Raw genomic sequence first — 144,179 nt, forward strand, 5'->3', positions numbered from 1 at the left:
TATCTTGAACTGTTCATAATGATTAAATTTATCGTGAACTGTTCATAATGATTATTCGTCGCAAACCCCCAGTCGGCTGCCTGTGAAGGTCGCGTTTATCTACGTTTCTTTTCCGCACTTTGATAATTGTTAATGACTATGTGGATGTCTCGGATATCATGATGTAATCGACTATTACTATATTTTATATTATTATTCGAACACCATGTGATGATGTCCGATTATGTAACTGTTGTGTACGTGAATTACTGATCCTGGCACGTACATGGTTCGTATTCGGTTTGCCTTCTAAAACCGGGTGTGACATAAGTGGTATCAAAGTCGTGCTGACTATAGGACCGCTAACCTAGAGTAGAATGGTCGTTCTAAGGACTATAGACCTCTATTATCACATTGACTTTGGTATCCCTTCAAAAGTTGGTCATATCGACCAAATCTATGTTCTATTATATATATTATACCTTGCTGAAAATTTTGTTTATTTCTACTTCCTAATTCTTTATGGTCTACTTGCTGGTCATACTAGTTCTATTCTCACTCTTATGCTTACGGTGTCTTTTGTAGATGGCTCGTTTTAGACACACTGCACGGAAGTCAGTCATTCCTTTCTTGCCTTCTCGTCTCGCGGAGCGTCCGCTTCATCGTCCGGTGAATAGTCAGTCTAGTCATTTGGAGAGGCTGCACCACCGCCTGCACGAGGAGCAGGAGCGTCGACGACAGGAGTTGGAGCAGCAAGGCTCTTCTTCCTCGCCTCAGCAGGAGGTAAAGTCTGTGAGGAGCTGCTCCCCTGTGCCCTGGCTGGAGGCGCCCCCTACACCACCATTGGGCGTCTCGGCCACTGGAGTAGCTGTTGGAGGAGACCCCGACGACGGAGGTGACGACAGTAGTTAGAGCCACAACACCGACCTTTCGGAGGAGCAGGAGCCGGTGGGATGGGTTGCTCGACCCATCACTCGTGATGCCGCTCGCGGGTGTCACTTCCACGATGCGCTCGACACCTTGATGTGCCAGGCACTTGACCGGCGTATCTGGTCTATCGAGTATCGCTGTGTTGTCTTCCAGCACAGTCGCGGGGTTTACCCGGACCGCTAGGAGGCGACTTGTTTAGTGCGCCGTCCAGAGAACAGTCTCCAGGGTGTGGAGGTTTGCTCAGAGCATTACTATATCTTTGAGCGGGACTCAGCTTAGGCGGCCATGCAAGATGTCGCACGGTGTGCGCTTTCGCATTACTGCTTAGTGCTCGGTGGGGTGGTCGATGGTCTCAACATGAGGTATTACCCCCGCCGTCTATCTAGCAGCACAAGAGACGTGGTTGTCTCACTTGTTGGTGAGGACAATCCTAGGTTGAGCAGCACAGTCAACCTAGCCGTCGTGCTAAACACGGAGCTGGACCATGACTTAGATGAGCTGAGTAGGGCTCGTGCTGAGATCGCCTAGTTGTGGGCTGAGCGCGTGGAGCACTGTCACCTAGAGGATGGCTCCCCCGCCCCCGTCGGGACTCAGCGCCCGTACCGCTCACCTCAGCGTGGATACCATGCTTATGGTAACCCCGACTGTAGGACCAGGATAAATTTAGAACCATATATCGTCATCGTCAGATCTTGTAATTAATGTTTAAAATAGAAGTCCTAGTTTTAGCCTTAGTCTTACTCTCAGTTAGTTTTAGTTAGACAGGGTAGTTTGCTTATCATGTGTTTTTATGTTTGCCATGATGGACTATGGTGGATTTGGATCTTTGTAATGACCGTTGCCAGAGTGTGGGTACCCCCTGCACTTTGGTTTACATGTTAATGTTAATAAGATTAGTTATCTAGTTGGGAAGCCCTTTTATTCTACTTACCTCTTTATCTGGAAAGTTGTGCTTGCCTGTGTTGGGAGTCAGTGAAGATGCTTATCGGCTCGATGTTGTGGAAGAATTCCATACTCTTTTCTTATGCTGCAAGTTTTGCAAGATCAGCTCCGATGTGTGATTGCATTCTGTAGATGTCAGACAAAAGGCGTAGAGGAGGAAGGCATGCTCAGCAGGAGCAGCCAACACCGCAAGATGAGGCACCTTAGCAGCTACTGCCACCACCGCCCAGATTATGATAGAGCAGATGTTCTTGATGCAGACTCAGACAGTCCAAGCTATTGGTCAGACTCTGGCCGCTATGCAGCAGCAGCAGCCCCCACCTCAGCCTCAGATGCCTAGAGACAAGCATGCTGAATTCATGAGAGGTCATCCTCCAGTGTTCGCTCACTCTGCTGACCCCATGGATGCTGAAGATTGATTGCGTACCGTGAAGCGGGAGTTGCACACCGCTCAATGTGATGACAGAGAGAAAGTTATGTATGGTCCCCATTTGTTGAGGGGAGCATCTCAGTCTTGGTGGGAGTCCTACCTCGCCACCCACGCCAACCCCGACACCATCACTTGGGAGGAATTCAGAGATAACTTCCGTCAGTACCATTTTTTAGCAGGTCTGATGATAGTGAAGAAAGAGGAATTTTGGCGCTCAAGCAAGGGCCCATGTCAGTCAGTGAGTATCGAGACAGGTTTCTGCAGCTGTCCCGCTATGCTCCTGAAGATGTCAGCACAGATGCCAAGAGGCAGTATTGTTTCTTGAGAGGCTTAGTCAATCCCCTGCACTATCAGCTGATGAATCATACCTTCCCCACATTTCAGCACCTGATCAACAGAGCAATCATGACAGAGAAGAAGCGCAAGGAGATGGAGGATCACAAGTGCAAGATCGGTGGGCCTCAGCCTAGAGGCGGCAATCACCCCCGTTTCTCGGGCAACCTGCCTCTGCAGTTCAAGCAGAATCAGCGCCCGCCTCAGAAGCAGTTTCAGAAGTAGTACCCCCAGCACCAGCAGCAGAATCGCCAGAACAATCAGTCAGGAGGAAGTCAGTTCCAGAGGCAGAATCAGCACACACCTCGCCTCCCCGCCCCAGCAACCAACCAGAGCAGTCAAGTAGCCCCAGTGCAAGGCGGAGGCAGAGCATGTTTCCATTGTGAAGAGCAAGGCCATTGGGTGATGCATTGTCCAAAGAAGGTAGCCCAGCAGCAGTCAGACCCTAGTGCCCCAACGAAGTAGAATGTGTCTCAGCCAGGAGCAGGCAACCTCGTCCAGACACGCTACAACCATGGGAGACTGAACCATTTGGAGGCTGAAGCAGTTCAGGAAACACCAGACATGATAGTAGGTATGTTTTCAGTCGATTCCCATATTGCAAAAAGTATTATTTGATACTGGAGCAACACATTCATTTATTACTGCATCATGGGTAGAAGCGCATAATCTTCTAATAACTACCATGTCAACACCCATTCAAATTGATTCAGTCGGTGATAAAGTTCGAGCCGATAGTGTTTGCTTGAATGTAAGTGTGGAAATAAGGGGGATAGAGTTTCCCGCTAACCTCATAGTGATGGGTACTCAGGGAATAGATGTCATCCTAGGGATGAATTGGGTAGATAACTACCAAGCAGTTATCAGCTGTGATAAGAGGACAATTGAGTTAGTGTCCCCACTAGGAGAAGAAGTGGTGGCTGAGTTAGTCTCACCTGAGCCAAGGAAAATATGTTGTCATAGATGGCTATTTATAGCAAGGAGGCAGATCCACTCGAGACTATGAAGGTTGTTCAGAGTTTCCGGATGTGTTCCCGAAAGATTTACCAGGTATGCCACCTGAGCGGAAAGTTGAGTCTGCCATAGAGCTTCTTCCTGGCACCGCCCCCATTTCTAAAAGAGCCTACAGGGTATCTGGACCCAAGTTGGTGGAACTCAAGGAGCAAATAGATGAGATGTCAGAGAAAGGTTACATCAGACCAAGCACCTCACCTTGGGCCTCCCCTGTCCTATTCGTGGAGAAGAAAGATGGCACTAGGAGGATGTGCATCGATTATTGAGCTCTGAATGAGGTCATAATCAAGAACGAGTACCCCTTGCCCAGAATAGAATATCTGTTCGAAAAGCTGAGAGGAGCCAGCGTGTTTTCAAAAATAGATCTGAGTTCATGTTATCACCAGCTCAGGATTCGACCTTCAGACATTCCGAAGACGACATTCATTACCAAGTATGGGCTATATGAGTTCATTGTTATGTCTTTTGGCCTAACAAATGCACCAGCCTTATTCATGAATCTGATGAACACTGTATTCATGGATTATCTCGACAAGTTTGTGGTGGTATTTATTGACAACATTCTTAAATATTCTCAAAGCGAGGAGGAGCATGTGGATCATTTGAAGATGGTGTTGCAGAGATTGCGAGAGCACCAGTTGTATGCAAAGTTGAGTAAGTGCGAGTTCTGGATCGATGAAGTCATGTTCTTGGGTCACATAATAAACAAAGATGGATTGGCTGTGGATCCGAAGAAAGTGGTAGACACCCTGAACTGGAAAGCACCAACAGATGCTCGAGGAATCAAGAGCTTCATTGGAATGGCCGGATATTATTGAAGATTCATTGAAGGATTTTTGAAGATTGCGAAACCGATGACAGCTTTGCTAGCCAACAAAGTTGAGTTCAAGTGGACCCAGAAGTGCCAAGAGGCCTTTGAAGCGCTGAAAGAGAAGTTGACTATAGCGCCTGTCTTAGTCTTGCCTGATGTGCACAAGCCCTTCTCGGTGTATTGTGACGCTTGCTACACTGGCTTGGGATGTGTGTTGATCTAAGAGGGAAGAGTTGTGGCTTACTCATCCCGGCAGCTGAAGGTTTATGAGAAGAATTATCCAATCCATGACCTAGAGTTGGCAGTAGTGGTTCATGCACTGAAGACATGGAGGCATTATCTGTACGGGCAGAAATGTGATGTCTACACGGACCACAAGAGTTTGAAGTACATATTCACCAAGTCGGAGCTGAATATGAGACAAAGAAGATGGTTACAATTGATCAAAGACTATGAATTGGAAATTCATTACCATCCAGGCAAAGCGAATGTGGTAGCAGATGCTTTAAGCAGGAAAAGTCAAGTCAATATGATGGTCGCTCATCCGATGCCTTATGAGTTGGCCAAAGAATTTGACAGGTTGAGTCTCGGATTTCTAAATAACATGTGAGGAGTAACAGTTGAGTTAGAACCCACCTTAGAGCGGGAAATCAAGGAAGCACAGAAGAATGATGAGAAGATCAATGAAATCCGGCAACTGATTCTAGAAGGAAGAGGTAAAGACTTTCGAGAGGATGCATAAGGTGTGGTAGGGTTCAAGGATCGTTTGTGTGTTCTCAATGTCCAGTCCATTAGGGAGTTGATCCTCAAGGAAGCTCATGAGACAACTTATTCCATACACCCTGGAAGTGAGAAGATGTATCAGGATCTGAAGAAGAATTTCTGGTGGTACGGAATGGAAAGGGAGATCGCAGAGCATGTGGCCATATGTGATAGTTATCAGAGGATCAAGGCAGAGCATCAGAAGCCAGCTGGATTATTGCAGCCGTTGCGAATTCCTCAGTGGAAATGGGATGAAATCAGGATGGACTTCATAGTCAGATTGCCTCACACTCGAGCCAGCAACGATTCCATTTGGGTAGTGGTGGACCTCTTAACCAAGTCAGCCCAATTTATACCTGTCAAGACTAGCTACAATAGTGCAATATTGGCGGAGCTATACATGTCCCAAATCGTTTGTCTCCATGGTGTGCCAAAGAAGATAGTGTCAGACAGAGGAACATAGTTCACCTCTCATTTCTAGCAGCAGTAGCATGAAGACTTGGGTACACATCTGAATTTCAGTTCAGCATATCATCCACAGACAGACGGTCAGACTGAAAGAACTAATCAAATCCTCGAAGATATGTTGAGAGCCTGTGCGTTGCAAGACCAGTCCGGATGGGACAATAGGTTACCTTATGCCGAATTCTCCTATAACAACAGTTACCAGGCCAGCTTGAAGATGTCACCATTTTAGGCACTTTATGGAAGGAGTTGTAGAACTCCGTTGCAATGGGATCAGCCTGGAGAAAAGCAGGTGTTCGGGCCAGACATTTTGCTTGAAGCTGAAGAGAACATCAAGATGGTTCGGGAGAATCTAAAGATAGCGCAGTCAAGGAAGCAAAGTTATGCAGACACAAGAATGAGAGAGCTGAGTTTTGAAGTCGGAGATTTTGTCTACATGAAGGTGTTGCCTATCAGGGGAGTCAAAAGATTCGGAGTCAAGGGCAAGCTAGCACCCCGGTATGTTGGTCCGTATCAGATTCTCGCAAGGCATGGAGAAGTGGCCTATCAGCTCAGTCTGCTAGAAGATTTGTCAGCGGTGCACTATGTCTTTCATGTGTCTCAGTTGAAGAAGTGTCTGCGTGTGCCAGAAGAGCAGCTGCCAGTGGAAGGTCTGGAAGTCCAAGAAGACTTGACCTACATAGAGAAGCCAACACAGATTCTTGAGACTGTAGACAGGGTCACCCGGAGGAAAACTATCAAAATGTGCAAAGTCAGATGGGGTCACCACTCTGAGGAAGAAGCAACCTTGGAGCGTGAAGATGATCTGATGGCCAAGTATCCCGAACTCTTTGCTGGCCAACCTTGAATCTCGAGGGCGAGATTCTTTTAAGGGGGATAGGTTTGTAACACCCTGAATTTGGGGGTATAATTTTTTCTTCTTTGATACTCACCAAATTCAGGCGTTACTCTCTTTTCTCTTCCCGTTCCGCTCCTTCTTCCCAGTTTCAAAGCAGTATACCGACTGGCGCCCGTCTCGCGTGTAAACAAAAACCTAAGTTGACATGGGTGTTGCATCATGTCGAAGCATTTTTCTTTTGTCTGATGTTGTGTTAACCGCGCATCCGTCTCGCTTCGTTTCAGATTTCGATTCACAATTGGATTCCGATCAGTGGTCGTGTGTGTTCTGGGCTTCCGTCCCGGCTCGCGACCCAGCCCAGCCCGACCCTTGTCGCGCGCCCCTAGCGCCCCACCCCCCATGCGCGCCCCTCCCTCTCTATCTCATTTTGTTTCCCGTCCAACAACCTCCTCCCAACTCTCTCCCACCGCTCTCCCACCTCTCTTCCACCTCCTTTGCCCTAGGTGTGATCCAGTGGGCGGTTGCCGCGATCATCAAAGCCCCAAGGTGAGCCCCCACCTCCCTCTCTTTTCCCCTCCTCTCCCTTCTCTCTTCCCATTTGCGCCCCGGCGCCCTGGCCACCGCGCCCCTGGTCGCGCCCTAGCCACGCCCCCGGCCGCGCCCTGGCCGCCATGCCTCGGTCGTGCCTCGGCCACGCCCTAGCTGTGCCTCGGTCGCGCCCTGGCCGCATGCCTCGGCCTCGTCTTGGCCACGCGCCCTGGCCTCGTGCCCTAGCCGCGCGCGTAGCCCTAGTATATAATGTTTAAAATTCAGTTTGATTAGTTGTAGTTTTAATTTAATTTAGTGTGCTGCGTCGCATTTCATTTTAGATTATTTAGCGTGTTGCGTCGCGTGACGATTTATTTTATTTTCAGATTATTTAATAGGTCGTGTCGCGTGCTTCGTCGCGCGACGATTTATTTAGTTCGAGCGGTGTATGCGGTTGTGCGCTTCATCGTGCGACGTTTTGCGTCACCCTCATCTTTAAATTCAAGTGTTTCATTACGCGCTTCGCCACGCGACGATCCGTTCAATTTCAAGTTTAGTCTAAGTGTTGTGTCCCGCACTTCACTGCGTGACGACTCGTTTTATTTTCGGTTTAGTCGCGTGTGCCGTCGTGTGTTTCGCCGCACGACAATTCTTTTAAATTTATCGTGAACTATTCATAATGATTAAACGCGTAGCGTAACCTTATTTTATGTATAGCGTGATTGTCAAATTAATATAGTTGTGTTTGGACAAGTACTTTAATTCATAACTGCTTAACATATTTGCCTTTCGATCGTAGCCTCGACCGTTGTTTTCTCTTTTTCGCTTAGTCGTAGGTGCGAGCCCTGCACCGAGCGTCTGCTTATTTGTTATATTCTACTGCATGGTGTACTGTTCTTTTTATATTAAATTTGTGGAATGTATGTTTGAACTCATATAGATAACAGTCAGTTGGCGGAGTCCGGAGGAGTTGCAGGTGAAGACCCTGAGCAGCAGCTGGTTGGTGAAGGCAAGTGTCCCTTGACCCATCTATGTCCTACTCATTTTATAATTCACTCCCCGAATTTACACAATTTATACCTAAGGATTGACTAGCTTTTGTTTATCTTGTCCTTATTTACCTATTTGTGTTGGGTTATTTTGGTTTAGCTTTATGCTAGTGCTTCACATTAATCAATGAACATGATGAGATTTGTCGGCGTTTCGAGACCGGGGGGTCCCCGAGCCGACGAGTGAATGCGCTGCGTGCCCCAGCCCAGATGGGTCGAGCGCGTGGGCGAGCGCGAAGGGGGGAGAGGCGAGGCGGCCGGAGACGGGCGTGAGAGAGGTGGAGATCCCGCGGCCTTCGTGTTCGTCCCGCGCCCAGGTCGGGTGCGCTTGCAGTAGGGGGGTTACAAGCGTCCACGCGGGTGAGGGGAGCGAGCGGCCCCAAGAGAGCGCCTGTCTCGTCCTCGTCCCCGCGCGGCCAACCCTCTCTGAGAAGGCCCTGGTCCTTCCTTTTATAGTCGTAAGGAGAGGATCCAGGTGTACAATGGGGGGTGTAGCAGAGTGCTACGTGTCTAGCGGTGGAAGAGCTAGCGCCCTAGGTACATGCCAATGTGGCAGCCGGAGAGGTCTTGGCACCTTGCTGGCGTGATGTCGTGGCTGTCGGAGGAGCGACGGAGCCTGGCGGAGGGACAGCTGTTGGAGCGGTCGAGTCCTTGCTGACGTTGCCCTGCTTTCGTAAGAGAGCTGAGAGCCGCCATCGTCACAGAGCTTGTGGGGCGCCATCATTGCCCATCTGGCGGAGCTGGCCAGATGGGACGCCGGTCTTGTTCTTCGTGACCCGAGTCGGCTCGGGGTAGGATGATGATGGCGCTTCCTGTTGACGTGGCGGGCCTGCGCCCTAGGTCGGGCGACGTGGGGGCTCCTCCGAAGCCGAGGTCGAGTCTGTCTTCTGTTGCCGAGGCCGAGTCCGAGCCCTGGGGTCGGGCGAGGCGGAGATCGTTCGGCCGAGGCCTGGGCGGAGTCTGAGCCCTAGGGTCGGGCGAGGCGGAGTTTGTCGTCTTCCGGGGCTGAGCCCGAGTCCGGGCCCTGGGGTCGGGCGGAGCGGAGTTCGCCGTCTTCCGGGTCTTAGCCCGAGTCCGAGCCCTGGGGTCGGGCGGAGCGGAGTTCGCCGTCTTCCGGGTCTTAGCCCGAGTCCGAGCCCTGGGGTCGGGCGGAGCGGAGTTCGCCGTCTTCCGGGTCTTAGCCCGAGTCCGAGCCCTGGGGTCGGGCGGAGCGGAGTTCGCCGTCTTCCGGGTCTTAGCCCGAGTCCGAGCCCTGGGGTCGGGCGGAGCGGAGTTCGCCGTCTTCCGGGTCTTAGCCCGAGTCCGAGCCCTGGGGTCGGGCGGAGCGGAGTTCGCCGCGGTGCCTTTGGCAAGGCTTGACTGCCTGTCAGACTTACTCTGTCGAGTGGCACTGCAGTCGGAGTGGCGCAGGCGGCGCTGCCCTTCTGTCAGACCGGTCAGTGGAGCGGCGGAGTGACGACGGTCACTTCGGCTCTGCCGGGGGGCGCTCGTCAGGATAGAGGTGTCAGGCCGCCTTTGCGTTAAATGCTCCTGCAACTTGGTCAGTCAGTGTGGCGATTTAGTCAGGGTTGCTTCTAAGCGAAGCCAAGGCCTCGGGCGAGCCGGAGGTGTGTCCGCCGTTAAAAGGGGGGCCTCGGGCGAGACGGAAGTCTCTCGAGGTCGGCTGCCCTTGGCCGAGGCTAGGCTCGGGTGAAGCGTGATCGAGTCACTCGTGTGGACTGATCCCTGACTTAATCGTACCCATCAGGCCTTTGCAGCTTTGTGCTGATGGGGGTTACCAGCTGAGAATTAGGCGTCTTGGGGGTACCCCTAATTATGGTCCCCGACAGTAGCCCCCGAGCCTCGAAGGGAGTGTTAGCACTCGCTTGGAGGCTTTCGTCGCACTTTTTTGCAAGGGGACCAGCCTTTCTCGGTTGCATTTTGTTCCGGTGGGTGCGCGCGAGCGCACCCGCCGGGTGTAGCCCCCGAGGCCTCGGAGGAGTGGTTACACTCCTTCGAGGTCTTAATGCCTCACGCAATGCTTCGGCTGGTCTGGTTGTTCCCTCATGCGAACTGGCCGTAGCCCGGGTGCACTGTCGGGGCCCAAGCTCTCGGGCTGGTATGTTGACGCTGTCAACGGTTTGGCCGGAGCCGGGTTTGCGAGAGCAGCCCCCGAGCCTCCGCACAGGGCAAGAGGACGATCAGGGACAGACTCGGCTTTTTTACATATGCCCCTACGTCGCCTTTCCGCAAGGAGGAGGGGGGGGAGAGCGCCATGTTACCCTCGATGGGCACCGAACATGGTGTCTCCGGTGAGCTGCAAGCGGGTAATCCGAGTGGACGTCCGTGCCCCGTTCGTTGGGGGTCGGCTAGGGGCCCAGAGGCACGCCCAAAACTACCTGCGGGTGATTTGCCGGACCCGGTCCCCTGGCGACGGGGTCCGAGGGCTCGATGCCTCCCTCCGATGGGATTCCGTTACAAGATCGTTCCCGCTGGTCTCGGAAATGTCCTAGGGTACCTCGGGAGCGCAGCCCGAGCCTCGGTTATGTATCGAACGTACCCCTGGTCATCCCTCGCTCGGCGTCTGAGGCGACTGTGAACCCTTCGGGGGCCAGCCTTCGAACCCCTGATCAGTAATGGGCGCGGAGCCCGAGTAGCCTGAGGCGGCCATGGTGCCCTTCGGGGGGCTGGCCTTCGAACCCCTGACCAGTAGTGGGTGTCGGGCCCACGCGATCTGAGGCGACTGTTGAACCCCTCGGAGGGCCAGCCTTCGAACCTCTGATAAGTAGGGGGGGCTCGAAGCCCGGTTCCTTCACAGAGAAGGATCCTTTTCGGGGTATCCCCCTTTCCCGGTCCCTGTTGCAAGAGATAGAGAAAGAGGAAAAAAGGAAAAGGATACGAAATCGAACGACGTGGCGTACCTTTTTTGACTCGGTTATTATGGTGAAGATGAAGCGCCGTCCGCTTCTCCTGCCAGAGGCGCCGCGGAGTTAATGCGACGGGGCGAGTGGTTGGCGGGGCGGCCGTTGCGCGTGCGCGAGTCGTTCGAGGAACGGCTGTTTCGCCTCGCGTTTTTTGAATCCCGCGTCCGGTCCGGGCGGTGCGCTGGAAACGGTTTCGCCCTGGCCTTCATATACTCGAGAGGGGGTTCGGTGACGGTTCTTTGCTCTGCTTCCTTCCTTTCCCTTTAGGTTTTCGCAACCCGGGAAACTTTAGTCGGAGAAGAGAAAAACCGCCCTCCCTGCCCCCCGCGCCGCCATCTCTTCCATTTTGGTGATGGCGGATCGAGTGACCATAATCCCCCCGCGCGATCCGTGGCCTTTCTCCACGGTGACGGCGAGCGATCTGGAGGAGCTGGTCGGCGAGGGTTTGCTCCGCCCCCTCACCGATAAGCAGCGGCCAGAGTGGATTCCTCCCGTGGGCGGAGCCGCTCCGTCCCCACCGCCGGGGTACGTCGTGAACTTCGTCTCCTTCCATGAGCGGGGATTCGGTGTGCCGACGGGCCGCTTTATGCGGGCCATCCTGTTCCACTACGGGGTGGAGTTGCACAACCTCTCCCCCAACTCCATCTCGCAGGCCGCTATCTTCGTAGCGGTATGCGAAGGGTACTTGGGGATCGCCCCCATTGGGATTTGTGGACTCATCTCTTCCTCGCCGAGCCTTTCGCCTTGTCGACGGGGGAGAAGAGGATCCGTGCAGCGGTGCGGGCCGGCGGCTGCACTCTTTTGCTGAGGCAGTCGCGGGCGTTACAGTACATTCCTGCCATTCTTGCGTCCTCGAACAAGGGGTGGCAGCGCCGGTGGTTCTACCTCCGGAATGACGGTGAGTTGCTCCCACCGTTCTCCCAGCGAGTAGTTACTGCTGCCACCGACGCCTGGCGCCACGGGACCCCGCACGAGAGGCAGAAGAATCTCGAACCCCTTCTCCAGGCCCTGAAGGAGTTGCGGGAGGGGGGACTTACCGCTGCGGGAGTGATCGCTGCCATCCACCGTCGGAGGGTGCTTCCATTGGCGGAGCGGCGGCTGCCACTCTGGGAGATGACCCCGGAGGCTGACTGGGAGGGCTCGCGAATGTCCCCTGATCCTCTCCCCTTCAACGCCCTCCAATGGCGGGTGTCGGCTGCGATGGGGAAGCCGGACCCCCACGCATACTCCCAGCTTCGGATGCGCCCCGACCAGGGGTGTGTAACTTTGGTGAGTGTTCGCTCCTTCCTTCTTCGTACATCGGGTCGCTCCGGGTCCTTATGATCGGGTTTCTTTCTCCCCTCCTTTTAGGATGTGGGGTGGCACAAGCCCTCCCAGCCACAGGTCCCGGAGGACGCGGTGGACCGTGCAGCGCGGCGGGTCGCCGCGGAGGAGAAGAAGAAAAAGAAGGACGCGGAGAAGGCCCGGGCCCGCGAGCGGAGGCGGGCTCGGGACGCCTTGGAGAAGCGCCGTCGCCAGCAGGAGAGGGAAGGACTCCCGAGGGAGCCGTCGCCGGAGACGCCCGACGACGATGATGAGGAGGAGGACGACATGGCCGCCCGTCTCGGCCTCGGCCCCGGCTCGGGGTGTGGCCAGGAGTCGTCGAGCCAGCCCCCGCGCGGGCCGACACCATCAGTCCCCGGAGTTGGGGCGTCGGGGTCCCAGTCCGAGGCACGGGGGCGACCCGAGGCGTCGCCTGTTCCCTCGGCCGGAGGAGCTGAGGTGGCTCCGGAGGGCCAGGTCAGGGCGTCCGCTCCCCAGGGGCCGCCGCTCGTACCGGTGGCGCATGGGGGTGACCCTCAGGTCACCGCGACCGCGCCCGGGAAATCTACTCCCCGGGCGTCCACGGCGAGGGTGGCGCCGAAGATGCCGGTGAAGCGGACCTCGGCGGCCGTCTTGGGAGCCGGGATCCAAGAGACCTCCCCCCAGGCGCGGTGGATAATGGCCCGAAGTGGGTGAGTATCTCGGGATGTCTTCGTCTTGGCTTCCCATTCATATGTCTCGGCCGTGATCTTTCTTTCCTCCTCTTTTTTTTATCCAGCAAGCGAAGTCATGGCCAGACCGACCTGGCACCCCGGAAGGCCCTCAAGACGGCGCCGGACTGTGTGGCCAGCGCCGCCCCGGGCCTTGTCATTCAGCCGACCCTTTCGCGGGGTACTTCACCGCAGGGGGCTCGGGCGTCGCCGGTCTCTGAGGAGCGGGCTCCCGAGGCCGGCTCTTCTGCCGAGGCGGCCATCGTGGTTGAGGAGGCGGCTGACGCCAACGTGGCCTTGAGCCCGCCTGTCGTGCCGGCCATGCCGGCGCCCGCCACCGCCGAGGTTGCCGCCGTCCCTGTCGGAGAGCGACCAGTTGCCGCCGGCGTCGGGATGGCTGATGCGTCGGCACCCAAGGCCTCAGATGAGGTGGGCGCGGACGCGCGGTCCGTCTAGCCGGGTGACAGCCTCATCGCTGTGCGGCGAAGCCCCGAGACCCGGCGCCCGTTGCTCCAATTCCGGACCCGCGAGGCCTCGGACCCTGTCTTTGTCCTCGACGATGAGCAGGAGGACCAGTCCTGGGATGAGCTCCGCGAGTGTGCGGAGGCAACGGTGGGGTCGCTCTGGTCGTCGCTGGAGGTTTTCTGCAGAGACGTCCCCAAAATCCTCCAGGTAGCGGTTTCAGGCATACCTTTTTCCTTCTGTGAGCGAGACACTCGTTGTGACGCCCTGTTTCCTTTCCCCAGGATCTGACGGACCGGAGCGCCTCCAAGTCGTTGTTCATCCGCCGCGAGGTCGATGTCTGGGGCTCGCTGCGATCCCTGAGGTCCTCGCTCGCCGGGGCTACCGCGCGCCTTTCTCAGCAGGATGCCAAGGTAGCGGACCTCCAGCTGCTCTGCGCCGACCTGAGAGCCGAGGCGGCAGCAGCGCGTGCGGAGGCGCAACGGCAGCGATCGGAGCTCGTCCAGGTCATCGAGGAGCGGGACCAATCTCGGGGCCGGGCTGCCGAGGCCGAAAGCCGAGCTGAGACCCTCGCGGCCGACCTAGCCACAGCCCAGGTCGCGGCCTCGGAGCATCATGTCCGAGCCGGAGGTACGTCTTGGTCCTCCCTGGTTCTTGTTCTTGTCCGTTTCCTTTGCTTGTGCTTGAGGTGTTTCTCTTGGTTGCTCACAGAGCTCGAGTCCGCCCTTGACGAGTCCGCCAAGGCGCTCGCCGAGGCGCTTGCCGGAGCTGCCGAGCAGAGGGAAGCTGACCTCGCGGCCATGTCCGAGGCCGTCTCGGACTTTTATCGTACCCTCGGCTCCGGCGACGTCCCTTCAGGAAGCTCCCCTCAAAGCCGCCTTCGAGCCTTGGGTGATCACGCGCGCGGCAGAGTCCGCGAGGCGCTACACCACGGCGTCAGGCGGGCCTTCGCCGTGCTCGCTTCCCACTACGTCGTGGACCTGGAGAGGGTTAGTGAGGGGTACTGTCTTCCTGACGAAGACGATGCTGCCGTGGCAGAGGTCCAGCGGCTTGACGCGGTCGCCGCGGGTCCGAGCGCGGTGCTGGCGACCACCTTTAAAGCGGAGATCCTTCCCCCTCCGCCGTCACCGGAGGCCGAGATGGACCTCACCGACGGTGGGGACGGAGCTGAGGGCGCGGCTCCTTCCCAAGGCGGCGCCTAATTCTTGTTTGAACAATTTCTTGTTGGATGCGTGTCTCACCGCGGCCGCTGAGGCCTGAACACTTTGTCTTTCTTGCATGAAGTCGTACTCTCTTTTCCTTCCATCTGCGTGTTCGTCCTAGCTTGTCGATAATAGGGCGGCTTCCCGAGTTGGGTCATTCTTCGTGGCAGGTGATGAGTGAGGTATCCCTAACCCGGAGGCACAGGAGTCCCTCGGCTCAGTCGGCCTTGCCATTTACATGTACCCGTGTTCGCTCCTCGAAACCCTGCTTCTGACATAGCCAGGAGAACGCAAGAGGCCCCTTTTTTGATTGGAAATTTTCGACGCGGAGAAGTATGCCCAATCTCGACGCAGAGGGGTTCCCACTTTTTAGCCCCCGAGGGAGGGTCGGGCTCTGCCGAGGCGAGGCCGGCCCTTCCTTGATGACCGAGGCGTAGAGGCTGCCTGACGGATCAGACTCAGGTCCGAGTATCTAGCGAGTGCTCGGCGACATCCCTCGGTATGCCAGGCATGTCCGAGGGACTCCACGCAAAGACATCGGCGTTTGCGTGGAGAAGGTCGACGAGCACTGCTTCCTATTTGGGGTCGAGCCCGGACCCAATCCGGATCTGCTCGGAGGTGTCGCCACTGGGGTCGAGAGGGACGGCCTTGACCGTCTCCGCTGGCTCGAAGTTGCCGGCGTGACGCTTCACGTCTGGCACCTCCTTGGAGAGGTTCTCCAGGTCGGCGATGAGGGCCTCGGACTCGGCGAGGGCCTCGGCGTACTCCACGCACTCCACGTCGCATTCGAACGCGTGTTTGTACGTGGGGCCGACGGTGATGACCCCGTTGGGGCCCGGCATCTTGAGCTTCAAGTAGGTGTAGTTGGGGACGGCCATGAACTTCGCGTAGCATGGCCTCCCCAGTACAGCGTGGTAGGTTCCTCGGAACCTGACCACCTCGAACGTCAGGGTCTCCCTTCGGAAGTTGGAGGGCGTTCCGAAGCAGACGGGGAGGTCGAGTCGTCCGAGGGGCTGGACGCGCTTCCCAGGTACGATCCCGTGGAAGGGCGCAGCACCTGCCCGGACGGAGGACAGATCGACGCGCAGGAGCTTGAGGGTCTCGGCGTAGATGATGTTGAGGCAGCTGCCCCCATCCATCAGGACCTTGGTGAGCCTGACGTCGCCGATGACGGGGTCGACGACGAGCGGGTATTTCCCCGGGCTCGGCACGTGGTCGGGGTGGTCGGCCTGGTCGAAGGTGATGGGCTTGTCGGACCAGTCTAGGTAGACTGGCGCCGCCACCTTCACCGAACAGACCTCCCGGCGCTCTTGCTTGCGATGCCGAGCCGAGGCGTTTGCCGCATGCCCACCGTAGATCATGAAGCAGTCGCGGACCTCGGGGAACTCTCCTGCTTGGTGATCTTCGTTCTTGTCGTCGTCGCGGGCCCTGCCACCCTCGGCGGGTGGCCCGGCCCTGTGGAAGTGACGCCGAAGCATGACGCACTCCTCAAGGGTGTGCTTGACGGGCCCCTGATGGTAGGGGCACGGCTCCTTGAGCATCTTGTCGAAGAGGTTAGCGCCTCCGGGGGGCTTCCGAGGGTTCTTGTACTCGACGGCGGCGACAAGGTCCGCATCAGCGGCGTCGCGTTTCGATTGCGACTTCTTCTTGCCTTTCTTCTTGGCGCCGCGCGGAGTAGACGCCTCGGGAGCCTCTTCCGACGGGCGGCCCTGGGGCTGCTTGTCCTTTCGGAAGATAGCCTCAACCGCCTCCTGGCCAGAGGCGAACTTGGTGGCGATGTCCATCAGCTCGCTCGCCCTAGTGGGGGTCTTGCGACCCAGCTTGCTCACCAGGTCGCGGAAAGTGGTGCCGGCGAGGAACGCGCCGATGACATCCGAGTCGGTGATGTTGGGCAGCTCGGTGCGCTGCTTCGAGAATCGCCGGATGTAGTCCCGGAGCGACTCTCCCGGCTGTTGCCGGCAGCTCCGGAGGTCCCAGGAATTCCCGGGGCGCACGTACGTGCCCTGGAAATTGGCGGCGAAGGCCTGGACCAAGTCGTCCCAGTTGGAGATCTGCCCCGGAGGCAGGTGCTCCAACCAGGCACGAGCAGTGTCGGAGAGGAACAGGGGGAGGTTGCGGATGATGAGGTTGTCGTCGTCCGTCCCTCCCAGTTGGCAGGCCAGGCGGTAGTCCGTGAGCCACAGTTCCGGCCTCGTTTCCCCCGAGTACTTCGTGATAGTAGTCGGGGGTCGGAACCGGGTCGGGAACGGCGCCCGTCGGATGGCCCGACTGAAGGCCTGCGGACCGGGTGGTTCGGGCGAGGGACTCCGATCCTCCCCGCTGTCGTAGCGTCCCCCACGCCTGGGGTGGTAGCCTCGGCGCACCCTTTCGTCGAGGTGGGCCCGACGGTCGCGTCGATGGTGTTCGTTGCCGAGGTGGCCCGGGGCCACGGGCGCGGTGTTGCGCGTGCGCCCGGTGTAGACCGAGGCTTCCCGCATGAACCGGGAAGTCGCGACATGAGGTTCCGAGGGGTATCCCTGCCTTCGGGAGGCAGTGCTCTCGGCCCGTCGGGCCGCAGCGCCTTCCAGGAGATTCTTGAGCTCTCCCTGGATTCGCCGACCCTCGGTGGTTGATGGCTCCGGCATCGCGCGGAGGAGCATCGCTGCGGCTGCCAGGTTCTGACCAACCCCGCTGGATGCGGGCGGTGGCCTGATCCTGACATCGTTGGCGACGCGGTGCTGGAGACCCTGGGGCAGGTGACGTATTTCTCCGGCCGGGGGCTGGCCCGCCCATACCTGCCCGACGTCCCGGCGGATCATCTCAAGCGCTCCTGTTCCCTCGTCGAGCCTGGCCTGCGCCCCGCGGACTTGCTCGAGCTGTAGGTCGTGACCCCCCGCCAGAACGGGGACCACAGCTAGCTCCCGCGGGATGTCGGCGCGAGGCACGGGCCTAGGAAAATCACCGTCCTTCAGCATGCCAAGATGGTTGCCTTAGGAGGGATCCCCCAGCTCAACGTGGAAACATTCGCGGCTTGGGCCGCAACCCTCGTCGTCGAGGCTGCGGCTTCCGTCGGAACAGTCGGAGAGGCAGTAGTCACATGCGGTCATGAAGTCCCGCATGGCACTGGGGTCGCCAAGTCCAGAGAAATCCCAACAGATGCTGGGATCGTCATCTTCCTCGGACCCGGAGGGCCCGTAGGTCGAGACGTCCGTCAACCGGTCCCAAGGCGACCGCATACGAAACCCTAGTGGGGTTGCACTCGCCTCAATGAGGGCGCCCGCCAAAGCGAGGTCGCTTGGCGGGTTGAGGCCGAGTCGAAATGACGTAAGATGGGAGTTAGTCGGTACCTTTTGGTCGACGCGGGGCGACGTAGTCACATCGGGGACTGGTTGCACCGTCATCTCAGGTACGAGGGCGACGTCCTGCAAGCTCCTCGCGAGTGCGCCGGCGTTGTCCACTTGCTCGGGATCAGCGTGTCGCGGGGGGACGGCGCCTGCCTTCGTCTCGAACGCGAGGTCGACGCCCGACGCGCCTTCCGTCGGGGCGCTGGGGACGTCGATTCGCTCGACAGCCGATGAAGCGCGGCCTCCCGCTTGGCCTTGGTTGCCCCGCCTCCTCCTCCGTTGGCGGGGGAGAGGACGGGGCGAGCTCGAATGTTGTTCTTCCACCGCACGGGGAAGACGTCACCGATTCTGCCGCCGGCGGGCGGGTTGTCGGCCGCCATTGTCGTTGTCGCGCGGCGGTGGAAGGAGTATCATGTCGTAGCTGCCGTCGAAGGACATGAACTCGAGACTCCCGAAACGGAGCACCGTCCCGGGCCGGAGAGGTTGCTGAAGACTGCCCATCTGGAGCTTGACAGGAAGCTGTTCGTCAGCACGCAGCAGGCCCCTACCTGGCGCGCCAACTGTCGGCGTTTCGAGACCGGGGGGTCCCCGAGCCGACGAGTGAATGCGCTGCGTGCCCCAGCCCAGATGGGTCGAGCGCGTGGGCGAGCGCGAAGGGGGGAGAGGCGAGGCGGCCGGAGACGGGCGTGAGAGAGGTGGAGATCCCGCGGCCTTCGTGTTCGTCCCGCGCCCAGGTCGGGTGCGCTTGCAGTAGGGGGGTTACAAGCGTCCACGCGGGTGAGGGAAGCGAGCGGCCCCAAGAGAGCGCCTGTCTCGTCCTCGTCCCCGCGCGGCCAACCCTCTCTGAGAAGGCCCTGGTCCTTCCTTTTATAGTCGTAAGGAGAGGATCCAGGTGTACAATGGGGGTGTAGCAGAGTGCTACGTGTCTAGCGGTGGAAGAGCTAGCGCCCTAGGTACATGCCAATGTGGCAGCCGGAGAGGTCTTGGCACCTTGCTGGCGTGATGTCGTGGCTGTCGGAGGAGCGACGGAGCCTGGCGGAGGGACAGCTGTTGGAGCGGTCGAGTCCTTGCTGACGTTGCCCTGCTTTCGTAAGAGAGCTGAGAGCCGCCATCGTCACAGAGCTTGTGGGGCGCCATCATTGCCCATCTGGCGGAGCTGGCCAGATGGGACGCCGGTCTTGTTCTTCGTGACCCGAGTCGGCTCGGGGTAGGATGATGATGGCGCTTCCTGTTGACGTGGCGGGCCTGCGCCCTAGGTCGGGCGACGTGGGGGCTCCTCCGAAGCCGAGGTCGAGTCTGTCTTCTGTTGCCGAGGCCGAGTCCGAGCCCTGGGGTCGGGCGAGGCGGAGATCGTTCGACCGAGGCCTGGGCGGAGTCCGAGCCCTGGGGTCGGGCGAGGCGGAGTTCGTCGTCTTTCGGGGCTGAGCTCGAGTCCGGGCCCTGGGGTCGGGCGGAGCGGAGTTCGCCGTCTTCCGGGTCTTAGCCCGAGTCCGAGCCCTGGGGTCGGGCGGAGCGGAGTTCGCCGTCTTCCGGGTCTTAGCCCGAGTCCGAGCCCTGGGGTCGGGCGGAGCGGAGTTCGCCGTCTTCCGGGTCTTAGCCCGAGTCCGAGCCCTGGGGTCGGGCGGAGCGGAGTTCGCCGTCTTCCAGGTCTTAGCCCGAGTCCGAGCCCTGGGGTCGGGCGGAGCGGAGTTCGCCGTCTTCCGGGTCTTAGCCCGAGTCCGAGCCCTGGGGTCGGGCGGAGCGGAGTTCGCCGCGGTGCCTTTGGCAAGGCTTGACTGCCTGTCAGACTTACTCTGTCGAGTGGCACTGCAGTCGGAGTGGCGCAGGCGGCGCTGCCCTTCTGTCAGACCGGTCAGTGGAGCGGCGGAGTGACGACGGTCACTTCGGCTCTGCCGGGGGGCGCTCGTCAGGATAGAGGTGTCAGGCCACCTTTGCGTTAAATGCTCCTGCAACTTGGTCAGTCGGTGTGGCGATTTAGTCAGGGTTGCTTCTAAGCGAAGCCAAGGCCTCGGGCGAGCCGGAGGTGTGTCCGCCGTTAAAAGGGGGGCCTCGGGCGAGACGGAAGTCTCTCGAGGTCGGCTGCCCTTGGCCGAGGCTAGGCTCGGGTGAAGCGTGATCGAGTCACTCGTGTGGACTGATCCCTGACTTAATCATACCCATCAGGCCTTTGCAGCTTTGTGCTGATGGGGGTTACCAGCTGAGAATTAGGCGTCTTGGGGGTACCCCTAATTATGGTCCCCGACAAGATTATTTATTATACGCTGTTTTCCCTTTTGATTATGATGATGATACTGTGACATTTAAGGGGACTCGAGCGGTTTCTCGAGTGCCTCTCTGTAAGGACTGGTTCGTTGCATGACCGCTCGGGAAAACAGTGCAACCATGAGGGTGGTATGGGACGCCCTTAACTGAATAATTAGAGGAACTGTGATGTAGTTCGCTTCGCCGTCGTGCCGTCAATGGGGCTCGGTGTATGCGGCTCGCTCTGCCGAGGGTGGATTGCCCCTTGGGAGGAGTGTGGTATATTTAGGAAACCTAACAGGCGGCTACAACCTCAGGGAATCTTTGTAAAGGCTACATAGTGAAACCCTGCCTATTCACCTTGGTAGTGTTTAAGGGTTTGATCGGCCCGAGGCAAAAAGGGAATCACGGCTTGTGGGTAAAGTGCGCAACCTCTGCAGAGTGTTATGAAATTGATATATCAGTCGTGCTCGCAGGTATGAGCGACCAAGGGAGCTCCATTGATTAGAGATACTTTTCATCAGAGATGTTTGGTTTACAGGTGGTGACGAGGATGATGGTATTGATTATGCTTATGGTAATGTTTCTGGTATTCTTTCCGTTTGGAAAGGGTACTTTTGGGTTAACAACTTGGGTTAATGCTAAAACCTTGCTCTCTACTAGTAATAATAACCTGACCAACTAAAAGCAACCGCTTGACTTAACCCCACATAAAGCTAGTCTACTATAGCCAAACGGGACAATTGTTGAGTATGTTGATGTGTACTCACCCTTGCTTTACACACCAAACCCCCCCCCCCCAGACTGTCCACGTTGCGACCACTGCTCAGGAGAAGATGAAGTCGTGGAGAAGGACTTCCAGGAGTTCCAAGAGTACGATGAGTTCTAGGCATGGGTTAGCGGCAAACCCCCAGTCGGCTGCCTGTGAAGGCCGCGTTTATCCATGTTTCTTTTCTGCACTTTGATAATTGTTAATGACTATGTGGATGTCTTGAACATCATGATGTAATCGACTATTACTATCTTTTATGTTATTATTTGAGTAATGTGTGACGATGTCCAGTTATGTAACTGTTGTGTACGTGAATTACTGATCCTGGCACATACATGGTTCGCATTCGGTTTGCCTTCTAAAACCGGGTGTGACAAGCTTATAAAGGGAGAACACATATTAGGACTAACAAATGTTCATTTTGAGAAAGACAGGATTTTTAGCGCATGTCAAGCAGGGAAGCAAGTTGGAGCTCATCATCCACACAAGAACATCATGACGACCGAAAGGTCGATGGAACTACTACACATGGATCTATTCGGCCAGATCGCTTATATAAGCATCGACAGGAGTAAGTATTGTCTTGTTATTGTGGATGATTATTCTCGCTTCACTTGGGTATTCTTTTTGCAAGAAAAATCACAAACCCAAGAGACCTTGAAGAGATTCCTAAGACGGGCTCAAAATGAGTTCGGGTTAACAATCAAAAAGATTAGAAGCGACAATGGAACAGAGTTCAAGAACTCTCAAATTGAAGGATTTCTTGAGGAGGAAGGCATCAAGCATGAGGTATGTTCTCCCTACACACCTCAACAAAATGGTGTAGTGGAGAGGAAGAATATAACTCTATTGGACATGTCATGGACCATGCTTGATGAGTACAAGACACCGGGTCGGTTTTGGGCAGAGGCGATTAACACCGCCTACTACTCCATCAACCGACTTTATCTTCACCGAATCCTCAAGAAAACATCGTATGAACTCCTCACCAGTAAAAAGCCCAATGTTTTTATTTTAGAGTTTTTGGGAGCAAATGTTTTATTCTTATTAAGAGAGGTAGAAACTCTAAATTTGCTCTCAAAGCAGTAGAAGGCTTTTTACTTGGTTATGACTCAAACACAAGGGCATGAGGTATGGCAATGCAAGAGGAGCTTAACAACTTCACGAGGAATGAGGTATGGCATTTAGTTCCACGTGCTAACCAAAATGTTGTAGGTACCAAGTGGGTATTCCGCAACAAACAAGATGAGCATGGTGTGGTGAGTAGGAACAAAGGCTGACTTGTTGCCAATGGTTATTCACAAGTCGAAGGTTTGGATTTTGATGAAACCTATGCACCCGTAGCTAGGCTTGAGTCAATTTGTATATTACTTGCCTATGCTACTTATCATGGCTTTAAGCTATATCAAATGGACGTAAAGAGTGCCTTCCTAAATGGCCCTATCAAGTAAGAGGTGTATGTTGAGCAACCTCCCGTCTTTGAAGATAGTGAGTATCCTTCACATGTGTATAAGCCGATTATGCCGTATGTAAAATTGATAGGAAGAGCACATCATGGACTTGTCAGTTTCTGGGAAGATCCCTGGTGTCTTGGGCTTCAAAGAAACAAAACTCAGTAGCTCTTTCCACCGCCGGAGCCGAGTACATTGCTGCAGCACACTATCGTGCACAATTACTTTGGATGAGGCAAACCCTCAGGGACTATGGCTACAAGTTGAGCAAATTCCCTCTCCTATGTGATAATGAGAGTGCAATCTGCATGGCTGATAATCCCGTTGAACACAGCCGCACTAAACACATAGACATCCGGTATCACTTTTTGAGAGACGCCAACAAAAGAGGGATATCAAAATTGCTTATATTAGCACCCACTACCAATTAGCCGATATCTTTACTAAGCTTCTAGATGAAAATACTTTTAGCAAACTTAGGAATGAGCTAAACATCTTAGATTCTCGGAACTTTGATTGAAACACTTCACACATTGACAATGTAAATACCTTGATCATGTCTCTTTCATTTGGTACAAATACATATTTCTTATTCTTCTTGTGCCAAAGATAAGACTAATGTGCTTTCAAGTGTACTTCTATGATTAGTCTTAGATTGAAAGAGAAATGGAGGATTTTGCAAAGGCAAGGCTTCCACTCCAACTCTGTCGGTATTATTTATCCTTTGCCTTACTCATAAACTTCCAATTGGTACAAACCTTCACTCATATTTCTTCTACCAAAGAGGGAGAAAATAGGCCCCAATGGGGGAGAGTTAAAGGGCTCTCAAGATTCTTCGTTTCTGGCGATAAATGCCAAAGGGGGAGAATTTATTGGCCCAAAGCAAAAGGACCGTACCACCATTTAAACTTTAAAACTATTTCACAAAAATAAAGAAATTATTTCAACTGGTATCTATTTCACAAAAGGGAATAAAGCATTTCAATTGCAAAAACCCTCTTGATAGCTAAGGGGAGAATTTCTTCAGGGTTTTTTTTATATAGTCAAAGGAAAAGCTTTTGAAACAGGGGGAGAATTTTCAAAATCTTGAAAGTGCTTTTAGGAAATCATTTTCTTATACCTTTAGCTATTTGCAATATTTGAAAGAACTTTTCCAAAAGATTTGCAAAAACAAGCAGGTGGTGCAAATATGGTCCAAAATGCTAAATAGAAGAAAGCAATCACATTTAATTAAGACATATGTAGAAAGTTTCAATTGGTTTAAATCTAAGTAACCTATGCACATCTGTCATAATCATAAACTATTTACATTTTTACACTTTATATTTGCTTTGGTTTGTGTTGGCATCAATCACCAAAATGGGGGAGATTGAAAGGGAAATGGGCTTAAAACATTTCCTATAATCGATTTTGGTGTTTGATGTCCATCACAAACCACGTGGACTAACTAGTTTGTCTAGTTGTCATTTATCTCAGGTGCATAAGGTTGAACATAAACCAAGAAAGAAATTAAGTTGGGGACTCAACCAAGTTTGGAGCAAAGACTAGCAATGGTGCTGCCAGTGGCGCACGAGACACTATCTGGTGTGCATCGGACATTGTCCGGTGCCCAGGCCGAGCACTTCCCGAACTGGCCACTATCGGGTTTCTCAGGGAGCCATTCACCGGACTGTCCGGTGTGCACCGGACCGGACATGTCCGGTGAGCCAACAGAGCAACGGTCATATGCGCCAACGGTCGACTGTGATGTCAGATCAACGGTGCATAGTACATAAGTCAGAAGTCAGGCTGAGAAGTCAGAACGCACCGGACTGTCCGGTGCAGCAAGAGGACAAAAGATTTCAACAGTCAATAGCTCCAAACCCCAACGATGTGCTGACATGGCAGGCACCGGACAGTGAACAGTACCCTGTCTGGTGCACCACTGGACTTTTCGGTGTGCCATCGATAGCCAACGGCTAGGAAGTGGTTGGAGGCTATAAATACCCCCAACCACCTCCATATAAGCCATCCAAGTTTTCTGAACTTCACATTCATTGCTAGAGCAAAAGGCTACACTCCAAGACACAATCAATAGGACAAATCCTCTCCAAGCCCCCAAATCAACTCAATTGCTTAGTGACTTGAGAGAGGGTGTTTTGTGTTCTTTTGTTGCTGTTGTTGCTTGGATTGCTTTCTCCTTCTCATTCTTATTCTTCTAAGTGCTTTGTAAAGCTAGCAAGAGACACTTAAGTGTGTGGTGATCCTTGCGGGGTCTTAGTGACCCAAGTGATTAAGGAGAAGGCTCGACCGGTCCGTGTGACCGATTAAGAGAGGGAAAGGGTTGGAATAGACCCGGCCTTTGTGACCTCCTCAATAGGGACTAGGTTCTTTGGAACCCAACCTCGGTAAACAATTGTCGTGTTCATTTGTGTTGATCTCCATTTGATTTGTTTATCCCCCCTCCTCTCTCTAAAAGTTCCCTTGCACATATTGATTTGAGTTGGCTCCCAAAGTTATCCGCATTGATTGAGCAACTCTCAGCAAGGAGAACTATATTCCACACTCCAGATTATTTCTAACACTAACCCCGAGCATAGTGCGTGTTTAAAGTTTGTAAATTTCAGGTTTCGCCTATTCACCCCCCTCTAGGCGACTTTCACCCATTTTCTCCGCGCTTGCGGCGATGGCGACAGGCGACGCTATGTCTTCATCATGGGCGCAGGTGGATAAGGAACCAGGGTTCGCGGGCCCGTATATATGCACGCTGGGTAGGGCTTTGGGGGTAGAATTGGTCATGGGGTCAAAGCCAGAATCCCCGATGGCTTCGGCATTGGGTGGTTACAATGGACTCAAGGAGAGGACAAACCCGATATTCAGGACCCACCTGCCAGTGATAGTAACGAAATACTTGAGTGTGTGGTAGAGGATATGCGGTGGGGCCCGCAAGTCGGTCAGCCAGCGCGTGAAAATAAAAAGAAATGAAGGGGTGAGTGTGGGTCGGCTGGAGGCTAGTTGGGCCAGCAAAATAAAGAGGGAGTTTGGGCTGAAAAGGAGAAGTCCTACCCAGCCGCAAAATTTCCCTTTTCTTTTGTTATTTTCTATTTGTTCTATTTGTTCTTGTTTTCTATTTTCTTTTTTAAGCCAATTTTGAACCTCTATGCCAAATTTAGATTTAGCAATTCAAATGCAACAAAGAAATAATTCCAGCATGAGATGCAAAAATCATATTTGTCTATTTACTTATTTTAATGTAATATGTCAAAAATAGAACACTTATTCAACTAAATTCTAATACTTTTATTCCTCAAATGATAAAAGGACGAACTAAATTCCTTAATGCCTTATTTAGGGTTTATAGCAAGCGCGAACTCACTACAAATGGTGAATCACAAGGATCCAAGCAAAGGAGCTGAGATACAGGGGGTTATATTGGTTCAGGCCAGAGCCCTAGTCCAGTGTAGTGCTGATCATGGGATTGTAGTAGAATGTGTTACAACTGTGTGCTTGCGCGACTGCTCCACTTTTTTTGAGGTATCGAAGAGTCGACACTCTCCCTAGTCCTCGTTGGAGCACCCGCGCAAGGGTATCGCTCTCCTTGGTCCTCACAAGAACCAAGTGCTCACTATGAGATGATCTTTGCCTCTCCGGCGCGGTGGATCCCTCACGACCGTGTATAATCTCCGAGTCGGGTCACCAACAAATCCTCTAGGGTGATCACCGAACTCCAATCGCCATCGAGCCGTCTAGGTGATGCCGATCACCAAGAGTAACAAGCCATAGATCTTCACTTGTCCAAGAGAAGCCTAATGCATGTGGTGTGTGCTCTCATGCGCACTAATGAGGTCCTAACATGGGATTATGATTTTGCTAATCACCCCACTATGCTTTGTGTCAATGCTCTAGCAATGAATACAAGTGTCTTGGGGCAGAAAGACCTTATTATGGCTGGTGGAGGGTATAAATACCCTCACCAACCAAAACTAGCAGTTACTTTAGGCTGTTGCACATGGGCGCACCAGATAGTCTGGCATGCCAACTGTGCACTTCCAACGGCTAGTTCTGATAGCTAGCCATTGCTATGACGTCGCACCAGACAGTGAACAGTAACTGTCTGGTTTGCACCGGACAGTCCGATGCCCAGCCAAAATTCAAGCCTGGGAATTGTGCGCTCTCGGGTTCCTGCAGGTGACAGAGGCTACTCTCGGGCTCTCTCGGGCCCGCTGCCAGAGGGAGCACTGGAGAGTACGGTGCACATCGGACAATCCGGTACCCCTAGGTCAGCAACCCCAAGTTATTTCCTTAGTTTTTTCTAAACCGTTTTCAGTTCTAACTTGTGAGTGAGTTATAGAGTGACACCTAGCACTAGTTGTGAGTGTGAACAAGCACCAACACTACACTAGATTTCTCTTGGTCAAACTACTCATCCACATCCCATCTTTATAGTACGGCTAAAAGAAAAATAGAAGTCCTAACTCTATACCAAGTGTCCACAACTCCTTTGACACTTAAGATATGAAGTCATTCATCTTTTGGTTCGCCTTTTCAGCAGTCAGTTCAAGTTCTCATCAGAGGGATTGTTTTCACCATTGTAGCGCAACTCCCTACAATGTGACCTAACTTAACATTTGCTCCGCAAAACACAGGTTAGTCAAATGTAATCTTACATCATCATTAATCACTAAAACCAACCAGGGGCCTAGATGCTTTCAATCTCCCCCATTTTGGTGATTGATGACAACCCTACAAGATTGCGAGAGTATTTTGTTTGTTTTTTATCAACACTAGAAGATGGCTAGTGATACTCAATAAGTTGATAAAGAAAAGTCATGTAAGAGTATGGGAAGTGTAAGCGCATACATAACATAAGAATCTTGTTCACAAAAGTGTGAGTGAAAACCCATGAACAAGAACTGCATGTCTGGTGAAAAAAATAAGTGAAAACATAAACAAACACAGTCATCAAAAGATCCTAAGAGCATGTCATTGAGTTTGTGAGGCAAAAAGCATAAAAAAGTGAAGAGTCATAACAGAGAGTATCATGCATATTTTACATCAAAAGGTCATAAATCTCTCAACTAACTCTCCCTAGCTCTCACAACTCTCATCTCTCCCCTTTGGCGGCAATCACCAAAAGGGTTACCCTAACCTAGAGACCAAAAGGAGGAGGTGCAGGCGCATCAAGTCGAGGGCAAGGAGCCAGAGCAAACACAGGCAGGGGGTCGGAGTCAGTCTTGGATCCAGGATCTACGGTAGAGGTTGGAGATGGTGCTAACTCAGACACTGGCTGCAGTGCCTGAGCTGCTGACATTGGAGCCGGAACAGTGACAGCCATGAAAGGAGTAGCAACTGCAGACACTAGGGGCACTAGTGGCTGAGCATTGATAGCTCTGACAATCTGAGTTGAGAAGTCAAGTGTAACTGGCCAAAGCGGAGAGATAGTTGGACCAAAAGATTAGAGCTGGGGTCCGAACTGGATCGCTGGCACTACTAAGGCCTAAAGAGTTGGAGGTGGAGCAGATTGCACTGGAGGAACGGGAACACTGGTATGCTGAAAGGATATGAGTCATAAAGGCCCGGTGCTCCGTCCTATCTGCCAAAAGTTGTTGTTGAAGAGTGTCCTGACGATCCTGAAAGGTCTGAAACATGGAGAGCATCCATTCGGACATCTGCTCCCGAATAGCTGCCTGTCGAGCTTGCTAAGCTGCCAGGTGAGCCTGCTGCTAGGTAAGAGACTGAAGAATGGTTGTCAGGGCTAGATCAATCGCTGGAGGAGAAACACTGGAACCACCGGCCTCATGCTCATGGGAACAAGGTGGCATAGGAGATGGTGGGGGCGGTGGTGGTATCCTGAGATCCTCAACATCTGAATCAAAAGAAGTATCGACAATGGTACCTTGATCCTCGAACTAGCGAATTGCCTCATCCTCATCTCTGAGCTCAGGTGCCAAAGGATCCACTGTAGCAGAAGCTGGAGCTATGTCCTCAGAAGCCGGGCGGTAGGATCTAAATGAAAGTCTAGTGGTGTCGAGAACAGACTGAACTGAGGAGGTCGGATCAGTTGCACAAAGATATGACAGAGGTAGTGTGCATAGAGCAGCTGATGCCGACCTCGAAGTCCATCCAACGTTGTGTCCTCAATCCCACAGATCATGAAGTCGATGACGTCGAACACAGAGTGGGAAACCAAAGCGTCGAGGAGCCAACGTTGAATATGAGTGGTAGCCTCTCTATAGCCCATCCTCGGTAGAAGTGTGCACCTCATCCAGGGTGATCACCGAACTCCAATCGCCACCGAGCCGTCTAGGTGATGCTGATCACCAAGAGTATCAAGCCATATACCTTCACTTGACCAAGAGAAGCCTAATGCATGTGGTGTGTGATCTAGGTGGCTCTCATGTGTACTAATGAGTAGGACTGGGCAAAAAACCGAGACCGAATAGACTGATATTTCGGGTCTCGGGTTTTATTTCGAGTATGAGTTATAGAAAACCAAAATAAATAGAGAAAATCAGTGTTTTGCTTCAGGTACCGAAAGGCCCGAGCTGAACTTAGCCACAGCCGTCCCATACAGCCAAGGCCCAAATGGCAAAACTTTCCAATGCCGAGTTAAGGTTCCATGTAGACTTCTAGTCTCGAAACCTTGTAGTTGTAGGCACCAGGCAGTCCAGCTCTCTAGGGTCGGCGGCCGCCACATGCCATTGTCCAGTGCCCAGCCGTTCTGCGCCTCTATGGTGTGCCGGTGCTAGGTGCAGGCACTCTGCCACTTGCCGTCGTCAGTCGGTCAGCCCCACCACGCCTGTCGGAGTCTGCGACTTGGCATCTCAGCCTGCAAGTCGGCGCAGGCACGCAGCTGGCCAGCCGCGGACCGCACAGCGGCGAGGTGTGCCGCCGACGGCAACCGGCAAGCCTCCGACTCCAACAAGCAAAAAGCGAAACACAGAAGAAGCAAGCGATGGTTGTGCACTTGTGCTTGCAATTTTGCCTATATTTGAGTCTCAACATAGTTGGCTCTCACGGTCTCACCTGGACATCTCGACCTGCATGGCTGTGCGATACTGCGATGGGCCACTGGATGACTGGATGTGCTAGTCTACTGGACGGACAGGACAATGGGCTGGAGGAGGGTGGATGCATGTCGCCTGTATTGCTGTTGAAGTGTTGATGCTTGACATTTTTAGGTAAGATCGAAAACCGATAGTGAGTTTTGGTTAACTGAAATTTCGGTTTTGAAGTAACATGGCCCTTGTGTCCTGTGGATGACATGGCCTTGTACTTCGTTGTTGACTTGAACCTGCAGGTTTACCGCTGAGAGCCGAGGCCGAGGTCGAGGGGTCGGCTTCACGCCCAAGCCCCCCACAGGAGGGTCTCCCATACCGTAATGGTTGACACAGGGTGTGGTATGGGGTAAAGCTGCTTAGAGGCACGTCAACCTCCCTTTGCCCGATGATGTTGAATGTCCTTTACTACAGATATCGAGGCTGGAGCCAAGCTCAGGTGAGGCAGAAGTCTTCCCGAGGTGATGGTTGAATCCTTCCTAACGCACGCCAAAGTCAGCAGAGTGGCCTGCTGCGAGATTCGTTGTGGGGCTGGTATCCGAGGCCGAGCTCAAGCGAGACGGAAAACAGCGTCCGAGGTTGAGCCCAGCGTCGGGTGAGGCAGAGTTTCACACCCGAGGGACGCTTTGCCCTTTCGTCGTGTTAGATGTCATGTCATGGGATGGCAAGCGGCATGAGCGCACAGTGGTGTGTGCATAATCATGTTGTTGGCTTGGACAAGACCACTATCTTGTTGTCGCTGTGTACCTACAGCACTGTGCGGAGTAGGTGTGCGCATTGAATGCGAGTGTCCCCTATTGGTCTTCAGGCGCGTTTTGTCCTCATCGCCTGAGACGTGCTCAGGCGAGGCGGATTTGGTGGTCCTCATTCGAGGCAACCTCGGGCAAGGCGGAGATGGGGGACTTGAGTCGTGAGAGGCTCAGGCGAGGCGAAGACTCGCTCGAGGATGCGACTCCTTTGGGATTTAAGGACACTCCGAGAGGGGGTCTCGGTTGGGACGGTGTTTATGTGGGGGAGACACCTGACATGGACCACGAGCGAGGCGGAAAAGGGGGGCCCTGATTTCCTGCTCTTAGGAGACATGGCTAGGCTAAGAATCTTCCTAAGCGTGTTTTAAGGGTATAATCTGGGTACCCCAAATTATCACACCCGACAGTAGCCCCCGAGCCTTCTAAGGAAGTGTTTTGATGCTTGCTTCGAGGCTCTACCACTTTTAGCGTGGGTGTGCTAATCCTTTAAGCAGTAGAAGGTTATCTTCCGATGGGTGCGCGCGAGCGCACCCGTCGGGTGTAGCCCGCGAGGCCCCGAAGGAGTGGTTGACTCCTTCGGGAGCTTGATTCTATATTGTTGTTGGTGTGTTGGGTGTTATTTGACCTTAGGTCATCCCATCGATACCTCTAGTGAATTTTCCATAGTGTGGTTTGCAAGGACAGCCCCTGAGCCTTTGTGCGGGGCGAAAGGATGATCGAGGGGTACCTTGACTTTTTGATTTATACGCCTCTTCGTCGCCTCTTTGTGAGGAGGAAGAGTAGGAATGAACCATGCCACCCTCGATGGGCAACGAGCATGGTGTTTCCATTGAGCTTTTTTCGGGTAATCTGAGCGAGGGTCCGAGCTACGTTTGATAGGGGTCGGCTAGCGGTCTGGAGACACGCCCCAAAAAGTATCCACGGGGGATTCGCCTGGTCCCAAACCCATTTGATGGGGTCCAAGGGCTCGATGCCTCCCTACGATGGGACACCGTCACAAATCACTCCCAGGGGTCTCGGATATGTCTTAGGGTACCTCAGGTCGCAACCCGAGCCGTGGCCATGTACGGGCATGCTCATAGTCATCCCAAACTCTATGATCTGGGTTAGTTATGAAGCCCTTCCGAGGAGCCAACCTTTGAACCCCTGATTAGTAATGGGCTTTGAGCCCTAGCGTCCTAAGGCGGTCTTTCTGAACCCTGTCGAGGGCCTGACCTTCGAACCTCTGAACAATATTCTGCTTTGCCTTTTTTCTTCTCGAGGGAGGACGCTCGAGGTAAAAGACGCTCTCTTCCCATTATCTGCGAGGAGATGAAGAAAGGGAAAGAGAAGCAGAGGGAGGAGGGCGCACCTTTCGAGGTATAATGTGAAACGACGCTCGTTGTCTGGCGTTTTCACCCGGAGGGGGCACAGTCATTTAATGCGATGGGATGTCCCGGCCTGCCAGCCGACCGTTTGCGGTGCATGTGCGCATGGGATTCGAAGCGACTGTTGACTAGCCTGTCTTGACTTGGAATGGCACGACCTACGCCTTGGTGACTCCGCCCGTCCCTATAAATTTGCCCGTGAGGGACACTTCGGATTTTTACCTTGTCGTTTTTGCTTTTCTGCCTTAGACGTCGTCCGCCTCCTCTGCGCAAAGAGCTCCTCGCCCCCTTCTTGCTTTTTTCAGCAGACCCAATGGCTGAGATGCCAAACGTTCTCCCTCCTCGTGACCCATGGCCCATCTCCTCCATCACCGACGAGGATCTGGAGGCGCTGGTGGACGACGGGCTGCTTCTGAAAGTCGCCTAGAGGGGGTGAATAGGCAAAATCTGAAAATTATAAACTTTGAACACGCACTACACTTGGGATTAGGGTTAGAAATAAATTCAGAGTGCGAAAGATTGTTCCTCGTGCTATGATTTGCTCAATCAATGCGAATAACTTTGGGAGCAAACTCAAAACAATGTGAGCAAGTGGACTTTTAGAGAGAGAGAGAGAGAGGAGAGGGGATAAACAAATCGAGTAGAAATCAACACAAATGAACGCGGTGATTTGTTTACCAAGGTTCGGTTCCAAAGAACCTAGTCCCTGTTGAGGAGGCCACAAAGGCCGGGTCTATTCCAACCCTTTCCCTCTCTCAATCGGTCACTTAGACCGGTTGAGTGCTTCTCCATAATCACCCGGGTCACTAAGACCCCATAAGGATCACCACACAAATAGGTGTCTCTTGCTAGCTTTACAAAGCTCTTAGAAAAATTAGAGTGAGAATAAGAGAGCAATCCAAGCAATAAGAGCAACAAAAGAAACACAAATGATCCTCTCTAAAGTCACTAAGCACTTGAGTTGATTTTGAAACTTGGAGAGGATTTGATCCTTTGATTGTGTCTTGGAGTGTATGTCTTTGCTCTAGTATTGAATGTGAAAGTCGCCTAGAGGGGGGTGAATAGGGCGAAACTGAAATTTACAAAGTTAATCACAACTACAAGCCAGGTTAGCGTTAGAAATATAATCGAGTCCGCGAGAGAGGGTGCAAAACAAATCGCAAGCGGATAAAGAGTGTGACACGCGGATTTGTTTTACCGAAGTTCGGTTCTTGCAAACCTACTCCCCGTTGAGGTGGTCACAAAGACCGGGTCTCTTTCAACCCTTTCCCTCTCTCAAACGGTCCCTCGGACCGAGTGAGCTTCTTCTTCTCAAACACTTGGAACACAAAGTTCCCGCAAGGACCACCACACAATTGGTGTCTCTTGCCTCAATTACAAGTGAGTTTGATCTCAAGAAAGATTGAGAAAGAAAAGAAGCAATCCAAGCGCAAGAGCTCAAAAGAACACAACAAATCTCTCTCACTAGTCACTAAAGCTTTGTGTGGAATTTGGGAGAGGATTTGATCTCTTGAGTGTGTCTAGAATTGAATGCCTAGCTCTTGTAAGTGGTTGGAAGTGTGAAAACTTGGATGTCTTGAATGTGGGGTGGTTGGGGGTATTTATAACCCCAACCACCAAACTAGCCGTTTGGTGGGGCTGTCTGTCGCATGGTGCACCGGACAGTCCAGTGCACACCGGACAGTGTCCGGTGCGCCAGCCACGTCACCAGGCCGTTGGGTTCCGGTGGCACACCCGACATGCACTGTAGAGTGTCCGGTGCGCCACTTCGCGCGTGCCTGACTTCTGCGTGCTCTGGCGCGCATTTAATGCTTCTACAGGTGACCGTTGGCGCGAAGTAGTCGTTGCTCCGCTGGCTCACCGGACAGTCCGGTGTACACCGGACATGTCCGGTGAATTATAGCGGAGCAAATTCCCGAAGCTAGCGAGTTCCAGAGTCGCTCTTTCCTGGGGCACCGAACAGTCCGGTGAATTATAGTGGAGCGCCTCTGGATTTTCCCGAAGGTGAAGAGTTCAGCGTGAAGTCCCCTCGTGCACCGGACACTGTCCGGTGGCACACCGGACAGTCCGGTGCGCCAGACCAGGGCACATTTCGGTTATCCCTTGCTCTCTTTGATGAACCCAATTCTTGGTCTTTTTATTGGCTAAGTGTGAACCTTTGGCACCTGTATAACTTATACACTAGAGCAAACTAGTTAGTCCAATTATTTGTGTTGGGTAATTCAACCACCAAAATCAATTAGGAAAATAGGTGTAAGCCTAATTCCCTTTCAATCTCCCCCTTTTTGGTGATTGATGCCAACACAAACCAAAGCAAGTATAGAAATGCATAGTTGAACTAGTTTGCATAATGTAAGTGCAAAGGTTGCTTGGAATTGAGCCAATATAAGTACTTATAAGATATGCATGGATTGTTTCTTCAATTTTTGATATTTTGGACCACGCTTGCACCACATGTTTTGTTTTTGCAAATTCTTTTGTAAATCCTTTTCAAAGTCCTTTCGCAAATAGTCAAAGGTAAATGAATAAGATTTTGCGAAGCATTTTCAAGATTTGAAATTTTCTCCCCCTGTTTCAAATGCTTTTCCTTTGACTAAACAAAACTCCCCCTAAATGAAATTCTCCTCTTAGTGTTCAAGAGGGTTTTAAGATATCAATTTTGAAAATTCTACTATTTCCCCCTTTTGAACTCAACAGATACCAATGTGAAATTTCCAATTGAAAATCATTTTTAAAATTAGGTGGTGGTGCGGTCCTTTTGCTTTGGGCTCATGCTCTCTCCCCCTTTGGCATAAATCGCCAAAAACGGAATCATTAGAGCCCTTTTACTTTTCTCCCCTTTGGCAAATAAAACATATGAGTGAAGATTATACCAAAGTAGGAGAGATGCTCTCTCCCCCAAAGATGGAGAGTTGCGCGGAGCGACGGCGAAGGATGAGTTACGGAGTGGAAGCCTTTGTCTTCGCCGAAGACTCCAATTTCCTTTCAATACACTTATGACTTGGTTTGAAATAGACTTGAAAACACATTAGTCATAGTATATGAAAGAGACATGATCAAAGGTATATAAAAGAGCTATGTGTGCAAATCAACAAAAGAAATTCCTAGAATCAAGGATATTTAGCTCATGCCTAAGTTTGTTAAAGGTTTGTTCATCAAGAGGCTTGGTAAAGATATCGGCTAATTGATCTTTAGTGTTAATATATGAAATCTCGATATCTCCCTTTTGTTGGTGATCCCTTAAAAAGTGATACCGAATGGCTATGTGCTTAGTGCGGCTATGCTCAACGGGATTATCCGCCATGCGGATTGCACTCTCATTATCACATAGAAGAGGAACTTTGGTTAATTTGTAACCATAGTCCCTAAGGGTTTGCCTCATCCAAAGTAGTTGCGCACAACAATGGCCTGCGGCAATATACTCGGCTTCGGCGGTAGAAAGAGCTACGGAATTTTGCTTCTTTGAAGCCCAAGACACCAAGGATCTTCCCAAGAACTGGCAAGTCCCCGATGTGCTCTTTCTATTGATTTTACACCCTGCCCAATCGGCATCCGAATAACCAATCAAATCAAAAGTGGATCCCCTAGGATACCAAAGCCCAAACTTAGGAGTATAAACTAAATATCTCAAGATTCGTTTTACGGCCGTAAGGTGAGCTTCCTTAGGGCCGGCTTGGAATCTTGCACACATGCATACAGAAAGCATAATATCCGGTCGAGATGCACATAAATAGAGTAAAGATCCAATCATCGACCAGTATACCTTTTGATCGACGGATTTACCTTCCGTGTCGAGGTCGAGATGCCCATTGGTTCCCATGGGTGTCTTGATGGGTTTGGCATCCTTCATCCCAAACTTGCTTAGAATATCTTGAGTATACTTTGTTTGGCTTAGAAAGGTGCCCTCTTGGAGTTGCTTCACTTGAAATCCTTAGAAATACTTCAACTCCCCCATCATAGACATCTCGAATTTTTGTGTCATGATCCTACTAAATTCTTCACATGTAGACTCGTTAGTAGATCCAAATATAATATCATCAACATAAATTTGGCATACAAACAAGTCATTTTCAAGAGTTTTAGTGAATAAAGTAGGATCGGCCTTTCCGACTTTGAATCCATTAGTGATAAGGAAATCCCTAAGGCATTCATACCATACTCGTGGGGCTTGCTTAAGCCCATAAAGCGCCTTAGAGAGTTTATAAACATGGTTAGGGTACTCACTATCTTCAAAGCCGGGAGGTTGCTCAACATAGACCTCTTCCTTGATCGGTCCATTTAGGAAGGCACTTTTCACATCCATTTGGTAAAGCTTGAAGCCATGGTAAGTAGCATAGGCCAATAATATACGAATTGACTCAAGCCTAGCTACGGGTGCATAGGTTTCACCGAAATCCAAACCTTCGACTTGGGAGTATCCTTTGGCCACAAGTCGTGCTTTGTTCCTTGTCACCACACCATGCTCATCTTGCTTGTTGCGGAAAACCCATTTGGTTCCTACAACATTTTGGTTAGGATGTGGAACTAAATGCCATACCTGATTCCTAGTGAAGTTGTTGAGCTCCTCTTGCATCGCCACCACCCAATCCGAATCTTGTAGTGCTTCCTCTACCCTGTGTGGCTCAATAGAGGAAACAAAAGAGTAATGTTCACAAAAATGAGCAACACTAGATCTAGTAGTTACCCCCTTTTGGATGTCGCCGAGGATGGTGTCGACGGGGTGATCTCGTTGGATTGCTTGGTGGACTCTTGGGTGTGGCGGTCTTTGTTCTTCATCCTCCTTGTCTTGCTCATTTGCATCTCCCCCTTGATCATTGCCGTCATCTTGAGGTGGCTCATCTCTTTGATCTTCCCCTTCATCAATTTGAGCTTCGTCCTCATGTTGAGTTGGTGGAGATGCTTGCGTGGAGGAGGATGGTTGATCTTGTGCATTTGGAGGCTCTTCGGATTCCTTAGGACACACATCCCCAATGGACATGTTCTTTAGCGCGATGCACGGAGCCTCTTCATCACCTATCTCATCAAGATCAACTTGCTCTCCTTGAGAGCCGTTAGTCTCATCAAACACAACGTCACAAGAAACTTCAACTTGTCCGGAGGACTTGTTAAAGACTCTATATGCCCTTGTGTTTGAATCATATCCTAGTAAAAAGCCTTCTACAGTCTTAGGAGCAAATTTAGATTTTCTACCTCTCTTAACAAGTATAAAGCATTTGCTACCAAAGACTCTAAAATATGAAATATTGGGCTTTTTACCGGTTAGGAGTTCGTATGATGTCTTCTTGAGGATTCGGTGTAGATATAACCGGTTGATGGCGTAGCAGGCGGTGTTGACCGCCTCGGCCCAAAACCGATCCGATGTCTTGTACTCATCAAGCATGGTTCTTGCCATGTCCAATAGAGTTCTATTCTTCCTCTCCACTACACCATTTTGTTGTGGCGTGTAGGGAGAAGAGAACTCATGCTTGATGCCCTCCTCCTCAAGGAAGCCTTCAATTTGAGAGTTTTTGAACTCCGTCCCGTTGTCGCTTCTAATTTTCTTGATCCTTAAGCCGAACTCATTTTGAGCCCGTCTCAAGAATCCCTTTAAGGTCTCTTGGGTATGGGATTTTTCCTACAAAAAGAATACCCAAGTGAAGCGAGAATAATCATCCACAATAACTAGACAGTACTTACTCCCGCCGATGCTTATGTAAGCGATCGGGCCGAATAGATCCATGTGTAGGAGCTCCAGTGGCCTGTCGGTCGTCATGATGTTCTTGTGTGGATGGTGAGCACCAACTTGCTTTCCTGCTTGGCATGCGCTACAAATCATGTCTTTCTCAAAATGAACATTTGTTAGTCCTAAAATGTGCTCTCCCTTTAGAAGCTTGTGAAGATTCTTCATTCCAACATGTGCTAGTCGGCGGTGCCAGAGCCAGCCCATGTTAGTCTTAGCAATTAAGCAAGTGTCGAGTTCAGCTCTATCAAAATCTACCAAGTATAGCTGACCCTCTAACACTCCCTTAAATGCTATTGAATCATCACTTCTTCTAAAGACAGTGACACCTACATCAGTGAATAGACAGTTGTAGCCCATTTGACATAATTGAGATACAGAAAGAAAATTGTAATCTAATGAATCTACAAGAAAAACATTGGAAATAGAATGGTCAGGTGATATAGCAATTTTACCCAATCCTTTGACCAAACCTTGATTTCCATCCCCGAATGTGATAGCTCGTTGGGGATCTTGGTTTTTCTCATAGGAGGAGAACATCTTCTTCTCCCCTGTCATGTGGTTTGTGCACCCGCTGTCGATGATCCAACTTGAGCCCCCAGATGCATAAACCTACAAAACATGTTTAGTTCTTGACTTTAGGTACCCAAATGGTTTTGGGTCTTTTGGTATTAGATACAAGAACTTTGGGTACCCAAACACAAGTCTTTGACCCCTTGTGCTTGCCCCCAACATATTTGGCAACTACCTTGCTGGATTTGTTAGTTAGAACATAGGATGCATCAAAAGCTTTAAATGAAATGTTATGATCATTTGATGCACTAGGAGTTTTCTTCTTAGGCAACTTAGCACGAGTTGGTTTCCTAGAGCTAGATGTCTCACCCTTATACATAAAAGCATGATTAGGGCCAGAGTGAGACTTCCTAGAGTGAATTCTCCTAATTTTGCTCTCGGGATAACCGACAGGGTACAAAATGTAACCCTCGTTATCCTGAGGCATGGGAGCCTTGCCCTTAACAAAGTTAGACAATTTCTTAGGAGGGGCATTAAGTTTGACATTGCCTCCCTGTTGGAAGCCAATGCCATCCTTAATGCCAGGGCGTCTCCCTCTATAGAGCATGCTTCTAGCAAATTTAAATTTTTCGTTTTCTAAGTCATGCTCGGCAATTTTAGCATCTAATTTTGCTATATGATCATTTTGTTGTTTAATTAAAGCCATGTGATCATGTATAGCATTGATATCAACATCTCTACATCTAGTGCAAATAGTAGTGTGCTCAACGGTAGATGTAGATGGTTTGCAAGATTTTAGTTCAACAATCTTAGAACGCAATATATCATTTTTATCTCTAAGATCGGAAATAGTAGCATTGCAAATATCAAAATCTTTATCCCTAGCAACTAATTTCTCATTTTCAATTCTAAGGCTAGCAAGAGAAATGTTCAATTCTTCAATCTTAGCAAGCAAATCATCATTATCATTTCTAAGATTGGGAATTGAAACATTACAAGCAATAGAATCAACCTTAGCTAACAAATTAGCATTCTCATTTCTAAGGTTGTCTATAGTCTCATGGCAAGTGCTTAGTTCACTGGATAATTTTTCACATTTTTCAACTTCTAGTGAATAAGCATTTTTAACTTTAACATGCTTTTTGTTTTCCTTAATGAGGAAGTCCTCTTGGGAGTCCAAGAGATCATCCTTCTCATGGATAGCACTAATCAATTCATTTAATTTCTCTTTTTGTTGCATGTTTAAGTTGGCAAAAAGAGTACACAAATTATCTTCCTCATCACTAGCATTATCATCGCTAGAAGACTCATATCTAGTGGAGGATTTGGATTTAACCTTCTTCTTTTTGCCGTCCTTTGCCATGAGGCACTTGTGGCCGACGTTGGGGAAGAGAAGTCCCTTGGTGACGGCGATGTTGGCGGCGTCCTCGTCGTCGGAGGGGTCGCTAGAGCTTTCGTCGGAGTCCCACTCGCGACAAACATGGGCATCGTCGCCCTTCTTCTTGTAGTACCTCTTATTCTCCTTTCTTCTCCCCTTCTTGTCGTCGCCCCTGTCACTGTCACTAGAAATAAGACATTTTGCTATAAAGTGACCGGTCTTACCACATTTGTAGCAAACCTTCTTGGAGCGGGGCTTGTAATCTTTCCCCCTCCTTTGCTTGAGGATTTGGCGGAAGCTCTTGATGACGAGCGCCATTTCCTCGTTGTCGAGCTTGGAGGCGTCGATGGGTGTTCTACTCGTTGTAGACTCCTCCTTCTTCTCCTCCGTCGCCTTGAATGCGACGGTTGTGCTTCGGACGTGGAGGGGCTGTCAAGCTCGTTGATCTTCCGTGAGCCCTTGATCATAAATTCAAAGCTCACAAAATTCCCGATTACTTCCTCGGGAGTCATTAGTGTATATCTTGGATTGCCACGAATTAATTGTACTTGAGTAGGGTTAAGGAAAATAAGTGATCTTAAAATAACCTTAACCACCTCGTGGTCATCTCACTTTTTGCTCCCGAGGTTGCGCACTTGATTCCCCTTGGCGAAGACGGAAGCGGCCGAGCTCCCCTCGATCGTTTCCCGCTTGGTGATCTTGGTTAGTTCATCACCCTCGTGCGCGGTCTTGAGCACGTCCGAAACTTCCTTGGCGCTCTTTAGTCCTTGCACCTTGTTGTACTCCTCCCTACTTAGAGAAGCGAGGAGTATGGTTGTGGCTTGGGAGTTGAAGTGCTCGATTTGGGCCACCTCGTCCTCATCATAATCCTCATCCCCTATGGATGGTACCTGTGCTCCAAACTCAACAACATTCCATATACTTTTGTGGAGTGAGGTTAGATGAAATTTCATTAAATCACTCCACCTAGCATAATCTTCACCGTCAAAGGTTGGCGGTTTGCCTAATGGAACGGAAAGTAATGGAGTATGTCTAGAAGTACGAGGATAGTGTAAGGGGATCTTACTAAACTTCTTGCGCTCATGGCGCTTAGAAGTTATGGAGGGCGCGTCGGAGCCGGAGGTAGATGGCGATGAGGTGTCGGTCTCGTAGTAGACCACCTTCCTCATTTTCTTTTTCTTGTCGCCACTCCGATGCGACTTGTGGGAGGAGGCCTTCTTCTCCTTCCCTTTCTTTTTGTTGCGGGACTCTTCCGATGAAGCCTTCCCGTGGCTTGTAGCGGGCTTGTCGCAGGTCTCTATCTCCTTCTTGGCGTGTTCTCCCGACATCACTTCGAGCGGTTAGGCTCTAATGAAGCACCGGGCTCCGATACCAATTGAAAGTCGCCTAGAGGGGGGGTGAATAGGGCAAAACTGAAATTTACAAAGTTAATCACAACTACAAGCCGGGTTAGCGTTAGAAATAGAATCGAGTCCGCGAGAGAGGGTGCAAAACAAATCGCAAGTGAATAAAGAGTGTGACACGCGGATTTGTTTTACCGAGGTTCGGTTCTCGCAAACCTACTCCCCGTTGAGGTGGTCACAAAGACCGGGTCTCTTTCAACCCTTTCCCTCTCTCAAACGGTCCCTCGGACCGAGTGAGCTTCTTCTTCTCAAACACTTGGAACACAAAGTTCCCGCAAGGACCACCACACAATTGGTGTCTCTTGCCTCAATTACAAGTGAGTTTGATCTCAAGAAAGATTGAGAAAGAAAAGAAGCAATCCAAGCGCAAGAGCTCAAAAGAACACAACAAATCTCTCTCACTAGTCACTAAAGCTTTGTGTGGAATTTGGGAGAGGATTTGATCTCTTGAGTGTGTCTAGAATTGAATGCCTAGCTCTTGTAAGTGGTTGGAAGTGTGAAAACTTGGATGTCTTGAATGTGGGGTGGTTGGGGGTATTTATAACCCCAACCACCAAACTAGCCGTTTGGTGGAGTTGTCTGTCGCATGGTGCACCGGACAGTCCGGTGCACACCGGACAGTGTCCGGTGCGCCAGCCATGTCACCAGGTCGTTGGGTTCCGACCGTTGGAGCTCTGACTTCTGGGCCCGCCTGGATGTCCGGTGGCACACCGGACATGCACTGTAGAGTGTCCGGTGCGCCACTTCGCGCGTGCCTGACTTCTGCGCGCTCTGGCGCGCATTTAATGCTTCTGCAGGTGACCGTTGGCGCGAAGTAGCCGTTGCTCCGCTGGCTCACCAGACAGTCCGGTGTACACTGGACATGTCCGGTGAATTATAGCGGAGCAAATTCCCGAAGCTGGCGAGTTCCAGAGTCGCTCTTTCCTGGGGCACCGGACATTGTCCGGTGTACACCGGACAGTCCGGTGAATTATAGCGGAGCGCCTCTGGATTTTCCCGAAGGTGAAGAGTTCAGCGTGAAGTCCCCTGGTGCACCGGACACTGTCCGGTGCGCCAGACCAGGGTACACTTCGTTATCCCTTGCTCTCTTTGATGAACCCAATTCTTGGTCTTTTTATTGGCTAAGTGTGAACCTTTGGCACCTGTATAACTTATACACTAGAGCAAACTAGTTAGTCCAATTATTTGTGTTGGGTAATTCAACCACCAAAATCAATTAGGAAAATAGGTGTAAGCCTAATTCCCTTTCAGAATGTGAAGGTCTAAAAACTTGGATGGCTTGAATGGTGGTGGTTGTGGGTATTTATAGCCCCAACCACTATTCCAGCCGTTGTTGTTGATGCACACAACGGACTGTCCGGTGGTACACCGGACATGGCACTGTTCATTGTCCGGTGCGTACCATGTCAGCCGACCGTTGGGGTTTGGAGCGGTTGACTGTTGAAGTCCTTTGTCCTCTTGCGGCACTGAACAGTCTGGTGCGTTCTGACTTTACAGTTCTAACTTCTGACTTCTGCACTGTTCACTGTTCCTCTCGTTGGCTCACCGGATATTCCGGTGGCACACCGGACAGTCCGGCGATTTTTAGTGGAGTGGCTCTGAGAAAACTCGAGAGCGACCAGTTCGCGAGGTGCCTCGGTCTGGGCACCGGACAGTGTCCGGAGCACACCGAACAATCTCTGGTGCGCCACTGGTTGCACCAATACTTGTTTTTGCTCCAAACTTTGTAGAGTTCCCCAACTCACTTTCTTTGTTGGTTTATGTTGAACTTTATGCACCTGAGATATGACAGCTAGGAAAACTAGTTAGTCCACGTGGTTTGTGATGGACGTCAAACACCAAAATCGATAATAGGAAATGTATAAGCCCATTTCCCTTCCAATCTCCCCCTTTTTGGTGATTGATGCCAACACAAACCGAAGCAATATATAAAGTGTAGGAATGTAACTAGTTTGCAATTTTTACAGATGTGCATAAGTTACTTTGAATTAAACCAATTGAAAGTACTTCTAAGTATAAATGGTTTCTTTCTTCTAGTTTAACATTTTGGACCACATTCGCACCACTTAGGTTGTTTTCGCAAATCTTTTGGAAAAAGTCTTTTCAAATTCTTTTGCAACAGCCAAAGGTATAAAAATGTGATTTCAAAAAGCATTTTCAAGATTTTGAAAATTCTCCCCCTATTTCAAATGCTTTTCCTTTGGCTAAATAAAAGCTTCCCCTAAAGAAGTTCTCCTCTTAGCTATCAAGAGAGTTTTTGCAATTTAAATAATTTCTTCTCCTTTGTGAAACAGTTTTTGAAAACGGGGTGGTGGTGAGGTCCTTTTGCTTTGGGCCTACTAATTCTCCCCCTTTGGCATTAATCGCAAAAAACGAAGAGACTTAAGGGGCCTACTATTTTCTCCTTGTTTTAAAGAATGTGAGTGAAAGTTTATGAGTAGGGCAAAGGATAAATGATACCAACACAGCTGTGGTGGAAGCCTTGACTTTGTCGAATACTCCATTTCCCTTTCAATCTAAGACTAAGGATAAAAATATACTTGGAAACACATTAGTCTTAGCTTTGGCACAAGAAGAATAAGAAATAAGCATTTGTACCAAATGAAAGAGATATGATCAAAGGTATATAAATGAGCTATGTGTACAATGTTTCAATCAAAGTTATGAGAATCTAGGATGTTTAGCTCATTCCTAAGCTTGCTAAAAGTCTTTTCATCTAGGGGCTTGATAAAGATATCGACTAATTGGTTGTGGGTGCTAACATAAGCAATTTCGATATCCCCTTTTGTTGGTGATCTCTCAAAAAGTGATATCGGATGTCTATGTGCTTAGTGCTGCTGTGTTCAACGGGATTATCCGCCATGCGGATTGCAATCTCATTATCACATAGGAGAGGGACTTTGCTCAACTTGTAGCAATAGTCCCTAAGTGTTTGCCTCATCCAGAGTAATTATGCACAACAGTGTCCTACAACAATATACTCGGCTTTGGCGGTGGATAGAGCACTGAGTTTTGTTTCTTTGAAGCCCAAGACACCAGGGATCTTCCCGAAAACTGACAAGTCCCTGATGTGCTCTTCCTGTCAATTTTACATCTGCCATAATCGGCATCGGAATACCCAATTAGATCAAAGGTAGATCCCTTGGGGTACCATAGCCCAAACTTAGGAGTGTAAACTAAATATCTCATGATTCTTTTCCTGGTCCTAAGGTGAACTTCCTTAGGATTTGCCTGGAACCTTGCACACATGCATACGAAAGCATAATGTCCGGTCGTGAAGCACATAAATAGAGTAAAGAACCTATCATCGACCGGTATACTTTTTGATCTATAGATTTACATCTCGTGTTAAGGTCGAGATGCCCATTTGTTTCCATGGGTGACTTGATGGGTTTGGCATTCTTCATATCAAACTTCTTGAGTATGTCTTGAATGTACTTAGTTTGGCAGATGAAGGCACCTTCTTGGAGTTGCTTGATTTGAATTCCAAGGAAATACTTCAACTCCCCCATCATAGACATCTCGAATTTCTGTATCATAATCCCACTAAACTCTTCACAAGATGACTTGTTAGAAGACCCAAATATAATATCATCAACATAAATTTGGCATATAAACAAGTCTTTAGCAATAGTTTTTGTGAAGAGAGTAGGGTCAGCTTTACCAACTTTGAAGCCATTAGTGATAAGAAAGTCTCTCAAGCATTCATACCATGCTCTTGGGGCTTGCTTGAGCCCATAAAGCGCCTTTGAGAGCTTATAAACATGTGTAGGATACTCAGTGTCTTCAAAGCCAGGAGGTTGCTCAACATACACCTCTTCCTTGATAGGGTCATTGAGGAAGGAGCTTGTGATAGAACCTCCAAAGGTATTAGGCCCACCTACATATGTCCTTGTTCTAAGGACCTCAGACAGTCATGCAGGTGCGCATAATGACTCGGCAAGTTCGGTTATCTGTATCTTCATCATATCGCCCAAGAGCGCTTAACCCGTCACGTAGACATTACACATAATCGGAGTAGAGAATGAGCGGAAAGGATTACAATAATATAATTTACATTCATTAAAATATAGAAAGAGTACTCATTACATAATTGGGTGTTCGAGTGCGAAACTTATTATTACATTACTGGGAGGCAAAACATCCTCCCCAAACAAGTTTAGTGTTCTTCCTCCTGCTTCGGCACCACCTTAGAACAGAAACAGCAGAACTCCGCTGTTTCATCACCTACAACAACATGGGTTCGAAAACCCTAAGTACAGAGTGTACTTTCGCAAGTCTTACCCGTCTAAGGAAAAAGACTCTCAAGGATATGTTGACTTTTGGGAATCAAGGTAAAGTTTAACAAGATTCAAAGACTCTGTCTGCAGAAAAGCTTACTATTAGTGGATCCTTAAAATCCATTTTTATTATCAGGTTAAGTAGTAACCTGCATCTAGAGTTCTTTCTATCCTAGATCAGGCACTTAGCCTATGCTAGTCGTCTTTTATCATTCCTTCAGTTCACTTGATTGCTACATGTAGGGTTGTGACCAAGTCTTCATGTCCGAGAAGTAACGGTGATCCGAATTGATTAATACCCAGCTGGGGATCTGAAAGTCACCTAGAGGGGGGGTGAATAGGCAAATCTGAAATTTATAAACTTTAAGCACAACTACAAGCCGGGGTTAGCGTTAGAAATAAAGTTGAGTCTGAAAGAGAGGGTGAAAACAAATCACAAGCAAATGAAATAGAGCGGATGACACGGTGATTGGTTTTACTGAGGTTCGGTTCTTGCAAACCTACTCCCCGTTGAGTTGGTCACAAAAACCGTGTCTCTTTCAACCATTTCCCTCTCTCAAACGGTCACCTAGACCGAGTGAGCTTTTCTCCTCAATCAAATGGGTCACTTAGACCCCACAAGGACCACCACACAATTGGTGTCTCTTGCTTTGATTACAAATGTCTTGAGAACAAGAATGGGAAGAAGAAAAACGATCCAAGAGACAAGAACTCAAATGAACACGAAAATCTCTCTCACTAGTCACTAAGTGTTTGGAGTGATTTTGGACTTGGGAGGATTTGATCTCTTGTTTGTATCTTGGAGTGAAGTCTAGAGCTCTTGTATTGAATGCAATGGCTGAAAACTTGGATGCCTTGAATGGTGGTGGTTGGGGGGTATTTATAGCCCCAACCACCAAAACAGCCATTGAGGAGGGCTGCTCTCGATGGGCGCACCGGACAGTCCGGTGCTCGGCGCCAGCCACGTCACCCAACCGTTAGAGTTCTGACGGTTTCGACCATTGGAGCTCTGACATCTTGGTGCACCGGACAGTCCGGTGCCGCACCGGATAGGTACTGTTCACTGTCCGGTGCGCCTCTGGCGCCTGCTCTGACTTCTGCCGCGAACTATAGCTCTGTCAAGGCACTGTACAGTCGACCGTTGCGTTGATAGCCGTTGCTCCGCTTGGTGCACCCGACAGTCCGGTGACACATCGGACAGTCTGGTGAATTATAGCGAAGCGGTAGTCCAGAAACCCGAAGGTGAAGAGTTGGAGTCGATCGACCCTGGTGCACCGGACAATGTCCGGTGGTGCACCGGACAGTCCGGTGCGCCAGACCAGGGTTCTCTTCGGTTTCTTTTGCTTCTTTCTTTTGAACCCTAACTCGGATCTTTTTATTGGTTTGTGTTAAACCTTTAGCACCTGTAGAACATATAATCTAGAGCAAACTAGTTAGTCCAATTATTTGTGTTGGGCAATTCAACCACCAAAATCATTTAGAAAAAGGTTTGACCCTATTTCCCTTTCAATCTCCCCCCTTTTTGGTGATTGATGCCAACACAAACCAAAGAAAATATATAAGTGCGGAATTGAACTAGTTTGCATAAGGTAAGTGCAAAGGTTGCTTAGAATTAAACCAATTTAAACTTTCATTAGATATGCATGGATGCTTTTCTTTCTTTTAATATTTTTGGACCACATTTGCACCACTTGTTTTGTTTTTGCAAATCTTTTTGGAAATTCTTTTCAAAGTCTTTTTGCAAATAGTCAAAGGTATACGAATAAGATTTCGAGAAGCATTTTCAAGATTTGAAATTTTCTCCCCCTATTTCAAATGCTTTTCCTTTGACTAAAACAAAACTCCCCCTGAATGAAATTCTCCTCTTAGTGTTCAAGAGGGTTTTACCAATTGAAAGAAGATCAAATAATTTTAGATACTAATTTTGAAAAATATCCTCTTTTAAACATTTCAATATCAATTAGAATTTCTTAGAGGAATACTAATTTGAAAGATACCAATTGAAAACTAGATTTCGAAAATTTTGAAATTGGTGGTGGTGGTGCGGTCCTTTTGCTTTGGGCTAATACTCTTTCCCCCTTTGGCATAATCGCCAAAAACAGAGACTTTAGAGCCCTTTTACTTTCTCCCTAATGGTATGAGTAATAAGAGTGAAGATTATACCAATGTGGAGAGCGATGCGGAGTGACAGCGAAGTGTAAATAATACCGATAGAGTGGAGTGGAAGCCTTGTCTTCGCCAAAAACTCCATTTCCCTTTCAATCTATGACTTAGCATAAGAATTTACTTGAAAACACATTAGTCATAGCACACGAAAGAGATATGATCAAAGGTAGATAAATAAGCTATGTGTGCAAAGTGTCAATCAAAATTCTGAGAGTCAAGAATATTTAGCTCGTTCCTAAGTTTGGTAAAGGTTTTCTCATCTAATGGTTTGGTAAAGATATCGGCTAGTTGTTCTTTGGTGCTAACATAAGCAATCTTGATATCCCCCTTTGTTGGTGATCCCTCAAAAAGTGATACCGAATGGCTATGTGTTTAGTGCGGCTGTGCTCAACGGGATTATTGTCACACCCGGTTCTAGGGGGTAGAACCGAGCGCATACCATATGTGTGCCAGGATCCATTTCCACACATATGTTGATGTCACAAGTGTAATATATCAAAATACAATGCAATAAAGGCGTAAAGAGAGTATAATACTTTATTACATCATCTGAGACATTGTATCTTTAACAAGTATCACATCAAAGTAAAGCGAAATTTTAAATAACAGGGGCAATCTCCCACAGGAAGATGACCGGCGTATCGTTAGACTTAGAATTCATCGTCGTCAATATCTCCATCAAAGTCTCCAGCATCACCCTCTGATCAAAATATTATCAAGGGTGAGCTCACTTATGGTCGGGGCTCAGCAAGTGGAGGAAAAATTAATGCAGGTATAACAAGGTGAGGCTAAGGTTGAGCAGTAAGCATTTTAGTTGGTCAACATTTTATTAACAACACCTGTCTTACTAATAAGTGTGAATCCCAAGTATCCCATTTAAACAAAGGAATATGAGTATAACAAAAACACTTAAGTGAAACCACTTAAGCGAACAATTGGCAGATCATCGGATCTTAATTTAATTCCATCTTCAAGTTCAATTATCATATGAGGAGTCCAGGTCGCTCTTAACCGGGAGCACGGCTGATATATCAGATTTACACTCTGCAGAGGTGGTACAACTTTACCCACAAGCCATGTATCCCATCTAGCCCGGGTTGATCGGACCCTTAAATACTGCCGAGGTGAATGGCTAGGGATCCATTATGAGGCTTTCACAAAATGCACTTAATACGAAGCAATCCACTAATTTTTCTAAAGCCGATGGTGGTGACCCCCTGGGTGAGGTACCTTAGCCAAGAATACGTCCCCATGTTAACGTGGGCTGCCAACACCACCGCTCCCCCTCTTGCCCATATTTCAGGTAAGGTTGCCAGGCACTAAGCATATAAAGCTAATTACCAAAGCCAGAGCCATGATAACACTTGTGGTTGCACTGTTATCTTGGGTGGTCACTCCATGTTCCAATTAATTTAAAATAATGTTACCTTAACCATCGGGTTAATGTCATAATTGCCAACTTCAATTTTGGAACATTAATACCAATCAATGAGTGACATTAAAATCATTAAGTTGAGCGGTAGCATAAATTTGCAAAGCTTAATAATTTCCCAGGGTAAACAAGGAATACAGTTGGTAAATCTAGGAAATCCTTAAATAGGTAAAACCCATCAAATTATGCAGTATATCAAAAAGTAAACATTATTATATGCAATGATTGGGTACAAAAAGAATATGCAGAGGGAGAATCCACTTGCCTTGCTCAAAAGCGTCTTGTGGATCATCTTCGAACGAATTCGGATCCTCTACCACAAACTCAGCTTCTAATAGCGTCGTACGTTGCCATACAAAGAGAAAATGTACACCCATAAATAAACATACACCATTACATAAACATACACCATCACAAGAATAAACATACATCGCACTTACCACACCTTAAATATGTCCTAAACGCGTAAATACTTATTAATCCAATTTATAGCTATTATTGTGAGTCCTAAATGATGAATTTATGAGTGGGTGCAATAAATATAGTTTTAACTAGTATTAATACGTATTATTATCATTAATGAAAATAAATGATAGTTATTGTTTTTAATACTAATAAATCAACTAGTAATTTTTATTCTTCTTATTCCTAACTAGAATTGTTGAGTATAGCCAAAATGAATTTAATATTCTAAAAATCTCTATAAATTACTAATTGAACTTTTTATAATACAAGCGGGGTTATTTTGACATAAACTAGTACTTTGCTTACTCTAAAAATTTAAGTGCTATACTTGCGAACATGTTTATTTTGACTAGTAAAAATCTATTTTCCATACTTCCGATGGTATTTTCTCCTTTCTTTATAAAAAGAAAATATTAATAAAATACTCAGTAATAAATCATCTAAAATCCTATAATGTTTATATGACATGAATTCTATACTATTTTCCAAATCCATTAAAATGAACCTATGACTACAATTCTCCAAATAGTTTCTAAAATTCACTGTGACCAAATTTTAACTACAAAATTTCCAACGTGTGACTACTAAATTCTCGTCATATTTCTCTAATTCAAAAAAATCAACGCATCGATTAACATGAATTATCACGGTGCACTAATAATCGCAAATCTCTACCAAAAATTCCATAACGCACATACACATGAATTGCGGATCACACATGTTCATATTACAACAAACTAAATATACAATCATGAATCGAATCAAAAGTATTTTGAAAATACACAAATTAATTTGGGTCGTCTTCAACCTTGGGTTCGTGCGTGTGACGGGGATGGCTCGACGGGTTTCGACCGGATGGAGAAGAGCAGGGGTTCGATCTTTGGATGGCGGGTGCGTGGCTCCGGCGATGAACTGCGAGCTCCGGTGAACTCCGGCAAACTCCGGCGACGTGCAGTGCACTAGCGATGGCGAGCGAGGAGAGCTAGAGAGAGGGGCGAGCTTGGGTAGGGGAGAAGTGAGAGCTCGGCGTCGGATTTATAGGGAGCAGGAGGGAGATAGAGGGTCGGCCAGGGAGAGGGAATAACGGACGGTCTCCATTGCTGCCATTGATGGCGTTCATCACTGGGAGAGGTAATGGGGGAGGGAAACGGACGCAATCAAGCACCATTAACGACAAAGACTAACGGACGGCGCGTGTGTCGGTTGGACTTCGAGCGCGGGTCATCGGGGTCGGGTCCGGTCGTGGCTCGCGCGCGGGATCGGTGGGGCAGGGCGCGGCGTGTAGGGCGCGCGGCTGGCCATGGCGCGGTCGCGGCTCGCAGCGCGGGCTGCGTGCGAGCTGGGCGCGGCTACGCGCGTGGGGCAGGCTCGCACGGGGTGGCGCAGCAGGGCTGCTGGGCAGCGGCGGCGTGCAGAGAGAGAGCGAGGAGGAGGAGAGGAGAGAGATAGGGGAGAGAGGGAGAGACTGCAGGCGGCGGCAGCTGGAAGCCAGGCGGCTAGGGCGCGGCGCGCATTAGGGTTTTGGGGACTGGGCCCCTAGTGGGCCGGTTAGGTTAGGAGGTTTTTCTTTTTTTTCTTTTTTTCTAATTCCGAAATACATTTTTAGATAGCTCAAAAATTCATAAAAAACTTCACCAAAACTATTTATAAATAAAATATTTGTTTTTAGACTAATAATTATTATATTATTTAATTATTATATTATTCACTAGGATTATTCTTTTAAAAAGAATTGATATTAAACATCCGATAATCAATCATGCGCATACAAAGAAAAATGATTCCAAGATGCAAATAAATAATTAAACATTGAAAAATTATTATCCTAATTACCATGATAACTAAATTCATTATTTTTAGTTGATGGCTTTTTTGGTGTTACAATTATCTACCATGCGGATTGCACTCTCATTATAACATAGGAGAGGGACTTTGGTTAATTTGTAGCCATAGTCCCTAAGGGTTTGCCTCATCCAAAGCAATTGCGCGCAACAATGTCCTGCGGCAATGTACTCGGCTTCGGCGGTAGAAAGAGCTACTGAGTTTTGTTTCTTTGAAGCCCAAGACACCAGGGATCTTCCCAAGAACTGACAAGTACCTGATGTGCTCTTTCTATCAATTTTACATCATGCCCAATCAGCATCTGAATAACCTATTAAATCAAAGGTGGATCCCTTGGGGTACCAAAGACCAAACTTAGGTGTATGAACTAAATATCTCAAGATTCTTTTCACGGCCCTAAGGTGAACTTCCTTAGGATCGGCTTGGAACCTTGCACATATGCATACGGAAAGCATAATATCCGGTCGAGATGCACATAAGTAGAGTAGAGATCCTATCATCGACCGGTATACCTTTTGATCTACGGATTTACCTCCCGTGTTGAGGTCGAGATGCTCATTTGTTCCCATGGGTGTCTTGATGGGCTTGGCATCCTTCATTCCAAACTTGGTAAGTATATATTGTATGTACTTGGTTTGGCTGATGAAGGTGCCCTCTTGGAGTTGCTTCATTTGAAATCCTAAGAAATACTTCAACTCCCCCCATCATAGACATCTCGGATTTTTGAATCATAATCCTACTAAACTCTTCACAAGTAGATTTGTTAGTAGACCCAAATATGATGTCATCAACATAAATTTGGCATACAAACAAATCATTTGCAATGGTTTTAGTAAAGAGTGTAGGATCGGCTTTACCGACTTTGAAGCCATTAGTGATAAGGAAATCTCTTAGGCATTCATACCATGCTCTTGGGGCATGCTTAAGCCCATAAAGCGCCTTAGAGAGTTAATACACATGGTTAGGGTACTCACTATCTTCAAAGTCGGGAGGTTGCTCAACATAGACCTCTTCCTTGATTGGTCCATTGAGGAAGTCACTTTTCACGTCCATTTGGTAAAGCTTAAAGCCATGGTAAGTAGCATAGGCAAGTAATATTCGAATTGACTCAAGCCTAGCTACGGGTGCATAGGTTTCACCGAAATCCAAACCTTCGACTTGTGAATATCCCTTGGCTACAAGTCGGGCTTTGTTCCTTGTCACCACAACATGCTCATCTTGCTTGTTGTAGAATACCCACTTGGTTCCTACAACATTTTGGTTAAGACGTGGAACAAGATGCCATACATCATTCCTCGTGAAGTTGTTGAGTTCCTCTTGCATTGCCAACACCCTATCTGAATCTCTTAATGTGTCTTCCACCCTGTATGGCTCAATTGAAGACATAAAAGAGTAATGTTCACAAAAATGAGCTAGACGAGATCGAGTTGTTACCCCCTTATGAATATCGCCGAGGATGGAGTTCATGGGGTGATCTCGTTGTATCGCTTGGTGGACTCTTGGGTGAGGCGGTCTTTGACCCTGATCATCTTCCTTGTCTTGATCAACTTCATCTCCCCCTTGATCGTTGTCCTCCTCTTGAGGTGGCTCATCCCCTTGATCTTCATCATCTTCATTGTCTTGAGCCTGATCCTCATATTGGGATGGTGGAGATGTTTGCATGGAAGATGACGGTTGATCTTGTGCTTGTGGAGGCTCTTCGGATTTCTTAGGACACACATCCCCAATGGACATGTTTCTTAGAGTGACGCATGGAGCCTCTTCATCATCTAGCTCATCAAGATCAACTTGCTCTACTTGAGAGCCATTAGTCTCATCAAACACAATGTCACAAGAAACTTCAACTAGTCCAGTGGATTTCTTGAAGAGTCTATATGCCCTTGTGTTTGAGTCATAACCAGGTAAAAAGCCTTCTACAGCCTTAGGAGCAAATTTAGATTTTCTACATCTTTTAACAAGAATAAAACATTTGCTACCAAAAACTCTAAAATATGAAACATTGGGCTTTTTACCGGCTAGGAGTTCATATGATGTCTTCTTGAGGATTCGGTGAAGGTAGAGCCGGTTGATGGAGTAGCAGGCGGTGTTAATCGCCTCAGCCCAAAACCGGTCCGGAGTCTTGTACTCATCAAGCATGGTCCTCACCATGTCCAATAGAGTTATATTCTTTCTCTCCACTACACCATTTTGCTGAGGTGTGTAGGGAGAAGAGAACTCATGCTTGATGCCCTCCTCAAGAAAGCCTTCAATTTGAGAGTTCTTGAACTCCATCCCGTTGTCGCTTCTTATCTTCTTGATTCTCAATCCGAACTCATTTTGAGCCCGTCTCAAGAATCCCTTTAGAGTCTCTTGGGTTTGTGATTTTTCCTGCAAAAAGAACACCCAAGTGAAGCAAGAATAATCATCCACAATTACAAGACAATACTTACTCCCACCGATGCTTATGTAAGCTATTGGGCCGAATAGATCCATGTGGAGTAGCTCAAGCGGTCTGTCGGTCGTCATGATGTTCTTGTGTGGATGATGGATGCCAACTTATTTCCCTGCTTGACATGCGCTACAGACACTATCTTTCTCAAAATGAACATTGGTTAGTCCCAAAATGTGCTCTCCCTTTAGAAGCTTGTGAAGATTCTTCATCCCAACATGGGCTAGTCGGCGATGCCAGAGCCAACCCATATTAGTCTTAGCAATTAAGCAAGTATCGAGTTCAGCTCTATTAAAATCAACTAAGTATAGCTGACCCTCTAATACTCCCTTAAATGCTACTGAATCATCACTTCTTGTAAAGACAGTAACATCTATATCCGTAAAAAGACAGCTGTAACCCATTTTGCATAATTGAGATACAGAAAGCAAATTGTAATCTAAAGAATCTACAAGAAAAACATTAGAAATAGAATGGTCAGGAGACATAGCAATTTTACCAAGTCCTTTGACCAAACCTTGATTTCCATCCCTGAATGTGATAGCTCTTTGGGGATCTTCATTTTTCTCGTAGGAGGAGAACATTCTTTTCTCCCCTGTCATGTGGTTTGTGCACCCGCTATCAACTATCCAACTTGATCTCCCGGATGCATAAACCTACAAAACAAGTTTAGGCCTTGTTCTTAGGTACCCAAACGGTCTTGGGTCCTTTCACATTAGAAAAAAGCACCTTGGGTACCCAAACACAAGTCTTGGAGCCCTTGTGTTTGCCCCCAACATATTTGGCAACTACTTTGCCTGATTATTAAGTGAGCACATAAGAAGTATCAAAAGTCTTAAATGAAACATTAGGCTCATTTGATGCAATAGTAGTTTTCTTTTTAGGCAATTTGACATGGGTTGATTGCCTCGAGCTAGAAGCCTCATTTTTATAGATAAAAGCATGATGTGAAATATTATGAGGTTTCCTAGCATGAATTCTCCTAATCTTATGCTCAGGATAACCAGCAGGATATAAAATGTAACCCTCGTTATCCTGAGCCATGGGAGCCTTACCCTTAACAAAATTAGACAATTTCTTAGGGCATTAAGCTTGACATTGTCTCCCTATTAGAAGCCAATACCATCCTTAATGCGAGGGCGTCTCCCATTATAAAGCATGCTATGAGCAAATTTAAAATTTTCATTTTCTAATTCATGATTGGCAATTTTAGCATCTAGTTTAGCTATGTGATCATTTTGTTGTTTAATCATAGCAATGTGATCATGGATAGCATGAACTTTAATGTCTCTACATCTAGTACAAATAGTAACATGATCAACCCTAGATGTAGACGGTTTGCAAGCATTTAATTCATCAATCTTAGCATGTAACATTGCATTTTCATTTCTAAGATTAGAAATAGAAACATTGCAAACATTTAAATCCTTAGCCTTAGCAATTAATTTATCATTCTCAATCTTAAGGCTAGAAATTGATTCATTCAATTTGTAAATCTTAGCAATTAAACTAGCATTATCATTCTTAAGATTGGCAATAGAATCATCACAAACATTTCTCTTTTCAACCTTAGCAAGTAATTTGGCATTCTCAATTCTAAGGTTAGAGATAGTGTCATGGCAAATGCTAAGCTCACTAGTTAATTTTTCACATTTCTCTACTTCCTGAGCATAGGCATTTTTTACTTTAACATGCTTTTTGTTTTCCTTAATAAGGAATTCCTCTTGGCTATCCAAGAGTAAATCCTTCTCATGAATAGCTCCTGTCAATTCATTTAATTTTTCTTTTTGTTGCATGTTAAGGTTGGCAAAGAGGGCAAGCAAATTATCTTCATCATCACTAAAACTACCCTCATCACTAGATGTAGTATACTTGGGGGTGGTTCTAGCTTGTACCTTCTTTTTATTGCCATCCTTTGCCATGAGACACTTGTGGCCGACGTTGGGGAAGAGGAGGCCTTTGTTGATGGTGATGTTGGTGGCGTCCTCGTCGAAGGAGGAGTCGGTGGAGCTCTCATCGGAGTCCCATTCTCGACACACATGGGCATCGCCGCCCTTCTTCTTGTAGTATTTCTTCTTTTCCTTCCTCCTTCCCTTCTTATCGTCTCCCATGTCACTATCACTTGATAATGGACATTTAGCAATAAAATGACAGGGCTTAACACACTTATAGCACACTTTCTTGGAGCGGGTCTTGTAATCTTTCCCCCTCCTTTGCTTGAGGATTTGGCGGAAGCTCTTGATGATGAGCGCCATTTCCTCGTTGTCGAGCTTGGAGGCGTCGATGGAGAGTCTACTTGACGTAGACTCTTCTTTCTTCTCCTCCGTCGCTTTGAATGCGACGGATTGCACCTCGGGTGTGGAGGTGTCACCTTGCTCGACGATTTGTTTGGAGCCTTTGATCATCAACTCAAAGATCACAAACTTTCCTATCACTTCCTCGGGAGACATTAGTTTATATCTAGGATCACCACGAATTAATTGTACTTGTGTAGGATTACGAAAAATAAGTGATCTTAGAATAACCTTGACCATTTCATGGTCATCCCATTTGGTGCTCCCGAGGTTGCGCACTTGGTTCACCAAGGTCTTGAGCCGGTTGTACATTGCTTGTGGCTCCTCTTCTTGGTTGAGGATGAATCGTCCAAGCTCTCCCTCGATCGTCTCCCGCTTGGTGATCTTGGTCACCTCATCCCCTTCATGCACGGTTTTTAGTACGTCCCAAATCTCTTTGGCACTTTTTAGCCCTTGCACCTTATTATACTCCTCTCGACATATAGAGGCGAGGAGTATAGTAGTGGCTTGGGAATCAAAGTGTCGGATTTGGGCGACCTCGTCCGAATCATATGCTTCATCCCCCATGGATGGTACCTGCACTCCAAACTCAACAATATCCCATATGCTTGCGTGGAGAGAGGTTAGGTGATGCCTCATTTTATCACTCCATATACAATAATCTTCACCATAAAAAACCGGTGGTTTGCCTAATGGGACGGAAAGTAAAGGAGTGCGTTTGGAAATGTGGGGATAGCGTAAGAGGATCTTACTAAACTTCTTGCGCTCATGGCGCTTAGAAGTGACAGACGAAGCGTCGGAGCCAGAGGTGGATGGCGACGAAGAGTCGGTCTCGTAGTAGACCACTTTCTTCATCTTCTTCTTCTTATCGTCACTCAGATGCGACTTGGTATGTGAAGGGGCTCCCTCCATCTTGTTGTCGGACTCCCCCGATGGAGCCTTCCTGTGGCTTGTAGACTTGTCACCGCCGGTCACGATCTCCTTCTTGGCGTGTTCTCCCGACATCACTTCGAGTGGTTAAACTCTAATGAAGTACCGGGCTTTGATACCAATTGAAAGTCACCTAGAGGGGGGGTGAATAGGCAAATCTGAAATTTATAAACTTTAAGCACAACTACAAGCCGGGGTTAGCGTTAGAAATAAAGTTGAGTCCGAAAGAGAGGGTGAAAACAAATCACAAGCAAATGAAATAGAGTGGATGACACGGTGATTTGCTTTACCGAGGTTCAGTTCTTGCAAACCTACTGAAAATCGCCTAGAGGGGGGGTGGATAGGCGAAACCAGAAAATTATAACTTTACACCCCAACTAGATCCCTTGATTAGTGGTTAGAACAAGATTCACAATTATCGAATTATAAAATAAGTCCTTTGCTTGCAACGAGTATTGATTTCAAAGAGTGCGGAATTTAGTCAATAGCAATACTACTAGGAATAAGTGGAGAATAATGCAAGGAGGCTTAAATAAGAAGAGGATAAATACAAGTTCTTTCTTGCAAGGTGTTGCTTCTCCAAATGAGAATTTAACTTGAAGCAACACAAAATAATGTTGACAAAGAGTAGCGCAAGAGAACTTAGAAAGAGAGAGAACAAACAAATCACAAGCAATAAACACACGAGACACGGGTGATTTGTTTTACCGAGGTTCGGCCCTTGAAGGCCTAGTCCCCGTTGAGGAGTCCACTAAGGATGGGTCTCTTTCAACCCTTTCCCTCTCTCAACCGATCCCTAAGATCGGCGAGCTCTTCTTCTTCTTAAGGATCACTTAAGACCCGCAAGGATCACCACACACTTAGGTGTCTCTTGCTAGCTTTACAAGCCTCCAAAACTTTGGAGGAAGTTCAATGGGAGTCAAAACTCCACGCGCAAATGAACGCAAGACGTAGCACACACTATCTCTCAATGAATCTCACAAGGCACTAGAGCTAAACTCACACGAGAGGCTTTCTTTTGCTTGCTCTCTCTTTTGTGGCACTTGTGTGGGTTGTAGTGGTCTAAATCTTGTGTATAGTATGGATCAATGAATAGAAGAGGTTGGGAGGGCTTGGATATGTCAACTATGTGACTTGGAATGTTGCTTGGGCTCCCACCTCTTGAAGTGGCCGGTTGGGGTGGTATTTATAGCCACCAACCAAATTGTAGCCGTTGGAGAAGGTTGTTGGTGATGGGCGCACCGGACAGTCCGGTGCGCCACCGGACAGTGTCCTGTGCGCCGCCACGTCATCCTGTCGTTAGGGCTTGGGGCTGGTCGACCATTGGAGGCTTTGTCCTCATGTGGCACCGGACAGTCCGGTGCGACACCGGACAGTCCGGTGCCCCTCTGACCAACTGCTCTGACTTCTGCAGCGTTCACTGTTCTGTACTATTCACTATCAGAGTCGACCGTTGCGCGCAGGTAGTCGTTGCTCCGCTGGTGCACCGGATAGTCCGGTGGCACATCGGACAGTCTGGTGAATTATAGTGGAGCTGCGCCTGGGAAACCCGAAGCTGAGGAGTTTGAGCTGATTCACCCTGGTGCACCGGACACTGTCCGGTGGTGCACCAGACATTGTCCGGTGGCACACCGGACAGTCCGGTGCGCCAGACCAGGGCACACTTCGGTTTCCTTTTTGCTCCTTTCTTTTGAAGCCTAACTTGTTCTTTTGATTGGTTTGTGTTGAACCTTTGGCACCTGTAGAATATATGATCTAGAGCAAACTAGTTAGTCCAATTATTTGTGTTGGACAATTCAACCACTAAAATCATTTAGGAAAAGGTTTGACCCTTTTCCCTTTCAATCTCCCCCTTTTTGGTGATTGATGCCAACACAAACCAAAGCAAATATATAAGTGCATAATTGAACTAGTTTGCATAAGGCATGTGCAAAGATTGCTTGAAATTAAACCAATTTATATTTTCATAAGATATGCAGGAATTTCTTTCTTTATTTTAACATTTTGGACCACGCTTGCACCACATGTTTTGTTTTTGCAAATTCTTTTGGAAATTATTTTTGCAAATGGTCAAAGGTATATGAATAAGATTTCGAGAAGCATTTTCAAGATTTGAAATTTTCTCCCCCTGTTTCAAATGCTTTTCCTTTGACGAAACAAAACTCTCCCTCAATGAAATTCTCCTCTTAGTGTTCAAGAGGGTTTTAGATATTAATTTTGAAAGGGGTTATACCAATTTGAAAATCCTATCAAGAATAAGATACTAATTGAAAAACCTTCTTTTAATACAAATTGGAAAGACTACATTTTTAAAATTGGTGGTGGTGTGGTCCTTTTGCTTTGGGCTAATGCTTTCTCCCCCTTTGGCATGAATCGCCAAAAATGGATACGTGTGAGTGAAATATAAGCCCTTGTTACTTTCTCTCCCCCTTTGGCAAACAATATATGAGTGAAGATTATACCAAATTGGAGAGCTGGCGGAATATCGGCAAGTAAGGATAATACCGAAGATGTAGAGTGGAAGCGATGACTGTGCCGAATACTCCATTTCCCTTTCAATCTAAGACTTAATACATGAGATGCTCATGGAAACATATTAGTCTTAGCCTTGGCACAATAGAGATAGGAAATATGCAAATGTACCAAAGGAAAGAGACATGATTAAAAGGATATGTCAATTAAGCTTAAACAGTTATATATAATAGATTGCTCCCCCTAAATATGTGCCTTGTGAGGAATACAGATTTGATACCAGAATACAGATTTTGGCCTTAGATGCCAAGTGCACATAATTAGGTTAATGAGAACATATCTTTAACACAGAAACTGTGAAGTGCAATGTGTCATAATAAAAGTGTGATGCTCATGACAGACTATGCACTTATGAAAGCATGTTGGAATCATTTTAAGGAATTACCCTTATGGATTTCAAAGAGACTTAAGGACCCTCCACCTTTGAAACAAAGGTAGCTTATCCTCGTTACAAGGTTAAGCTTTAAGCTCTTTGACAATAAAATCACTTCACCTAGTTTTAACAAAAATGCATTAATGCAGGAATGAAATTTTTTAGAGGTTAAACTAGGTATGAAGCAGGGATATGCATAGACATGCTTTCTCTTCCTTTTATACAAGTGTCGGGGACCATAATTAGGGGTACCCCCAAGACTCCTAAACTCGGTCGGTAACAACCATCAGCACAAGCTGCAAAGGCCTGATGGGCGCAATACAGGTCAAAGCTCCGTCCACTCAAGGGACACGATCTCGCCTCGCCCGAGCCCAGCCTCAGGCAGGAATAGTAGACCCAGGTGGATTCACGCCTCGCCCAAGGGCCTCCTCAAGCAACGGGCGCACCTTCGACTCACCCGAGGCCCAGTTTGGGCAGGCTTCGCAGTGAAGCAACCTTGGCCAGATCGCCTCGCCAACCGACCGTATCGCAGGAGCATTCAATGCAAGGATCGCCTGACACCTTATCCTGACGCACGTTCTTCAGTCGACAGGGCCGAAGTGACCGCAGTCACTTCGCCCCTCCACTGACTGACCTGACAGAAAAACAGCACCGTCTGCCCTGCTCCGACTGCTGTGCCACCCGCCAGGGTGAGGCTGATAGCAGCCAAGTCCAGCCTCGGGCGCCATAGGAAGCTCCGCCTCGCCTGACCCCGGGGCTCGGCCCCCGCCTTGACCTCGGAAGACGGTCTCCGCCTCGCCCGACCCCGGGGCTCGGCCCCCGCCTCGACCTCGGAAGACGGTCTCCGTCTCGCCCGACCCCAGGGCTCGGACTCAACCTCGACCTCGGAAGACGGTCTCCGCCTCGCCCGACCCCAGGGCTCGGACTCAACCTCGACCTCGGAAGACGGTCTCCGCCTCGCCCGACCCCAGGGCTCGGACTCAGCCTCGACCTCGGAGGAGTCACCGCCTCGCCCGACCTTGGGCTCAGACCGACCATGTTACAGGGGGGTACATCATTACCCTACCCCTAGCTAGCTCAGGCTACGGGGAACAAGACCGGCGTCCCATCTGGCTTGCCCTGGTAAACAAGTAATTATGGCACCCCGCGTGCTCCATGACGACGGTGGTTCTCAGTCCCCTACGAAAGCAAGGAGACGTCAGCAAGGACCCGACAGCCCCAACAGCTGTGCTTCCACAGGGTTTAAGCGCTCCTCCGACGGTCACGACATCACATGAACAGGGCACCAACACCTCTCCGACAGCCACGTCGGCACGTACATAGGGCTCTGGCTCCTCTCTGCTAGACACGTTAGCACATTGCTACATCCCCCATTGTACACCTGGGCCTTCTCCTTACATCTATAAAAGGAAGGTCCAGGGCCCTCGTACGAGAAGGTGGTCGCGCGGGAGGACGGGACGACGAACAGGCTCTCTCTCTCTCCCTCGCGAGCGCTTGTAACCCCCTACTGCAAGCGCACCCGCCCTGGGCGCAGGATAACACGAAGCCGCGGTTTTCCCCCTTGTGTTCCATCTCGCGCCAACCTATCTGGGCTGGGACACACAGCGACAATTTACTCATCGGTCCATGGACCCCCCGGGGTCGAAACGCCGACAGTTGGTGCGCCAGGTAGGGGCCTGCTGCGTGTTGACGAACAACTCCCCGTCAAGCTCCAGATGGGTAGTCTCCAGCAACCTCTCCAGCCAGGGACGCTGCTCCGTTTTGGGAGTCTTGAGTTTATGTCCCTCGACGGCAGCTACGACATGGTACTCCTTCCTCTGCCGCGCGACAACGACAACGACGGCCGTCAGCCCGCCCGACGGCGGCGGAATCGGCTACATCTTCCCCCCATTGCGGAAGAGCACCATCCGGGCCTGTCCCGTCACCTTCCCCGCCACAGGAGGAAAAGGCGGGGCAACCATGGCCAAGCAGGAGGCGGCACCTCATTGGCTGTCGAGCGAGTCGACGACGCCGGCGCCCCAACGGGGGACACGTCGGGCGTTGACCTCGCGTCTGAGACGAAGACAAGCGTCGTTTCCCCGCAATACGCCAACCCCAAGCGGACGGATGACGCCAGCACGCTCGCGAAGGACTTGCTGGGTGTTAGCCTCGTACCTGAGATAACGGTGCAGTCCGTCCCCGACGCGACTTTGTCACCATCCGTCGATCAAGAGGTACCGTCCGTTTTCCACCCTGTGCCTTTTAGATTCAGCTTCGACCCACCAAGCGACCCCGCTTCGGTGGACGCTTTCATAAAGGCATATCCTAACCTTCCGGGGTACCATATGTGGTCAACGTGGGACCGACTGACAGCCGTCTCGACCTACGGGCCCCTGGGTTCCGAGGAAGATGACGAGCCCGACTCTGGTTGGGATTTCTCCGGGCTCAGTAACCCCAGTGCCATGCGAGACTTCATGGCTGCATGTGACTACTGCCTCTCCGATTGCTCCGATGATGGCCACAGCCTTGATGACGAAGACTGTGACCCAAGTCGCGAATGTTTCCACGTCGATCTAGGGGGTCTCGACGAAGGCAACCACCTTGGTATGCCGGAGGACGGTGATCCCCCTAGGCCTGCGCCTCGCGTTGACATCCTTCGGGAGCTAGCTGTGGTCCCAGTCCCTGCGAGGGGTCAGGACACACAGCTCGAGCAAATCCGCGAGATGCAGGCCAGGCTCGACGAGGAAGCAGGACAACTTGTGCAGCTTTGGCAGAACATCGGGCAGGAGTGGGCAGGCCGAGCACTAGCCGGAGAAGCGTGTCATCTGGCCCAGGACGTCCAGCACTGCATCACTGACGATGCCAGGGCAAGGCTGCCCCCGGCTTCCAGTGGGGTCGGCCAGAACCTGGCTGCAGCAGCAATACTACTTCGAGCGATGCCGGAGCCATCCAACAGTGAGGGGCGGCGTATCCAGGGAGAGCTAAAGAATCTCCTGGAGGATGCCGCGGTCCGATGGGCCGAAAGCTCTGCCTCCTGGAGGCAGGGGTACCCCCGGAGCATCGTGCCGCGACTTCCCGATTCATGCGGGAAGCCTCGGTTCACACCGGGCGCACGCGGGACGCAACGCGTGCAGCCCCGGGTTGCCTCGGCCACGAGCACCACCGCCGCGACCGTCGAGCCCACCTCGACGAGAAGGTGCGCCGAGGCTACCACCCCAGGCGTGGGGGACGCAACAACAGCGGGGAGGATCGGAGTCCCTCGCCCGAACCACCCGGTCTGCAAGCTTTCAGCCGGGCCATACGACGGGCGCCGTTCCCGACCCGGTTCCGAGCCCTGACTACCATCACCAAGTACTCGGGGGAGACAAGGCCGGAACTGTGGCTCGCGGACTACCGGCTGGCCTGCCAGCTGGGTGGAACGGACGATGACAACCTCATCATCCGCAACCTCCCCTTGTTCCTTTCCGACGCCGCCCGGGCCTGGCTGGAGCATCTGCCTCCTACGCAGATCTCCAACTGGGACGACCTGGTCAAAGCTTTCACCGGAAACTTCCAGGGCACATACGCGCGCCCTGGGAACTCCTGGGATCTCCGAAGCTGCCGCCAGCAGCCAGGCGAATCCCTGCGGGACTACATCCGACGATTTTCGAAGCAGCGCACCGAGCTGCCCAACATCACCGACTCAGATGTCATCGGCGTGTTCCACGCCGGCACCACTTGTCGCGACCTGGTGAGCAAGCTGGGTCGCAAGACTCCCACCAGGGTGAGCGAGCTGATGGACATCGCCACCAAGTTCGCCTCTGGTCAGGAGGCGGTCGAGGCCATCTTCCGGAAGGACAAGCAGCCTCAAGGGCGCCAGCAGGAAGACGTCCCCGAGGCGTCCGCTCAGCGCGGCATGAAGAAGAAGGGCAAGAAGAAGTCGCAAGCGAAACGCGACGCCGCCGACGCAGATCTTGTCGCCGCCGCCGAGCACAGGAACCCCCGGAAGCCTCCCGGAGGGGCCAACCTGTTCGACAAGATGCTCAAGGAGTCGTGCCCCTATCATCAGGGACCCGTCAAGCACACCCTTGAGGAGTGTATCATGCTTCGGCGCTACTTCCACAAGGTCGAGCCCCCGGCGGAAGGTGGCAAAGCCCATGACAACAACAAGAAGGAGGGCCACAAGGCAGAGGAGTTCCCCGAGGTCCACGACTGCTTCATGATCTACGGTGGGCAAATGGCGAATGCCTCGGCTCGGCACCGCAAGCAGGAGCGCCGGGAGGTCTTCTCGGTGAAGGTGGCGACGCCAGTCTACCTAGACTGGTCCAACAAGCCCATCACCTTCGACCAAGGCGACCACCCCGACCACGTGCCGAGCCCAGGAAAGTACCCACTTGTCGTCGACCCCGTCATCGGCAACATCAGGCTCACCAAGGTCCTCATGGACGGAGGCAGCAGCCTCAACATCATCTATGCCGAGACCCTCGGGTTCTTGCAGATCTATTTGTCCACGATCCGGGCCGATGCAGTGCCTTTTCACGGGATCATTCTCGGGAAGCGCGTCCAGCCCATTGGACAACTCGATCTGCCCGTCTGCTTCGGGACTCCCTCCAACTTCCAAAAGGAAACCCTCACGTTCGAGGTGGTCGGGTTCCGAGGAACCTATCACGCAGTGCTGGGGAGACCATGCTATGCCAAGTTCATGGCCGTCCCCAACTACACCTACCTCAAGCTCAAGATGTCGGGCCCCAACGGGGTCATCACCGTCGGCTCCACATACTGACACGCGTACGAAGGCGACGTGGAGTGTGTGGAGTACGCCGAGGCCCTCGCCGAATCCGAGGCCCTCATCGTCGACCTGGAGAGCCTCTCCAAGGAGGTGCCAGATGCGAAGCGCCACGCCGGCAACTTTGAGCCAGCAGAGGCAGTTAAGTCCGTCCCTCTCGACCCCAGCAACGACGCCTCCAAGCAAGTCTGGATCGGCTCCGAGCTCGACCCCAAATAGGAAGCAGTGCTCATCGACTTTCTCCGCATGAACGCCGAGGTTTTTGCGTGGAGTCCCTCGGACATGCCTGGCATACCGAGGGATGTCGTCGAGCACTCGCTGGATATTCGAGCTGGAGCCCGACCCGTGAAGCAGCCTCTACGCCGATTCGACGAAGAAAAGCGCAGAGCCATAGGCGAGGAGATCCACAAGCTGATGGCTGCAGGGTTCATCAAAGAGGTATTCCATCCCGAATGGCTAGCCAACCCTGTGCTTGTGAAAAAGAAAGGTGGGAAGTGGAGGATGTGTGTAGACTATACTGGTCTAAACAAATCATGTCCGAAGGTTCCCTACCCTTTGCCTCGCATCGATCAAATCGTGGATTCCACTGCTGGGTGCGAAACCCTGTCATTCCTCGATGCCTACTCAGGGTATCACCAAATCAGGATGAAAGAGTCTGACCAGCTCGCGACTTCTTTCATCACACCCTTTGGCATGTACTGCTATATTACTATGCCATTCGGTTTAAGGAATGCAGGCGCGACATACCAAAGGTGCATGAACCATGTGTTCGGAGAGCACATTGGCCGAACGGTCGAGGCTTACGTCGATGACATCGTAGTCAAGACGAAGGAAGCCTCCGACCTCCTCACTGACCTTGAAAGGACATTCAAGTGTCTCAAGGCGAAAGGCGTAAAACTCAATCCCGAGAAGTGTGTCTTCGGAGTCCCCCGAGGCATGCTCTTGGGGTTCATTGTCTCCGAGCGGGGCATCGAGGCCAACCCGGAGAAAATCGCGGCCATCACCAACATGGGGCCTATCAAGGACTTGAAAGGAGTACAGAGGGTCATGGGATGCCTTGCGGCTCTAAGCCATTTCATCTTGCGCCTCGGCGAAAGAGGCCTACCCTTGTACCGCCTCTTAAGGAAGACCGAGCGCTTCACTTGGACCCCCGAGGCCGAGGAAGCTCTCGGGAACTTAAAGGCACTACTTACAAGCGCGCCCATCCTAGTGCCCCCCGCTGCCGGAGAAGCCCTCTTGATCTACGTAGCTGCAACCACTCAGGTGGTCAGCGCCGCGATCGTAGTCGAGAGACGATAAGAAGGGCATACATTGCTCGTCCAGAGACCAGTCTACTTCATCAGTGAAGTACTGTCCGAGACCAAAATCCGCTACCCGCAAATTCAGAAGCTATTGTACGCGGTAATTCTGACGCGGCGAAAGTTGTAACACTACTTCGAGTCTCATCCGGTAACTATGGTGTCATCCTTCCCCCTGGGGGAGATCATCCAGTGTCGAGAGGCCTCAGGTAGGATTGCAAAGTGGGCGGTGGAGATCATGGGCAAGACAATCTCGTTCGCTCCTCGAAAGGCCATCAAGTCCCAAGTCTTGGCGGACTTTGTGGCTGAATGGGTTGACACCCAGCTTCCAGCAGCTTCGATCCAACCGGAACTCTGGACCATGTTTTTCGACAGGTCGCTGATGAAAACAGGAGCGGGCGCGGGCCTGCTCTTCATCTCACCCCTCGGGAAGCACCTCCGCTACGTGTTGCGCCTCCATTTCCTGGCGTCATACAACATGGCCGAGTACGAGGCTCTGGTTAACGAGTTGCGCATCGCCATCGAGCTAGGGGTTCGGCGCCTCGACGCTCGTGGCGACTCGCAGCTTGTCATCGACCAAGTCATGAAGAACTCACACTGCCGCGACCCGAAGATGGAAGCCTACTGCGACGAGGTTCGGCGCCTGGAAGACAAGTTCTACGGGCTCGAGCTCAACCACGTCGCTCGACGATACAACGAGACTGCGGACGAGCTGGCTAAAATAGCCTCGGGGCGGACAACGGTCCCCCGGACGTCTTCTCCCGAGACCTACATCAACCCTCTGTCAAGATCGACGACACGCCCGAGCCTAAGGAGGCCTCGGCCCAGCCCGAGGCACCCTCGACCCCCAAGGGTGAGGCACTGCGCATCGACGAAGAGCGGAATGGGGTCACGCCTAATCGAAACTGGCAGATCCAGTACCTGCAATATCTCCACCAAGGAGAGCTACCCCTTGACAGAGCCGAGGCTCGGCGACTGGCGCGGCGCGCCAAGTCGTTTGTCTTGCTGGGTGACGAGAAGGAGCTCTACCACCGCAGCCCCTCAGGCATCCTCCAGCGATGCATATCCATCGCCAAAGGTCAGAAGCTATTGCAAGAAATACACTCGGGGGCTTGCGGTCATCACGCAGTGCCTCGAGCCCTCGTTGGAAACGCCTTCCGACAAGGTTTCTACTGGCCAACTGCGGTGGCCGACGCCACTAGGATTGTACGCACCTGCCAAGGGTGTCAATTCTACGCAAGACAGACACACTTGCCCGCTCAGGCCTTGCAAACAATACCCATCGCCTGGTCGTTTGTTGTGTGGGGTCTGGACCTCGTCGGTCCCTTGCAGAAGGCACCCGGGGGCTACACGCACCTGCTAGTCGCTATCGACAAATTTTCCAAGTGGATCGAGGTCCGACCCCTAAACAGCATCAGGTCCGAACAGGCGGTGGCGTTCTTCACCAACATCATCCATCGCTTTGGGGTCCCGAACTCCATCATCACCGACAACGGCACCCAGTTCACTGGCAGGAAGTTTTTGGACTTCTGCGAGGACCACCACATCCAGGTGGACTGGGTCGCCGTAGCTCACCCCATGACGAATGGGCAGGTAGAGCGTGCCAATGGCATGATTCTGCAGGGACTCAAGCCGAGGATCTACAACGACCTCAATAAGTTTGGCAGGCGATGGATGAAGGAACTCCCCTCGGTGGTCTGGAGTCTGAGGACAACGCCAAGCCGAGCCACGGGCTTCACGCCGTTTTTTCTAGTCTATGGGGCCGAGGCTATCTTGCCCACAGACTTAGAATACGGTTCCCCGAGGATGAGGGCGTACGACGACCGAAGCAACCAGACCAGCCGAGAAGACTCGCTGGACCAGCTGGAAGAGGCTCGGGACATGGCCTTACTACACTCGGCACGGTATCAGCAGTCTCTGCGACGCTACCACGCCCGAGGGGTTCGGTCCCGAGACCACCAGGTGGGGGACTTGGTGCTTCGGCTATGACAAGACACCCGAGGGCGCCACAAGCTCACACCTCCCTGGGAAGGGCCGTTCATCATCGCCAAGATTTTGAAGCCCGGAACATACAAGCTGGCCAACAGCCAAGGCGAGGTCTACAGCAACGCTTGGAACATACGACAGCTACGTCGCTTCTACCCTTAAGATGTTTTCAAGTCGTTCATATACCTCGTGCTCTTTACATACACAAATAAAGTCTAACCATCAAGGAAGGGTCAGCCTTGCCTCGGCAAAGCCCGACCCTCCCTCGGGGGCTAGAAGGGGGGAACCCCCTCTGCATCAAATTTTTCCTCGGAAAAAGTCTTTCTGCCAGAATATCTTTCGCGCTTTTCGACTACTTCGACAGTGGGATCCTGAAAACGACGGAGTACACGTAAGCGGCAAGGCCGATCGAGCCGAGGGACTCCTACGCCTCCGGGATACAGATACCTCACTCATCACCTTCTGCGATAAGTAACTCACGCTCGGATAGGTGATTCTGCTGACCGAACAAGTCTTAAAGCTCGAAAACTTTCCTGTCGAAACGATTTTTCGTGCCTTCTCGACTATATCGATAACAGAATCCTGCAGACGAGTAAGAGTACACGTAAGCGGCGAGGCCGACCGAGCCGAGGGACTCCTACGCCTCCGGGATACGGATACCTCACTCATCACCTTTCGCGATAAGTAACTCTCGCTCGGATGAGCGATTCTGCTACTGACAAACAAGTCCTGATACTCGAAACAAAAGGAAAAGATACGCAGCTTTACAACACAACGATGATATGTTTGGGCCTCAGCGGCCGCAAAAAACATACGCACACTACAGGCAAACTATTCCTGCAGGTTCAGACATCAATAGGGGGAGCAGCAGCACCCTCGGCGTCGACTCCACCTTCGGCGGAATCCGGCCCGGCCTCGGATGGTGACACAGTCGGAGGATCTCCACCTCGAAGGAAGATGTCAGCACCGCGCTTGAGCCATCGCCGCCAGGGTCTCCTCCAGGAACCCGGCCCGAGCAGACGGCTTGATCGGCCGCTCCGTAGCCTCAGCCAGCTGTCCCCCGAGGACATCAGCCCGGCTCATGGCCTCGGCAGCCCGACTCCAGGGTCGGTCCCACCAGCGGACGACCCGGTCAGGTTCCAGCCGTCGCTGCTACGCCTCCTCGGCCTGGGAAGCCCCTGCTCCTAGGCCGACGAAGCCCCCTTTTCGAGCCAACTCCGCCTCTGTCCATGCTGACACCGCTGCCTCCGGCTCCGTCTCATCGCAGAGCGGCCGAGGGTTTCTTTAACTAAGCAAGAGAAGCTTTGAGTGGCAAGGCCGACCGAGCCGAGGGACTCCTACACCTCCGGGATACGGATACCTCACTCGTCACCTTCCGCACAGGGCAACTCACACTTGGTTAAGCGGTTCAGCTAGCCGACAAGCGAGACCTGGTGCTCGAAATGAGGAAGAAACACGGTATTGCGCCCAAAATAACAAGATGTTCAGGCCCCGACAGCCACAATGAACAGACACCGGCACTCAAGGTGCCATTACAAACGGAACTCCAGTTCCGCTCCCGCAGGTACGAACAACCCCCCACATTGGAGGGCCTGCGGGACGACAAATTCCAGGTGGCTCGCCGCCGCCCACTCCGTCAGCAGCGACAACGACCTCCGCCCCGGGCGGCTAAACAGCAGCAGTGATGACCTCAGGGCAGACGCTGCTGCGACAAGGCCCACGCCCACGTCCCCACTCGAGGGGTGAGGACAGGCTATCAAAGCCAAAGAGCCGGAGGTCGGTCCGCGAGTGGCGTTGATGGTCTCGTTGACGGAGAAGCTTTCTCCAGCTGCCACCACCTCAGCACCGACGGTGGCGTCCACCTGCCCACCAACACCGCACCAGCGGGCGCCGGCCGCCCCAAAGCGCACCGGCGGGTCCTCACTCCCGTCCTCGCCACGAAAACGAGAATGGGACCGTCCTAGAACACGAGTACCGCCCTCGCGGCATACGACGTGTTGTGAGACCCCCTGGTGCGGCTGGCCACCGTCGCCCGGACAAAGGACGGAATGCTGCACCCTGGCTAGGCAGCAGCAGTTCGCCTTCCCCGGCATGGCTGGAGGACGCCTCCTCCGCAGAGCTAGAGGATGGTTTCCACCCCCAAATGCCGGAGGAAGAAGCGGGACGCCAGCCCACGCGAAGGCAGGCCCCGACTCAGCTCGCCCCCGCCCCAGCAAGGATGATGAAGATCCTTGAAGCTGAGGGCGGGGCGGAGGCCGCAGCCCGGCTTGCTTCTCCCCACCATCGAACTGGTGGTCACCGTCTTGGGTGACCATTGGTGAGGGGATGCAGCCGGGCTGCCTGATGAAAATCCTTGAAGCCGAGCGATGGCTGAAAGGTGCCAACCTCCACGAAGTTGCGCTCCTCCAACAGCAGCAAGACGAAAGCAACGCGGGCGCTCCCCATCCGGGGGCTCGGAAGGTGGAAGGGCGCAATGCATGAGGGGGAGTGCGAAGGCATGGCTGCCACCTAGGGGGTCGATCCCTTTTTAAAGGCGACTCCTCCCACTCGTGTCCTTAGGCGTCGTGGACTAAGTCTTCACCAACACGCTCCAGGGTCCTCCCCCTACGACACGAGGGCTGGGTCCCACACGTCATGCAAGCTGGTCCGAGACAGAAGGAGCCAAACCGCCGCGCGTGGAGCGTGTAACCGCCCAGCGGTTACAAGCACTCCTCCATCTTCGCCTAAACCAGCGGGTGAAAGGGCAGACCGCCATGCAGGCGGCATGCAACCGCACCATGAGGATGCACCCCTTCGACTTCGACGCGTCCAGCATGGAGTCCTCAGGCCCACGCGTCATGTAACCGGCGTGCCGGTTACTACGTGCGAAAAACTGCACCGCCATTTACTCCAATGCCGCGCCTTCTCGGCTGTGGAACCGGTGCCGCAACTCGAGGCAACCCCGCGCATGGACCAACAGTGCCAGCCGAGCGCATCGGTCACGGGTCACTCAGCCGTGGGAGAAGGCGCGACGGTCGATATGGCCAAAAGTGGGCCGACAGTAATGGCGGCAGTAGGCGGACGGAAGCAGCAGTCAAATCATCTGTGTAACACCCCAGGTGTTTATATTCCGCTCGACAGCGAGTACGGATGTAAGCACGTAAGCAGTGGATAAAACGGATGCCAAAATTTTAAACATTTTCGTCTATCGTGATTTCAATATTGCATCTGTTCGGCTGTCGCGAGTTCGACACCATTTTTTTATCTATCCGGGCTCTTTCGAAATTTTCGTGTTGTTCGGAAGATAGTCGTTCCGAAAATCGGCGCGTCCGGTGATTATTTAAAAATTATCGCTCGCGCGAATACGAATTCGGAAGCTCGACTCACTCGGATGATTTTTATCCCGGGCAAATTAGTTTGAACTCAACGACTAAAATGTTTGGAGTAAAATAATTTGAATCTCGCGAAATCCTGCACGAGGTTATGACCCACTTTATTCTTCAGCACGTTGTTTTAGCGACGAAAACGAGGGTACATTAACGAATCGGGTTTCGGCTAACTTCGGTCGAATCACGCAGAACAAATTATCAGTACCGAAATCAGTTTATTTCAGTCTGTTGTTTCTCGCCCGGATCCAAATCTTCGGATATAAACAATTATTAAATAATTTGGTTCTCACTCGTCCACCGTGAAATCGCGTACGAGAATCTATAATTGAGCCTCGATTCACTGGTAAGTTATCCGTGGTTGTGGAACCAGATGTTCTGACCTGAGGTAAATTTATCAGATTTTGAATCGAAGGGAACACAGTCCGAAATATGGTTGTTAATATCATTCTAATTTGTTCTGATTATGTATCGTCCCGATCTAAAAATCTTGACTCAAAAATATCTGCGATTTGTCGTTAAAAAAAGGAAAAGGAAATATCCATCTTCTCCACGCCGTTTGCTGGGGAATATTTTTTTTCCTCAACCTTGTCAATACGGCAGTCGGCAGCTATAGGTGTTCATCTCTGCAGCCGTGATTTTCCTGCCGCGAGCTCATCTTCCCCAGATTTTTCCCTCCGACCATTCAAGCGATGGATATTTCAAGCCGCCCGTGGGTCTTGATCTTTTCTTGGCGATGTTCATCTCCAGGCTGCCGCGCTTATCTCCGTGAGATATTCCAGCGCCGCCCCCTGCTCTTTTTAATGCGCGCGCAGCTTCTTCCCAGCCGCGCCTGCTCCTGGCGCTCCTCTTCCTCTCCCTGAGTTCCTTCCCTGCGCGTCGTGTGCCCATCTCCTCCAGCGCCCTGCCCAGGTTCGACCATGGCATCCTCCTCTGTCGCGGTATCCCGGCTCCTCGCCTAGGATGGCGCTCGGTCGCCCGGCCATCTATTCCCCTTCCCAGCTGCGTCCTGTCGAGCTTAGCTCCGTGCGCGCGCGCGCTCTTCCCCCTTCCTGCCATGGCCGCTCCTATCTGCAGCTCGCCCAGCCTTCTTCTCCCTGCTCGCCGAGGCTCCTGCTCCCAGCGTAGCGCTCCTCTCTCCTCCACCGCGCCGGACTTCCCTGCTCTCTGCTCCCTCGCGGCAGGCCGGCAACTTCCTCTCTCTCTGCTCGACCTTCCCAAACCCCAACACCGTCGATCTCCTGCTTGTCCCTGCGCACGCGCCGCGGATTTTCCCCGAGCTCCCTCGCCGTGGTCCTCTGCTCGATTCGCTATAGCTTATCCAAGCTCCCCATGGCGCCCGGATTTCCCTACTGCCCCTGCGCGCGTTCTGCTTCCTGCGCGCAGCTGCGAGCTCCGCTCTATCGCTCGGTCTCCCGAAGCTCGTGTCGTTCGTTGTGCTGTCGCGCCATCGCCTCGGTCTGGCCGTCGGCCAGGACCTCTCAATACTCAGCTCCCTGTTCATCCACGACGCGTCCGGTTTTCTTTGTCTTGTCGTCGTCGTTCAGTCGCCTCGCCCTCGCGCCGTCCATCGTTAGGCACAATCTGCTCTAGCCCGTGGACGTCGTATCCTGGCTCTGGTCGCTAGATGCCGCACCTTGCCTGTGCTGACCGTCATCACGTATAGGCCCGGACACCACCTCTACCTACACGAGCTCGACCGGATCCCCATCTTCGCGAATTCGCCGTCGATATCCAGCTCGCTCTTATGTCGCCCTCCCTTCTCTCATCCCCTGCTCAACCCCACCCCGCCAGCTCGCTCCAGACATAATCCCGTCGTCGTTCTGTGCATCGGGTGAAGACGAAGCTAGCCGAGTAATATTCACCGAGTGCGCGACAAAAAGCTCGAACCAGTCGTCAATCGTCTCGACAACAACCACATCCAAGACTCCACCGTTCCAATAATTTTGCCGCATCGTCCTTCAAATCCGAATCCTCGTCCATAAGATCGTCGTTGATCTCACAACTTCAGCTCGAGTTAATTGTGGTAAGTTAATTTATTATTTCCGTCAACTAAATAAATGGTAGGATTAAATAGAAGAATTGATTGCGATGATTCTCTTGTTTATTACTCGATATAAAGATTAAGTTGAATTTTAGGGTTATGCGATAAGTATATTGGTAGGCATGTATAATACACGGGTTAACCGGTGAATTAGTTTAGAAAGTTAATAAAAGTTCTTCTATCAAATTTTATAAGTATTAGATGTCCAAAAATTGTGAAGTTAAAAGTTATAAGTCGTTTAGGGTGCTCTCTAAACTAGGTATCATATTCTATGTGTGTTAGTCACTTTTATAATTGGAATGGATGGTGATTGCTACCTCGACTGTTTAGCTAAGTTGTAAGAGCATGATTGTCGTAAGTAACAATATATCGATAACTAGTGTTCGTAATGTCTCGTCATTAAATAGGTTATTTCTCTTTTGCGTAGCATCGTAATATCTAGTGTTATTGTTCTTTATATGCATTCATATGCATAATGCATTTCATTCAGGACGTTAAATAATCGCGTGATACGGAAGACGAACCAAGTCGACCTCAAGCGCGGGCTACTCCACATGGTGAAGCTGAAGGACGAACGCAAGGATGGATGACCTAACAAGTGCCAAGACAAAGAGTGGTCGTCAAGTGCTCATCGCCTAACCAACACTAACCTAGTGTTACTCAGGCAAGCCCCGGTGCATTTACCACCTTCTTGATGCTTTTAAAATCTTTCTCACTTGCTTGATGCATTAGGTGATAGGAGTTGATTGCTAAAACAATTCCTGCATTACCTTCCTTGAATTTGATTACCTTCCTTGATCACCCGTTTTACAAAAAGATTTTGATGCTTAGCCTTGCTTTAGAAAAACAAAATGTTTTGTTTTACAAAAGATGATGTGGCAAAAGTGGGTGGAATGTTTTTTAAAATAAAACTTGATGGTGGATTCATCATGGCCGTGATGGGTTCAACATCGGAAAAGATGTACCTCTGCCAGGTACCAAACTTTGGGTTTGAAATGATTAAGCTGAGACCGGGCGGGTGACTTGCACGAGAAAGGAGTCTCGGTGTAGTGTCTTCGTCTGAGTCGATTAAGGACCGTGTCGATGTAGGCCTGCTGACCGAGGACCCTTTAACTGGTCACATGCCTCGTCATGGGTAAGCCTTGCCTCGGGCAGACTAAGGCTAGAATAAGATAACACGGAATGGGCGTGGAGCGGTGGCGAGAGTAGCGTGTACCCTCCGTGGCAAGAGGCTGGACGGTGGTGTATCTGTGCTCTCGGTTCGCGTGAACCTGATCTGGTCTTAAGAACCCCGGTGGCGGGTTGACATATGCAAGGGTTAAGTGCTACATATGTCGTGTGATTGGAGATCCTCAGCTGAGTATAATCGATTCGGATCGCCGTACCTCCGCGGTTATGGAGACTTGGCCACTGACTTACACGTAGCATTCCACTAAAGATAATGGGTTTTTGTTGAGAAATTGGCTAGTGCAGGACCAGTGATTGAACTAGGGTAGAAAGAACTCTAGTTACAGGTAACTCTACTTAACTGGACAATTAAAATTGGATTTTTAAGGATCCACTTTAGTAAGCATTTCTGCAAAACAGAGTCTTTGATTATTGAAAAGCCTTACCTTGACTCCCTTAAGCCAGCATACCCTTGAGAGTCTTTTCTTTAGTCGGGTAAGTCTTGCTGAGTAATTCCATACTCAGGGTTTTATTCCCTGTTGTTTTTCAGGTTCTAACTTTGTGCTGTTGTTGATGGTGTTAAGTGCCGGTGGGCTCGGCCTTCTTATAAGTCTAAGTAACCCTTCTATACTTCTTATTGAGGATGATCCCTTGAGCTAGCATATATTTCAAACTTATACTTTTGTAATCACTCCGATAAACTAATGTAAAATTTTTGTAACCTGTAAAATTTGGTAGTAAGATTTCCGCTGCAAAAATATTGTGTGTGTGATTTGTGTTACTTAATCCCGCGGTTCTGGTTGTAAGTGGTTTATCCGATGTCCTTAGGGCAATCGGACGGATCCTGTTAAGTTATTTAGTGCACATGCATAGCTGTCTGAGGTCTTTGAGACAAGGACATGTGCATGTGGGCCCAATAACTTGGGAGGTTCTGCCACAGCTGGTATCGGAGCTGGATTAAGTATATACAGTCACATACATATTTTCAAAACAAAAGTTTTGGTTTTGAAAAAACTATTTTCAACTAAACACATTGTTTGGCTTTGAAAAACAGTTTTGAAAACTATAATGCTAGCGACATCCTCTATTAAGCCCTAAGTTAAGGACTATCAGGTGGCTTAGTTGAAAACCATAACCCACAACCGGGTGGGTATTGCATACATGTGTATTGTTACTTTTGAGGCCATTCAGTTTTGAATGGATCGACACTCAAGGTAAGGTGAGATGTGAGAGCATGACCGAACAACCGTCGGTCTAGGGAAGTGCTTAATTGTAGCGCTTGATTATATACATGTTCTACATATGTATATATGAAGGCTGCGATGTGGAGTAATTACTTTTCCGGGAATTCAGTACCCCATGGATGTGTATGGGTATACAGACATGGGAATACTGAGAAGTGTAATGTATTTGTAACGACGCACCTACGCTCAGATAAGAAGGTGAGTTACCATAATGAGTTGCCCTATGGTTAAAGTGTGGCAACGGCGCCTATGCGTGGCTCGGCGCTTAATGATGAGCTCGCCTCCATATAGCAATATATGGAGTATAAACTGTGATAAATTGTCATGCGTGACTTGCATCATTGGAAAATGGGCTGTAATGGAATTTTCTGCAGGTACACTAACCTCGAAAACGTATGTGTAGCTGACGACTAGCAAAATACCGTGAGAGTCGTAAGTATGCCACCGATATAGAACGCTATTGCCATATTTGGTTGGCAAAATCAGTGAGGACGTGTAGGACGAGCATGCATCCTGATTGTTGCATCATGTTTGTCACCTATACATCCAAAATGCTTCTCTCATCTTTATTCCAGTAACCATTGATTGTAGATAATGTGGTGTAATGTGGTATTATGAACTTCGGTGGAATAGCTGTCCTCCGTTCTTTAGGTAATCTATTTAGGAATTATATGTGTTTGCTCTTGTGTTTGATATGTCGATAGAAGGTTAGTGACTTGTTTGCCTAAACCCAAAAATTAGGCCATGTTCTTATTTGGTGAACCTAGACCCAAGATTGAATTTACCATTATCCCTCCTTGACTAAAATCATGTAAATGAATGCTTAGATAATTTCCTTTGTTGTACATAAAGTGTACCCAAGTTTAAAACAAGGATCTCAAGTCATGTCTCCTTCCAAAACCATTCCCTTGTTCCGTTGGTGCAAGCTGATATCCCTAATTCCATTTTGCCTCTTCTTGAGGATCATGTCGTTATTTTATCAACCCAACCCAGAAAAGACAGGTTTGATCATTTTCTTGAGTTTGATGCCTTTGGTTTCTTCATGTCTCTCGAAGGCATACCAACTTAATCTTATGATTGTTTTCTCTTCGTATCTAATCAGATACTAATCCTTGACCTTGTAATCATTGCGATGGGCATAGAAATATGCTTGGGGCTAAATTATCAGTCTCCCATCGTACTCCCTCACCAACCAATGTAGGTTATGGCCATACCTTGTTCGTTTCATTGGGCCATGATCTATTTGGCTTTCTACTTGTAACCATTCTTACAGGTGGAGTATCTCTTTGTATATTGTCACCCTTGCTTACTCTAATGGTGTGGCACGAGATTTCTTATTGATTACATCTGGTAATGGTGTTATGACTAAAACCGATGGCACCGCGATGAAACCGAGGGCCTCCTGTGGGTGATCAGCACATGGTTGCGCTACTTGGCACGCGTTGGTATCACAGTTAGTAGTCATAATCCATTATGAGACTATATCAATGTGTTATCTTAGCACAATATGTTTTTGCTACATGAGATTCATTATTGGTGCCAGTTCGGTGATGGTGTCATGATTAAGGACTTATGGTGCCGCAGCGAAACTGAGAGCCCCTTGTGAATGTACACGCAAGGTTATGCTGCTTGGCGCATGCTGGTATCGATGTCTCTAGTCATGATCCGTTATGGAACTACACTGATGTGTGATCTTCCGTAAACATTTCCCTTGAAACAATTTCTATGTTGTTTGTCAAGTGACCAAGCAACATCTATCATCTCCGTTGGATCAAAAGGGCATACCACTTTCATGTGTGGTCTTATTTCTTTTGATCTTGGTAGTGACTACTCATACCCGTTCCATTTACGTCCTTTGTGTAAAGGTGAAGCCTTGGAGCTTTTTAGTGTCAAGAGACAGCTAATTAGCTCTCAGAATGGAGATTGGATTTCCCCTGCTGTTGAGATGCAGGAGTTTGTTCATTCGCTCTCTTATTTAACCCATATATTTCCAAAACAAGCCAGTTCCTCCCGCATGGAAGAAACGGATAAACAACCTGACCAAATGGATTTCTACCCAAGTGCATGATCTCCTGTTAGCCAAAGTAAACTCTCGACCGTTGGCTTACCGATGGTACTGAGAGGATCTGCTCAATGTCAAAAGTAGTTCAACAAGTTGGTTTTACTAACTCGTAGCTACATTGTGAACAAAGGTTGAGTTTAGAGATCGTTTTGTCGAGTTGTCTAAACTCACTTTTGTACAACCCATCTTAAGGAAGTATTTATAAGAATCGAGATTAAGTCGGCCAGTAACCACCTAATTATCGCTCTAGTCGTGCCTTGATCGCCTCACGTGTGCTTTTCCAGTGTGTGTGATCAAGTCGAGCCATAATTAGTGCTCGATAAAATGGACTGGTTGCAAAGTTCGCATCTATAGATCCCTCCGTTCGTGATTTTCTCGAATCTATATCATCTTTCGTGGACTTGAATTCTCAGGTTAGCCACATGTTAACCGCGACAGCATTCGACATCCACACCCGTCCCCTGTGCTATGAATTTCCTGTAACTACTTGTTGGTAAACCTCTTTCTGTATGTTTTACCCAAGAGGTTGCATCTGGTTCTGTTTGGGTAAAGCCGTATATCTACTGCTTGCTCAATAGACTCAGATAGTACAGTGTCATCAGAAAAAGCAAACTGCACACATGGAACCTTATGTGTTCCTCTGGCAGATATCGTCTCTATTGGTGGACATTTCTAAATTAGCCTAAAGCGATACATGTTATGTCCACTAGAGAAACAACGTCCTGAAACACTCATCTTTGCTTGGAGCTGTATTATGGTTACCGCTGATATGGACATGGGTTACATGCGTCTCTACTCTTAGAAGTCTTTCGCTCCGAATCTCGGGACGAGATTCTTTTAAGGGGGAGGGTTGTAACACCCCAGGTGTTTATATTCCGCTCGACAGCGAGTACGGATGTAAGCACGTAAGCAGTGGATAAAACGGATGCCAAAATTTTAAACATTTTCGTCTATCGCGATTTCAATATTGCATCTGTTCGGCTATCGCGAGTTCGACACCATTTTTTTATCTATCCGGGCTCTTTCGAAATTTTCGTGTTGTTCGGAAGATAGTCGTTCCGAAAATCGGCGCGTCCGGTGATTATTTAAAAATTATCGCTCGCGCGAATACGAATTCGGAAGCTCGACTCACTCGGATGATTTTTATCCCGGGCAAATTAGTTTGAACTCAACGACTAAAATGTTCGGAGTAAAATAATTTGAATCTCGCGAAATCCTGCACGAGGTTATGACCCACTTTATTCTTCAGCATGTTGTTTTAGCGACGAAAACGAGGGTACATTAACGAATCGGGTTTCGGCTAATTTCGGTCGAATCACGCAGAACAAATTATCAGTACCGAAATCAGTTTATTTCAGTCTGTTGTTTCTCGCCCGGATCCAAATCTTCGGATATAAACAATTATTAAATAATTTGGTTCTCACTCGTCCACCGTGAAATCGCGTACGAGAATCTATAATTGAGCCTCGATTCACTGGTAAGTTATCCGTGGTTGTGGAACCAGATGTTCTGACCTGAGGTAAATTTATCAGATTTTGAATCGAAGGGAACACAGTCCGAAATATGGTTGTTAATATCATTCTAATTTGTTCTGATTATGTATCGTCCCGATCTAAAAATCTTGACTCAAAAATATCTGCAATTTGTCGTTAAAAAAAAGGAAAAGGAAATATCCATCTTCTCCACGCCGTTTGCTGGGGAATATTGTCGTTAAAAAAAAGGAAAAGGAAATATCCATCTTCTCCACGCCGTTTGCTGGGGAATATTTTTTTTCCTCAACCTTGTCAATACGGCAGTCGGCAGCTATAGGTGTTCATCTCTGCAGCCGTGATTTTCCTGCCGCGAGCTCATCTTCCCCAGATTTTTTCCTCCGGCCGTTCAAGCGATGGATATTTCAAGCCGCCCGTGGGTCTTGATCTTTTCTTGGCGATGTTCATCTCCAGGCTGCCGCGCTTATCTCCGTGAGATATTCCAGCGCCGCCCCCTGCTCTTTTTAATGCGCGCGCAGCTTCTTCCCAGCCGCGTCTGCTCCTGGCGCTCCTCTTCCTCTCCCTGAGTTCCTTCCCTGCGCGTCGTGTGCCCATCTCCTCCAGCGCCCTGCCCAGGTTCGACCATGGCACCCTCCTCTGTCGCGGTATCCCGGCTCCTCGCCTAGGATGGCGCTCGGTCGCCCGGCCATCTATTCCCCTTCCCAGCCGCGTCCTGTCGAGCTTAGCTCCGTGCGCGCGCGCTCTTCCCCCTTCCTGCCATGGCCGCTCCTATCTACAGCTCGCCCAGCCTTCTTCTCCCTGCTCGCCGAGGCTCCTGCTCCCAGCGTAGCGCTCCTCTCTCCTCCACCGCGCCGGACTTCCCTGCTCTCTGCTCCCTCGCGGCAGGCCGGCAACTTCCTCTCTCTCTCTGCTCGACCTTCCCAAACCCCAACACCGTCGATCTCCTGCTTGTCCCTGCGCACGCGCCGCGGATTTTCCCCGAGCTCCCTCGCCGTGGTCCTCTGCTCGATTCGCTATAGCTTATCCAAGCTCCCCATGGCGCCCGGATTTCCCTACTGCCCCTGCGCGCGTTCTGCTTCCTGCGCGCAGCTGCGAGCTCCGCTCTATCGCTCGGTCTCCCGAAGCTCGCGTCGTTCGTTGTGCTGTCGCGCCATCGCCTCGGTCTGGCCGTCGGCCAGGACCTCTCAATACTCAGCTCCCTGTTCATCCACGACGCGTCCGGTTTTCTTTGTCTTGTCGTCGTCGTTCAGTCGCCTCGCCCTCGCGCCGTCCATCGTTAGGCACAATCTGCTCTAGCCCGTGGATGTCGTATCCTGGCTCTGGTCGCTAGATGCCGCACCTTGCCTGTGCTGACCGTCATCACGTATAGGCCCGGACACCACCTCTACCTACACGAGCTCGACCGGATCCCCATCTTCGCGAATTCACCGTCGATATCCAGCTCGCTCTTATGTCGCCCTCCCTTCTGTCATCCCCTGCTCAACCCCACCCCGCCAGCTCGCTCCAGACATAATCCCGTCGTCGTTCTGTGCGTCGGGTGAAGACGAAGCTAGCCGAGTAATATTCACCGAGTGCGCGACAAAAAGCTCGAACCAGTCGTCAATCGTCTCGACAACAACCACATCCAAGACTCCACCGTTCCAATAATTTTGCCGCATCGTCCTTCAAATCCGAATCCTCGTCCATAAGATCGTCGTTGATCTCACAACTTCAGCTCGAGTTAATTGTGGTAAGTTAATTTATTATTTCCGTCAACTAAATAAATGGTAGGATTAAATAGAAGAATTGATTGCGATGATTCTCTTGTTTATTACTCGATATAAAGATTAAGTTGAATTTTAGGGTTATGCGATAAGTATATTGGTAGGCATGTATAATACACGGGTTAACCGGTGAATTAGTTTAGAAAGTTAATAAAAGTTCTTCTATCAAATTTTATAAGTATTAGATGTCCAAAAATTGTGAAGTTAAAAGTTATAAGTCGTTTAGGGTGCTCTCTAAACTAGGTATCATATTCTATGTGTGTTAGTCACTTTTATAATTGGAATGGATGGTGATTGCTACCTCGACTGTTTAGCTAAGTTGTAAGAGCATGATTGTCGTAAGTAACAATATATCGATAACTAGTGTTCGTAATGTCTCGTCATTAAATAGGTTATTTCTCTTTTGCGTAGCATCGTAATATCTAGTGTTATTGTTCTTTATATGCATTCATATGCGTAATGCATTTCATTCAGGACGTTAAATAATCGCGTGATACGGAAGACGAACCAAGTCGACCTCAAGCGCGGGCTACTCCACATGGTGAAGCTGAAGGACGAACGCAAGGATGGATGACCTAACAAGTGCCAAGACAAAGAGTGGTCGTCAAGTGCTCATCGCCTAACCAACACTAACCTAGTGTTACTCAGGCAAGCCCCGGTGCATTTACCACCTTCTTGATGCTTTTAAAATCTTTCTCACTTGCTTGATGCATTAGGTGATAGGAGTTGATTGCTAAAACAATTCCTGCATTACCTTCCTTGAATTTGATTACCTTCCTTGATCACCCGTTTTACAAAAAGATTTTGATGCTTAGCCTTGCTTTAGAAAAACAAAATGTTTTGTTTTACAAAAGATGATGTGGCAAAAGTGGGTGGAATGTTTTTTAAAATAAAACTTGATGGTGGATTCATCATGGCCGTGATGGGTTCAACATCGGAAAAGATGTACCTCTGCCAGGTACCAAACTTTGGGTTTGAAATGATTAAGCTGAGACCGGGCGGGTGACTTGCACGAGAAAGGAGTCTCGGTGTAGTGTCTCCGTCTGAGTCGATTAAGGACTGTGTCGATGTAGGCCTGCTGACCGAGGACCCTTTAACTGGTCACATGCCTCGTCATGGGTAAGCCTTGCCTCGGGCAGACTAAGGCTAGAATAAGATAACACGGAATGGGCGTGGAGCGGTGGCGAGAGTAGCGTGTACCCTCCGTGGCAAGAGGCTGGACGGTGGTGTATCTGTGCTCTCGGTTCGCGTGAACCTGATCTGGTCTTAAGAACCCCGGTGGCGGGTTGACATATGCAAGGGTTAAGTGCTACATATGTCGTGTGATTGGAGATCCTCAGCTGAGTATAATCGATTCGGATCGCCGTACCTCCGCGGTTATGGAGACTTGGCCACTGACTTACACGTAGCATTCCACTAAAGATAATGGGTTTTTGTTGAGAAATTGGCTAGTGCAGGACCAGTGATTGAACTAGGGTAGAAAGAACTCTAGTTACAAGTAACTCTACTTAACTGGACAATTAAAATTGGATTTTTAAGGATCCACTTTAGTAAGCATTTCTGCAAAACAGAGTCTTTGATTATTGAAAAGCCTTACCTTGACTCCCTTAAGCCAGCATACCCTTGAGAGTCTTTTCTTTAGTCGGGTAAGTCTTGCTGAGTAATTCCATACTCAGGGTTTTATTCCCTGTTGTTTTTCAGGTTCTAACTTTGTGCTGTTGTTGATGGTGTTAAGTGCCGGTGGGCTCGGCCTTCTTATAAGTCTAAGTAACCCTTCTATACTTCTTATTGAGGATGATCCCTTGAGCTAGCATATATTTCAAACTTATACTTTTGTAATCACTCCGATAAACTAATGTAAAATTTTTGTAACCTGTAAAATTTGGTAGTAAGATTTCCGCTGCAAAAATATTGTGTGTGTGATTTGTGTTACTTAATCCCGCGGTTCTGGTTGTAAGTGGTTTATCCGATGTCCTTAGGGCAATCGGACGGATCCTGTTAAGTTATTTAGTGCACATGCATAGCTGTCTGAGGTCTTTGAGACAAGGACATGTGCATGTGGGCCCAATAACTTGGGAGGTTCTGCCACAATCTGCAGGCTCACGTCCCCTCCTGGAGCAGCAGGGGACCCTCTCCCACGGCGTGAAGATGATGCGCCCGTGTTCTGTTCCTCGAACGGCTCGCGCAACGGCTGCCCCACGAACCACTCGTCCCGTCGCATTAACTCCGTGGCAGGGCAGGCGACACCTTTGGCAGGCGAAGCGGGCGACGCTTCACCTCCATCATGATGACCACGTCAAAAAAGGTGTGTCACGTCATTTAATTTCGTATCCTTTTTCTCCTCCCCTTTCTCTCTCTTGCTATAGGGACCGGGAAAGGGGATACTCCGAAAGGGATCCTTCCCCGCGAAGGAAGCGGGCCCCGAGCCCTCCTACTGATCAGGGGTTCGAAGGCTGGCCCCTCGAAAGGGTTCGACAGCCACCCCAGAGCACTCGAGCTCCGTGCCCACTACTGATCAGAGGTTCGAAGGCTGGCCCCTCGGAAGGGTTCGACAGCCACCTCAGAGCACTCAGGCTCCGCGCCCACTACTGGTCAGAGGTTCGAAGGCTGGCCCCTCGGAATGGTTCGACATTCGCCTCAGGCCACTCGGGCTCCGCGCCCACTACTGATCAGGGGTTCGAATGCTGGCCCCCCGAAGGGTTCGACAGCCGCCTCAGAACACGCAGAGCGAGGGATGACTCTGGGTACGTCCGATACATGGCCGAGGCTCGGGCTACGCTCCTGAGGTACCCTAGGACATTTCTGAGACCAGCAGGAGCGATTCTGTAACGGAATCCCATCAGAGGGAGGCATCGAGCCCTCGAACCCTATCAAACGGGACCGGTTCCAGCAAATCACCTGCAGGTACTTTTGGAGCGCGCCTCTGGGCCACTAGCCAACCCTTATCGAACGGGGCACGGGCGTCCACTCGGATCACCCGTTAGCAACTCACTGGAGACACCATGTTCGGCGCCCTCCGAGGGCAACATGGCGCTTTCCCCCTCCTCCTTGCGGAAAGGTGAAAGGGAAATGTGCCCTTGGGCCATTTCTAAGTATTTTGGTGATTGAGTGCCAACACAAGTGCTTAAATGTGAATCTATGCCCATGGATGGACAAAGTGCAAATCAAGAGTAAAGGTATGTTTCTAAGCCTTAGTACATTGTTTTGAAAACTAATGTATTGTGTCTAAGTGCTTGAAACAGGAGAAATCGAGTCAGAGAAAAGTTGGCTGTGTACAGCCAAAAGGCTGTTCGGTCTGGAGCACCGGACTGTCCGGTGCGCCAGACTGACTCGGGCGAACTGGCCGCTCTCGGGAATTTACCGGCGACGTACGGCTATAATTCACCGGACTGTCCGGTGTGCACCGGACTGTCTGGTGAGCCAACGGTCGGCCGGGCCAACGGTCGGCCGCGCAATCTGCGCGGGACACGTGGCCGAGCCAACGGCTAGAAGGGGGCACCGGACATGTCCGGTGCGCCAACGGCTCTCTGGCGGCCAACGGTCGACTGCGTCGTTTAAGGAAAGAAATCGGGCACCGGACAGTGTCCGGTGTGCACCGGACTGTCCGGTGCACCAGTTGACAGAAGACAAGATCAGCCTTCCAGAGTTGCTCTCATCGGCTCCTAGCTGCCTTGGGGCTATAAAGGGATCCCTAGGTGCATGGAGGAAAATACCAAGCATTCCTACAACATTCCTAAGCACCAAGACATCGATTCCGCGCATTTGGTTCATTGTGATAGCATCTAGAGCTCTTGTTGAGTTGTGAACTCATTGAGTTGTGTTGCGAGCTCTTGGTGCGACTTGTGTGCGTGTTGTTGCTCTGATTTTGAGTCTTGTGTGCGTTGCTAGTTCCTCCCTTACTCCGTATTTCTTTGTGAATCTCAAGTGTAAGGGCGAGAGGCTCCAAGTTGTGGAGATTCCTCGCAAACGGGATATTGAAAGGCAAAGCAAAACACCGTGGTATTCAAGTTGGTCTTTGGACCGCTTGAGAGGGGTTGATTGCAACCCTCGTCCGTTGGGACGCCACAACGTGGAGTAGGCAAGCGTTGGTCTTGGCCGAACCACGGGATAAACCACTGTGTCATCTCTGTGTTTGATCTCTTGTGGTACTGTGTTTTGTTGAGACTCCTCTCTAGCCACTTGGCGATTATTGTGCTAACACTTAACAAGTTTTTGTGGCTATAAGTTTAAGTTGCACAGGATCACCTATTCACCCCCCCTCTAGGTGCTCTCAATTGGTATCGGAGCCGTTCTCTTCACAAAGGGACTAACCGCCCGAAGAGATGGATCCTAAAGGGAAGGGAATCGTGATCAACGACAAGGAGAAGGAGTCCTTCGTCAACGAGCCAAGGGATGACAAGTCCAACGACTCGGGCTCAGGCCACAGACGCAAAGATGGGAAGAAGAAGAAGACAAGACGCATCAAGGAGATCGTCTACTACGACAGTGATGAGTCTACTTCCTCCCAAAAAGACGACGACCACAACGAATACGAGAGAAAGAAACCGGACAATTCGAACTTCTCTTTTGATTACTCTCGTATTCCTCAAAGTACTAATGCTCATTTATTATCTATTCCACTTGGTAAACCTCCTCATTTTGATGGAGAGGACTACGGATTTTGGAGTCACAAAATGTGTAGTCACTTGTTCTCTCTCCATCCTAGCATATGGGAGATTGTAGAAAGTGGAATGCACTTTGATAGTACGGATAGTCCCATGTTTATTAATGAACAGATTCATAAAAATGCACAAGCTACTACTGTGTTGCTAGCCTCTTTGTGCAGGGACGAGTACCATAAGGTGAGCGGCTTGGACAATGCCAAGCAGATCTGGGACACCCTCAAGATCTCTCATGAGGGGAATGATGTCACCTTGCTCACCAAGATGGAGTTGGTGGAGGGCGAGCTTGGACGGTTCGCAATGATAAGGGGCGAGGAGCCAACTCAAACATACAACCGGCTCAAGACCCTTATCAACAAAATAAGGAGCTACGGAAGCACGCGATGGACGGATCACGACGTCGTCCGCCTAATGCTAAGGTCCTTTACCGTTCTTGATCCTCATTTGGTGAACAATATTCGTGAAAATCCTAGGTACACCAAGATGTCGCCCGAAGAAGTTCTGGGGAAGTTCGTAAGCGGGCGAATGATGATCAAGGAGGCAAGATATGTGGACGACGCGTTGAACGGTCCTATTCATGAGCCTCAACCCATTGCTCTCAAGGCAACGAGGAGCAAGGAGGCGCTACCGAGCAAGGTGGCGCAAGTTGAGGCGGCCGGGCTAAATAATGAGGAGATGGCCCTCATCATTAAGCGCTTCAAGACGGCGCTTAAAGGTCGCAAGGGACAGCCAAGCAAGATCAAGACAAAGGAGAAGCGCTCGTGCTTCAAATGTGGTAAAATTGGTCATTTCATTGCTAACTGTCCCGATAATGAAAGTGACCAGGAAAAGGGGAACAAAAGGGAGAAGAAGAAGCATTACAAGAAGGCCAAGGGCGAGGCACATATCGGAAAGGAGTGGGATTCGGATTGCTCCTCCTCTGACTCCGACAATGAAGGACTCGCCGCCACCGCCTTCAACAAGTCATCCCTCTTCCCCAACGAGCGTCACACTTGCCTCATGGCAAGGGAGAAGAAAGTAAGCACTCATGATACTAGTACTTATGCTTCTTCAAGTGAGGATGAGTCTAGTGATGATGATGAGATAGATTACTCATGCTTATTCAAGGGATTAGATAGATCTAAAATTAATAAGATTAATGAGTTGATTGATGCTTTGAATGACAAGAATAGATTACTAGAAAAACAAGAGGATCTTTTATATGAGGAGCATGATAAATTTGTTAGTGCACAAAATTCTCTTGCTCTAGAAATTAAAAGGAATGAAATGCTCTCTAGTGAATTATATACTTGTCATGAATCCATCTCTAAATTAAAAAGTGTTAATGATGATTTGAATGCTAAGTTAGAAATAGGTAGTAAATCAACATCTTGTGTAGAAAAATTGTTGAAACTTGCAATAGGTGTAAAGATTTTGACATTGATGCTTGTAGTGAACACCTAGTTTCAATTTCCAAACTTAATGATGAATTGGCTAGTCTTAATGCTCAACTTAAGACTAGCAAGAGTAATTTTGATAAGCTAAAATTTGCAAGGGATGCCTACACAATTGGTAGACACCCCTCAATTAAGGATGGACTTGGCTACAAGAAGGAAGCCAAGAACTTGACAAGCCAGAAGGCTCCCATCTCCGCCAAGGAAAAAGGGAAGGCCCCTATGGCTAGTAGTGTGCAAAAGAACCATGCCTTTATGTACCATGATAGGAGACAATCTAGAAATGCTTATAGGAGATGTAACGCATATGATGCTTTTGATTCTCATGACATGTTTGCTTCTAGTTCTTCTTATGTGCATGATAGAAATGTTGGTAGGAGAAATGTTGTTCATAATATGCCTAGGAGAAATGTTGTTAATGTTCCTAGGAAAGTAATGAATGAACCCTCCACAATTTATCATGCTTTAAATGCTTCCTTTGCTATTTGTAGAAAGGATAGGAAAATAGTTGCTAGGAAGTTAGGGGCAAAATGCAAGGGAGACAAAACTTGCATTTGGGTCCCTAAGGATATTTGCACTAACCTTGTAGGACCCAACATGAGTTGGGTACCTAAGACCCAAGCCTAAATTTGCCTTGCAGGTTTATGCATCCGGGGGTTCAAGCTGGATTATCGACAGCGGATGCACAAACCATATGACGGGGGAGAAGAAGATGTTCACCTCCTACGCCAAGAATAAGGATTCCCAAGATTCAATTATATTCGGTGATGGGAACCAAGGCAAGGTAAAAGGGTTAGGTAAAATTGCAATCTCAAATGAGCACTCTATTTCTAATGTGTTTTTAGTTGAGTCTCTGGGATATAATTTACTATCTGTTAGTCAATTATGCAATATGGGATATAACTGTTTATTCACAAACATAGATGTGTCTATCTTTAGAAGAAGTGATGGTTCACTAGCTTTTAAGGGTGTATTAGACGACAAGCTTTACTTAGTTGATTTTGCAAAAGAAGAGGTCGGTCTAGATGCATGCTTAATTGCTAAGACTAGCATGGGCTGGCTGTGGCATCGCCGCTTAGCACATGTGGGGATGAAGAACCTTCACAAGCTTCTAAAGGGAGAACACATGATAGGTCTAACCAATGTTACTTTCGAAAAAGATAGACCTTGTGCAGCATGTCAAGCAGGCAAACAGGTGGGAGGAGCGCATCACAGCAAGAATGTGATGACCACATCAAGACCCCTGGAGCTGCTACATATGGACCTCTTCGGACCCGTCGCCTATCTAAGCATAGGAGGAAGTAAGTATAGTTTAGTTATTGTTGATGACTTTTCCCGCTTCACTTGGGTGTTCTTTTTGCAGGATAAGTCTGAAACCCAAGGGACCCTCAAGCGCTTCCTCAGGAGAGCTCAAAATGAGTTCGAGCTCAAGGTGAAGAAGATAAGGAGCGACAACGGGTCCGAGTTCGAGAACCTTCAAGTGGAGGAGTTTCTTGAGGAGGAAGGGATCAAGCACGAGTTCTCCGCTCCCTACACACCACAACAAAATGGTGTGGTAGAGAGGAAGAACAGGACGCTAATCGATATGGCGAGGACGATGCTTGGAGAATTCAAGACCCCCGAGCGTTTTTGGTCGGAAGCCGTGAACACGGCTTGCCACGCCATCAACAGGGTCTACCTTCATCGCCTCCTCAAGAAGACTTCGTATGAGCTACTAACCGGTAACAAACCCAATGTATCTTACTTTCGTGTATTTGGGAGCAGGTGCTACATTCTAGTGAAGAAGGGTAGAAATTCTAAATTTGCTCCCAAAGCTGTAGAAGGGTTTTTGTTAGGTTATGACTCAAATACAAAGGCGTATAGAGTCTTCAACAAATCATCGAGTTTGGTTGAAGTCTCTAGCGACGTTGTATTTGATGAGACTAATGGCTCTCCAAGAGAGCAAGTTGTTGATTGTGATGATGTAGATGAAGAAGATGTTCCGACGGCCGCTATACGAACCATGGCGATTGGAGAAGTGCGGCCACAGGAACAAGATGAACGAGATCAACCTTCTTCCTCAACAACGGTGCATCCCCCAACTCAAGACGATGAACAGGTTCATCAAAAGGAGGCGTGTGATCAAAGGGGAGCACAAGATGATCACGTGATGGAGGAAGAAGCGCAACCGGCACCTCCAACCCAAGTTCGAGCAGTGATTCAAAGGGATCATCCCGTCGATCAAATTCTGGGTGACATAAGCAAGGGAGTAACTACTCGATCTCGATTAGTTAATTTTTGTGAGCATTACTCCTTTGTCTCTTCTATTGAGCCTTTCAGGGTAGAAGAGGCCTTGCTTGATCCGGACTGGGTGTTGGCCATGCAAGAGGAGCTCAATAACTTCAAGAGGAATGAAGTTTGGACGCTGGTGCCTCGTCCTAAGCAAAATGTTGTGGGAACCAAGTGGGTGTTCCGCAACAAACAAGACGAGCACGGGGTGGTGACAAGGAACAAGGCTCGACTTGTGGCAAAAGGTTATGCCCAAGTCGCAGGTTTGGACTTTGAGGAGACTTTTGCTCCTGTGGCTAGGCTAGAGTCCATTCGTATTTTGCTAGCATATGCCGCTCACCATTCTTTCAGGTTGTTCCAAATGGATGTGAAGAGCGCTTTCCTCAACGGGCCAATCAAGGAGGAGGTGTACGTAGAGCAACCCCCTGGCTTCGAGGATGAACGGTACCCCGACCACGTGTGTAAGCTCTCTAAGGCGCTCTATGGACTTAAGCAAGCCCCAAGAGCATGGTATGAATGCCTTAGAGACTTTTTAATTGCTAATGCTTTCAAGGTTGGGAAAGCCGATCCAACTCTTTTCACTAAGACATGTGACGGTGATCTTTTTGTGTGCCAAATTTATGTCGATGACATAATATTTGGTTCTACTAATAAAAAGTATTGTGAAGAGTTTAGCAGGGTGATGACGCAGAAATTCGAGATGTCGATGATGGGCGAGTTGAACTACTTCCTTGGGTTCCAAGTAAAGCAACTCAAGGACGGTACCTTCATCTCTCAAACAAAGTACACGCAAGACTTGCTGAAGCGGTTTGGGATGAAGGATGCCAAGCCCGCAAAGACTCCGATGGGAACTGACGGACACACCGACCTCAACAAAGGAGGTAAGTCCGTTGATCAAAAGGCATACCGGTCTATGATAGGGTCTTTACTTTATTTATGTGCTAGTAGACCGGATATTATGCTCAGCGTATGCATGTGTGCTAGATTTCAATCCGATCCTAAGGAGTGTCACTTAGTGGCGGTGAAGCGAATTCTTAGATATTTAGTGGCTACGCCCTGTTTCGGGATCTGGTATCCAAAGGGGTCTACCTTTGACTTAATTGGATATTCAGATTCCGACTATGCTGGATGTAAGGTCGATAGGAAGAGTACATCAGGGACGTGCCAATTCTTAGGAAGGTCCCTGGTGTCGTGGAACTCTAAGAAACAAACCTTCGTTGCCCTATCCACCGCTGAGGCCGAGTATGTTGCCGCAGGGCAGTGTTGCGCGCAACTACTTTGGATGAGGCAAACCCTTCGGGACTTTGGCTACAATCTGAGCAAAGTCCCACTCCTATGTGACAATGAGAGTGCTATCTGCATGGCGGAAAATCCTGTTGAACACAGCCGCACAAAGCACATTGACATCCGGCATCACTTTTTGAGAGACCACCAGCAAAAGGGAGATATCGAAGTGTTTCATGTTAGCACCGAGAACCAGCTAGCCGATATCTTTACCAAGCCTCTAGATGAGAAGACCTTTTGCAGGCTGCGTAGTGAGCTAAATGTCTTAGATTCGCGGAACTTGGATTGAATTGTAGCATATATGTATTTATGCTTTTGATCATGTTCCTTTTTGCATTTTGTTGTTTAGTATGGTGCTCAAGTTGTACAAACACTCCCTGGACCTCACAAGTCCGTTGCAAAGTGATGCACAGTTTTAGGGGGAGATGTGTTACAACTTGACCCTTTGAGACTAACCATATGCTTGAGTTTGCTTGTTTTAGTCTCGAAGGAGAATTAAAAGGGAAAAGGTGGACTTGGACCATGCAAGACTTCCACTGCACTCCGATGAAAAGAGTAAATTTTCCAAGTTCATCTTTTAACTCTTATTGCCTATTTGCTCTTAATTGAAGATTTTGGTGAGGCAATGGGGTTACAGGGCCACGATTGATCCCGTTTTGGTGCTTGATGCCAAAGGGGGAGAAAATAAAGGCCAAAGTGATAAATGGATCAGCTACCACTTGAGAGAGTTTGAAAATAGTAGAATAGAGTTTTTTGTTTTGTCAAAACTCTTTTATTGTCTCTCTTGTCAAAAGTTGGCTTCTTGTGGGGAGAAATGTTGATTATGGGAAAAGGGGGAGTTTTTGGAATCCTGAATCAAATACTCCTGAAATGACTCTCTTTATGACTTAACATGTGTGTTTGACTTAGAGATAGAAGTTTGAGTTTTGATTTGCAAAAACAAACCAAGTGGTGGCAAAGGATGATCCATATATGCCAAAATTGAATCAAAATAAATTTGAGTTTTATTTGAAGTGATATTGCACTTGTTCTAGTTGCTTTATGTTGTGTTGGCATAAATCACCAAAAAGGGGGAGATTGAAAGGGAAATGTGCCCTTGGGCCATTTCTAAGTATTTTGGTGATTGAGTGCCAACACAAGTGCTTAAATGTGAATCTATGCCCATGGATGGACAAAGTGCAAATCAAGAGTAAAGGTATGTTTCTAAGCCTTAGTACATTGTTTTGAAGACTAATGTATTGTGTCTAAGTGCTTGAAACAGGAGAAATCGAGTCAGAGAAAAGTTGGCTGTGTACAGCCAAAAGGCTGTTCGGTCTGGAGCACCGGACTGTCCGGTGGTGCACCGGACAGTGTCCGGTGCGCCAGACTGACTCGGGCGAACTGGCCGCTCTCGGGAATTTACCGGCGACGTACGGCTATAATTCACCGGACTGTCCGGTGTGCACCGGACTGTCCGGTGTGCACCGGACTGTCCGGTGAGCCAACGGTCGGCCGGGCCAACGGTCGGCCGCGCAATCTGCGCGGGACACGTGGCCGAGCCAACGGCTAGAAGGGGGCACCGGACTGTCCGGTGTGCACCGGACATGTCCGGTGCGCCAACGGCTCTCTGGCGGCCAACGGTCGGCTGCGTCGTTTAAGGAAAGAAATCGGGCACCGGACAGTGTCCGGTGCACCAGTCGACAGAAGGCAAGATCAGCCTTCCAGAGTTGCTCTCATCGGCTCCTAGCTGCCTTGGGGCTATAAAAGGGATCCCTAGGTGCATGGAGGAAAATACCAAGCATTCCTACAACATTCCTAAGCACCAAGACATCGATTCCGCGCATTTGGTTCATTGTGATAGCATCTAGAGCTCTTGTTGAGTTGTGAACTCATTGAGTTGTGTTGCGAGCTCTTGGTGCGACTTGTGTGCATGTTGTTGCTCTGATTTTGAGTCTTGTGTGCGTTGCTAGTTCCTCCCTTACTCCGTATTTCTTTGTGAATCTCAAGTGTAAGGGCGAGAGGCTCCAAGTTGTGGAGATTCCTCGCAAACGGGATATTGAAAGGCAAAGCAAAACACCGTGGTATTCAAGTTGGTCTTTGGACCGCTTGAGAGGGGTTGATTGCAACCCTCGTCCGTTGGGACGCCACAACGTGGAGTAGGCAAGCGTTGGTCTTGGCCGAACCACGGGATAAACCACTGTGTCATCTCTGTGTTTGATCTCTTGTGGTACTGTGTTTTGTTGAGACTCCTCTCTAGCCACTTGGCGATTATTGTGCTAACACTTAACAAGTTTTTGTGGCTATAAGTTTAAGTTGCACAGGATCACCTATTCACCCCCCCCTCTAGGTGCTCTCAAAAGGCGACGAAGGGGCGTATGAAAAAAGCCGAGTCAGTCCTTGACCGTCATCTCGCCCTATGCAGAGGCTCGGGGGCTGCTCTCGCAAACCTGGCTCCGGCCAAACCGTTGACAGCGTCAACATACCAGCCCGAGAACTTGGAACCTGACCATGCACCCGGGCTACGGTCAGATCGCAGGAGGGAACAACCAGACCGGCCGAAGCATCACGAAAGGCATTAAGACCTCGGAGGAGTCAAACCACTCCTCCGAGGCCTCGGGGGCTACACCCGGCGGGTGCGCTCGCGCGCACCCACCGGAACAAAATGTAACCGAGAAAGGCCGGTCCCCTTGCAAAAAAGTGCGATAAAGCCTCCAAGCGAGTACCAACACTCCCTTTGAGGCTCGGGGGCTACTGTCGGGGACCATAATTAGGGGTACCCCCAAGACTCCTAAACTCGGCCGGTAACCACCATCAGCACAAGCTGCAAAGGCCTGATGGGCGCAATACAGGTCAAAGCTCCGTCCACTCAAGGGACACGATCTCGCCTCGCCCGAGCCCAGCCTCGGGCAGGAACAGTAGACCCAGGTGGATTCACGCCTCGCCCGAGGGCCTCCTCAAGCAACGGGCGCACCTTCGACTCACCCGAGGCCCAGTTCGGGCAGGCTTCGCAGTGAAGCAACCTTGGCCAGATCGCCTCGCCAACCGACCGTATCACAGGAGCATTCAATGCAAGGATCGCCTGACACCTTATCCTGACGCACGTTCTTCAGTCGACAGGGCCGAAGTGACCGTAGTCACTTTGCCCCTCCACTGACTGACCTGACAGAAAAACAGCGCCGCCTGCCCTGCTCCGACTGCTGTGCCACCCGCCAGGGTGAGGCTGGCAGCAGCCAAGTCCAGCCTCGGGCGCCATAGGAAGCTCCGCCTCGCCCGACCCCGGGGCTCGGCCCCCGCCTTGACCTCGGAAGACGGTCTCCGCCTCGCCCGACCCCGGGGCTCGGCCCCCGCCTCGACCTCGGAAGACGGTCTCCATCTCGCCCGACCCCAGGGCTCGGACTCAACCTCGACCTCGGAAGACGGTCTCCGCCTCGCCCGACCCCAGGGCTCGAACTCAACCTCGACCTCGGAAGACGGTCTCCGCCTCGCCCGACCCTAGGGCTCAGACTCAGCCTCGACCTCGGAGGAGTCACCGCCTCGCCCGACCTTGGGCTCGGACCGACCACGTTACAGGGGGGTACATCATTACCCTACCCCTAGCTAGCTCAGGCTACAGGGAACAAGACCGGCGTCCCATCTGGCTCGCCCCAGTAAGTAATGATGGCACCCCGCGTGGTCCATGACGACGGCGGTTCTCAGTCCCCTACGGAAGCAAGGAGACGTCAGCAAGGACCCGACAGCCCCGACAGCTGTGCTTCCACAGGGTTTAAGTGCTCCTCCGACGGCCACGACATCACATGAACAAGGCACCAACACCTCTCCGACAGCCACGTCGGCACGTACATAGGGCTCTGGCTCCTCTCTGCTAGACACGTTAGCACATTGCTACGTCCCCCATTGTACACCTGGGCCTTCTCCTTACATCTATAAAAGGAAGGTTCAGGGCCCTCGTACGAGAAGGTGGCCGCGCGAGAGGACGGGCCGACGAACAGGCTCTCTCTCTCCCTCGCGAGCGCTTGTAACCCCCTACTGCAAGCGCATCTGCCCTGGGCGCAAGATAACACGAAGCCATGGTTTTCCCCCTTGTGTTCCATCTCGCGCCGACCCATCTGGGCTGGGACATGCAGCGACAATTTACTCGTCGGTCCAGGGACCCCCCGGGGTCGAAACGCCGACAACAAGATAGGCAAGAAATGTATAGAAAAGGAAGATTTAGGTAAGTTTTACCCTTTTGTACCTTCACATAGAGAGGCTCTCTTCATTGTGCTTTGTCCTTAGTCTTAGTAACTTAAGACCTATACTCAAGACAGTGTATGGAAATATTTTGCACAAGAGAGAGTTCTACAACTAGTGATCCTTTTCTAAGTCATGGTTATTATATATCAAGTAGATCACAAATTGTGTAAATATATCATGAATTCTCCTTTTAACTTAGTACATATCAAGAGAGATATCGATTGAAATTATATGAGGCACTAACAAACATAAGTGTTAATTGAAGTTATTCAATGATCAAACAACAGATGCGATCAAAAGAACAACATAGGCATTAGATTTTCAACCAAGCTTTAAACAGGAGAATCCAGTAAATATGCTACTTTAACAATGAAAGCTACAATCCTTGATAAAGGTGACATTACTTTACCAAGATGGATTGATATGAAGTAGCATACTTCATGAGAAAAATGTTCCCAAACAAGAGACTATATAAGATTACTAAGATAAAGTGTTAGTCTCAATATAATCAAGTATAGAAATAGGCTCCCCCTAAAGATATGCATCAAGAAACTGAGTGAATTGGATAGATGCACTCACTTTTAAAGACAAATAGGGAGAAGCATTACTCATCTTGATCAAGGCTTATAAAATTTGTGATAAACAATTCATGCCTAGTATTCTGACGACAATGAAAAAGATTTAGAATGCTCACAACCACACCATTAATGTTTTGAAGATCTCATTATCCAAGTAGGTGTTGTTGCTCTTGATGTCTTCCTTTTTCATTTGAGTGTCCTCCCTTATAGTTGACTCTTTTTCCTTCCAAACTTATTGAAAATACTCAAGAGAGATGTTAATGGCACAAGGGAGTATATGATGAAGAATGATTTCTTTTAGATAAGGAATATAAACAATTCATCATTCACAAGTCACACAGACATGAAGTAAAATCCTTAACATTAGTGCATATTATTTGAAAAGAGGAATATGCACTTTTTAATCATTTTGAACAATCATAGGAAACTTACTTCTTCATATTGATTTTATTATTACTATTTAAAAGCATATCAATATGAGGGCAGATATAGCAAAGGCATGAATTAGATTCTAATGGACAAGTGCATTTATGAGAATGAGATTGAGATTGAATGCACATCTAGCTGACTTAAGTCCAATAAAGAATCTATTCTTCACATAGATAGAATATGATAAATTAGAATAAATAACCATTGATGGGAACTATTTTTGATTAATAAGATGAGTTCCCATACCTTTGCTTTTACCTTTCTTCCTTTGGGTGAAGAGTAATCCTTTAGGCTTGCGGCTTGCACTTACTCTCTTGTAGATTTTCATAAGTAAGCTCAAGAGATATGTCATTAGTATCACAAGCACTAGTTTTCCTTTGTGTAATCATTTTGATAAGAAATGGAAAAAGGATTACTAAAGCATGGAAACTTTATAATATGAACTAGGTTATTCCATGATGTATGCTTAATAAAACAAGCATAGTTAATTCTTTAAGATTATGGGAATAAATCTAATTCATAACATGGAGAGCGATAGAAGAATCATATCCAATTTAAGCAAGCGACAAAACAACATAAATCATTGGATTGACTTTTCTTTTCATGTTAGATTACGCTTTTCCATAGAGAAACTTATTCTCTATATGAGAGACTACTTAGGTTCTTTAGACAAAAACATTAGTCTCACGATTCTAGATATAAAGAGGGATTCCCTTTATAAGTGTCCTAAGGAATTGAATTCCTTACGTGACACCTTATTCTTTTTAAGAACATGGAATATCTCTCTATATCTAGAACATGGCAATAATAGGATGATTAGTGAAGATCATGCCATAAGGTAGTCAACAATTTAAAGCATGTAGATTGCCATAATATAGAAATGATAAATATGCAATCTATCATATGAGAGGAATTTCTTCAAAGAATGGTGACATAATTTAAAAACATTTGAAGTGCTTTCTATGTGACTATACAAGACACATAAGAAATGATAATTTAAGATGCTTGCACTTAAAAGCATAATTGTTACCATCCTTTGGCTTTTCTCCATGTTGTAGGCCTTGATTTTTCCGCACAGGATAATTCTTTATTTCCTACAACATCATTATCTTCCCCGAGATGATATGAGTTTTAGATATAATAATTCAAAATAACTTTGGGTCAATCTTGGATATAGATCATTGAAGATTGATAGCTTGAGTTAATAAAATTGAATTGACTCTCTTAAGCACCCCAAAGTTTCATACCATCTCCTTTTCCTGCAAAGCTTTGTCAAGCATATTTTGGTACCCATCGCTTGATGGGTCCATCAAGGTTAGTCAACAAAGATCTAGAAACCCAAAAGTCCTTTGTGTTAGCGCTTGGTAAACTCATTACCTTTCTAGCACAAGTTGCAATTTTGGGTTGCCTAGTTACATGTGTAATAATTGACAAGCTAGAAGTGTGATTGTTACCAATGGGAGAATCCTTGCATTGATGTCCCTTCTTTCGGCATATGTAGCAAAGGCGATCTTCAAGTTTTGAAGATTTCTTCTTTCCTTGTTTCTTGCTTGCTACATGGTTAGTTAATATTTTCTTTTCTAACACTATGCCTTTTTGTTTTAAATAGGGACAAGACTTAATTAAGTGTCCCTTCTTTGAGCATTTAAAACAAAGTTTATCATCCTTGTTAGTAATCAAGTCATTTTTTATATAGGGACATGACCTAATCGAGTGTCCCTTTTCAAAGCATTCACTACACTTCTTACTTCTCTTAGTGTGAAGTGTGGCTTGATCATTACCTTGGATGTTACCTTGTATGGAGGCATGGTTGAGGCTTTTGGAAGAGGTATTGATTTTCTTCTTTTGTTCCCTCCTCTTGGCAATCCTCAAGTCCTTGATATTTTCTTCAAGGGATTTAGTGCATGCCATGGTTGTCTCTGTCTCAAGCTTCTTCACCATGTGATCACGGTTATCTTGAGAAGGTTGAGAAATGCACTTCCCTTTAAGTTGTGTCAAGCTCATCTTTAGCCTCTCATTTTCTTCTTTGAGCTTTTGATATGTATCATCTTTTGTTCCTGCAAATTCTAGCTCAAAGGAAGATTTTCTTGTCGACGGACAAGCATTAGCACATGGTAATATAGTTTCAATTTGAATACATGTGCATGAGTGAGATTGTTGAGATTTTAAGTTTTCTATTACAACCTCATGAGCAATGTTTAATATGATATGATCATCCATAAGATTTTTATGAGAATAGAGAAGCATATCATATTTTTCTTGAAAAGCTAGATTTTTCATCTTTTAGCTTTTCTACTTGGTCCTTAAGCAAGGCATTCCTATTTACTAATTGAGCGATATAATGTAAAGCGTTATCTTGCTCAATTGAAATAGTTTCATACCTTTGTACCAAATCAACATGAGAGCACTTTAGCTCCTCATGTTCTTTAGTCAACTCGTCAAAGCGTAGCATTTTCATGGAGAGAACATCTTCTAGCATTTGACGAGCTTCGCTTTGCTCTCTCGCTCTTGTTAGAAGTTTGAGCATGACCGCCTTATCTTCTAGGCTTAGATGAGCGTAGAGTTGCATGAAGCTTCATTCATCCTCCTCATCCTCATTTGTGCTTCCGCTATCATTTTCATTAGCCACACAACATATGTGGGAATCGAAATGGGAAGACAAACCTTTTGGAGAGGTGGATTCATCGTTTGGTCTCCATCGTTCATTTTCTTTTTCTTCCTTCAAAGGGTTAGTTTCACAAATACTAAAGGAAGTAGAAGCACAAAATGAACTATCATGTTTGGACTCATCAAATTTGATTTTAATTCTAGTCCAAATATCATGTGCATCATGAATAGATTCATTATAATTCGATATGAAGGCACGATAATCTTTATTGCTAAGAGAATTACTTAAGATGTCATAAGCTAGATAGTTTAAGCGTATACATCTTTGATCTTCCTCGGAAGTATTTTTCTTATCATAACTAGGAGGTATAATACTCTTGTATAAGATTTGTTCTAATCGTGGATCTTCAGTTCTAAAAGCATTTAGCACCCTAGTAGCCCATGAATCATAATTAGAACAATCGGAAAGTAATATCTCAAGAGTTACCTCCTTGTTCTCCTTGGTCTTCTTGTTCTTTTGGGATCTTCTTCGAGCCATCACTTCGAGTTGTTAGACTCAATATGAAGTGCCTAGCTCAGATACTAATTGAAAGTCGCCTAGAGGGGGGTGGATAGGCGAAACCTGAAAATTATAACTTTACACCCCAACTAGATCCCTTGATTAGTGGTTAGAACAAGATTCACAATTATCGGAGTATAAAACTAAGTCCTTTGCTTGCAACAAGTATTGATTTCAAAGAGTGCGGAATTTAGTCAATAGCAATACTACTAGGAATAAGTGGAGAATAATGCAAGGAGGCTTAAATAAGAAGAGGATAAATACAAGTTCTTTCTTGCAAGGTGTTGCTTCTCCAAATGAGAATTTAACTTGAAGCAACACAAAATAATGTGGACAAAGAGTAGCGCAAGAGAACTTAGAAAGAGAGAGAACAAACAAATCACAAGCAATAAACACATGAGACACGGGTGATTTGTTTTACCGAGATTTGGCCCTCGAAGGCCTAGTCCCCGTTGAGGAGTCCACTTAGGACGGGTCTCTTTCAACCCTTTCCCTCTCTCAACTGATCCCCAAGATCGATGTTGGAACTTGCTCTCCTGGGCAAGTTGATCCAACGGGGGAATGAAAACAACGCAAACAAGGTTTCAACTTGATATGGCAATAGCTCTGTTAATCCAGCCTCTCAAGGGCACTGTACGGGGGTATTTATAGGTGCCTGAGTGCCCAACGTCTCAATGTAAGGACGCATGTACCCTCAGGCACCTGGACTATCCCCGGAATATTCCTATAAAGGAGGGTTACAGACTATCATTACAGAAAAGCTATTACAAATCGGGCCCGTAACACGCTTCTCCGTGCGGGGCCTGTTACAATGGGCCGAATCCCACGTGGGCCTCAAGGCCGAGGGAGGACGTGGGATGGGGCGACGTCATCGTAGGCCTTCGTCTCGTAGTGTACAAGGCGAGGGGTGGACCTCGCCGGTTCTTCTGCTTCCGTTGGCGCAGCGAGAAAGACGAAGGCTGGAGCGAAGGGTAGCGTCTTCGCCTTCGCCCCAACATTTGCCCTTCGAGGGACCAGTTCGGCTGAGTCATCTGGTGCTGAAGACGTCGCTAGATGGTGGAGACGCTGCCCTCGCTCGAAATGGTTCCGCGGGGGTTTTTGATGTGACCGTTGACGGACGCGGTACTGTTGGACTGCGGGTTCCTGAAGCGTTTTGTCCCGTGTATAAAAAGGAGGGCGGGGCGGCGCGGTTCAGGTGCACTTTCTGCGCGCCGCAAAACCCTAGCCTCCTGTTGAAACCGCTCGTCCGCTCGCTTGCCCTCCTTGCTCCTGCTCGTCGGAGATCTGGCCCGCGTCAAGCAGACCGCCCGCCGCCGCCGACGGTACGTAGCCATGTCGTCCTCTTCCTCGTCTGCTGCGAGTACCCCGCCGGCCGCCGCATCGTCAGAGGACACTTTGAGCGACATGGCGGTGGAAACGCTACATCCTGGTGATACAGTGGAGTTTGGCGTGTCGCGGATCTCCTCGATCCGCGTTCAGGATATGCAGCAACTTGGGTATTTCAGCAGCGGAGTGGGTCGTGTTCCGGGGGCGGAGGAGGTCCCCGAGCCGGAGGGCGAGCTGGTCGTGTTTGAAGCGTTTTTCACCGCTGGCCTTCGTCTACCTACGCATCGATTCGTGGCGGAGATTTGAGGTCCAGGTCCACCAGCTGACGCCGAATGTCGTGGTGGCTCTGGCGAAGTATGTCTGGGCGACGACTTCATATGGTGGTCAGCCCTGTGTGGAGGTCTTCGCAAAGCATTACTGTCTGCATTGGCAAAAGAGGAAAATTGGACATGAGATTGCACAATTTGGATTGTGCGCATTTACCCCGAGGACCGAGAAGACTTCGATGGAAGTTGTGGAGTTGGTTCCCTGCGCCCGCAATAAGTGGGGCAACTGGTGGGACTTCTGGTTTTACGTTTCCGAAGGCGCAGTCGAAGACCACCCAGGGCTCCCCGTGGCCATCATGTGTTCAAATTATTACATAGTGTACCCACAGTTTGAGGTGGCAGAGGATGATGAGGACGAAGGAGCCCTTCGGCGCGCTGCCCGCATGAGTAGCGGGCGTGATTTAGTTGAGGAGTTTGTCGGGTATGGGGTATGGCCCGTGGCGCATGGCTGGGCGCTGGGCGAAGTATGCCCTCGCGAGATGCCCTTCCGAGGCGGGCAGCGGGTGCGAAGTCCTGCCTTCGTGTAACACCCAGTTTGTAATACATAATAAAAGAGGAGAAAAGTCATTCCCTATATTTTATGTGTGTGTTGAAATTACTTATCATCACATGTGAACACCATATTCAAACAACAAACAAATAATAAAAAGATATACCCTTAAATTATGCATCATGCTGGTAAAAGTCTCAAGTGGAATTTAGAATATACAAGAGATGTTAGAATTTAGAAAAGAGAGAGAGAGAAATATTGGCCAATACCAAATAAAATCCTTAGAGAAATAAATTCATTTCACCATGGCATGTTTGAATCATACCCTCAAATAGTTGAGTACAAATTTGTCACAAAATTTGAAATCTAAAATTTGGATTTCAAAATAAAAAGAAAACAAAAGCAAAAGAAAAAGAAAAAAGGGAAACCCTAACTGGGCCTCTGTAACCAATTCGGCCCACTCTCTTCACGTTGGTCGCGCGGCCCAGCTCTGATAAAACCGCGCCGACACATGGCCCCCACTCGGCAGCTTCACGCGCTCGCTCGGTTTATTGCTGACGTGTGGGTCCCCCATCCACCAGTCGTCGTCTCCGCGAAAAGGGCGCCGCGTGAACGGATTTCACCGCTTCTTGCGTGGAGCCTCCGTCAGTCCGTGCCTACAGGGTCTTAGGCGCCTGGCTATAAACCCGATCGCCGCCTTACTCCGTCCCTACCCTCCTTTAAACTAGTTCGCCGAGAGCTCTGCATTTATTTTACCCGCGGTCGCCACCATTGACACCGAGAGAGAGAGAGGGAGAGAAATTTGCAGCGCCGTCGTCGAGGCTATCTCGATTGAGCACTCCAGTGCTCGGGCCGCGGCATTGGGAAGCTTCGGCGACTCAGGGCGGAACCAATCGTGCCGTCAATTTGAGCTGTGTACCACCGGAAGTCGAGTAATCGCTCGCCGGAGCAGGGAGCACCACTGTCGTCCGCCTCCTTCCGTGGACAGACCACACCATAACGCTTTCATCAGTGAGTCCTTAACCATTCTATTCTCCTCGTTCTACTCAACGTGTTGAACCAGTCGCCCATTGGGTTTGGCCTCCCTGGCGTCTATCGCGCGAGTCATCGGAGAGCGCCGCCGCGTGGAGTACTCGCGCCGCCGTGACCTGACTGGATGTAGACGAAGTGCTCGGGTCCATTGGATTCGGGCGGGGCGGTGTAAATTAGATCCAGAATACCGGTTCGACGTAATCGACTCAGGGCGTTGATATGCGATTGAACGGCTCGGATCACTCCGCGTTAACAATCAATGTGGACCACTGGTTAACGATCTGATGGCCCAGAATGCATATAGCCTAGTTACCCTAGTAGTCTAATCCTGGTGCTTCGTTTGGGATCGAACGGTGGATAGCGTTGCGTACCCCTTCGCTACGTCACATTTGTTAAAGAGTCCTTCTGCTTAATTGAAATAAACCCGCAGTACACCCAGGGGCGCTCTGTGTCTTAAGAAATATTATACCGAGACCCCTGTATTTTCTGCAAATAATACGCCCAGTCCAGAGCTCATTTAAATGTTATAAATGAATTAGAAATTGAATATTTAATATGAAAATAAATGCTAGAACTTGTAAAATTCATAGAAATTCCATTTTTAATCCAAATTGATCCATTCCAATTTCTAAAATTTTGTAATTTTATTCTCTACCACTTAGAGCCTCTGTTTTGTCATGAAAACAGTAAGAAAAATAATTTCTCACTTAATCCTATTTTAAGCACATAAAACCTTTGTAAATTCATATCTTAAAAACTCCAAAAAATTATGATTCCTGTTTCTAGGATTTTATTTTAATGTGTAGATTATTACTATGTATTTTGTTTATATGTTTGGTGTGATGTTAATTTTCTCTATATATTGTGCTTGTTTGTATTGTGGTGAGTAGCTGAGCCCGTGACTGAGGATCCTGGTGAGCAGCAGATAGAAGTAGCTCAGCAGAAGCTCATTGAAGGAAAGTTGTGCCCTTGACCACTTTTTACCCAATAATGTTCTTTAATGTCACTTATTCATGCATAGGTTAATTTTGATGGGACCCAATAGGTCACCCTAAATTGTTTATCTCATTACCTTGTTTACCCCTGAATCACTTGGGCAGTTTGCTATTGCTTTACATGGTTTGGGATAATCATTAATTATATCTATGTTCCAATTCTTTTGTTATTCCATTTATGTTCATGTCAAGATCATTAATGTTAATTGGAACATAGAGCTTAACTTGAGAAACACGTGCCACCACAAGGATTTAATAGGACGCCCTTGGCTGACTAATTAGGAAAGCTATTGGAAGACTACCTTACCTGAAAGGGGCAAGGGCAGTAGGGGAGTTGCATGCAAGGAGGTTCTCGGGTTGATTTAGCTGCGATGTCGGTCAGACGGGGGATTCTTGCAAGTGCTCTTCCCATAAAATGTAGCGGGTTTTCGGAAGCTAGTGAAACTTTGTAAAGGCCTCGTAGTGTTGTCGTGCCTCGCTTCCTAGGTAGAGGTGTATGGGAGTCGCGATCCCTTGGCAGATGGGTAACATGACTTGTGGGTAAAGGGTACAACCTCTGCAGTCTGCAGAGTGTAAAACTGGTATACTAGCCGAGCTCACGGTCATGAGCAGCTCAGGACTCTCTGATGATTAATTTATGGAACCTAAATTCAATTTTGTCATTTGCATATGCATGGGTTTATTATTAATTTTGTTCTATTAATTTACTTAAGGTTTGGTATTTACTTACACTTAGTAACTGCTAATAAAATTTTGACCAACTACTTAAAAGCAATGCTCAGCTTTAACCCCTGTCATTGATTAGCCTTACACATCACATGAACTCCCACCTTTGTGAGTTCATGTCCGCTGATTCCCCACAACTTGTTGAGCTATGATCATGTGTGAGCTAACCCTTGCTGTCTCACACCCCCCCACAGGAGAAGAACATGTGGTTCAGGAGGAGCCACAAAGCGAGGAGTTTGATCTGATCTAGGTGGCGTTTCTCAGTTGACATTGGCGCCAACGACGACCCTTAGTTCGTTTTATATTTATCTTTTATTTTGTAATAAGACTTCCGCTATGTAATGATACTCTGATGTTTTGTGACATTTATCTCTATACACTCTGTTATTATATATGTTGTCTTCTTGGCGCATGTATGAGATGCACCTGGCTTTGTTCCTTAAAGCCGGGTGTGACAGAAGTGGTATCAGAGGAAATGTTGACTGTAGGACGAAACCTAGATAGAAATGGACAAAACCGTTATCTACTTACCTTACTCTGATTCTTTCTATACTTATCTTGATCTTGTCTCACCTTCTACTATTCTACTCTGATTACTCTTATCTTTTCTACTTTGAGACAAGATGGATTTCACAACTTGGAATCCTACATTTATGACCTTGTAAGAGATAGGAGACCTAAAACAAAATTAAAATTATTTTCTTTATTAAAAATGTTGGTTGATTGTTCTGATGATCAATGCCTGATTTGCTTCTTTGATTGATTGAAATAGTATAGACGGGCATCTTAGCATGTACCACCATAAAGTAATGAACTAACTTTAGTAGGTGACACACTAATCTACTTAGTTAATAAATCCCCCGCAGTAACATTCCTCGTAATTACTCGCCTTGTCTACAATTCTTCCTTTTGTTTCTAACCCAAATGGGCTACCCCTATACTGTTAGAAGAGAGCAGTATAGACTTGATCCTTGGTATGTCATGGTTAAGAAAGGCAAAGGCCATTATAGCATGTGGTAGAGGTACCATAGAACTCACCAGCCCTAAAGGAGAAAGATTCCAAGTTAATATTGCAGTAACCACCTCATCCAAACGTGCAATATTCTTTATACCGGAGGAGTTTGTTGGTGACAACATCTGTGTGGTTAGAGATTTTCCGGATGTCTTTCCGGAGGAGTTACCAGGGATGCCACCAGATAGGGAAGTTGAGTTTGTTATTGATCTCTTACCTGAGACTGCCCCTATTTCTAAACGGCCATACCGGATGTCCGTAGAGGAGTTAAAGGAACTTAAGAAACAGTTAACGGAGTTACAAGAGGCTGGGTACATTCGTCCGAGTTCCTCACCGTGGGGAGCACCGGTTCTGTTTGTATAGAAGAAGGATGGGTCACAACGGATGTGTGTGGATTATAGATCACTTAATGATGTTACTGTGAAGAACAAGTATATGTTACCCCGTATTGAGGATTTATTCGATCAGATGAGAGGTGCAAAGGTATTCTTGAAGATTGATCTCTGATCGGGTTACCATCAGATGAGGATTAGACCATCGGATATTCCCAAGACAGCATTCTCGACTCGATATGGATTATATGAGTTCACTGTTATGTCGTTTGGATTAACTAATGCACCAGCTTATTTTATGAACTTGATGAACAAGGTGTTTATGGAGTATTTGGACAGATTCGTCGTAGTATTCATCGACGATATTCTTATCTATTCCAAGAGTGATAGCGATCATGAGGAACATCTGAGATTGGTGCTACAGAAGCTAAGAGATAATCAACTCTATGCCAAGTTTAGCAAGTGCGAGTTTTGGATTGGCGAGGTGTCATTTCTTGGTCATATTATTTCTAATGGAGGAATATCAGTGGATCTTGCTAAGGTTAAGGAGATAATGGAGTGGAGAGTACCCACTACAGTTACTGAGATTCAGAGTTTCTTGGGACTAGCAGGATATTATCGAAGATTTATTGAAGGATTTTCTAAGATTGCTAAGCCTATGACCTCGCTTCTGGAGAAGGACAGAGAATTTAAGTGGGACGAGAAGTGCCAAGAAAGCTTTGATCAATTAAAGAAGAGGTTGATGTCTCCACCAGTGTTGGTTATGCCAGACCTACAGAAGGGATTTGATATTTATTGTGATGCATGTGGCCAAGGCTTGGGATGTGTACTCATGCAAGAAGGACATGTGATTGCCTATGCTTCTCGTCAGTTACGGAGACATGAATTGAACTACCCCACCCATGACTTAGAATTGGCAGTCGTTGTGCATGCACTTAAGATTTGGAGACATTACATTATGGGAACCAAGTGCCAAGTGTACACAGATCATAAGAGTTTGAAGTATATATTCACTCAGAAGGATCTCAACCTTAGGCAACGTCGTTGGTTGGAGCTTATTAAGGATTATGATTTGGAGATTCACTATCACCCGGGCAAGGCAAATTTGGTTGTAGATGCCTTGAGTCGCAAGGAGCATGTTCATTCAGCTATTGTTGCCCAGCTACCTGATGAGATTGTTGAGGATTTCAGGAGACTTAACCTGGGGATAGTTGTCACACTGAAGGAGTTACTATTGATGTGGAACCTACTTTGGAGCAAGAAATCCGCAAAGGACAAATTGGTGATGCTAAGATACAAGAGATTAAGGATCTTATTACTGAAGGTCGAGGTCCAGAATTCACGGAAGATGAGCAAGGCACCATATGGTTCAAGGACAGGATATGTGTTCCTAATATTGAAAGCCTTCGTGAGACTATTTTAAAGGAGGCCCATGACTCGGATTATTCCATTCATCCTGGTAGCACCAAGATGTATCAGGATTTGAAGCAGAAATATTGGTGGTATGGATTGAAGAGAGATGTGGCTGCACATGTGGCTATGTGCGATGTGTGTCAAAGAGTTAAGGCTGAACACCAGAGGCCAGCTAGACTACTGCATCCACTAAATATACCCGAGTGGAAGTGGGAAGATATTGGTATGGATTTTATTACTGGGTTGCCTCGCACCCAGAAAGGATATGATGCTATATGGGTGATTATGGATAGATTGACTAAAGTGGCCCACTTCATTCCTGTAAAGACTACTTATAAAGGCTCTCAATTGGCAGAGTTATATATGGCTCGGATTGTGTGTTTACATGGATTACCAAAGAAGATCGTGTCTAATCGAGGTTCACAGTTTACCTCAAGATTTTGGAGAAGCTTTCATGAGAACATGAATACCAAGTTGAATTTTAGTTCAGCCTATCACCCTCAGACTGATGGACAGACTGAAAGGACTAATCAAGTATTGGAAGATATGTTGAGAAGCTTGTGCCCTTCAGCATGGAGGAAGTTGGGATAAGAGTCTACCTTATGCTGAGTTTTCATATAATAATAGTTATCAGGCCAGTCTGAAGATGTCACCTTTTGAAGCTTTATATGGCAGGAAGTGCAGGACTCCTCTATATTGGGATTAGACTGGAGAAAGACAGTTCTTTGGGCCTGAACTGATTCAAGAAGCAGAAGAACAAGTTCGTATAATTCGAGAGAATTTGAGGGTAGCTCAAACTAGACAAAAGAGCTATGTTGATAATAGAAGAAGACCACTGGAATTTGAGGAAGGGGATTATGTGTACCTCAAGGTGTCACCACTTCGTGGAATGAGGAGATTCAAAGTTAAGGGTAAATTGTCCCCGCGCTATATTGGACCATTCTTGATCTTTAGGCGAGTTGGAGAGATGGCATACCAACTCGAGTTACCTGCTAGTCTATCGTATGTGCATAATGTGTTCCACGTATCTCAATTGAAGAAGTGTCTCCGTGTCCCTGAGGAACAGTTAACGATGGAAGAGCTCAGTGTTCAGGGAGATTTGACTTATACGGAATAATCGATCAAGATTCTTGACACATTGACTCGAGTTACAAGAAATAAGGTGATAAAGATGTGTAAAGTGCAGTGGAGTCACCATGGCGAAGATGAAGCAACATGGGAAATAGAAGAAGAGCTTCGCATAGATTTTCCCCACCTTTTCCCTCGTTCCTCCTAAATCTCGAGGATGAGATTATTTTTAAGGGGGGTAGGATTTGTAACACCCAGTTTGTAATACATAATAAAAGAGGAGAAAAGTCATTCCCTATATTTTATGTGTGTGTTGAAATTACTTATCATCACATGTGAACACCATATTCAAACAACAAACAAATAATAAAAAGATATACCCTTAAATTATGCATCATGCTGGTATTCTATTTTGTGTGCATTTTGTGACAACATAGAATCATATGAAAAGAAAATATTAAAGTCTCAAGTGGAATTTAGAATATACAAGAGATGTTAGAATTTAGAAAAGAGAGAGAGAAATATTGGCCAATACCAAATAAAATCCTTAGAGAAATAAATTCATTTCACCATGGCATGTTTGAATCATACCCTCAAATAGTTGAGTACAAATTTGTCACAAAATTTGAAATCCAAAATTTGGATTTCAAAATAAAAAGAAAACAAAAGAAAAATAAAAAGAAAAAAAAGGGAAACCCTAACTGGGCCTATGTAACCAATTCGGCCCACTCTCTTCACGTTGGTCGCGCGGCCCAGCTCTGATAAAACCGCGACAACACCTGGCCCCCACTCAGCAGCTTCACGCGCTCGCTCGGTTTATCGCTGACGTGTGGGTCCCCCATCCGCCAGTCGTCGTCTCCGCGAAAAGGGCGTCGCGTGAACGGATTTCACCGCTTCTTGCGTGGAACCTCCGTCAGTCCGCGCCTGCAGGGTCTTGGGCGCCTGGCTATAAACCCGGTTGCCGCCTTACTCCGTCCCTACCCTCCTTTGAACTAGTTCGCCGAGAGATCTGCATTTATTTTACCTGCGGTCGCCACCATTGACAACGAGAGAGAGAGGGAGAGAAATTTGCAGCGCCGTCGTCGAGGCTATCTCGATTGAGCACTCCAGTGCTCGGGACGTGGCATTGGGAAGCTTTGGCGACTCAGGGCGGAACCAATCGTGTCGTCAATTTGAGCTGTGTACCACCGGAAGTCGAGTAATCGCTCGCCGGAGCAGGGAGCGCCACCGTCGTCCGCCTCCTTCCGTGGACAGACCACATCATAACGCTTTCACCTTAACCATTCTATTCTCCTTGTTCTACTCAACGTGTTGAACCAGCCGCCCATTGGGTTTGTCCTCCCTGGCATCTATCGCGCGAGTCATCGGAGTGCGCCGCCGCGCGGAGTACTCGCGCCGCCGTGACCTGACTGGATGTAGACGAAGTGCTCGGGTCCTTTGGATTCGGGCGGGACGGTGTAGATTAGATCCAGAATATCGGTTCGACGTAATCGACTCAGGGCGTCGATATGCGATTGAACGGCTCGGATCACTCCGCGTTAACAATCAATGTGGACCACTGGTTAACGATTCGATGGCCCAGAATGCATATAGCCTAGTTACCCTAGTAGTCTAATCCTGGTGCTTCGTTTGGGATCGAACGGTGGATAGCGTTGCGTACCCCTTCGCTACGTCACATTTGCTAAAGAGTCCTTCTGCTTAATTGAAATAAACCCGCAATACACCCAGGGGCGCTCTGTGTCTTAAGAAATATTATACCGAGACCCCTGTATTTTCTGCAAATAATACGCCCAGTCCAAAGCTCATTTAAATGTTATAAATGAATTAGAAATTGAATATTTAATATGAAAATAAATGCTAGAACTTGTAAAATTCATAGAAATTCCATTTTTAATCCAAATTGATCCATTCCAATTTCTAAAATTTTGTAATTTTATTCTCTACCACTTAGAGCCTCTGTTTTGTCATGAAAACAGTAACAAAAATAATTTCTCACTTAATCCTATTTTAAGCACATAAAACCTTTGTAAATTCATATCTTAAAAACTCCAAAAAATTATGATTCATGTTCCTAGGATTTTATTTTAATGTGTAGATTATTACTGTGTATTTTGTTTATATGTTTGGTGTGATGTTAATTTTCTCTATATACTGTGCTTGTTTGTATTGTGGCGAGTAGCTGAGCCTGTGACTGAGGATCCTGGTGAGCAGCAGATAGAAGTAGCTCAGCAGAAGCTCATTGAAGGCAAGTTGTGCCCTTGACCACTTTTTACCCAATAATGTTCTTTAATATCACTTATTCATGCATAGGTTAATTTTGATGGGACCCAATAGGTCACCTTAGATTGTTTATCTCATTACCTTGTTTACCTCTGAATCACTTGGGTAGTTTGCTATTGCTTTACATGGTTTTGGGATAATCATTAATTATATCTATGTTCCAATTCTTTTGTTATTCCATTTATGTTCATGTCAAGATCATTAATGTTAATTGGAACATAGAGTTTAACTTGAGAAACACGTGCCACCACAAGGGTTTAATGGGACGCCCTTGGCTGACTAATTAAGAAAGCTAGTGGAAGACTACTTTACCTGAAAGGGGCAAGGGCAGTAGGGGAGTTGCATGCAAGGAGGTTCTCGGGTTGATTTAGTTGCGATGGCGGTCAGACGGGGGATTCTTGCAAGTGCTCTTCCCATATACTGTAGCGGGTTTTCGGAAGCTAGTGGAACTTTGTAAAGGCCTCGTAGTGTTGCCCTGCCTCGCTTCCTAGTAGAGGTGTACGGGAGTCGCGATCCCTTGGCAGATGGGTAACATGATTTGTGGGTAAAGGGTACAACCTCTGCAGAGTGTAAAACTGGTATACTAGCCGAGCTCACGGTCATGAGCAGCTCAGGTCTCTCTGATGATTAATTTATGGAACCTAAATTCAATTTTGTCATTTGCATATGCATGGGTTTATTATTAATTTTGTTCTATTACTTTACTTAAGGTTTGGTATTTACTTACACTTAGTAACTGCTAATAAAATTTTGAACAACTACTTAAAAGCAATGCTCAGCTTTAACCCCTATCATTGATTAGCCTTACACATCACATGAACTCCCACCTTTGTGAGTTCATGTCCACTGGTTCCCCACAACTTGTTGAGCTATGATCATGTGTGAGCTCACCCTTGCTGTCTCACACCCCCCACAGGAGAAGAACAGGTGGTTCAGGAGGAGCCACAAAGCAAGGAGTTTGATCTGATCTAGGTGGCGTTTCTCAGTTGACATTGGCGCCAACGACGATCCTTAGTTCGTTTTATATTTATCTTTTATTTTGTAATAAAACTTCCGCTATGTAATAATACTCTGATGTTTTGTGACATTTATCTCTATACACTCTGTTATTATATATGTTGTCTTCTTGGCGCATGTATGAGATGCACCTGGCTTTGTTCCTTAAAGCCGGGTGTGACACTTCGCGTTGGATTTGCGTGGCCGGGATCCCGTCGCATTCGTGCGTGAAGCGGAGGACGGTGCGGCGAGGATCGTGGGGCGCTACGTGCCGAAGACAGAGGGTCTATGGAGCTGGGATATCCGTGGGTCCAACGACAGATTGAATCGGGTCTTTGAATTGAACCGCTTGCCATATGGTGGTTATCCCGGGGAAGACGCCACCGACCGCCGCGGGAAGAAACCGATGGGCGTGACCGAGGAAGGGCCTTCGCAGGAGGCTACCCCGGCCACCAAGAAGAGAAAATTAGGTACTATAGTGGGGGGAATGGGGGTGTCTGATAGTTTTGCTGTGGATTTGATGGGGATGTGCGCAGCCCTCGGGGGAAGGATGTCTTCGCCCGAGCTCCGGGAGTCTTCGGCGCGGATGCTGGAGGTTACCGGGGGTCGATGGCCCAAGAATGTTCCGATCCTCCACGCGTCTGGCGAAGACTTCTATACGTCCTGCATGGCACGCGACTTGAAGGTGTTTCCTTACGGACGGAATATTGTTGTTGTTGTGTCAGCAGTGATGAACAAGGACCGTCAAGACGCTGCGCAGAAGCATCGGGGCGTTGTCAGGATGGCAGATCCTGCGCGCGAGGCGAAGAGGGCGCGGGGGAGCGCGAAGGCTGCTGCCTTCGGCAGTAGCAAGCCGGTGCCGCCAGCAAAAGCGACTGCCCCCGGACCCAGCCAGGCGTCGGCGAGCGTGAAGGCTGCTGCCTCTAGCGGAGGCAGGCCTCCCCTGGGCAGACCTACGAAAGGACAGGAGTTGCCTTCGCCGGGGAGGCGTGTTGCTGACTTCGGCACGAATATCAGTGTCGACGATTATCTTGTTGGTAAGTTTTTTTGACCGGAGAAATGTTGCAGGGTCGGGTGAGGGACAGTTGGTTGTTGTCCCGCCTTCGGTGGCAACCTCTTCGCCATCGGTGGTGGTAAGGGCGAAGGGAGCCGCACAGGACCCGTGGGCCGCCTTCTGCGCGAGCGGCGAGATCCTGACAGCCGCTGCCGCTAAGGACGTGGCGGGCACCATGTCCCAGCGGCTGAGGGAGGTGTCGTAGCAGCTGACGCAGCAGCTGAAGTAAGTAAGTTGTGCTGGACTTTGATGTTTGTTGTTTCGTTGAAGGTTTGGGTCTCATGTGTTTTTGTTAGGTGGCCGACTTTGCTAACCGTGTTGCGTCGGGCGTCCTGACTACAGACGTCGCTGCCGAAGTCGAGAGTCTTCGGGCGCAGCATGCGGACGCTGTCCGGGAGAAGTCGGCTACGGAGAGCAAAAACCGCATGCTGGCGGAGAAGGTGGCTGCCTTGGAGGCCGAGAAGACGGACCTCCGGTGTCGGCTGGCGGAGGAGAGGAGGGAGGCTAACCAGGCCATCGCTGAGGCACAGGCGGCGCGAGCGGAGGCTAAAGTGGCACGGGCGGAGAACAGTCTCGCCAGCCAACGCGCCGAGGAGTGGGAGGCAAGGTTCAACGCCCTGCGCGGCCGGGTGGACAAGGCCGAGGCCTCGGCGCGCTCGGAAGTCGGGCGGACGCACGCGCAGTTCGTGGATGTGTACCGCGATCTGGGTGCGCGGACTGTAGACTTCAAGGTGCCCGACCAAGAGGCAGGCCTTCGTTTCCTCGAGTGGTTGCAGGAGGAGCTGCTGGTGCTCCCGACTATTGTGCAGGGTTTCATGTCCTTCGCCTCCCTCGTCACCTGCGAGGGGACCCTGAATGCATTGTCCCGCGAGGGGTGCCGACACTACGATGTCTTCGACCAATCAGACGAGAATTTTGAACGTGAAATTTTCAAGGCTGAAGACCCTATGGTGAAGCAGTCAGCGGGGGCACTGTTCGATAGGATGTGGGGTCCGCATGGTCGGGAGGCGGTTAAGGAGCGGTCTGACCGGGCGATAGAGCAGGTAAAGGTTATCTTTTGTTTTGTGTGGTTGTGTGGGTATGTGTGGTTTTGCTGAATGAGTGTGTTGTTGCCGCAGATGGCGCGTGCCGAGGATGTCGAAGACCTTGGAGATCTGGTCGGCGCGCCGCCTGAGGCCGAGGTCAACCCGGTGCCGCCTTCGAGTGCCGGTGAAGGCTCCTCGGCTGCACCCGTGCCTACCGTGGTCGGTGAAGGCCCTTTGCCAGCCCCTGCGCCGACGGCCGAAGATCCTCCAAAGGTGGTGGCTGAGCCGGTGGCCGAGGACCCCATGGTCGCGGCCGAGCCTTCGCAGGTGGCTGAGTAGGAGTTTAGGGAGTTTGTAAATTTTGTCTGTGTTACTGAACCTTGGTTGCTGCGCAGGTTCAGGATTTTGGGCCTGCGCACGCAATCGCTACTGTCAATGATAATTTTGTGGCGCCTTCGACTGTGGTTGCTGAAGACGATTCTGATGATTCTATGTCTAAGTGTTTTGAGTCTGATGATTCTGGGAGTTCGATTGTGTGGACAGATGAGTCTTCAGATGAGGATTTGGATTACATTGCGGCATTGGATGTGGCTGCGGCGGAGGCTTCACCGCGTGTAATGGGTGATGAGGATCTTCCGGGTGCGAGTGTTGGGCATAGGCGGCGAAGGGCGGTGGCAAAACGGAGGGTAAGTGAGTTGCCGCAAGGTGATAGGCGTCATCGTGGTGAGGTGGGAGGTGGTCGCCTTCGTGTGAACGAGGCTGGCAAGCGGGAATTGTTGTCCTCGCCGGCCGGGGCAAGTGTGGGTGAAGGGGAGCTGCGAAGTCTGTTTGTGGGTGAGGAATTGAGGATAATGTTGTTCAACTATAGGGAGATGGGTATCATCCCGAAGGTTGAGCCAATGTAATGTGCGATGCCCTCGCTGTATGTATGTAACTATACTCTTGTGTGATGAAGCTGCGCGCTTTCGTTGATCGGGCCGCTCCCGTAGGCTTCTGTACGGAGTTCTTTAGAGAAGACTTCGAATTTTTAGTACTAGTATTCCGGCTGCACCCGTAGGCGACTTTTGCGCGGAGGGTCTTTTGGAAAAGACTCCGATTTTTCGCCATTATTGTGCTAGTCCGGCTGCACCCTTGGGCGACTTTTGCACGGAGAGTCTTTTGGAAAAGACTTCGATTTTTCGCACTTGTTGTGCTAGTCCGGCTGCACCCTTAGGCGACTTTTGCATGGAGAGTCTTTTGGAAAAGACTTTGATGTTTCGCACTTGTTGTGCTAATCCGGCTGCACCCTTAGGCGACTTTTGCACGGAGAGTCTTTTGGAAAAGACTTCGATGTTTCGCACTTGTTGTGCTAATTCGGATGCACCCTTAGGTGACTTTTGCACGGAGAGTCTTTTGGAAAAGACTTCGATGTTTCGCAGTTGTTGTGCTAATCCGGCTGCACCCTTAGGCGACTTTTGCGCGGTGTGTTGCACGCGAGGGAGGCTTCGCTGCCCCTTGCGGTGACTTCGATGTGGTCGAATGCCGAAGACCGTCGATGCGGTCTTTATCGACATTGCTTTAATTTTTTGCGGGGGGTTTTCGTGTGTATATTACATGGCTCCGCCTCATTAAAAACCTCACCCCCGGGAGGAAAAGAGTGCGGGCCAGAATAAAACTGTTTGGTGAATTACAAGGGCATGTTAGCCCTGAGGATTTAAATAAAAAATTTACGGAGATTGTCAATATTCCAGGAATGTTCCAGGTCTTCGCCAGATTGCGTTGTTAGTCTGTACGTGCTGGGAGACGACTTCGTCTTGACGATAAATGGTCCTTCCCACTTTGGCTCCAGCTTACCCCGTGACTCTGTCTAGGTTGTGCGGACAAGTACGAGGTCCCCTTCATTGAATTCTCTTGGGACGACTGCGTGGTCGCGCCAGGCCTTCGTTTGGGCTTGGTATTTGTTGAGGGCCTAGAGGGCGAAGACACGGTCTCCGTCGATGAGATCTTTGGAGGTTAGCTCGTCGACGTCGAGTACTGCTGAAGCGCTTGTCCGCGGGGACCCATGTTTCATTTCCTGTGGGGTCATGGCCTCCGATCCGTATAGCAGGCGAAAGGGAGTGAATCCGGTCGCCCGACACTTGGTCGTGTTTAGTGCCCAGACTGCTTCAGGTAGCAGGTCGGCCCATTTACCCTTCTTGTCGTCGAGGAGCATTTTCCTGATTGCCGTGAAAATTTTGCCGTTGGCGCGCTCCATGACGTCGTTGGACTGTGGGTGGTACACTGAGGCGAAAGCAAGCTTGGTTCCAATGGAGAAGCAGAAGTCCCTGAAGTCTTGGCTGTTGAATTGTTTGCCGTTGTCAATTGTGAGCTTGGACGGGACTCCGAATCGGCAGACAATGTTTTGCCAGAAGAATTTCTGGGCGGTCTTCAATGTTATCGTGGATACTGCTCTTGCCTCGATCCACTTGGTGAAATACTCGACGGCGATGAAGGTGAACTTGAGGTTCCCTTGGGCCGTGGGTAGCGGCCTGACAATGTCCAGGCCCCAGCGCTGGAGAGGCCACATGTGGGCGATTAGCTTTGTGAACTGCGAAGGGTTTCCCGAGCATGGAAAAAATTTCTAGCAGGCTTCGCAGGACCTCATCACCCGATTCGTGGCGCAAATCATAGCGGGCCAGTAGAAGCCTTGGCGGCTAGGGCCCTAGGCCCTGTGTGAGAGCCGCAAGTTCCGATGTGGACTTCGCGCAGGATCTGGACACCTTCGGTCTCGGTGACGCATTTAAGCATGGGTTGACTGACCCTCTTTTTGTAAAGTTGTCCCTCAATGAGTGCGAAGTCCCGGCTTCAGTGTATGAGGCACTTGGCCTCGTTGATATCGCTCGGATGGTAGTATCCCTGCAAGAACAGGGTTATTGGTGCCCGCCAGTCTTCGGTATCATAAGGTTGACTATGCGGTGGCCCTCGGTGTCGTTGGTGATTTGGAGGCCCTCAGGACTACGGACGGCTGGCGTGCCGATGACATGGTAGAACACGTCGGAGGGCAGGGCCTCGCCTCTGGCGGCTGCCTTGGCCAATGCGTCGGCCTCCTCATTCTTGGCTCGATCCACGTGCTGCAAGGTAAAGCCCTTGAATTGTCTCTCGAGGCTGCGGACAGCCGCAAGATACTGTATAAGAGCGGGGTCCTTTGCTGCGTAATCTTTCTCGACTTGGCCGGCAACCACTTTGGAGTCTGTTCTGATTATGCTGGTGGTGACACCAAGTGCCCGTAACTTGCTAAGGCCGAGGATGACAGCTTCGTACTCTGCTACATTGTTGGTGCATCTGTCGGACTCCAAAGCAAAGCTAAGTCGTGCTGCATATCGGTGCTTGACCCCTGTGGGTGAAGTAATGACCGCAGCTGCGCCTGCCCCCGCATGGCACCATGCGCCATCGCAGTGGATGATCCACACCTTCTCTGCAGGCATGTTCGGCTGCGTTATTGGCCCAGTCCAATCGACGATGAAGTCTACTAGGACTTGTGACTTGATGGCTGTCCTGGGCTCAAATGTGATATGGTAACCGGAAAGCTCGGCTGTCCATTTGGTGATCCGGACAGATGCCTCTGGATTTCTGAATAATTCACCGAGTCCCCTGTCTGAGGTGACCCGTACCTTGAACACTTCAAAATAATGGTGCAGCTTGCGCGAAGCCATAACGACTGCGTAGGCGATTTTTTCCAGTTCTGTCATGTTGCATTTGGATGTCGTGAGCACTTCGGAGACGTAATAAACTGGACACTGTCTGGTCGTGCCCTCTCTGTCCTATTCTTGAACCAATGTTGCGCTGACCGCGTGCGGTGAAGCTGCGACGTAGAGCAACAGGGGTAGCGAAGGGTTGGGGCTTGTAAGAATTGCCAGCTCTGACAGGTGCTGCTTTAGTGAAGCGAAGGCCGCCGCTTGCTCTGGTCCCCGTGCGAAGTCTTTTGCCCTGCGAAGCGTTTTGAGGAAAGGTAGGCTTCGCTCTGCGGACTTGGAAATGAATCTATTGAGGGCGGCCAATCTGCCTGTCAGTCGTTGGACGTCTATGGCCGACTGCGGGGGCGTCATGTTGATGATGGCCTGGATTTTGGTCGGGTTGGCTTCGATCCCTCGGTGCGACACCAGGTAGCCCAGTATCTTCCCCTAGCGGACGACGAAGACGCACTTTTCGGGGTTTAGGCGAAGTCATGCATCCCGCATGTTCGCGAACGTTTCTGCGAGGTCAGCCAGATGGTCTTCTTTGCTTTTGCTGGCGATGACTATGTCATCCACATATGTAAATATGTTTCTGCCGATTTGGCTCTCGAGCACCGTTTTGGTGAGGCGAGAGAATGTGGACCCAGCGTTCTTAAGTCCCTCCGGCATTCTGATGAAGCAATACATGCCGAAGGGTGTAATGAAACTGGTGCTGGCCTTGTCTTCCTCCTTCATATATATTTGGCACAAGGATCACTTAAGACCCCGCAAGGATCACCACACACTTAGGTGTCTCTTGCTAGCTTTACAAGCCTCCAAAACTTTGGAGGAAGTTCAATGGGAGTCAAAACTCCACGCGCAAATGAACGCAAGACGTAGCACACACTATCTCTCAATGAATCTCACAAGGCACTAGAGCTAAACTCACACGAGAGGCTTTCCTTTGCTTGCTCTCTCTTTTGTGGCACTTGTGTGGGTTGTAGTGGTCTAAATCTTGTGTATAGGATGGATCAATGAATAGAAGAGGTTGGGAGGGCTTGGATATGTCAACTATGTGACTTGGAATGTTGCTTGGGCTCCCACCTCTTGAAGTGGCCGGTTGGGGTGGTATTTATAGCCACCAACCAAATTGTAGCCGTTGGAGAAGGCTGCTGGCGATGAACGCACCGGACAATCCGGTGCGCCACCGGACAGTGTCCGGTGCGCCGCCACGTCATCCTGTCGTTAGGGCTTGGGGCTGGTCGACCGTTGTAGGCTTTGTCCTCATGTGGCACCAGACAGTTCGGTGCGACACCGGCCAGTCCGGTGCCCCTCTGACCAACTGCTCTGACTTCTGCCGTGTTCACTGTTCTGTACTATTCACTATCAGAGTCGACCGTTGCGCGCAGGCAGCCGTTGCTCCGCTGGTGCACCGGACAATCCGGTGAATTATAGCGGAGCTGCGCCTGGGAAACCCGAAGCTGAGGAGTTTGAGCTGATTCACCCTGGTGCATCGGACATTGTCTGGTGGCACACCGGACAGTCCGGTGCACCAGACTAGGGCACACTTCGGTTTCCTTTTTGCTCCTTTCTTTTGAAGCCTAACTTGTTCTTTTGATTGGTTTGTGTTGAACCTTTGGCACCTGTAGAATGTATGATCTAGAGCAAACTAGTTAGTCCAATTATTTGTGTTGGGCAATTCAACCACCAAAATCCTTTAGGAAAAGGTTTGACCCTATTTCCCTTTCACCTACTCCCCGTTGAGTTGGTCACAAAGACCGGGTCTCTTTCAACCCTTTCCCTCTCTCAAACGGTCACCTAGACTGAGTGAGCTTTTCTCCTCAATCAAATGGGTCACTTAGACCCCACAAGGAGCACCACACAATTGGTGTCTCTTGCTTTGATTACAAATGTCTTGAGAACAAGAATGGGAAGAAGAAAAGCGATCCAAGCGACAAGAACTCAAATGAACACGAAAATCTCTCTCTCACTAGTCACTAAGTGTTTGGAGTGATTTTGGACTTGGGAGAGAATTTGATCTCTTGTTTGTGTCTTGGAGTGAAGTCTAGAGATCTTGTATTGAATGTAATGGCTAAAAACTTGGATGCCTTGAATGGTGGTGGTTGGGGGTATTTATAGCCCCAACCACCAAAACAGCCGTTGGGGAGGGCTGTTGTCGATGGGCGCACCGGACAGTCCGGTGCGCCACCGGACACTGTTCGGTGCGCCAGCCACGTCACCCAACCGTTAGGGTTCTGACGGTTTCGACCGTTGGAGCTTTGACATCTTGGTGCACCGGACAGTCCGGTGCGCCTCTAGCGCCTGCTCTGACTTCTGCCGCGAACTGTAGCTCTGTCAGGGCACTATGCAGTCGACCGTTGCGCTGATAGTCATTGCTCCGTTTGGTGCACCGGACAGTCCAGTGACACACCGGACAGTCTGGTGAATTATAGCGGAGCAGTAGTCCAGAAACCCGAAGGTGAAGAGTTGGAGTCGATCTACCCTGGTGCACCAGACACTGTCCGGTGGTGCACCGGACACTATCCGGTGGCACACCGGACAGTCCGGTGCGCCAGACCAGGGTTCTCTTCGGTTTCTTTTGCTCCTTTCTTTTGAACCCTAACTCGGATCTTTTTATTGGTTTGTGTTGAACCTTTAGCACCTGTAGAACATATAATCTAGAGCAAACTAGTTAGTCCAATTATTTGTGTTGGGCAATTCAACCACCAAAATCATTTAGAAAAAGGTTTGACCCAATTTCCCTTTTAGGATCTTCAACCACACGACATATGTAGCACTTAACCCTTGCATATGTTAACTCGCCACCGGTTTTCTCAAGACCAGAATGGGTTCAAGCCAACCGAGAGCACAGATACTCCATCGTCCGGCCTCTTGCCACGGAGGGTACACGCTACTCTCGCCATCTCTCCACTCCCATTGTGTGGTGGCCTTTTTGGTATTTGTCCGACCGAGGCAAAGCTTACCCATGATGAGGCATGTGGCCAGTTAAAAAGGTCCTCAATCATCAAGCCTACATCGATTCGGTCCTTAAGCGACTCAGATAGAGACACTACACTGAGACTCTTTTCTCATGCAAGTCACCCGCCCGGTCTCATCTTTATCATTTAACCCAAAGTTTGGTACCTGACAGAGGTACATCTTTTCAGATGTTGAACCCATCACGTCCATGATAGATTCAACATCACAAATCTTTTTCTTTGTAAAAATTCCCATCCCATATTAAGCATCACCTTTTGTTTAAAACAAAACCTTTTGTTTTCTAAAGCAAAGCTAAGCATCAGAAAACTTTAAGTAAATCAGGTAACAAGGAATGGTAATCAGGTCCAAGGAACAGAATGCATCAATTGTTTAGCACACAACTCATATCACCTAATGCATCATATAAGGTGATAAAGTTTTTAAAACATCAAGGAAAGTGGATAATGCACCGGGGCTTGCCTTGTGTTGCAGGAGGTTTCGGGTCTTCTCCACAGATGTCAAAGTAGAAGTTATTCTCGGTTGGAGGATTCTCAGCTAGAGTGACAACTTCTTCTTCAACCACAGTCTCTTCCTCGTTTTCTATACATGACAGTACATGTACATGAATGCTTATGTGATGCTATGAATATGCAGTTACATAATAGAAACATACTAAGTTGTATCTTGAATACAACTTTCCTTTACGGTACACACTAATCACTAGGGTTTCCTATGTTGGTATTCTATCAGTATTAAGCAACTAAACCCTAGGAGGCTAGTTATTGGGTTTGTGATCAAACAATGTCCAAATCATTTCAAACTTCACCCAAGGTCTTTAATCATCATACTAAGCCTGCCCAAAAAGTTTTACATTTTTGGAGCTACTACATTATTTCTAAAATTCTAAAGGGCTTGGTTTGAACACCTTTAAAGGCTACATAGTTCCAGATTTGGAATAAAAATCTTGGAACTATTTTTATTAAATACTAGATGATTTTAGGAGTCTAGCAAAATTGGTATTATAATTTTATCATTTTTCTATTATTTTCTACCAATTTCCTAATCTGGTAGTAAAAAGAAAAGGAAAAAGAATGAATAGTGATGGGCTCAAATCAGCCCAAACTAGCCCGCGAACAGGGGAAACCCGCGCGCGCCCGCGCCCGCGGTGGCGGATTTGCGCGAAGGCCTCTGGCCATTTGAAAAACTTGTAAAGAGCCTACGACACTGTTCACCTGTCTCACTGATATTTGCACAAAAGCCCTTGCCTTTCTATTTCTTTACGATTCGAGTCCCCGACCGGGCGCAGGTCGAACACCTGGACGGAGCCACGTGTACTCGCCGGCGGCGACGTGCTCCAGCGGTGCCGAGCACGTGAACATCCTCACAGATGAACCCCAAATACATTAACGTGATTAATTAGGTCAAAGCATCGTTAGCACATAGCTTTCCATAGCTGTGGCGGAACCGAATCACCGGTGCGACGTTACCGGCGTACCCAAGCCGGTCTAGTTCAATTCAAGGGTGCGGAAAGACTAAGTGGCCTATTAGGGTTGCGGTGCCTGCACAAACTCGGACATAAACTACCTGGAACAACCAGTCGACGAGAGCTATGTCCGCTGCGGCGTTCCCGGACAATACCGTCACGTTCACTATGCTACAACACGGTAGAGTTCAATCGGTTGAGCCGATGGGCACCATAAGCGCAAGAGGGTGTAGAAACACGAACGAGAAGGACGAGAGCGGACCTGTGGGTGGCTGGCCACGGCGCAGCGTCTCACGGCGGCGCAGATGACCGATTTGGGGGAAATCTGGTGACTAGGGGCTACGGTGCACGAGAGAGGCTAGCTGGGGGTGGAATGAGGGCGTAACAGAGAGGCAGAGCGAGGGCAGCACTCAATTTAAAGGGGCCGGCTACGTGTCTCGCCAAAGTTGTTGCCCAAATAACCAGCTTCAACTTTGTTATAGGGTTCTTGATTAGATACTCACTGATTCAGACGCAATTCGATCTCCAAGTTCATCAGAACACACTGTCAGTCGAGTTTCAGTATCTGATGTGACTGACAGCCCAACTTTATGTCCATTTTTCTCCAATTTCCATACAGTTCCAAGGCTTAGCCACTTAATCAAACTTGTACTCCTATAGTAGCTCGACAAATTTGTTGTAGTGACCTATGGCAAAATCTTCATGGATTAAGAGATACAGGGTCCCAAAGTAAGCCCAATTACACTGTTTTCAGAGCAAAGCCCCATGGGTACTCTTTAGAACTTTTTACAAATTACTCTTGTTCCACAACACTTGAAAATCTTCCAATGTAAAAGTTGCTTAGTTTTTGATACTCTGCCACTTTGATATATGCACTTTGGTACAAAAGTGCATAGAAATTGAAATCACCTTGTAGGGCACTTAATTAGGATTTCTAGGGTTCTTATTAGGGTTTTGAGTGCTCTAGGGTTTATGTGCCACTCAAACTCTCCAAGTTTAGTCTCCTATGAACATCTCCATAAATTTTGGGATAACACTCAAGTTGTTATCACACACACCCACATACCTCTATCCCTTGGTTATGTACTCTATCCTAGGGTTAAGGATCACTTCAAACCATCACATCACACTTGTTTTGAACTTTTAGCCTAGTGGATGCACTCTAGGTGTAACATACATAATGAAATGTCAATGCATATGATGTCATACCCAAGTTTTAGTTCTTGTAACACCAGGGGTGTTACAACGCTCTTCACATCCATTTGATATAGCTTAAAGCCATGGTAAGTAGCATGGGCAAGTAATATACGGATTGACTCAGGCCTAGCTACGGGTGCATAGGTTTCATCGAAATCCAAACCTTCGACTTATGAATATCCTTTGGCAACAAGTCGGTCTTTGTTCCTAGTCACCACACCATGCTCATCTTGTTTGTTGCGGAATACCCACTTGGTACCTACAACATTTTGGTTAGGACGTGGAACTAAATGCCATACCTCATTCCTCGTGAAGTTGTGAGCTCGTCTTGCATTGCCACTTCCCAGTACGGATCTCTAAGTGCATCATCTATCCTATATGGCTCAATAGAAGACACAAAAGAGTGATGTTCACAAAAATGAGCAACTCGAGATCGAGTGTTTGCCCCCTTATGGATGTCACTAAGAATGGAGTTGACGGGGGTGATCTCTTTAAATTGCTTGGTGGACTCTCCGGTGTGGTGGTCTTTGATCTTGAATCTCTTGATCATCTTCCTTGTCTTCATTATCTTCATCTCCCCTTGATCAATGTCCTCTTGAGGTGGCTCATCATCTTGACCTTCATCCTCTTCTTCTTGAGCCATTTCCTTATCTTGAGTTGGTGGAGATGCTTGTATGGAATATGATGGTTGATCTTGTGCTTGTGGAGGCTCTTCGGATTCTTTTGGACACACCTCCCCGATGGACATGTTCCTTAGCGCGACGCATGGATCCTATTCATCATCTAATTCATCAAGATCAACTTGCTCCACTTAGGAGCCATTTGTCTCATCAAACACAATGTCACAAGAAACTTCAACTAATCCAGTGGACTCGTTGAAGACTCTATATGCCCTTGTGTCTGAGTCATAACCGAGTGAAAAGCCTTCTACTGCTTTATGAGCAAATTTAGAATTTCTACCTCTTTTAATAAGAATAAAGAATTTGCTCCCAAAAACTCTAAAATAAGAAACAATGGGCTTTTTACCAGTGAGGAGTTCATACGATGTTTTCTTGAGGATTCAGTGAAGGTAGAGATGGTTGATGGAGTAGCAAGCGGTGTTAATCGCTTCCGCCCAAAACTAATCCATTGTTTTGTACTCATCAAGCATGGTCCTTGCCATATCCAAAAGAGTTCTATTCTTTCTTTCCACAACACCATTTTGTTGGGGTGTGTATGGAGAAGAGAACTCATGCTTGATGCCCTCCTCAAGAAATCTTTCAATTTGAGAGTTCTTGAACTATGTTCCATTGTTGCTTCTAATCTTCATGATTCTCAATCCGAACTCATTTTGAGCCCGTCTTAGGAATCTCTTTAAGGTCTCTTGGGTTTGAGATTTTTCCTGCAAAAAGAATACCCAAGTGAAGCGAGAATAATCATCCACAATAACATGACACTAATTACTCTCGTCGATGCTTATGTAAGCAATCGAGTCGAATAGATCCATGTGGAGTAGTTCAAGCGACATGTCGGTCGTCATGATGTTCTTGTGTGGGTGATGAGCTCCAACTTGCTTCCCTGCTTGACATGCGCTATAAATCATGTATTTCTCAAAATGAAAATTTGTAAGTCCTAAAATGTACTCTCCATTGAGAAGATTGTGAAGATTCTTCATCCCAACATGAGCAAGTCGGTGACGCTAGAGCCAACCCATATCAGTCTTACCAATTAAGCAAGTGTCTAGTTCAGTATTGTTATCATTGAAATCAACTAAATATAGATGACCATCTAACACTCCCTTAAAAGCTATTGAATCATCACTTCTTCTAAAGACAGTACCACCAACATCAGTAAAAAGACAGTTGTAACCCATTTTGCATAATTGAGAAACTGAAAGCAAGTTGTAATCTAAAGAATCTACAAGAAAAACATTAGAAATGTAATGGTCCAGAGATATAGCAATTTTACCCAAACCTTTGACCAAACCTTGATTTCCATCTCTGAATGTAATCGCTCTTTGGGGATCATCATTTTTCTCATATGAGGAGAACATCATTTTCTCCCCTGTCATGTGGTTTGTGCACCCGCTATCGATTATCAAACTTGTTCCGTCGGATGCATAAACCTACAAAACAAATTTAGGCTTTGTTTTTAGGTACCCAAACGGTCTTGGGTCCTTTCACATTAGAAACAAGCACCTTGGGTACCCAAACACAATTCTTGGGACTCTTGTGTTTGCCCCCAACATATTTGGAAACTACTTTGCCTGATTTGTTAGTAAGCACAAAAGATGAATCAAAAGTCTTAATTGAGATGCTATGTTCATTTGATGCATTTTCAATTTTCTTTTTAGGCATTTTGATATGAGTTGAACGTCTAGAGCTAGATGCCTCATTACTATACATATAAGCATGATGAGAGACATTATGAGATTTTCTAGCATGGATTTTCCTAATTTTGTGCTCAGGATAGTTCTCAGGATATAAAATGTAACCCTCTCTATCCTGAACCATGGTAGCCTTGCCCTTAACAAAATTAGAAAGCATGTTCTTAGGGGCATTAAGTTTGATGTTGTTTTGGCTCCCTTGTTGGAAGCCAATTCTGTCCTTAATGCAGGGCGTCTCCCATTATAGAGCATGCTACGAGCAAATTTAATTTTTTTTATTTTCTAACTCATGCTCGGAAATTTTAGCATTTAATTTGGCTATGTGATCATTTTGTTCTTTAATCATAGTAATGTGATCATTCATATCATCAATATTAACATCTCTACATCTAGTGCAAATGATGACATGCTCAACAGTAGATGTAGAAACATTACTAGCATTCAATTCTTCTATCTTAACAATTAAATTATCATTCTCATTTCTAAGACAAGAAATTGAATCATTGCAAATGTTAAGCTCTTTAGACAAATTCTCACATTTTTCTACTTCAAGAGCATAAGCATTTTTCAACTTGACAATTTTTTTATTTTCTTAACAAGCAAGTCCTCTTAGCTTTCCAAGATATAATCCTTCTCGTTAATGGTTTCTATCAATTCATTTATCTTTTTCTTTTGGCCCCTGGTAAGGTTGGCAAAAACAGAAGTTAAATCATCATTATCATCACTAGAGCTACACTCATCATCAGATGTAGTATATTTGGGGGTATCTCTAGAATGTACCTTCTTTTTGTCGTCCTTATCCATGAGGCATTTGTGGACGACGTTGGGGAAGAGAAGGCCCTTGGTGACGGCAATGTTGGCGGCGTCCTCGTCGGAGGAGGAGTTGGTGGCGCTCTCGTCGGAGTCCCATTCCCACCCCATGTGTGCATCGCCACCCTTCTTCTTGTAGTATCTTTTCTTCTCCATCTTCTTCTTCCCTTTCTTGTCGTCGTCCCTGTCACTGTCACTTGTATATGGACATTTTGCAATAAAGTGATCAAACTTACAACACCTATAACACACCCTCTTGGAACAGGGTTTGTAGTTCTTCCCCTTCCTTTGCTTGAGGATTTGTCGAAAGCTTCTGATGATAAGAGCCATCTCCTCATTGTCGAGCTTAGAGGCGTCGATTGGGAGTATACTTGGTGTAGACTCTTCCTTCTTTTCTTCTGTTGCTTTGAATGCAACGGGTTGCACCTTGGGTGTGAGGTGGTGCCTTGCTCCAAGTTGACAAATTTGTTTGGAGTCTTTGATCATAAGTTCAAAGCTCACAAACTTGCCAATTACCTCATCGGGAGACATCTGTTTATATCTAGGATCTCCACGAATTAATTGAATTTGAGTGGGATTGCGAAAAATAAGAGATCTTAGAATAACCTTGACCATCTCATGGTCATCCCACTTGGTGCTTCCGAGGTTGCGCACTTGGTTGACCAGCGTCTTGAGCCGGTTGTACATTGCTTGTGGCTCCTCTCCTTTGTTGATGACGAATTGACCGAGTTCTCCCTCGATTGTTTTGCACTTGGTGATTTTGGTCACCTTGTCCCCTTCATGCGCCGTCTTGAGGATGTCCCAAATTTCTTTAGCATTTTTTAACCCTTGCACCTTGTTATACTCCTCTCGACACAAGGAAGCGAGGAGTATAGAGGTTGCTTGGGAATTAAAATGCCTCATTTGGGCGGCCTCATCGGAGTCATAAACCTCATCGCGCCACCTGTGGTGCCTGCGCTCCAAACTCAACAATATCACATATGCTTTCGTAGAGTGAGGTTAGATGGTGCATCATTTTATCACTCCACATACAATAATCATCACCATCAAAATATGGTGGTTTGCCTAGGGGTACGAAAAGTAGAGGAGCACGTTTGGGAATGCGAGGATAGCGAAGAGGCATCTTACTATACTTCTTACGCTTTTGGCATTTCGAAGTGGTAGACTTGGCGCCGGAAGTGGAAGGTGATGAAGAGTCGGTCTCGTAGTAGACCACCTTCTTAATTTTCTTTTTCTTCTTGTCACCCTTCCTATGTGACTTGATAGAGCCGGTGGATTCTTCCTTGTGCTTGTCGCCGGCCTCCTTAGACGGAGTTTGTTCATCGTTCTTCCTTCCCGAGGCTTCGAGATTTTTGCGGGTGACCATCTCCCTCTTGGCGTGTTCTCCCGACATCACTTCGAGTTGTTAGACTCTAATGAAGCACCGGGCTCCGATACCAATTGAAAGTCGCCTAGAGGGGGTGAATAGGCGAAACCTGAAAATTATAAACCTTGAACACACACTACACTTGGGATTAGGATTAGAAATAAATTCGGAGTGCGGAAGATTGTTCCTCTTGCTATGAGTTGCTCAATCAATGCGGACAACCTTGGGAGCAAACTCAAAACAATGCGAGCAAGGGAACTTTTAGAGAGAGAGGAGAGGGGATAAACAAATCGAGTAGAGATCAACACAAATGAACGCAGTGATTTGTTTACTGAGGTTTGGTTCCAAAGAACCTAGTCCCCGTTGAGGAGGCCACAAAGGCCGGGTCTATTCCAACCCTTTCCCTCTCTCAATCGGTCACTTAGACCGGCTGAGTGCTTCTCCTTACTCACCCGGGTCACTAAGACACCGCAAGGATCACCACACAAATAGGTGTCTCTTGCTAGCTTTACAAAACACTTAGAAGAATAAAGTGAGAAGAAGAGAGCAATCCAAGCAACAAGAGCAACAAAAGAAACACAAATGATCCTCTCTCAAGTCACTAAGCACTTGAGTTGATTTTGGAACTTGGAGAGGATTTGATCCTTTGATTGTGTCTTGGAGTGTATGACTTTGCTCTAGTATTGAATGTGAAGGTATGAAAACTTGGATGGCTTGAATGGTGGTGGTTGGGGGTATTTATAGCCCCAACCACTATTCCAGCCGTTGCTGTTGATGGGCACACCGGACAGTCCGGTGGTGCACCGGACATGACACTGTTCATTGTCCGGTGCGTGCCACGTCAGCCGGCCGTTGGGGTTTGGAGCGGTTGACCGTTGAAGTCTGTTGTCCTCTTGTGGCACCGGACAGTCCGATGGCACACCGGACAGTCCAATGCGATCTGACTTTGCAATTATGACTTCTGACTTCTACACTGTTCATTGTTCCTCTCGTCAGCACAGTTGACCATTGGCGAAGTCGACCGTTTCTCCGTTGGCTCACCGGACAGTCCGATGATTTTTAGTGTAGTGGCTCTGAGAAAACCCTAGAGCGGCCAGTTCACGAAGTGCCTCGGCTTGGGCACCGGACAGTGTCTGGTGCGCCACTGGTTGCGCAATACTTATTTTTGCTCCAAACTTTGTAGAGTTCCCCAACTCACTTTCTTTGTTGGTTTATGTTGAACTTTATGCACCTGAGATAAAATGACAGCTAGGCAAACTAGTTAGTCCACGTGGTTTGTGATGGACGTCAAACACCAAAATCAATAATAGGAAATGTATAAGTCCATTTCCCTTTCAGCTTCACCCCCGCTCCCATGGGTCACAGCTCAAGTGGTTCGCGTCGGGCGACGAACAAGAACCGGCGCCACCTGCGGGCTACGTGGTGAGCTTCACCTCGTTCCACGAGCGGGGGTTCGGGATGCCAGCGAGCCGCTTTATGCGGGCGCTCCCACATTACTATGGGGTGGAGCTTCACAACTTCAACCCAAACTCCATCGCCCAGGCGACCATCTTTACCGCCGTCTGCGAGGGGTATCTAGGGATCGAGCCGCATTGGGATTTATGGCTTCACCTCTTCCAGGCGGAAGCGTTCTCCCTCCCTAGCGAGGTGAAGAAGGTACGCCACATCGTCCGGGGTTGCGGCTGCACGCTCCTGCTGCACTCGAACCGGGCGTAGCTGTACATATCTGCCAGCCTTACCTTGTGGAACAAGGGGTGGTAGAGTCGGTGGTTCTACCTCCGCAATGACGACGGGCAATTGCCGGAGTTTACGCACCGCATCGTTTTTGGAGCTGAGGAGCGCTGGAGGTGGGGCCCGTCCCGTGAACTTTAGGCTCATCTCAAGCCGATGTTGGACGCCCTACGGAGGCTCTAGGATCGCTGCCTCACTGCGACCGGGGTCGTCGTTGCGTTCCACCGGAGGAGGGTGCTGCCGTTGACCGAGCGTCGACTCTGTCTCGACGAGATGACGCCCGAGGCTTCTGTGGAGATCTCACGGATGGCCTCAACGGTCCTCCCCACCAACAAACTTCTCCGGCGGGTGAAGGGAACGGTGGGGAAGTCGGACTACTCCATCGTCACCCCACCCCGATTAGGGCGATGTGTCCCTGATAAGTTTTATGTTTCTTCCTCTACTTCTGGTCTTCTTCTTCCTATCTCATACCCTTATCCCTTTCGTAGGGGTTACGAGGCTTCCAGACCGCTCGACCTCCGGTTCCGGAGGACGAGGCCGATAGAGAGGCGGTTCGGCTGGTGGCCGAGGCGAAGAAGAAGGATGCGAACAAGAAGTGAGCCCGCAAGAAAATGCTAGCTCGGGGATGTCGCTGGAGGCCTCTCCCAACACGAATGATGATGATGATGATGATGATGATGATGACGATGACGACGACGATGATGATGAGGGGATGGAAGTCCGCTTGGGATTCACCCTCGAGGCTGGACTTTGGTCCGGCCCCTTTGGTGGCGCGGTCTTATACGCACAGGGGCCAACAGTGTCCCTGTCCGAGCTGCGGGCATCAGCCAAGCCAGCTCTTGCCCCCACAACCGCGGAAGATAAGGGGGTCGTGGAAGAGCGGTCCGCCTCCCTGCCTCGAGGGGCTATCGTGGAGCCTGCGGAGGTGCAGGTTGGCGTCCCTCTATGGACACCTACTGTGGGGAATATGGAGGAGGGGCCCATTACCCCACCCCATGTGGTTGTCTCGGGGCCGGTGGCAGATCCAACCATTGTCCTGCCTCTGGCACCCGTTCCGAGGCCTACAGAGGAGAGGGTTGTTGCCCCTCCACTGTCGCCCGTGGTGGGGCGTCGGGGTCTGAGGAGCCAGAAACCGAGGCCGGTCGTCATGCCCCGTTCTGGGTAAGTCGACGAACCATGAAAATAGTTTTCTCATGCGAAGCCCTTCTTTTCACTGACATCCTGCCTTGCTTTAGTACCAAGCGCCGAGCCCACGAACCGTCCTTCACTACTACCAAGGCGGTGAAGCGTGGTGCTGGAACGTCGACTGGGGCCTCGTCTCGCCCCACACCGCCCAGGAGACCGTCGGGGTGGCCCAGCCCACCCACGTGGTGTCGGCCGAGCCCAATACCATCACGACTGAGGCGGTTGCCACGGGTCCGACGTCGTTGATGGAGATAATCCCCGTTTTTTCCGGGGAGGATATGGAGATGAGGGATGCCGCACCGACGGTGGCGTCTCCCACGGTCTCCGACCTCTACGCGCTATCCCCGACACCCTCGACGCCGCGCGGAGCTCGGGGGCAAGGGTTGCCGAGGAGGTTGGTCCCTCAGAGCGACCCGGGGAGTCATTCGAGGAGTACATCATCCCGCCTCCTATCTGAAGCGTCCCGATCCTTTGGGACTCAAATGTGATACAATTACTAGTCCCAGGAGGCTAGTAAACACATTCCTTACTTCAAATAGTACAGAGTTTAGATAAAAAAAATTATTACAATACCGGGGTACAAGCTCTAGAGAGCCAAATTAAGAAGCGCAGTAGGAAAAATATACTAGCCCAAACCACAGGCAGAACTGGGTGCAGACGCAGCCCTCTCAATCAAGCATAGCAGAAAAGAAGTCTTCGGCTGCTGAAAAACATAAATAAATCTGGGTGAATACACTAGGTATTCCGCAAGCCCACCCCGCTCCCGTAGAGAGAAAGAGACCTATAAGATACATGCTTTATTTGGTGTAGTTGAAGTCACTCATCATTTTCTTAGAGAAAGGCAGTTGCTGTAAGGTTTTTCCCATAGTCTTAAAAGCAACCAAAACTCAACCACCACTGAGCTTCCCGCTCCCGTGGCCTTAGTTTCTTACCCACTTCACCACACTTTTCCCTTTTTATGAACTCATAGAAAAAAATCTCTAATTGTCATGCCATACCAGACTCGTCCATACCAGTGGACACGGACTATTCGAATAGGTTTTCAACTCTGCGCAGAGGGGTACACTTTACCCACTAGCCCGGTTTCTGCGATCTCACCGTTGCGAGACCCGAATGCCGGATCTCTTTCCTTCCTTGCACGTCCTAACCTTAACGGTTATCCGGAAGGAGTCAGGCCACCACCATGTCCAAACCGGACAAAACTTTCCCCCTCCTTATCCTCCCGGTGCTCCCCAGCCTTCATAACCCTGGGGTTGGACCGCACGAGTTTGGATTGAGTGACTGCCCACACAGTCTCAAGTGGTTGTACTATAAAGGAGTACAGGTAGTGAAAATGACAAGCCGGTCCTTATATGAGGGGACAATCCTTCTGCTCACGCCTAAACCAGCTGAGCCAACACCTTAGGCCCTCCCCTAAACCAGGGAGTCCCTGATCATCCCACTCCCAAGGTGATGAGGGTGAGTACCCTTCATCGCATAACTTTTCAAAAGGAGACTTTATTTGAAGAAACACATTGCCTTCTTCCCGATCCACATTTCGTATCTAGAAAGTATATGCCAATGCGGGCCATCTCTCACTCACAATGCAATATTCCCCCTGAATTCCCGGCCTAGGCAGTGGTAGAGAGAGTAGGTAATTTATGCATCAAGGGAAGGATGGACTTGCCTTCATCGAAGCTTTCCTGGCACAGAAGATCTACTTCCGGAAGTTCGGGCTCCGGCCCTTCTTCCGGGGCTACGGGTTCCGGATCCGCGGTCCCCGCTTCTTCTATTAAAACAGACAATAAACAATACATCAACAGTGGTCTACTAATTGTAGTGTGTCATTTACCAACATTATTATCACTTAGGACTTTTTAGAAATTATTTGGGTAATTTTTGGTGCATAAAATATTGAAGAAAACTAATTAAATGAGAAAAAGGGTGGAAAAAGAAAAAGAAAAAGAGATCTCTTCTTTGTTGGGCTGGGGGAAGGGTTTTTGGCCCACCCCAGGCGCGGGCGCGCGCGCGGGCGCGCTTACGGCCCAGCGGCGGCCCACGAGCGAGGGGAGATGGCGCGGGTGCGCGAGGACGATGGCGTCGCTGCGGGCCCACTCGTCAGCGAGAGCGGAGGGGGGGAAACGGTGTTGCGGCCAGACGGCGTGGGCGAACCGGCCGAGCGAGGGAGAAGGGCCGGTCGCCGGTGGGCTCGACAGCGGTTTGCCGCCGGTGGCCCGGTTCTCGGTCCAAGGGAGGGTGGTTTAGCACGGGCAGAGGCTGGCGATTCTAAGGGTAGGCTCAATTCGGCCAGAGGGGGTTGGGAGGGGCCTGTCCACGGGGAGGTGGCGGAGTCCCGCGGCGGGGATCGCCGCCGGTGGGCTCTGGGTGAGGGACTGGGGCTGGGAAGTGGTGCTTCGGGTTCGTGGCCTCGTGAGGGAGCTGCTCGGCTCACTTAATTTCTCGCTGGACCAACGGAGAGGGAGAGGGAGGAGGGTGGGAGGACTCACCGGAGAGGGGGAAGACGGCGGCGCTTCGCGAATTGCGCTCGGGCGAGGGGAGGAGGAGAGTGGCCGAGGCCGGTGCAGGGAAGGAGGTGCTCGAGGCAGCCTTTTTATAGGCGCCCGAGGGGAGGGGAGCGACGGAGCTCGGCGGGCGCCGGTGAGGTGCACAGCGCCGGCATTAATGCCGCACAGCGCCTCCGATGAGACTCCACGGCGGGGCGGTACCGGGCAAGGACGTTGGTCAAGGGGGGAGGATGGGGCGGTGCCGAACTCTTCCTGTGCGGCGAGGGGACGGTGATGGAGGGGACGGCGGTGAAGGGACGGCGGAGCGTCGTACGTGGGGAAGACGACGCGGCTGACCGGTGGGGCCGGTCTGCCAGAGAGGGAAAACGCGCGAGCGAGAGGGGCTGGCGGGTGGGGCTGGCGTGTCAGCGAGAGCGGGTGAGGGGAGCGCGCGGGCGGCTTCGCGCGTGAGCAGGCCGGCTAATGAGCTGAGGGAGAGGAATGCGCGGGCGCGCGAGAGGGGAGGCGGCTGCGCCATGGGCCTGAATTGGCCCAGCAGAGGGGGGGAATTCTTTTCCTTTTTCTTTTTACCTTCTCAACTCATTTCTTATTTGTTTCTTTTTCTTTTTGCACAAAATTATTTGGTGGATATTCTAGGTGTTGGAAAATAAAATCTAAGTGAGGTGCTTGTGATCAAACAAAGTGTATGCATATGATGAAAGAAAATCTAAGGGAGTTTTTGGAATTAGAGGATGAAAAGAGGGGAGGGGTAGATTAGGGTTTCAAACCTAGGTTAGGATTTTGGGATGTTACAAACCTACCCCACTTAAAGGAATCTCGCCCTCGAGATTCAGACGGGGCTCGAGAGAAGATAAGGGTATTCCTTCCTCAGAGATTCCTCACTTTCCCAGGTGGCTTCCTCTTCTCCATCTCTGCTCCACTAAACCTTACAGAGTCTCACTTCCGAGTTGCGGGTCCTTCTGACTGCTGAGTCGAGAATCTTCACTGGCTTTTCCCGGTACTGGAGATCCTTTTGAATCTGAATTGCATCTGCCTCGATGTGGTTTTCTGGTACCTTTAGGCATTTGCGGAGTTGAGACACATGGAACACATTGTGAATATCTGACATGGATTCTGGTAGCTCAAGACGGTATGTTGCGGGTCCTATTCGGGCAATGACGGGGTAGGGACCGATGAAACGTGGTGCTAGCTTTCCTTTCATTTGGAACCTTTTGACACCACGCATCGGGGAGACCTTGAGATAAACGAAATCTCCTTCCTCAAATCTGAGTTCCCTTCGTCTGTTGTCTGCGTAACTCTTCTGTCGACTCTGAGCTTCAAGTAATCTCCTGCGGATCAAGGCAACTTTCTCTTCGGCTTCCTTAACAAAGTCGGGTCCTTCTAGTGTCCTTTCCCCTACATTGGACCACATTAGGGGAGTCTGGCATTTTCTTCCGTACAGTGCTTCGAACGGTGACATTTTGATGCTGGCCTGATGGCTGTTGTTGTACGAGAATTCAGCGTACGACAAACTGGACTCCCAATCCCTGTCGAATGTTAGCACACAGGCTCTTAGCAAATCTTCGAGGATCTTGTTGACTCTTTCCGTTTGACCATCTTACTGGGGGTGGTAAGCGGTGCTGAAATCTAGCTTGGTGCCCATTGCTTGCTGGAGGCCCTTCCAAAATTTTGAAGTGAACTGTGTTCCTCTATCTGATACTATCTTCCGCGGAATGCCATGGAGCCTGACTATCTCTTTAAGGTATATTCGGGCAAGGGCGGCTCCTCCAAAAGTGGTCTTTACTGGAACGAAGTGGGCCACCTTGGTGAGACGATCGATTATTACCCATATAGAATCATTTCCTTTCTGCGTTCGGGGCAGTCCGGTCACGAAATCCATGCCTATTTCTTCCCACTTCCATTCAGGTACTGGGAGGGGTTAAAGTAGGCCTGCAGGCTTCTGATGTTCGGCCTTTGTTCGCTGACAGGTGTCACATCGGGCCACATACTGTGCTATTTCCTTCTTCATCCCTTTCCACCAGTATCTGGCTTTGAGGTCCACGTACATCTTCGTGGTTTCTGGGTGGATGGAGTAAGCTGAGTTGTGGGCTTCATTGAGCAGGACTTCCCGTGCCTCTCCCCGTGATACACACAGGCGGTTCTTGAACCAGAGGACTCCTTGCTCATCTGTCCTAAGGTCCGGAAGTTGCTCCTTGCGAGCTCTCTCCATAAGTCTGGTTGTTTCTTCGTCCAGGCGTTGTGCCTTGCATATGAGATCTTCTAGAACTGGCTTGACTTCCAGGCTACCGTCGTCTCCCAGATATGCATTTAGCTGAGCTGATTCTTTCTTCCAATCTTCCAAAAAGTTGGTTCCTTTAATCCCGAAAGGTTTTCGGCTGAGGGCGTCTGCTACCACGTTGGCCTTCCCGAGGTGGTAGCGGATTTCGAGGTCATAATCCTTGATCAATTCAAGCCATCTTCTTTGACGGAGGTTGAGGTCCGGTTGCATGAAGATGTACTTCAGACTCTTGTGATCAGTGAAGATGTGGCATTTGTTCCCGATCAGATAATGCCTCCATATTTTCAGGGCGTGAACTATGGCTGCCAATTCCAAGTCGTGGGTAGGGTAGTTCTGCTCATGGGGCTTGAGTAAGCGGGATGCATAGGCAATAACTTTCTCATTTTGCATCAAGACACACCCTAAGCCTTGCCTTGAAGCATCACAGAAAATGACGAAATCCTGGTGTATATCTGACAGTGTCAAAACTGGCGCGGTTGTAAGCTTTTCCTTGATGATCTGGAAACTTTCCTCACATTTTGGAGTCCACGCAAACTTATTGTCCTTTTTGAGAAGTTCGATCATAGGTTTTGCTATGCTGGAGAATCCCTTGATAAAGCGGCGGTAATACCCTGCCATTCCCAGAAAGCTTCGAACTTCACTGACGTTGGATGGTTGTTTCCATTTTGAAACGGCTTCTACCTTGGATGGGTCTACTTCTATCCCTTCTGCAGTCAAGATATGCCCCAGGAAAGCTATCTTTTCTAACCAGAACTCACACTTGCTGAGCTTAGCATAAAGTTGATGTGCCCTAAGTCTTCCGAGGACGATTTGAAGGTGACGCTCGTGGTCCTTGCGATTTTTGGAATAGATGAGGATGTCGTCGATAAAAACCACGACGAACTTATCCAATTCTTCCATAAACACCTTATTCATGAGGTTCATGAAAAAGGCGGGTGCGTTTGTTAGCCCAAATGGCATCACTGTGAATTCATATTGCCCATATCTGGTGACGAATGCAGTCTTCTGAATGTGTGCTTCCTTGATCCTCAGTTGGTGATACCCTGACCTGAGGTCTATCTTGGAGAAGTATTTGGCTCCCTGCAGCTGGTCGAAGAGGTCATCGATCCGAGGGAGAGGGTACTTATTCTTGATTGTAACTTCATTCAGGGATCGATAATCAATACACATTCTCATACTTCCATCCTTTTTGATAACGAAAAGGACGGGTGCTTCCCAGGGAGACGAACTGGGACGGATGTACCCTTTTTGTTGCAGCTCTGCAATTTGGAGTTTTAATTCTGCTAACTCTGTGGGGGCCATGCGGTATGGTCTCTTTGCGATGGGCGCGGTGCCAGGAATGAGATCTATATAGAACTCCACTCCTCTTTCTGGTGGCAATCCAGACAACTCTTCCGGAAATACATCTTCAAACTCTTCGATTACAGACATGTTTTCTGCTGCCAGATTAAACATCATTGGATCGTTTGCGGGCGGCTGGGATTGACAGGAAACTGCCTTTCCTTGGTGATCGGTGAGAAGAACAGTCTTGCTTGCGCAGCTGATGATACCTTTGTGCTTAGTTAGCCAATCCATTCCTAGGATCACATCAATCCCTTGGGATGGCAAGACGGTTAAGTCTGCCAGGAACACTACCCCACTTAAAAGAATTCTGACTTGAGAGCACCTGAGTTGGCACAGGAGGTCTGATCCTGGGGTTCGGGTGACCAAAGGGATAGCTAGGGGTGTAGAGGGGATGCCATGCTTTTCCACAAACTTAGCGGCTATAAAAGAATGGGATGCTCCCGAATCAAAAAGCACAGTAGCGGGAGTAAATTCAACAAGGAACTCACCGAGCACTACTCCCGGGGCTTGCTGGGCTTCTTGAGCGTCGACGTGGTTGACTCGGGCCCTGCCCTGGTACTGAGTCCTGCTCTGCTGGCTATTGGAAGGAGGTGCCTTGGAGGTAGGTGCCGAGGGAATCTTGGGGCCATTCACCGAGTTGGAGTAGGTCGGTCCGGGTGCCTTTAACTGAGGGTAGTTATTCTTAAAGTGACTGGGGTCTCCGCAGTGCCAACAGGCATTTGCTGGCGGTTGGTTGCTTGCAATGGAGGGTGCCTGAAGGGAGCTCTGACTCTGCTGACTGTAGCGCGATGGAGTGGGTCCAGATGGTTTATTGAAGCTTGGCCCTCTGGGTGGGAGTCCAAAGGGTCGAGCTCTCTGGTGACGTTCTTGCTGTTGAGCTCGGAGGACTTGGAATTTCCTCTTGAGGTGCCCTTTTTCTTCCTCTTTTGCCCTTTCCACTTGGATAGCCTTGTTGGAGAGGTGAGAGAAGTTGAGGAAGTCCTGGCTGGCGAGGATGGTCTTAAGCTCGGGTCTTAGTCCTTTCAGAAAACGGGCCATCTTCCTGGACTCGGTGCTGACATCCTCAGGCGCGTAACGGGCCAATTCTGTGAACTTGTGCACATACTCACTGACTGTTCTTCCGCCTTGAGTTAGCTCCCGGAATTCATCCTCCTTGAGTTGAACTATCCCCTAGGGTACATGGTGCTCACGGAAGGCTGTTTCGAATTCTGCCCAGGTAGCATCTCTGACAGCCTCACTGAAGGTGTCCCACCATGCTAAAGCCATTCCTGAAAGCTGATGAGCTGCCAGTTGGACACGCTGATTTTCGGGGCATCCGATGGCTTCCAGTTTCCTCTTGATCGTGCGAAGCCAGTCATCTGCATCAAGGGGATTACTGGACCCCGCGAACGTGGGAGGCTTGAGTCTCAAAAATTCTCCCATCCTGTCCTGAGGCCTTCCACCACCTGGGTGCTGGTTTTCCAGACTTCGAGTGAGGACTTCAATGAGTTGGGTTTGATTGGCTAGAACTTGGGCTAGGTCTAGTGGTAGTTCCGGAGGTGCGGGGAGGTGGGTCCACTACAGGAAACGCCTAAATTTTCGTAGGCCGATATATTTTCGTCGGCCGGCCCACGAAAATATAAGGTTATTTTCGTCGGCCTTTGGGACCGACGAAAATAAGGTCTATTTTCGTGGGTCAGGCTGTATTTTCGTCAGCTTGCCGACGAAAATACGAAAGTTATTTTCGTCGGCCTCTAAACCGACGAAAATAATCTGTATTTTCGTCGGTCTCCGCTCGGCCGACGAATATACGGTGTTTATTTTCGTCGGGCTCCATTCGGCCGACGAAAATAAACTTTGAACGGACCACTATTTTCGTCGGCCCCAATGAGGCCGACGAAAATAAAGGCCGTTATCTTCCATCCCGGCCTTCTCTCTCGTCTCTCACGCGACCTCACTCTCTCACGAAGCCGCCGCCGCTGCCGCCGCCGCAACCGCGCCACGCGCCCGCCCGCCCGCCCGCAGCCGCGCCGCCGCGCGCCCGCAGCCGCGCCGTCGCGCGCCCGCCCGCCCGCGCGCACGCACGCACGCAGCAGCGCCGCCGCGCGCCCGCAGCGCAGTCGCGCGCCCGCCCGCCCGGCCGCCCGCCGCCGCGCCGTCGCGCAACCGCCGCCGCGCGCCCGCCCGCCCGCCGCCGCCCGTGCAACCGCCGCCGCGCGCCCGTCCGGCCGCCCGCTGCGCCGCGCGCCCGTCGCCGCGCCGCGTGCCGCACCCTCGCCGCGCCGAGCCGCCTACCCACGCCGAGCAACCGCACCATCGCCGCGCCGAGCAGCCGCACCCTCGCCACGCCGCCTACCCACGCCGAGCAGCCGCACCCTCGCCGCGCCGCGCGCCCTCGACGATTGCCCTCGCCGCGTTGCGTGCTCTCGCTGCGCGCCCTCGCCGCGCCGCGCCACGCCAAGCCGCCTCCCCACGCCGCGCCCACTCCGAACAGCCGTCCCACGCCGCGGCCCCCTCCACCTTGCCACGGTAATGGTTTTACTTAATTTATAGTAATTAGTTAGCTAATTTACTGTATATAATGTATAGATTGATATCTATTTACTTGTTAGTATAAATAGTTAGCTAGGTATTGATAGCTGTTCATTATGTAGCTATCGTGCAGTATTCTGTGTTGGCAACCATCGTGTTGTTGTTTTTTGCAGGTTTTAGAAACATCACTTTATAGTGGAGGTGCTGCCGATTTTTTTATTGACAATTACATTGTTTTCGTAATTTCGGTTAATGTGTCATTTATTATTTACTATATAGTTATTAGTCACCCGTTCGTAGGGTGATCGGAGGGTGATGTCTTTTGTTTAATCTCCGAGATATTTTTTAATGTTTAGAGTTCAGTTTTAATCGTTAACCGTAGCGAACCTTATGCGTCACCCGTTCGGGAACGGCGAACGTCACATTGGCTTGTGAGGTTCGCCGTTCCGGAATTGTCCACGTATTTTGGACAGCCTGAGAGTGTAAGCCGATGCTTGTGATTTGTGACATGTGCCTTACGATTGACGCGGAATTTCGGTTGTGTAACCCAGTTGTTCTCCAACACACCATGTTCAGGCGTGTGCTTGGAGAGCAGCGGGGTTATGCTGCCGAAATTTCGCGGCAATCGTAGGCTACACGTCATAAATCACAAGCATCGGCCTACACTCTTGGGTGGGTTTAGGGCCTTTACCTAATAGGGAGTTCACCTAATTAAGCCACGGACGATCGTTGATGTTTTTTACTTTTGTTTAGCCTTTGAAATGGACGGTGATCGGAGGGTGATGTATGACGGGTGGAGAAAGGATGGGGCACATTCGAATGCATGGATGGGTGTAACAAAGGCTTTTCTTGAGCACGCTTTCAAAGATGCAACTGGTCGTCTAGCGAAGTGTCCTTGCAATCGCTGCGAGAACAAGTGGCCTCAGAAGAAGGAAGAAATGGAGAAACACCTTTGCAAAAGTGGGTTTATGCCGAACTACCTTGTATGGTACCAGCATGGAGAGTCTATTAGACACGTTGACGCGGAGGTGGAGCTTGATGACGATCATGATAGGATGGACGATATGTTGCATGATCTTGGTAGGGAGGTTGAAATGAACGCTGAGGAGGCGGGGCAGCTTCCACGCGATGCTCAAGAATTCTTCCGGCTACTCGCCGCGGGAGAAGAGAGACTGCACGAGCACACTCCGATGTCAGTTCTTGGGACTCTCACAAGACTAATGGCGATAAAGTCGAAGCACAACATTTCAAACAGTGCTTACAACGACATCGTCCAACTTATGGGCGAGGTTCTCCCGGAGAATCATAAGTTGCCAAAGAATATGTACTTCGCAAAGAAGATGTTGGCTGGTCTTGGGATGACATATGAGAAGATCGACGTGTGTCCCAACAGTTGCATGCTATTCTTTGAGGAGGATGACAAGCTGGACCGTTGTAAGCATTGTGAAGCTTCTAGATATGTCGAGGTGACAAATGATGAGGGTGAATTGGTAGTTACGAAGGTCGCAGCTAAGCAACTTCGTCGGTTGCCCATCATTCCTCGGCTTTCAAGGCTTTTCCTCAACAAGGAAATAGCTCTGCATATGACGTGGCCAAAGAATGGTGTACGTCTCGTCACTGATCCAGACATAATGGTCCATCTGTCGGACGGTGATGCGTGGAAGGCATTTGACGAGTTTGATCCCGAATTTGCAAACGACCCTAGGAGTGTACGGCTTGGTCTATCGACGGACGGATTCACACCTTTCAATACCAGTGCAAGCCCTTACTCGTGTTGGCCTGTCTTCATTGTGCCATATAATCTTCCTCCTGAGTTGGTCAATAAAGAAGAGTTCATGTTCCTTGCACTAGTCATCCCAGGCCCCGAGCATCCAGGGCCAAAGCTGAATATGTTTGTTCGCCCTTTAATCGAAGAGCTGAAACAATTGTGGAGAGGTGTGAAGGCTTATGACAGCCATACTGAAAAGGAGTTTACCATACTGGGCCTGCTTATTTGTGGAGCTCAATGGCGAGAGGTTCGCGGCTATGCAGTGGGCTGACTGGGGTCTAAAGGACTATGTCGAGCCAGGGGAGTCAGGGGAAAGCAGTAGCGGAGGGGGAAGTTCGGAAAAAAAACGAAGGACTTGTCAGGTGGCTGTGTGGGACGAGTTCTGGGTGAGTTTACTTTCGTATATAAGCAATTCATTGAATTATTGCTTCTCCTAATCTTACTTTAACTTAACTTCTCCATTGATATGTAGGGGAGGTTCCAATTGTCGGATGACATCGAGGAGGATCAGGCTCAGTGGACACGTGTGAAGAGGCACTTTCGGAAGTGCGCTGATAAGATAATCAAGGATGCCATGTACAATGCTCGCATCGCGGCCGTCAACTACTACTACAAGAAGATAAAGGGTCAGAAAATGAGCAAAGCATTAGGGGCCAATGAGATCTACCTCACAGAGGAGCAGTACCTGGAGAGCGTTGTGGATTGGCTGTCGAAGGACATGGAAGCCTGGAGATGGTTGGCTAAGAGATGGGCGTCGCCTGAGTGGATTGCAGAGTCCAACAAGCACCGTGCCAACCGTGGCACTGAAGGACCGGGGCACAGGTACGGCGCCGATGGACACCTTGGTACCGCACGCCGCATGGTAAGTATATAAATCAAACTTGTATGTTACATCTATGAAAATTATATGGTTTAACTCTTGTTTTTCATGCAGGAAGCTGAAAGTGGCGTTTCTCCAAGTTTTATGGAGGTTTACGTCCGTGGTCACCGTGGCCCTGATCCGGCGAACCCTGATGTGCTATGCAGTGAGGCGGCAAGGGAGAAAATGGTAAACAAGTTTGTATTTACGAATTAAATTGCATGTTTTGTGTTTAACTCCAACTCTAACTTTCTTTGCAGAATGCATATGGGGAGGAAATGACTCAACGCCATGGGCCTGACTTCGACTGGATGCATTCAGACTTAGATGCCTCGGCGTTGTACCACAGTGGTGGGGGTAGAAAGCATGGCAGGTGAGGTGTTTGTGTTTGATTCGACGATTTCATTAACAAGAATGTGTCCACTTAATGGCTCAACTATGTGCATCATGCAGGTTTGCCTTTGGCACCGGCGTTGTGGAGTACAACAGGACATTAGGTCAAGGGAAGGCATCGTCTTCGGGAGGGAGTTCTCGCTCCTCCAGGTCTGCTCGAGAGGTTCAGCTGGAGGAGGAGACTCGGGCAGCACAGGAGCAGGCTCGAGCAGCACAGGAGCAGGCTCGAGCAGCGCAGGAGCAGGTTGGGCAGCTGACGCAATATATGGCTTCTTATTTTCAGGTAATTCGTCTATCTCATCACGTGTCGTCATTGAATTCAAAGTATAATGTTGCGATTCTAACGTTGCATCCATTTGCAGGAAATGACTACTAGACTCGGCCCTGATATGAACTTGCCCGCTTTTCGCCCTCCCCAGGTAACACTATCTGAACACTTCAATTCCATAGCAACTCTTTCTTTATTATCAAAAATGGCTCGCAGGCACAAGGATGGGGACAGTGGCCAGGACAAGCTCCAGCGTCGCAGCCACAGTGGACTGGTGTTGGGTGGACGCAGGCACCTCCAGGCACTTGGACGCCTCCACCCCAAGGATCGCAGCCAGTCCCGGGATGGGTGCCACCGGTCTCCCAGCCACCGGCGGGCTCTCAGCCATTTCAAGCGTGGCCACCGACGGGGTGGGTGCCACCACCTCTGGGGTGGCCACCACAACAGTACCCGTGGATGCATGCACAGCCTCCTCCTCACCATGGATCACAGGTGACGTTCCATGTTTACTTTTATGCAAATATTGACCAAACACAGCAATGTATATGTATACAGCCTTATTTGAATGATTGATGAATTGCAGGGTTCAGCGTCACATGCTCATGGATCGGAGGGTGGTGTCAACGTCCAAGACTTCCTCGTCCATGGTGCTGGAGGGAGTGGCCACCTTCCTGGTGGCGGAGGAGGGAGTGGCCAAAACTCCCACAGCCCGCCGGAGTGATCAGTGAGGAGTGAGTAGTGAGTAGTTAGTAGCTTATGGACTTATGGACTCTAGACTTATGGACTAGAGTTTTGTGAATTGTGTATTTGAATGGACAATGGACTTTTGGACTTATGGATACTCTAAACTTATGTGAATGGACTATTTATGTATATGTGAATGTGTTTTGTGAATTATGTATTAGGCTTGTGAATCTGTATATGTGATATTGTGTATATTGCTGTGAATTATTAATAGGTGCAGAAAAATCTGTTTTGGGGGGGGAACCATCAATTTTCGTCGGCCTCAGTGGTGGCCGACGAAAATATGTTCCCAGGCTATTTTCGTCGGCCACCACCTAGGCCGACGAAAATATGTTCCCAGGATATTTTCGTCGGCCACTACCAAGGCTGACGAAACTATCCTGGCGTATTTTCGTCGGCCACTCCCGGCCGACGAAAATAAATGGGCGACTCACTATTTTCGTCGGTTTTGCGAAAGCCGACGAAAATAGGTTATTTTCGTCGGTACCGACGAAAATAGACGCCTATTTTCGTCGAACTTATTTTCGGCGGCTATTTTCGTCGGTTTAGGCTTATTTTCGTGGGTTTTTGGCCCACGAAAATTTAGGCGTTTCCTGTAGTGGTCTCACTCCCGTCTCTGCCAGCTTCTCCTTCGGCTCTCAGAGGACAACCTGCTCCAATCCCGGAGGCAGTAGGCGTGGTTTTATCCGAAGCCATCTGCCATGGGAAGAGAGTCACTATCATGCACATGCCATTTTTTAACTAGTTATTTTATTCATTACATCAAGCCATTACATAATACAGCACACTGCTACCATAAGCTCATCACACACGAGTGCTATCTAGGGTACTCCCGAACTCCTTCTCTAAAGTGTCCCCAAATTCCTTGAGAAGGTCATCAAGGCTGGCCAGCGACATCTCCTCGGTGTCGGACGAGTTCCTTAACCCGGGAGGGGGTAGGGTTGGAGGGTTTTCTTCCTTCTGCTCAGTCTGACATCCTTGGCTTTTGGTCTTCTTGCGTATTTTTCTCGCGGGGGCGAGCTTCTTCAGTTTCTTGTCATAGTCCATCTTTAGGGTGCGGTAAGCCTCACGGGTATTGGTTTCCTCGCCTTCAGCTATCGCGAGGCTCTCTTGAAGGGACGCCTTCTCCCCTGAAAGTTCCCTAACTTTTTGCTCCAGGCTTTCCACCCGGGAGGTTAGGTAGGTGCAGTGGAGGGTGAGGTCATCATATTGGTTATCAAGGGTGTGAAGGTATCCAGCCATGTAGACGATGGTGGGATGTCACACCCAGTTTTAGAAGGCAAACCGAATGCGAACCATGTACGTGCCAGGATCAGTTATTCACGTACACAACAGTTACATAACATGGACATCATCACACAGTGCTCAAATAGTATTAAAAAGGGAAATAATAGTCGATTACATCATACGTCTGAGACGTCCATATAGTCCTTACAATAAATCAAAGTGCGGAAAAGAAACATAGATAAACGCGGCCTTCACAGGCAGCCGACTGGGGGTTGCCGCTAACCCACACCTAGAACTCGTCGTAGTCTTGGAACTCCTGAAGGTCTCCTTCCACAGCTTCATCTTCTCTTGAGCAGTGGTTGCAATGCTGACAACCTGGGGATGGGGGGTTTGGTGTGTAGAGCAAGGGTGAGTACACATCAACATACTCAGCAAGTATCCTGTTTGGCTGTAGTGGACTAGCTTTATGTGGGGATAAGTCAAGCATTTGCTTTTAGTTGGTCAGATTATTATTTATTAATAGAAAGCCAGGTTTTAGCATTAACCCAAGTTATTAGCCCGATGTACCATTTCCAAACGGAAAGAATACCACTTACCAGCACCATAGTCATAACCAGAACCATCGATCTCATAGCCACCTGTACCATAATGTCTCTGATCAAGTACCACTAATCACTGGAGCTCCCTTGGCCGCTCATAACCACGAGCACGGCTGATATATCAGTTTTCAAACACTCTGCAGAGGTTGTGCACTTTACCCACAAGCCGTGATTCCCTTTCTGCCCGGAGAGAGCTACTCCCCATTAACCACTACCTAGGTGGCCTAGCAAGGCATCACTACGTAGCCTTTACAAAGATTCCCCGGGGCTGTA

This window comes from Zea mays, chromosome 1 (assembly GCF_902167145.1).
Source record: "Zea mays cultivar B73 chromosome 1, Zm-B73-REFERENCE-NAM-5.0, whole genome shotgun sequence".
Classification (NCBI taxonomy): Eukaryota; Viridiplantae; Streptophyta; class Magnoliopsida; order Poales; family Poaceae; genus Zea; species Zea mays.